We start from the raw sequence: 127679 nt of genomic DNA, 5'->3' as shown, positions 1-127679 counted from the left end.
CATATTGATGCTCCGGTTGCCATTTACTCATTCAATGCTAAGGGATTTGGGAACCCAAGCACTGTTAGCTTGCGCATAACGGCCTAAACGATCATGTAAGATTGTTGAAACGCTACCATGTGAAATGCCTAATGCATGCGCAATTTCTTCCACCTGAATTCGCCTATCAGAGTATACCAGATCCCGAACTTTCTTACACATTTCTTCGTCGGTGGCATCCAGACCTGCATGGCTTCATCTTCTAAAGACGTTCTATCGATCATGTTTGAATTCCCCTACCCAGAATTTAACTTGAGCACAAGATGGTGCAGAAGACCGATTTTCTCGATTGTACCGTGTATATTTACTCTCGCTAGAGAGGGATAATCGCATGTCCTTAAACTTATCCTTAATCAGTTAATATACAGTGTGTGTGAAATGTACAATGCTGACATATAAGATCAATAAATGAATAATATATCAGAAAAACAGGAGTATGATATTAATGCTTGAGAATTTAGATATCTATCTGCGCTAGTCCTAACGGTACACATGTACCTCTCGTGAGAGAATGATGTACTATCAAGTAGCGCCACACTGTAACCTTAGAATAAGATCAAGTATATTCAACCAGTTATGCTGTATGATAGTATTGTGAAAGAGTGCGAGATGGTGTGAGAATGTATAAATGATTAATCTGTATCTTCATTACTTTTACTGGTGATTATGTGAATATGAAAAAAGAATAAATAAAAAATAAAAAGTAGCGCCAAATTAAAGTGAAAGTGAAAGTACAGCATGGTTGGAGCAATTTGTTAAAGAAACAAAATTACCTCGAGATCAACCCACACAATATTGTTCTTTTCGCACACTTTCATTTGTTTTGCATTAGATGGTTCAGAAAGCGAAGTCATTGCTCTAGACAAGGTTCCCCTAGCAGTGTGTATCAAACTCCTTATTATCATTCCTATGGATAGCCAAATGGAGTACGAGACGTTTCGCCCCTGAAAACGTTTTGCCCTAGGACGGTTTGTCCCAAGATATTTTGTCTTTGTATTGTGTGAATAATGCATCTTTTAGGCTATTTTCTACACCGGGCACATACATGTAGTTTTGAAACATTTCTTGTGTGAGTGGGTGTGTGCGTGTGTTTTTGTTTCTTTGGTTGTTGTATTTTTATATAATTTTTTGGGTGTGTGTGTGTGTTTTGGGTTGGGTTGGGTTTCTTTTCATCGGAGTAATCGACTAAAATAAATAGGGACCTGTCATTTCTAGAGCCGGATTTATATGTACGTGTGATCTCCATTCAGGGACCGTGAATAGGTGTAATATTATCCTGTTTTTGCTGTCGGAGGGTGTGCAACTTGTTTACATATTAGTTTTATGACCTGGACAAACCCAAACCAAATTTCAACCACCGTCTGACACAATTATAGATAATATTCTTAATAATGAGTTGGAAAAAGAAAAAATATTTAATGACTTGGACAAACATATATCAATATCAGAAATATCAAATGCTATTTCAAAAATAAAAGTAGGGAAGGCTCCAGGTTTATAGACAAAATTTAAAACTACATGATTGAATATGGTCTGATCCTTCTGTTGTCGTGCTTTTACATCTTCAACAGTGGTCTAACTTTTGGCCATTATCCTAAACCATGGTCTTCAGGTTACATTATACTCCTATCCATAGAAGTAATGACATTAACGATCCTGATAATTGCAGAGGACTAGTAACAGTTATGAATGCGGTTGGGAAATTATTTGATAAAATACTTGATATTCGCTTAGACAAATTTCTTACTAAACGTACATCGTATAATTAATGAATGTCAGATAGGTTTTACACAAAAATGAAGAACGTCTGACCATATACTGTAAAACCAAGGATGGGAGAGTGCATGCTTGCTTTGTTGACTTTCATAAAGCATTTGATACCGTTATTCATTTGATACCGTTATTCATTCAAAAATCAAAATTGAGCTCTTAAACTTGGGAGTTGGAACAAATTTTTATCAGGTCATTAAAAGCATGGATTCTTCAAGCAAGCCCTGTGTCCGTTTGAGTAATGGTATCACACATTTTCCCCCAATAAAAATAGGTGTCAAACAGGGGGACAATTTAAGTCCTAATTTGTTTAAAGTATTTATTAATGATCGATCTTCCAGATTATTTCCATTCATCCTCAGATCCTGTGGTCTTAAATTCTCATACATTCAGTTGTTTAATGTATGCTGATGACATAATTTTACTTTCCTCCTCAGCTAATGGTTTATAACTAAAACTAAACAGTTTGCAGCAGTATTGTAGTGACTGGTTTCTGTATATTAATTCATCAAAAAATGGCATTCACACCTTAAATCAAATTCATATTAAAGAATTTAGTTGCTCTTCCACTTTTAAACAAAACTTTGGTTTTGGGAATTATTTACGATAAATTAAAAATTTTGAGGAAAGGAGAAGTTTAACACGTTTCCGTATATCAGCTCATAGACTTTTAACATTGAAGGGGGGTGTTACCAAAGAATACATCGACACGAGAGATTTTGTCTTAGATACCACAAGCATTCAGTGGATGATGAAAAACTTTTTTTTATTCTCGTATAGTAATGTAACAGAAGGAAGGGTTATTTTATTTCAGATGATAGACAAATCGTGTAAGAGTTTGTAAAGATGGACAGTGATCAAAAGCTTAACTGGCTAAAGACCAATGAAGATGAAAATATTTTCATCCAAATTAGTAAGATGATTTTGAACAATGGAATATAATACTACAAATATTCAGTACATCTCATTGTATTGTATACGTTTTCTCCCCCCCCCCCTATTCATGTTTTACACTTGTAATTTGTCTTGGTTACTAGGAGTACAAGATCAACTGTCTGGTACAATAATTTATTACCAGACTGTTAACAGGCATTGTCCGTTTGTGCCTCGCTGTAATCAAGTCAACAAATCATGCTTTCTTTAACTATTTCATTCATATAGTACAATTAGTTTCATTTATATAATTATTCTGACCTTCCTGCTTTAGACATGAAACATTCAGAACAACTGGATCCTGCATGTACATGTGTTTTATACTTGCATACTGTATTTACTATTCTCTTTTACTGATATTGATTACAATTTTATATGTATTCACATAACATAAACTTACCGGTGTACTTTTTATTACGGGAAGCATTTGACACTGTCAATCACAAGGTTTAATTACACAAACTCAAGTCATTTGGCATATGCAATGATACTTTTGAATGGTTTAAATCTTATCCAACAAATCGTACACAAAGAGTTATTTGGAAAGGCAATTTATCGGATGAAAAAAAATGTAACCATTGGGGTTCCAAGGCTCTATTTTCGGCCCATTGTTTTTTTTATCCTGTATATGAATGACTATCCACAAGCACTGAAACATTCTCATGTAAATATGTATGCAGATGATACTTCACAAGATGTAACAGATAAGTCAGTGGAAAACATTGAGTCAAAGATGTGTGATTGATTGATGTTTTCCGCCACACTCAACAATTTTTAAGTTATATGATGGCGCCCAATTTTTCTTGGTGGAAGAGAGAACCCAGATACAATGTACCTGGGAAGAGACCACCGACCTTCCGAAAGTAAACAGGGAAACTTTCTCACTTACCGGCGCAAGCGGGATTCGAACCCGCGCCGACAGAGCGCAGTATAATGTGGATTAAGGAAAATAAATTAAGCTTAAACCTGTCTAAAACTCAATGTATGCTTATTGGATCGGCACAAAAATTATCAAAGTATTGAAAATTAAATTTATTGGTAAATAACCATGTCATAGAATGTGTTCAGGAGTCAAAATTACTTGGTATTATTATTGATGAAACTTTGTCCTGGAAAAGTCATATAGAATAACTTATGAACAAGATTTCCAAGAGAATTGTCATTTTAAGAAGAATAAGATATCTCATGTCAAACGATGCGCTGTTGAAGATTTTTAATACTATGAATTTTCCACATTTTACATATTGTTACACTATATGGAGCAATCCAAGAAATGCTGAAAATGTGAATAAGCTTTTTATATTGCAAAAACGAGCTGCAAGGGTAATTCTTAACAACATAAGAAATTTTGAAACACCATCTAATGCCATGTTTACAGAACTTAACTGATTGCTTCTATCAGATTACTTTGTCTATAGAAAAGTCAGTTTTACATGGTTTAATGCCAGATTATTTAAATGTTTTAAATTATGTATCAGAAGTCAGTCAGAGGCAAATTAGAAATTCTATTTCAAATATATTGTATATACCCAGGGCAAAAACAGAATATTTAGAAGATCTTTCTGCATTTCAGGGAACACAATGTGGAATGTCTTGGATGAAAATATAAGAAACTCAACAAGTGGTGTGTGCATGTTTTAAGAAAAATTATCTTAGAGATTATCACCATACTTTTAAAACTTCATTTTGTTCCCATTTATCTTACATTCATAATTATTTCTACATTTTAAAACATAAGTTTTACATGCGAATATATACTACTCAAAATTTGATAAGGATCATAGATATTTTTTCTGTTTAAAAAATTAATAACTGCATAACTGGCAATATTGTGTCCAACTCCAAGTGAAATCAAAAACGTCTTCAACAAACTTGCACGTGCATTTCATGCCATGGGAAATGCGTTTCTCATCACAGTTTATGCTTTTGTTACCATTGCACGATTTTCACTCAGGCATCGGTGTCTGATTCTTTCTAAAATTTCAAACTCACTTGAGTGTTTACACTACGTTTATCAACACAATGCCCCCTCAACGTGTAAGGCGTCGCCTGACGACAGAACAACTGGGCAGATGTATTGCTTGACGCTGGCTATTCACAACGTGAAGTTGCAGATGCACTAAACGTCAGCCAGAGTGTTGTAAACAGGGCCTGGAACCGACAGCAAACTTTTGGTACAGCAGCACACCGACATGGGGGTGGTCGTCAGAGGTCGACAACCCAACGCCAAGACCATTTTGTGGCTCTTCAGGCACGACTCCATCCCTTCTGGACAACAACCAGCCTACGTAACGACCTCCTGAACGCCTCGGGGGTGAATGTGTCCACTCAGACGATACGGAATCGGCTTCACAATGCAGGTCTCAACTCGAGAAGGGCATGTGTTCGAGTCCCTCTGACTGTTCGACACCGGCGGGAGCGATTGGACTGGGCTGAAGATCATGTCACTTGGACACAGAACGATTGGGTTCAAGTTCTGTTCACCGATGAGTCCAGGTATTGTTTGAACTTTACAGACAGGAGGCACCGAGTGTGGCGATGACAACGTGAACGTTTCCATGATGCCAACATCAGTGGACATGACCGTTATGGTGGTGGTTCCATCTTGGTCTGGGGTGGAATCAGCAGGGATGGAAGAACAGATATTCATGTCCTGGAGAGAGGAACAATGACGGAGGTACGGTACCGGGATGAGATCCTCGATGTTTACGTCAGACCCTACGCTAGTGCTGTTGGCCCTGAGTTCATCCTGATGGATGATAACGCCCGTCCTCATCGCGCCAGGGTGGTGGAGCAGTACCTTCAGCAGGAGACAATTGTCTGTATGAACTGGCCAGCGCGCTCGCCGGACTTGAACCCGATTTAGCATGTATGGAACATGCTGCAGGTTGCCCTTTCACACCGTAGAGCACAACCCACTACTTTGGCAGAGCTCGGAAACGCCCTCGTGGAAGAGTGGAACAACCTTCCCATTGGAAACATGCGGGTGCTTATTGACAGCATGGCTCGACGTTGTCAAGCCATCATTGATGCAAGGGGAGACCATACCCGATATTGACACTTCATCGACTAAGTGTAATGATGGACTATCCCCAAAAACTGTGTACTTCTTTCTCTGGTTTGCTGTTAACTTTTTGTAATGAAATGCATGCCTTTTGGTGTTGTTATCAGATTTCAAGCATTCCGTATTGATAAAAGTTCATGCCGTTCATGAATTTTCATTCATAACCTGAGTAAACACGTTTCTGAGTCAAATTTATGTCTTTTGTTATGTTAGTCGTAAATTATACACATGTAACCTAGTGATCCTTATCAAATTTTGAGTAGTATATATATAGGGAAATCTTTAAATATCTTCTCAAGAACCACAGGGCTAGAAGAGTAGAGATTTACCTGAAAGCTTCCTGATATAGATTAGATTCAAATTTGTTCAGATCATGGCCCCCTGGGGTAGGTTGTATTTTATTATACCGGTAGAAGTCCAATCTTTAAAGCTTACAAAAAGCGTGAAACGATTACATGAATCGAAAGAGGGATGAGATAGACTGGGAATTCATACATTTCAGAGAAATTATTGCCACCAAAAAAAAAAAATTATGAAAAAGGGGGGGGGGGTAGTAATATCCATACTTCAGGTGCCTGTGATTGTATCTCGCTTGTAACTCAACAAATGAAATTCAAAGTTTTGCTGAGCATTAGAAATACTATTGTTAAACATTGTAAATATTAAGAATTTGATATTTAAGTTAAAATCGTGTCCATGTCCCTTTGAATATTCTCCGGAACCACTGGGCCAATTACAATCAAACTTGAAACAAACCATCCTTCATCCTTGGGTGAAGGGGATTCAAGGTTGTTGAAATGAAGGGTCTAGCCCCTTCAAAGGGGAGATAATCACAAAAATATGGTGGGGTCATTTAAAAATCTTTTTAAGAATCACCGGGCCTGAAAATCTGAAAGTTTCCTGACCTAGTAGAGATTCAAGTTTGTTAAATCATGACCCCAGAGGGTAGGGTGGGACCACAATAGCCTAAGGGGATCAAAGAAGGGAACCAAACTTGGCACAAAGCATTCTTTTAAAAGTAGATGAAAAGGCCACGCCCGTCTACAAGGGCATATTTGTAGTTAAGTTTTTAAAATCGTAAGTTTTAGTGCTCTCGCTCTCTCTCTCTCCTCTCTCTCTCTCTCTCTCTCTCTCTCTCTCTCTCTGGACGGTAAAACCTGTTAAGTGAGGATCGACGTCCTCACAATGTCTAGACAGGGCCGTAAGTAGGGTTCTAAATCAGGGGAGGCAGGGGATTGGGGGCCGCCGATTGACTTTACGACTGAAAATGACACTTTTTAAATCCCAATTTATCATGTTTGTGTTTCATTTGTACTATGTAAAGAATCGTAATATGGTGTCAAAGACAAAGGTGCTTGTCTTCATTTTAAACATATATCCTATAATATAACATTTATATAATTTTATTTTCTTTTTTGCCAAAAAATCAGACGAGGCAGTTGCCTCGTCTGCCTCATCGGCAGTTACGGCCCTGCTAGAAGAGAATATTGTAAAGGCTAAAATGCACTATATATGTTAGGTGTAGAGACACTTATAAAAGTTTATATATCTAATACACTCCTTCGAATTGTGGGGTGGGGTGGTTTTGAGAGAGAATATTAGTGATAATATGTCCCCACACCACCTGTCCTCACCTATAATCTAAGATTCTCTCTCTCTCTCTCTCTCTCTCTCTCTCTGAGAAATCGGAGGAATTCCGCTTGAATCCACTGAACTCGCGATCGATGAAAAAGGGAGAGGTAATCCGATGGCTCCGGAAAATTACGAAACTCTGACGAAAATTTTTAAATGATTTGCAATTTAAAATATTTCAATGTCAATGCCAATGAATTGATTCAAGATAGAAATTTAACAACTTACAACACTTTAAATAATTACTACAGTTTCGAAGGATTTTTTTTAATGACGTCAGACGAAGAATAATGGCTACCATGATAGAAGCGTGAATTGTTGAAACAAAAGGTCTGTATTTACAGCGCATTGTTGTTTTGCACAGTTACATAAATGTATAAAAGGCTATGTTTATATCCTAAACAAAGCATGTACATCGTAATTTTAGAGTTACAACAATGAATAATATTGCAATTTTGAATTTTCAATACTCCCTTTGAGGTCAGGGTCATTTTCAGATTGTTTTATTATGTTGAAAGGCCAAATCACATCCACATGGACTTGTTGCACAGTATCATATTGAGATACACTATTCCAGATCATGGGAGGACATAAAACACCCACACATGCCACAAACATCCTATGCATGCTCAATTCAATGTATATTGGTTCTGCACAATACAACTTCCAGTTCCACATCGATCCCTGCACACCAAGAAGACTCGCTGAAATTTTTAGGAGCAAAGTGAACCCCCAAGTCTAAAATTTTAAGCGTCTACTTTGAAAACAATTAGCCCATGTCCAGCCTTATCTGTTTTATTTGATACATTGTACATCAATGAAGAAATATAAATTAGCTTGTCGTAATACCTGACATAGGAACCGGTAAGTTTGTTTGTAATGGTAACTTAAAAGTACGGAACAATACCATACCACCTCCTAATAAAAAACATAAGGAATGAAACAAATTTTTACTCAAAACTTAAATTTAAAATAGCTCCAAAATTCAGCTTTTATCGTCACCCACCCGAAAGTTCTTTCGGATCCAATAATTTTAATATTTATGCCGTTGATCCACCATAAAAATAATCCTCATCAACGTATTTAACTCACAATATTTTATAGTTTTTCTTGACTACTTTTCGGCCCATTCCCTTGTTTGTCCTGGTGGCTATGAATGTCACTTAGACTGAATATTGAAAAACAACTGATCTCTTTTAACATGTTTAATATATTCTCTTTAGAGAAGTCGAGAGGCATAGCCTTCATCGACTTCTCTTCGCAAGCATTCATATTTTGATTCTTGAAAACGTGTAAATGCTGGAGTCGGTGACGGTTTATGCTTCGACCGACGTTTTGACTCAGATGTGCCTGGATTTACGCAATAGACAACTTGTTTTCAAACATTTAGCAGTAATGCACAAAACTATCACAAGGAAATCAACACTTACTTGCTTTTAATCCATTTTCAACATGTCCCTGTCCCGGGTTCACGTTAACTGGTCTTGGGAGCTGTCACAATAGGGGACCAGTTAAGAGAAAGCAGGCTGACGTAAACAGAGTTGTGATTTAAACCCGGAACAGGGGCATGTTGAAATTGGATTAAAAGCAAGAAAGTTTTGATTTCCTTGTGATGGTTTTGTGTATTGCTATTACATGTTTGAAAACAAGTTGTCTATTGCATAAATCCAGGCACATCTGAGTCGAAACGTTGGTTGAAGCATAAACCGTCACCGACTCCGGCATTTACACGTTTTCCAGAATCAAAACATGAATGCTTGCGAAGAGAAGTCGATGAAGGCTATGCCTTTCGACTTCTCTAAAGGGAATAATGTTTAATATTGTAATGCAGTTATAACAAACATAAATGTGTTAACACAAAAAAGGTTCATAAATTTAATTTTATTTGATTAATTGTAAAAGAAAGGAGATGTATATAAATACCGGAAATGACGTTGTGGAGTTCATATTAAATGCACACTTTATAGAAGTAGTGTCGGATATAATAAGCACACAATTTTTTATTTATAAGTACTACATGTGATATTTTTTTCCTAATTACCAAAGTGAATAATTTAATTTTGTTAGATATATATTTGACATAAGTCTTGATTTTACATCTGCTATTGATCTGACAATGAAATGATATATTACAAAGATTTATCAATACTTTCTCAGGGGCCAAGATTTGGCCCTATTCCCAATTGGAAATGATTATGTATTTTTTCCAATTTAGTAAACAGTACCTTTGCATGCTTGCACATTTACTCTCTTGGAAAAGTAACATGGTCCTATCAGGGATAGACATTAACTTTTTATCTCACTTGCTCTTCGAGCAAGTAAACTTGAACTTTTACTTATCTGAATGAAAAAGTAAAACTCAGTTGTCCGAAATTTTTTTAGACTCTAATACACCTGACCTATCAACTAGTAATTTTAATTATCTCCCTCTTGTCAATCGGTGAATAGCTAAGTTTTCTCTTCTTTGGAATAGTTTACCCTTTATCAAGTTTTTCCTTCTTCCCCGCAATGTAAGAATTATGCCATACAAGTTACATTAATGTAGTTGAATGAAATTGATGGAAAAAAATGTCATTGAACGTTATAGATAAGAAATCTTTTACAAAGGTCAATGTAGGGAAATAGATCTTTCTACTGTAAAATAATGGACAAGTGTGTAACATGAGATGAAGTTTTGATACTTGTATTTGATTCAAATGCTCATTGTATTATTTCAGTAAATTGTATTACCGGTACCGTAAGAAAATACAAAGTAACAGCAACAGTGGGTGTAGCGCTGCATGACACATGGTACAGATCATACTGCTGTCAGTGTCAATCAAACCTGAAAATTAGGATTGTCACACCATCTGAATCTCACGTTTTCTTTTTAATTCTTTTTATTTTCAACATCCCCCTCTTTTATTTCAATTAGTTTTCTTTTTGAGTGTTTGCCTCACCAGGATACTGTGAAGCTTTTATTTTCTACAAATATGACTAAGATAAGTCATACGTTGGATAGTTTGTTATTCGGAACGATTTACTGATATATAGTATGAGATACTGTATAATCTACTAAAATGGGCCTTCGCTAGTAAAAATAAACTTGACGTTTCTGTAAAGAAAACAAAAACATAGAGTTCTTAAGTAACTAACTAAAGAATGTCAGGGATTTTTTAAACCATTGATTTCAAGATCCAGAACTACTCACATTCGGGAAAAACAGTGATACAGGTGACTCTCATACTTCAATCTCTCAAAGTGAAATCAAGTTCCCAATTTTTTCTCTCTGTTTATATAACTAAGCAAATTTACTATCAATCTCCTGAAGTTCTTGATCTCTCAAAGTGAAATTTGTAAGGCTGCAGCGGTTACCCGAAATAACCAAAGATTGCAGATCTTATTGTTCAGGTTGGGTTCGGTTCCATTTTTTCTTATTTCGGATCGAATCCGATTTTTACAACAGAATCATTAGAAATCTGTTTAAACAAAATGGCATCAAAATCTTTAAATGTGGCTGTATTTTGATCAATTGTTAAATGATGTCATCATGGACATAATAATGATAGTATGTAAGATATGTCAGACACATTTAAATTACACCACAGGATCAACATCGTCAATGACAAAATATTGAAAGCATGGAATGGAAAGAAGTAAAAGTGACATTGCTGTTTCTAGTACCATTGATGTCGGGTCTAAACCGAGTCCATGTCCGCGAGTAATTACTGTAACAAAATGAAGGTTTTAGATTTTAACTTGTATATTATATTTTTAAAATACCTATTTAGACCCAAACAGAAATACCTGAACCCAAATTAAAAAATCCTGAACTTGACCCGACCCAAAAAAAATTTTAACTTGTGACAGCCCTAGAAATTTGGGTCCTGTATAACATATGTTATTGTTTTTTGCTCTCAATTTCTTGGAAGTGGTGATAGCGTATATACACACCATCACTCAAGTGTATAATTATTTCCAATTGGACCCTACCTGGATAACAAATTTTCCAGAATAGCTTGGTAGTGTTAATTAGGTGTTTACATTTTGGGGTTGAAAGTTCATTGTTAAATTGGCCTGTGCTTTGTTTTTGTTACACAATCTGATTATTATTTCTTTGGACTTTCAGGAGACAATAATTTTGAGAAAATAAATTGGAGACATGCCCTTGAAACACTGTTATTTATAAGAATTTGTGCTTTGTGTATAATGACTTCAAATTGTGATGTTGTGCTTTGCAGACAAGGAGATGGTATTTTGAGACAATAAATCAGAGACATGCCCATTAAACATTGCTATTTTGATAAGAAGTTGTGCTTTGTTTATAACGACTATAAATTTTGACAATTGTGCTTCATGTAGTTAGTGACTGTTATCTATGTCATGAGAAATTTATCTTGTAAATATGTATATGTACATCTATTTTAGCATGATGGAAAAAAAATTAAATGAACTTTTCAGAAGCTTCCCATTAGACTTGCTCAAGTCTCTATGTTGTTTTTTTAACTTTATCATTTCATTCAAATTTTTTTGTGTTTCGGAAGTCTAAATATCTGCTCTCTGCCATACTTAATGTCACCAAACATAGATGTTTGGCATTATTAAAAAGTATTAAAGAGAGCAATGATTATTAAACATATAGACTTGAGCAAGTCTAGCTTCCCATTTGATTAGGGAAATATTACATGTGTGTTTTTTGTACAAAAATCTTTTTATCTATGCATGATAAAGCTCTGTGTTGTTGAAACCAAGTGAGTAATCTAAAAACGTGAAGGAAAACATTAAAAAACTACCCAGGATGATGTAAATACTATAATTTTTAATTTCCGGATTTGATTCAATCTCTCTAAATTTTATCAAGGTCCCTTGAAATTAGAGTTTTCAGGAGTTGACTGTATTTGGTTGAAATTGGAAAATGTTTTTGTATGACCATTGATTTAATATTCATGTTTTTAAGGAAAGGAAGATAGAGAAAAATGGCACACTTTGTATATCCAGCTGCAAATCCACAGCCAGCAGCAGCATACCCAGCAGTCCAGACCGCTTATGTTGCTGCGGCTCCACAAGCAGCTTATGCCACGGCTGCCCCACGAGCAGGCCAAGCCTATGACAGTTATCAAACAGCACATGCAACACCGCAGTATGCATACACAACTAGAACCCAAGTTGCAGTGACAGTAAGCAGGATTTTCTTATAATTTAAACATGTCAATGTCCCTTGGCCACTTGTTAGCAGTATTCACAATGTTGATATCCAGCACACTATATCTGATAATCAGCAATTATGACAGTTATAATTTTTCCTTGGTATTAAAAAATATGTATATTAATTTTTTTCATTTTAGCCTGCAGCTACTTATGATCAGAAAGCTTACTATCAACCTGCAGCTGCCGCACAGGCCGCAGTAGCATACACGGTAGCAGAAACTCATTATCAAGCAGGTGAAATTTTAGCAATGTATTATACCAATTTTTATAGGCATTTCAGCAATAAATGCTGTGAAATAAATGCTTTTTATATGCCCTACTTTTAATGGGCTGTGTCATGTTTTAGGCTTTTCCATTTGTCCGTCAGTCTGCCTGGTAGCTTTTATGTGTCTGGGTCATATCTTTCTTACTGTGTAGTCTAGGACCCTCAAATCTTGTTAGAAGATGCATCTTTGGGGGGGGGGGGGGGGGGGGGGGGGGTTGAAGTGTTGCTACCCCAAAATAGGTCACATTGCCCTCCTGGAATTTTATGGCTATATATATACATACTAAAATTCTGTTTGGATTATATCTTGCCCACTGTGATACTTAGGACCAAAAATTTGGTCAGTTGATGCATCTTGGGGATGGGTGGAAGGCATATGAAATTTATGGTCTCCTGAGACAAAAAAGGTATTTCCTAAGGCATTGAAGTTACCTAGGGAAATAGGGTTTTTTTTTGTCAAAGGGGACCATAACAGTTAACAATCTCATGTCAATTCTGATCATTTACTGTAATGTGTATGACACAATATTTTCAAACGCAATTCCATTATACACTGTACCTACAAGTTCCAATCTAAGTGGAAATCTTATAACTGGCAAAATTTCTCCTCCTACAGGTGGTTAGTTTTGCCAGTTCTTATTGAAAACGCTGACAAGACCAAAAGATTTCAAGAACTCTGGCACATGTAGTTTCAGACAAGCATATCATGTACCCTAGCAGTAAACTTTATAATAAAATGTTGAATGAGTGTTTCAAAATGTATGTGTATGAATGGCTGCTCTTCACTGTTTTTTAGCTAACAAGCCCACATACTCCACAGGAGCATACCAGTCTACTCAGAGAGCCGTTGTCACCCCCAAAAGCCATACACCTGTCCAAGCTTCAAGTGCAGCAACATATGTGTACCCAGCCAATACAAGTCAGCCTGTTTCTACGTACAGCACCACATCATATGCGACGAACACCACTGCCAGTGCAACATACACGGGGAAAGGTAAAAATTTCACCCAGAATAAACATGACCAACTTTTTGATTTTATTTCTTACTAGATGTTGAATAGCTTACTTAACAGGTCAGAAGCAGTGTTTTCCCTATTCATGAAAAGTCCTCACAGATAAAGCAGAAAAATTATGTCATAACAGTGTGTGCTGGAAGTTACAGGTGTTGAAGCTTAATTTTGCCTTTCTTGCGATCATGTGTGTATACATATGCTAAAAGAAGATCATTTTTACATTTAGATATAGATAATATGTTTAAACGAGAACAAAATCATACTTTTTATGTTCTTTGACATTCACGAAAAATTAGGAAAGGGAAAGTAACAACTTGTGTATTGTTGTTTGTACTACAGATATCAGATACCTTTGGTTCAAATTAACAAAAATGACCTTAGTGACTACATCAAACAGAAATGTCAAATGTGTTTGTCCCAATGTCAGACGCAATTGATCCACACAGTGTTTCTGTCAACACAAATTTCTGCATAATTTACACATAGAAAATCCTTGTTACCCCCAAAGACATTACCCAAAGGGTCACCATGACACAGAAAATAATACAAACTTCACATTTTGTGGTCGGGCTCAATGTTCTTTCCAGTAAGTATATGAAAATAAAGACCGAGAACCAGTCTTTAAGTTGTTTCCACATGGCGACGTTGTTCATTTGAACCAAATGCATGTAAAACACTGACTGGCAAATCGAGAAAACAACCCCGTAAATGATCAGGATGCACATGGTCTCAACCACAGGAGTCGGCAGTTTCATTTGTACAGGAACAACCACTGAGCTTCCCGAGCGGCTTGTGAAGCTCGGTGGTTGTTGTTTGCGTTGTAGACCTAAGATAAAACTGCAGACTCCTGTGATTTGACGTTAATCACAATGGTGGCACGAAATGCACAAAAAGGTCATTATTTAATGACTATACCTTCTGACATTGATCAGATATACATGATGATGTGTAAGTGTGACAAAGAGACATGATGACAAGCCTATAGAAACCTCAAAGTATATTAATAAATTATGAAAGTATTCATTACGTATGCATTGAACCAATATTTATCCATCTCATGAACAAAACACCTGTACAATGTAGATCAAAATTAAATGCTTGAAATTATTGGGTGTTTTTTTTTTAAAAATGTGACCCTAAAAAACCCCCAGCTTTTGACACCTAGAATTCAGCCACAGAGGGTCACCATGATCCTTGAAACTCAAAAAGTTCAAGAACGCTGCGGCACAATAATTATGACAGAAAACTGACAGTGAGTGTGCAGCAGTTTCTATCCTCGTAACATCTACCACATGTTTACTTTCATTTCCATTTATTGTTTAGGTACAACAGTATAGAGACCAGATGAATTTAGTAATGAATTAATTTTTTGACCTGATGTAATCACTTCAGTTGTGATCTATATATATGTACATAGTGATTACATGCAAAATACCACATATTTAACAACTACTTTGCAGAAAAAAGTTTATTTTCTCCTTCTTTGTCATATTTGTTGAAAACTGGTCAGCCCATCGAAACCTACTAAACTAGTACCTATTTGAAAGTTCCGCAGTAAAATTGAAAGGTCGGCAAGTACACTCAGCAAAAAAAAAAGAAATGAATTCTGTTGTTCTTCGTTTACTTGTTATTTATTTAACATGTATTCCCTAATTATTGAATCAACAGTAGCAAGTAATATTTTGAAAATGATCAGTAGTAATATTCCTGAACAATTTAGACAACATGAAGATGTTGGTAAATGTACATACAGGAAGTATGAAATTAAATTAGAAACAAATGGATCATTTATCTCTTCGGTTTTTGTCAGTTATTTATTTCTTAACAACAATTCTATGAGGAAACTTATTTGTTTGGAGTCTATTTGGTAGTACAGGTATTTACTATCTACGTTTTGCTGAAATTAACCCCTGATGTTTATTCAACAATTCATATGTATTTTGCACTTTTTCCTTGTGAAAACTAAGGCTTCTTTGTTTTAATTTGAATATCTGATCACTAATCATTTAGATTAAGTCTTTTCTGTCATAAACTATTGGAGTTCAATCAATTACTGGGGATGAAGCCACACTTGTAATCGAAGTTGGGGGGGGGGGGGGGGGTATTGGAATCACCTTGTCTGTCTGTAGACATCAGTTGTCCGGATATCTTTAACACCAATGAACAGATGTCATAAAACTTTATGTATATCTTGTATGAATAATGAAGTTGTGCACCTGCCATTTGGATTGAGATATTTTGATATTCAAGGAACTTTTAGATTTTTCATATTGAGGGGGTGTTGTCAGTTTTCCAGAGTATATTTTAAAAACCAATGAACAGAATAGATTCAAACTTTGTGTATAGATTATGTATATAATGAAGCTGTGTGCCTGTTATTTTTATGGAGATTCATTAACATTCAAGGAAATATGGATATTTTCATTTTATGGGTCATTTTTCAACTTCATTGACCTAGTTATTTTCTTGTAGATTTTGTAATGATCTGTTCTTTAACATAGATTACTGCGTTAGTTTAGGAGAGGGTATAATGGAATCAATAGTCCATTTGTTTGACTGTCTGTCTGGATGATTTTGTTAATAAAAGATGTGTCGTTTTCTGGCTCTTGTACTCCGAATAGTAGTTATCCATGTAATATTCAGAAATTATATTAGTAGATCTTCAATATTTTAGTAACACTGCTGCAGAATATATAGTCTTGCATTTCCATTAGTTGCTCTCCACAATCTTCATATTAAAAGGATGTGTTTATTCTTCAATGAACACAAATCACTATTTCGTTTCCAAGTCGACAGTTGTTTAGGAGGGAAAAAAATCAAACATTGAAGTAAACACACGTGTCATTAATGCGTTTGTATGATCCGATGTTCAGACAAGTGCATATTGTATATATGCAATAAGAAATATAGTTTAATCATGGTAAATATGTCATGAATGTAGTTACATGTTTTGACCAGATTTTTAAATCTCCAAAGAGGGTCATGACCAGATTTTTTACATGTTGGAGATTGGCAAGTATGGGTTGCACATATCTACTATTGTTTAGAAACGCTACTAAGTCTACTGTTGTCTCCCAATTTATAAATGTATATACAGAGATAACGAATCTAATATCTTCGTATTTTATTACAAAATGAATAAAAATGAAAATAAACATCTATTGTGCACTTTCACTGTGCGTTGCCATTACCGTCAATTTACCGTCGTTTTGTCAATTTTGGGATGTGCACAATGTGTAGGAAGGTTTTTTCAGTGTTTTTTTTTTTTAAATGTTGGTAGTGCATATTATGCATATCTTTAAAAATTGGGAGGTAGAAAACCTGAATATTAAGTTTTGTAAACATCTACTGGGTGCCGGTAAAAGAAGTACTAATATTGCAATAATCTCTGAATTGGGTAGATATCCTATGTTCTGCTCTATAATCCAAAGTATTTTACTATATTGGCATAGACTTGATAATTGCCCAGAATCATCCCTGTTATACAGTGCTTATACAGAGAATATCAATCTGAATTCATATAATATAAATTGTTGGTACAAAAACATTAATTATTTTAAGGAAAAAATGGGCATTTTGGTACCCAATTGTAAAAATCTCAAATTCTCATTTTTTAAAAAAACAAATGAAGAATCGGGTACGGAAACAATTTTTACTTTACTGGTCAAAACGACGTGAAGAGGGTCAGAAATCAGGAAAACTCACAACATATTTTTCGTATAAAGAAAACTTTACTATGGAAAGTTATATATTTTTAGAATCCCTAGAATTAAGAAAAACTCTATGTAGATTTCGAATTAGTGCACATGACCTTCGAATTGAAAGAGGAAGATATGAATTTACAAAAACCAATTCTGGCCAGAAGATCTCTATAGAAAGAAACAAAAGAATATGTGAATTATGTATTACCTTAATTGTGTTGAAGATGAATTTCATTTCCTTACTGATTGTCCATTCTATGTTGAAGAGAGAAATATGTTTTTTAATGGTATATACAAGCTCAACAAAATTTTTATCTATCTAACAAATAAGGACAAATTTACTTGGCTGATGAATTGTCAAATTGAGTGAATATTTAGTGCAAACTTTTAGAAAAAGAAGTGATGCTTTAAAACTGCAAAAATCATTATAGTTTATTATTCATATATTGGTATAATACTGATACTGTCCATTTACTTGTATATATACATGATTAGCAATTCATATATGTATGTACTTGTTTCCCCAACATGCTGCATCCACATGCAGTTTGCAGTCTACATAACCTGTAGTTAATGTTGTAAACTTTCTTTCTTATTGAATTTCCTTCTTTATAAACTGTCTTACTGTTATGCCCTCTGGGCCCAAAATTGGAATAAACTTATCTTATGTGATTGTGTACACTGTACACTATATTCGCTGGTATTCTCTGGGAGAACATTAAAATTGCTAAAGATGATTAGCCCTAAAAAACTTATGGATCCTTAAACTTCATCAAAATGGCAAAAATAATTGTTTGATATGTGAGTGAAACAAATCAGAAAGAATGATAACACAGGCTAAGTCTCTTGCAGAATGGTTGTGTCATCATGTAACCTTTTATCAAAATTATGAAAAATCAATGAAAGTGGACATTTTCCTTTCTGTTTTTCAATTTGAAAATGTGTCCTTAATCATCGCCCATGCTATTAAAATTCCAAGATGTTTTATTTTATACTGTATGGGGGGGGGGGGGGGGGGGGGGCATTTCAGTGTTAATTTTAGCTGTTTTTGGTGTTAGTAAATTCACAAATTCAAGAAACCATGTTTTCAATAATCTTGTTACAACTTACAAGTATTTGTTAAGGACATGCGTGACATTTCTCCAAAATATATAAATTTATGGTTTCAGTTTTATTTATTTATTTTAAAGAAAATTACACATTGGTTGAACTTTTGAGGAAATATCACATAGAAAGTACATGATTCGTCCAGTCTTCGACGTTAACCGGTGGCCCGAGGCCAGTAAAATCGGGATCGGGCTTCTAAAAATATTTAACCCAGGAGTCCGGCGGGCCTATAAATGTTTTATTGTATGTTTTGTATATATTACAAATAAAGCTTGAGATTGACTCAGACTTTGTCAGGATTTGCATCATTCTCTCACCAGAGGGCGCGCTACGCAAGCTTCACTTTCACCTCTGTTATCGTCTGATAAATAGTTCGGCTAAGCACATGATCTCGCACGGACAAAATAGCGTCTTTGACTCCATCAGAAAGACACGTTTATGTTCTTTGTGTAATGTCAAATTTTCATCATTACAATCTCGCTAGTTTTTTTAATGTAATTTTATGTAGAGTCCATAGTTACGAAGTAAAAGTGAAATTAATACATTTGACAAGACAAAATAGTTCCATAAATATGGAGGTTACACTAACGTAATACAGCGTTTCGATACCTACCAATTTGTTTTTAACTCATAAATTTATGTTTTATTTATGAAAATGATGCAGATTTATTTTACTTTCAAAGACACTCTGTTTTACAATATTCTTGTAAATCAGACGATAACAGAGGTGTTGTGGAGCGTAGCGTAATGCCCTCTGGTGAGAGATTGGATTTGCATCGAAAAACGATCAACCATGCTGCCTTTTCTGAAGTATAGGGAGGCAAGGGCACTGGAAGTTAATGTAAATATATAGTATGTGCATGTATAAAAAATACACATACTATATTTTACATTAACTTCCAGTGTCGGTGTAGGGAGAGGGCTCATCCGTGAAATTCCAGACCTCACGAGCGTATTTCGCAATCACAACCATCAGATCCAAATAAAAAAAAAAACACGGTCATACAAGGAGAAAAGAGAAACGAAAATTCATGCCCCATTGGACCGAGGGAGGGCCTTTGCTAAGATTTAATTCTAGAGAAAACAAAATGTTTTGTATGTGGTGTTTACAAAACAAAGTAGAACATGAACTGCTGTGGTATCTTCGAGATTAATATGTTGAAAAATAAAATAAGATAATCCTTTTGATTTCAGTTGTTCTCTAACTATCAGATCATCTTAAATATGTATTTTCCTACAGTAGAACATACTTGTATCTATAGTGTAGAATCAGCATGCAACACCTTGCAAATGACAAGTGGTCAAATTAGAAAAAACCCATTTTGGGCCTTTAAAATGTTGTTCGGGCTTGCACAATTATTATACTGGGAGGCCTGTGCTTCACAAAGTTTTTCGTAAAGACTGTTCGTCTGTCATAACCCCCTCCCCACAGTTTTCAAGGGATGACCTTATTTACAGAGTGTTTTTATGGGTATTGGAGATAAGGATTTTTCCAGGATTTTAATTTTTGAGAAAATTATATGTTTTTGAACTTAGTCAGTTTTGAGGAAATATAAAGTAAGTGCATAAACGTTTGTCCTTTTAACTCCTCTCACGGTTTTAAGCTAGGACCTTTGTAAACAACTTGAAGATGTGCATATTGCAAGGATTTTGATTCTCAACAATTTTCTATGATGTTTAAAAAATTACATGTTGTTGAACTTGTTAATTTTGGTGAAATATTTTCCACACAGAACTCTTGGTTTGTCTATCTACCTCCTGTCACAGTTTTTAAGCTAGGACATTGTATCAGTACATGTACAGTGTATGATGCAAAAGAAAGTTTGTCTCAGTTTAGTGATGGCTAACATGTTCTACAACTGGCATTTTTGCCATGTTTGCTAATCAATGTCACAAATCAAACATCTTATAATAAAAACACCCTATATAACCTTCTCATAGGTGTATTATATACCGTTTATGGTATTCTTGTTTACAAGATATATGAGACTTATGGCCAAATTTAGGTTTCCAACCTTAATTCAACTATGATGGCTTAATAAATTGAAATATGATATGTGGTCATCTAATGAGCAGATGCAGAGTATGTTTCACTCTCATTATAATTGACTTATTTTAACAAAACTTCCATGTTAGACTGAACTTCATTAATTATTGTTTTCTGTCTAGCCCCCTGTATATATATTTTTTATGGTGTAAGACCCATAAATCATACTGGAAAAATCATGCAATGAAATTTTATTTTCCTTTTTTTTTTTATGATTATACATTAACTGTTGACATAAAATTATTCCCACAGGTTATTAACACAGAAAAAAATTGTGTTAGTAGGAGCATGTATTGCTATTCAATGCTAGCAGAATGCTTGTTACATTTGAATCTTTCAGAAAGGCTAAATATCAATTCACCATAATTTGAGCAAATTCCCACCTAGTGGTCCCACAGAAGTGTTACTCTGTAGAACAGCGTGATTTCAAAATGGCTACCAAGGCATTGAGTGGCTGAGACAATATAAACTTCTCCAGAATAGCTAAATGCTTCTCTTGTGATTCTGCAGAAGGATTTAAAAGATTTGATACCATCTAAAATGACTGCTATTGATTTCAGTTGGTTGAGTCACGTTGCCATATTGCTTTGGTCCCAGAGAAGTGTTGCTACTTTTTGTAGTGTTCTTAATTCTATCATAGTATTTGATTGATGGAGAAAAAAATTGAGATTCAGAATGATTGTATGCCAACTCACTGTACATGGTTCAAAATGTCTGTAGTAGTTCTAAAAAGTGCTGTAACCTTTTTTTGAGTTAAGCAAATTTTATTATAGTCATCATGGCAATTTATTGGCTGAAATAAAATTGATTTCATTGGGACTACTGCATGCTAAGTCTTATTTTGATCCCAATGACCCCTGACACCCCCCACCCCACCCCACCCCGGTTGACCCCCCCACCCCCCACCCCCACCCCGGTTGACCCACCCCCACCCGGTTTTAAAACATTTCTTGTTATTTAACAAATCACTGTAAAGTTATTTAACACAGGTTAGTGATGCGGGCTCTTGAGGGTCTTGTTTAAAAAGGAATCTGTACCTGTATGCTTCAATGAATATTTTTACAAATATTTCATTTATGAGTTGTTTGACTGATTTTCAAGTATCAAGATAGATGGAGTGATGTAAAAATAAATTCATATTGATACTTATATGTGTATATACTGGTAGGTATGCAACACAGACCAAAGAAAGCCAGAGGCCACCTTTTTCCCTCCCCCTCCCCCTCTCTTCCTTGCACAGACATACTACCAAACAATCCATCCCCAACCATTTACAATTTTAACCTTTCACCAACCTGGAGAGTCCAGAAATGAATTTCATCTTGGTAGTTTTAGATTTTAGGTCATGCTAGAGAGTTATTTGGTTGATTTACTAGATTAATGGAGAGAAAACAAATCATACTCCTGTTTTGGAGTTTTCTGCAGTTTTAATTATGATTCATTTTGATTTTTTGTGAAACTTTAAAGGACAGTCAACTAGGTAAAACTCTTTGATACTGGACCATGGTCAAATTGCTGGAATATGTTTTAAATGGAGAAAATGAATCTCATTAGTTGAGAAATTTTGACAAAATTGTGAAAATGATATCATGTAAAATTTCTCCTCATTGATTAGGTACTGCTACACAACGTTTGGCCATTGTTTTTAATAGATAAAAGAAATGCTTTGTCAATATTACAACATGGTTGAAAGTCCAGGTTTTAATATGTCAGTGATGATTTTTATGTAATATAAAGCTGTTGTAGTCATCTTGGTAATAGGTGGGAAATATGATGAGTTTGTTAAATAATAATTTTAACCAAATAATTCTTTAGATTTCACAGGGAAAACATTCCAGGGAATTTTTACTAATTTGTCTTAAAATCAGAAAATTTCCAACTGCACACAAAATGTGTGAAGATTTTTGAAATTTATAAAATGAACATGTGTGAACTATGAATAAAATATGTATAGAATTACTATTGATGAATTCTTCTTCAGGAAATTTTCTGATTTTGTGTAGCGACTGCTGTGTGAATTTTTAGCCTCCATACATTTATTTCAGCCAGTACAGGAGCTTCAAATTACACTGCCTACAAGCAGACAGTTCAGCCAGTAGTAATAAAAGGTTTGTATTGCCAACGCCATCAGCAAGGTCATCACAAAATTTATGTATTAAAAAAATCCAAATTGTAGACCTGGTACAGATAGTTACTGTAGTCATTCACTTGAATGACCTTCTTTTTGATTTAAAGTTCAAATAAGATTTGGTGATGATGATGATGATATTCATGCATGCTTAGAATGTAGATTGTAATTAATTATTCTTTCTTTGACAAATTGACAAGGAATTGTGATTAAAAATGACCAGATGAAAAATGTATAAGTATGAAGTGTAACTGATATGGCAGTCCTACATGTATGTTCACTAATTCCAGGAGCCCCTTGCATCTGATCGCTTCATATAACATCTAAGAATAGCAAATTTCTTCATAATCATTCATGGCATAAGTCTCTAGAACCAATTTCATTTTAGTACATGTAGGTTGATCTAAGAGTATGGAATAATTGATTTTTGTCTTTACATTACAGGTTATGATGCAGCACTGTATTCAGCTGCCACATCTTACTACCAGCAACAGCAACAGGCTGCTAAGACCACAAGCACCTGGCAGGTAAAGAAAGCAGGGCAGACAGGTAAAGCCAAGCCCAAGATCCCTCCTAAACAGCCACAGCTCCACTATTGTGATGTCTGCAAGATCAGCTGTGCTGGACCTCAGGTACTTGATAGAGTTTTAGAAAAAAATCCATTATTTATGAAATTCATTTATTTAGCGGTGTGTTATGAGATGCAGTATGATGTTTAGTAATGAAGAGAATCTGTGTTTCAGACCTATAGAGAACATTTAGAGGGGCAGAAGCATAAGAAGAAGGAAGCTGCGATGAAGGCTGGGACTTCTTCCTCATCAAGTGGGCGTGGCAGTCAGAATCAGCTGAGATGTGAACTTTGTGATGTCACTTGCACTGGGGCTGATGCCTATGCTGCTCATATCAGGGGATCAAAGCACCAGAAGGTATCTACCTGTAGCAATATGGTTGTATGCTGATACAAGGGTATTGTATTGAAACAAATTGAAAGCATGATCTACATAAACATTTCCAGGTTAGTTATATTCTGTATGCACATTTATTGAACATTATAGAAAGATCTAGTCATTTTTGGCTTTGAATATTGATAATTCTTAAATTTTTCTGAAATTCATTAATTTCCAATTTTGATAAATATTACAAATCTTTATGCCCCAGATTTGAAGTTTTACAGTTCCATTTTTTTTTAATATTTTTTTTTTAATCTTACAAATCTATAAATGCAAAATAATGTAAGGATACGTTTGAAGTGCATTATTTTTCAAATAACATATTTACATTATGTCTCAGACTTATCAATAATATTAGTTTTTAAAAATTTTAGTCAATCAAAATTTAGCATGCTTGCTCATTCTGGTAAGTAATTTTGACTACACAGATAGGTAGAGAGCCCTAAGATGTATTTACAACCTAACTTTCAACACAATTCTTGGAAAACTAAAAATGTTATAGACAAATACATGTACTTCATTTTAAATGTAAAAGATACACTGCACTTACATTCTTGTGCATATGAATTTCATTGGGCAGTTTTTGTTTACATCATTCATTAGGCATTCATATCATAAGTGTAGATTATCAATTTCATTTGATTAGTCTTTTATAAGAAATATATGGCCGTATTAGTACAATAGAATTGAAAGAGAATCAATGCACATGACTTGTGTTGATGTCATTCAACAGGCATTTGTATCATATACCAATAGTGCAAATTTTGTAATGTTTGCATCAGATATAAGAAAGTTGTGGTGAATTAAAAATTTTCCAATCAGAATTTAGCATATGCAGACATGCCTGTGCTGGCCAGTAATTTTGACCATAGCAAATTGTGAGGAGCACCAAGATGCTGTACATCTACAACATAAATTACCAAAGATTTTTATGAAAAACAGAAATGTTATGGTCCTTAACAGAATTAAATATTCAATAGACGATGCATGTATGTGTACATTTTCATTTTTCATTACACCAATGCATATGCATATCATCTACTTGTACTTCGAATATCTTCCTATTTCCTTTTATTCAGAAGAGAGCTACAGACGATTTAGTATACAATCTAAATGAAATACAAGTGCAGTCACATGCAGGTTGTTGATTTTAACTATGCCAATCAGTTTATAATCTCAGAATATACCTACGACATAAATTTTAAATGATTTCATTGAAAAACAAAAAGTTATGCTGATTCTGAAGTTAAGTATAAAAAATCCAATGATGTGCATGCACATACGTGCATGTTTAGAGGAAATGACATTCATTTTGCATATCTACAAATTATATATTATCATCCTTAAAAGGTTTTATATTAATTCCTTGTGTATTTTGAGAACATACCTGGACAAAAAAGTACTGGAGAAAAATGATCATGATGATAGGGAACAGTGAAAGTAATATGTTCCCAAACTTCATTTGGGGAACAGAATGGTGGCTACCCAAGTATGCGTCAGGCTTTTGATCACTGACACATGTCAATTGAATTGTCCAATGACAAAGAAAACACGAGTGGTATGATTATATAAGTATGCAGTTTAATGAGCATTCTCATGCAAGTACTGTTGCGTGAAATGAATTTGTAAGAGAATTCAAATTTCCTGTCTGGTGTAAATTTGTAGCACACAGAATAAACTATATTTACAGTAGTAAACATTTGATTCAATATTGCTACAATTATAGTTAGTTTTATATATCTCACTACTCAATTTTATAGAACAAGCAGCAAACATGAAATCTATGAAATGCATAATGTTGAAAGTAAGACATATATCATGCCATGCACTTGATCAAGATAAATACAATTGCATATTCATATTAATAGCAAGCAATCTGCTCTTTATCAGCGTAAAATGATTTGGATTATCCAAAGTGTTCAGGAAAAATGTTGCCATCACTACGGTACTTCATCGCAAAACTCGTTGGTCAAATTTTTTTTGAAAAGTACCACAAACAATTTTGATAACCAGACAATCACATGTTGGTAATTTCTTGGTTTGAAGGAAAATACATCAAAGCTAAATATGATATCACAATGCACTGTTTATGTTGATTGTGTTATATTTCCCGCATCAAATGACAAGGCAGATCAAATGTCTAAATTTGAGTTGCAAGATGTTAAAGGTTTTCACTTGTTTCAATGGTCATGCTGTAAAACAGATGATAGTATGTATAAACATAGTTTGTTTTGGCTGTTTTATGTTTTACTTTTTGCATGTGTTAACAGGTGTTGAAGCTACATACAAGATTAGGAAAACCTATTCCTTCCACGGATCCAGTAGTTGTCTCCCCTGCTGCCAGTGGAACTTCATCTGTAGCTAAAACTGCCAGCAATACAGCCACATCTACTGCTAGTGTTACAAAGCCAGCTGTTAAATCCAACATAACTCCCATAGCTACCACCAAAAAAGTCCTATCAACACCCAAGATTACATTCATAGGTAATTAAAGAAAGTGTATCATACTGCAGTCTGTAAGTGATAATTATCTCTTACTTTAGACCATTTGATATTTTTATTGTAGGCCTTTGATTTATCACATAAGATTTCACCGTGTACTATATACTGTTTCTATGCATAGAAAATTAGAAATAGTTATGAATATGATTTAAAACTATTTATTTTTGGGAAGTTTGACTCAAAAAATAAATTACTTTTTCTGACCACAAATAAATCCTATCTAGAGTTGATACCTATGTAAATGTGCAGTGACCAATGATGCAGTTACAAAACTAATAAGCTGTAGCAAACAGGCATGTAACAGTTGTTGACAGGAAAAATCACATACATTGGTAAATTTTCAATTGTTTTTTTTTTCTTTTTAGCAAAAAAAACCCAGACTATATGAAACGGGTGTTTTAATTTGTAGACCAACCATTTTACTGTTGATTAGCTACTATTACGGCAGAATAATTCTTCAGTCGCATTTTTATTGGCGTATAATTTTTCACTATTAGGCACACAACTTGTGCTGCTTCCTTGTCATTTTTTTTCAATTAGATCCAAGTTTTTATACGCCGGTCTTTAAATGGGATATATTATGGTATGGCAATGTCTGTATGTCCATCCGTTTGGGGTTTTCTGATTGTATTTTCATTTTTCTGTCACATATCAAGCTGAAACTTATTTGTTGTTCACTTCAGATTAAGTTGCAATTTTGCGTTTCGACCTCTCTTGCTGGAGGTTTGCCCCTTTATTTGAAAATTAATGTTATATGGAGGGTACATACTTTATCTGTCTGACTCCTCCCACAATTTTCAAATGAAGCCCCTCTTGTTTTGCAGAGTGTATGGGTATTTAAGATGTGCATGTGGCAAGGATTTTGATTTTCTTCAATTTTTGAGAAAATTACAAGCTGTTGAACTTTTGAGGAAATATTACATAGAGTACATAATTTATGTTTAAATCCTCCCACAGTTTTCAAGTGTTGACCTTCTTATTTTATAGGATATTTGTATGGGTATTAAAGATGTGCATGTGGGATGGATTTTGATTTTCTTCAGTTTTTGAGAAAATTACAGGTTGTTGCATGTCTGTTTTGAGGAAATATTACTTGGAGAGTACATGATTTATCTGTCTAACTCCGCTCACAGTTTTCAACTGAGGACCTTATTTTACAAAGTATTTGTATGGGTATTAAAGATATGCATGTGGCAAAGATTTTTATATTCTCTAATTTTTAAGAAAATTACAGGTTGTTGAACTTAGTTTGTTTTGAGGAAATATTATAGAGTGAGTACATGGTTGGTCCTTTTAACTCCTCTCACAGTTTTAAAGCTAGGTCTTTTGTAAACAACTGAAAATATGCATATTAAAAGGATTTTGATTCTTAAAATTTTCTGATTTCCTTTGATGTTTGAAATATTTACACATTTGTTGAAATTGGTCAAATTTGGGGTAATATTTTACCCACAAAACTCTTGGTTTGTCTATCTGTCTCCTGTCAGTTTTTAAGCTAGGACCTTTTATTCATTCAATATTATAGAAAGTATGTCACAGCCTGATGATGGCTGATACTACCTTAAGGAAAGTTCTACAATTCATGGCATAAGAAAAACACCCTGTGTAAGCTTTTTCATGGGTGCATTATGTACTGTTGGCAGTACTCTTGTTGCTTATTGTGAAAAGGATAAACCCAAATTAATATTTAAACAATGTTATTATCCATGCTTGCGTGATTTTGTTTGGTTCTAATTGGCTAATCAACATAGAATCTGAATTTTGTAGTGAATTCTTGTCCTTATAGCAAGTATTATATAGCACTTGGGATGGAGAAAATACTTTGTGATAGACGTTTAGTATTCAAGATTACCATGTTCGAGATAAACAGGTTTTGCAGATCATTGATATAGTAAATATGTCTGTGGACTGACTTTGACACATTCACTGATATTTTGACATATCTGTTTTTGTGAAACAAAATTGTACCTGCACATGTACAGTATTTTGTACACTCAGAAAATGAGAGAATTTGTATATATTTAAAGGTGGTACGCAGCTTAAAACACTGGATGTGAAAACAGTGGAGGTGAAGGTGGAACCACCTTCTACCAAGTCTGGAGACAGTTTAAATACCTCCACCACATCCATCTCTAGTAATGATGGTAAGCTGTCATTGTTAGCCGCTGAGAATTGGAAAGACTCTACTAAGTTTATTTATTCAAAAATAATGAACTTTTTTTTTAAAAAAATCTGTATCAAATCAAAATAATTTTTTACTTATTTTGTGATCAGAGGATTATAGTACTGATTATTTCCTATTCCACTGTAGACAAAGATGAAGATGGGGATTCACTCAATATTTTAGGGGAAAAGGATGTTACTCCTGTTGGTATGTACTTCTCCTTTGGATAGTTTCATTACTTTAACGAGCAACACCCATATTCATGCATTCAACAAGCTTGTGACTCCATCGTGTTAACAGTCACCCAGAATTGTTTGGTATTTTAAATCCAGCAATGAAATGATATTTATTCTAATAAATAGTAAAAGAGAAAAATTGAAATACTGTAAATTGAGATATTGGTTTATTGTTTGATGTAACCAATATGATTAACAATCAGTTCTCTGAGATGACATTATTAATATTGATAAAAGGGAAAATGTACTCTTTCATAACTCTTGGGGAACATGTCAAAAGTGAATATTTCAGCACACAAAATAATATCTTTAGTTATTCAAATAAAGCATGTACATGTACTTCGTTATGTTTATAATATTAAATGTTATGAATTACAGGACATGAGTACATAGAAGAAGTTCGAAATGAACAGGGCAAGACTGTTAGTTTCAACTGTAAACTCTGTGAGTGCAAGTTCAATGATCCAAATGCAAAAGAAATGCACATGAAAGGAAGAAGACATAGATTACAATACAAAGTAGGTACAATCCTTATAGTGTTAGCCAGCAGGTGAATGATACTGTGATCTAAAAGCAATTTTATTGGGTAGCAGAGAAATTCATTCTAGTAAATTTGTGTTTTTGTAACACAGAAAAAAGTAGATCCCAGTTTACAAGTGGAGGTGAAGCCCAGTATTCGAGCTCGAAAAATTCAGGAAGAGAAGGTCCGTAGGCAAGCCCAGAAGGAAGAGTTTTGGCGCAGGAGAGAACAAGAGCAAAGATGGAGAGAAGAAATGCGGTGTGTACTTTTTTTTTTTTTACCTAAGAAATTTGTGTCAGAACTTCAGAGTAGTTGATATAGTTGTGTCATACACTGATTTCCTGCCAAATTTAGTGAGATACAAATTGTATGCAATCTTTGTATAGTTGTGGTATTATTGAATTAGAATGGAAGAGGAGATGTATTGGGAGGAGAGAAGACGGTACGAGGAACTGGAGTACTACGAGTGGCAGAGACAAGGTCGACCAGGCATGCCTCCCCCACGCCCTTTTGCTCATGGACCTGGGGGACCTATGGTAATACTGGGGAGACTCTAGATTCTGAATGCTGATAAACAAGACAAATGTTTAAAAAATCTTTTTCCAAGTGAAATTGTCTGAAAACTGAAGGTTCACTTTATTATGTGTACAAGACAGGTAATGTGTTAGTGTGTTTTTGTAGGGAATAAGAAGACCAGATTCCTCTGATGATCGTCATGTAATGGCTAAGCATGCTAGCATTTATCCTAATGAGGCAGAGGTAAACATTTTTACAATGATTGGAGATTCCAATCTTAGAATGTGACAGTTTTTGTTGACAGATTATGTCAATTTGGTCCTCATTATTTTGGAAATCTTACTTGTTTTCTTTAATTTAACAGCTCCAAGCAGTGCAGAACATTGTGTCTCTGTGTGAAAAGGCCCTGAAGAATGTTTCGGACTTCTTGGCAGAAAGGTAAAGGAAATACACTACTGATTTGTTGTGTGATGATATGGGGATATATGAATTGCATTGATCACTAGATATTACAAATATGCATATCATCACTAAGATATTGCAATTCAGGTACATTTTTTTTGGTGGTATCAAAAAGGAATGACTGCATATGACTTACTAAGTTTACAAAGTTTAAAAGAAAGCATGACAGTAGAAGACCCTATAAGCACACACAGCATTCAAATTAAATGCTTGAAAATCATTCCACTACTTTTTTGTTGTCTCCTTTTAGAAAAGGCGGTAACAAGAAGATTGTTTGTCGTCTATATAAAGTGATATTACCATACAACGGCAACATGACAAATATGTATACACATTTATGCAGACATCTTTTTATAGTAATTGGTAGATTATGTTTTACAGTGACTCACCAAAGTCGATGGATGTAGACAAAATCAAAAAGGAGGACAAAGGAATCAAAAAAGAGAAGGAGGAGCCAAAAGAAGGGTATGCTCAACAAACTTCCTTAGAAAATTCTGTATTTCCTGCTGTAGCCATTTTAATTTATGAAATGTGAACTGGAATGCATTGCCAAATTGATAAAATACTGTGGTTTTTATACGCCTTTGACAGACTGTGTTATGGTAAGGGCTTTACCATCTATCTGTCCATTTGTTAGCTTTTGTGTATCCAGGTCATATCTTTCACACTATACCAGTGCTCCAAGTCACATCTGCTATCAGGTGGCAAAATGGCGACCAAGAAATATTTTTGGTCACATTTTCAAATTTCTAGTCGCCATGTTCAAAATTTCTACTCGCCATGGTAAAAGATTTTGTAAATAAGACCTACAATTTTTTTTCAATTTGAGTATCTTTCAAGAAAAAAATCAACACCCATGTACATGTATGTGTTTTGTTTGTTTTATTTTTAAACTGAATAGAAATGTGCTGTGAAACATGCTGGATGCTAACAAGTTAAGTATTTACTCTGGCAAAAGTTGTATTGCATTGGGCCATCCAGTATATTTTACAGTACGCTTCTGGAGAAGAAAACCCAGTGTTCCACACAAGGATTTACTTTAAAGTCCTCAGTAAGTGGGCCTTCACTGCTTACGTGAATAAGAGCTTCTACTTTTGTTGGATCTTTTGCTGAACATTCAGTACCAGCATCAATAAGAACACTACATCCCGAGTTTGTAATTGTCTGTGAAAATTAACAGCAACAGTTGCCCCGCTCAACTTACTGCTAATAATGCAGTCACGGACAAAGACATGACTCTTACAGTTACCTTGAATGGTCACACTTCCACATTTGAAAGATGTACACCAGGTCGTGGTGAAATCGGACAATGGGTGTCCAGAAATGATGGACGTTGCTGGCTGATTGGCCTCACAAATTCTGCAAAACATTTTGCAATCTCTGTATATCAACCACAAAAATTCCTTCAGCCATTAGGACTGGAGTTCTTCCTTTACTTTTGCATTTTTCGTTAGACACAGCTACGTCATCTTTAAATGCAAAACTTTCTCCGTGTGATTCTTGAATTTCTTCATTACATGTACTAGGCCGACCGAGGCTTCTACTTTTTACTACTGATAAATCCAAAGTTCTTTAACCCTCGTTTTAACGCCATCTTGATTGCTTTCAAACGCTGTTTTGACCGAGACTGGAAAATATTTATTCAGACTTTCGATCCTGGTTACAAAATTTTACTGGATGCCCAATTTTTCTCCACTCACAAAAATGCAACTTAAATATAATCTTAAGTCGCAAAATCGATTTTCTGGTTGCAAATGTGACCGTTTTACTCGCAACTTGGAGCACTGTATACAGCCTAGGGCTGTCAAACCTGTTTTAATAGGTCTGTAAGTTGTATTGTGACCCAAAACTGTGGCCTCCTGATGAAATTTTATGGCTTTACTTACACAAATTGTGTTTGGGTCATATCTTGCACTTAGTGAGGTGTAGGACCATCAAACTGAAGGTTGTGACTCAAAAGTTAGTCACTGTAGCCACATTTTTGAATTTTATGGCTCTACATAGTTAAATCTTATCTGGATCTCATCTTGCATACTGTAAGGCCTAGTTCTATCAAACTTGGTCTGCTGATGAATCTTGGAATCAAAGAGTCACAGTTTGTGAATTTCATTATGCAAACAAAGGTATGCGTCATGTACATGAAGTTACAGGTGTGCATATCATATACCATAGGAATTATGACAGGGTTTGCACAGGCCTTGATAGATCTTCTACTATTGTGGGATCACACAAATTCAAGCATTTTCATAGACTGTTTTAAAAAGTTGACATCTGTAATATTTCAGAGAAAAGAAGGAAGAAGCAGCTGTTCCAAGGGTTCTGAAGGGGGTGATGAGGGTAGGAGTACTGGCCAAAGGTTTGCTGCTGCATGGGGACTTGAATGTCAACCTTGTGGTTCTTTGCTCAGAGAAGCCTACCAGAACTTTGCTTGAGAGGGTTGCAGATGCCCTTCCAAAACAGATAGCTGTATGTAGTGTAGAGACACTTCTGTTTTCTATCCATTGCATGTACAGGTATCTTTATAGAAAACCCAGTTTCACCTGTAAGGATGAACTTCATTTACTTTTCAGGCTATCACTGAAGAAAAGTATGAGGTTAAACGCTGTGTGGAGGAGGCTGCCATTATTGTCTCGAGTGAAAGTGACCCCAAAACATCCTGTTCTGTGACCTTGACCTCACCAATTATGAGGGAGACTCAGCTTGCTGATGGAGGTTAGTCACCTTTTTTGTGCGGGGTAGAGAGATCATCGCCTATGACTCTTGAGAACTCTACCATCAAACTTGTTTAACTATATGACTGTAGATTTATTATTGAACAAGTCTTTAGACTATTTTCGGAAGGCTTTATACTTTGTCAGTCAATCTATTTAGTTTAGTAACAATTCATCAAGCTCAATTCTTTTATACAAATTTTCTGTACCTCCCAATAGAATGACTGATAATGGTTAGAGGAATTATTCAGGCTATATTTCATATAAAATACCTTGATTGTAATAATTTGACGGGTTTTTTTCCATTGTTTATTTTGATGCCTGGATTATTTCTTGAAATGTCACTAATACTGATTTATTTTCCCACTCATGGAAAGCCTTCCAGGGTCGACAGTTTGAGAGGAAGGATTTTTGACCATTAGTGGTGCATGCCAGCCCTGTGTCCAAACTTGTGACTGAAGCTAGTGTGCAACATTCATGAAACTGATTTATTTTCATAGACTGCTATAATACTTTTTATCTCCCTAGATTTTATATTCACATCAGCTTTATCATACTAATCTGAGTCTAGCTACTGTTTTCAGTTTTTGGAATATCAAAATAATTTATATACCCCTTTAAGCTGTTTTCTGGCTTCAATAATTTTGTTTTTGCTTCTACTGTGTACTTTTTCCTTTTTGATTTAAAGGCAGTTTTAGATTATAACAAATTCTGATATTGATAGAAGCTTCTTTTTGAGAGAGAGATTCTTTGATATTATTTCATATCTGTTTATATTACCCAATAGCTTTCTAGATTAATTAGCTTGCAATTCATAAAATGTGTTTAGTTAATATTTTGATCAGATTTACAAGCACTTTTTTATTATGCTAAAGCTGTTTGTTTTCAAATTCTTTGCACACACATACATATGGTCACGAGGGTTGGTCGGGGCTGGTCATCTATGGTATTTAATATTAAGAGAGTTGCCATCACTTTAATGGTCAAACACCCGTTCCTGAGTCACGTGGTTGAATGCTTGTATTAAAACAGAGACATCCACTGTCACGGTTAAAGATCCACCGGATGTATTGGACAGGCAGAAATGCCTGGATGCCCTTGCCGCTCTTCGACATGCTAAATGGTTCCAGGTTTGAAACTTTTTTTATACTTTGCAGCCTTATGAGAAGATATTGCTATCCAATTATATTGTTATTATCTGTCAATTTGAGCATATTTTGCCTTCAGTATTAAATGATCAATCTTTGTGTTTGAAACAAAAAGAAAAAAAGAAAGAAAAAAACAGAAAAGAAAGATATTACACATTTACATTCAGGACTAGTTGGTTCTCTGACAAATAGAGAATTGATGAAATGGTCAGATTTGTCACAGAAGATTTACTTCTTCCCTGTTTTCTTTTGTGACAAAATGACTTTCACTGTATGGCATTGGCCTTTCATGTGTGTGATTTGGATTGTTAGGAAGGTAAGCTGTATTTTAAACATGAATTTTGTCAGAGAACTTGGGGCTGAAACTATTTCTTTAGAATGTTTTCCCCATTTGGGGGGAAAAGATGAAAGCTTGTTGACTAAAATTTGCCATATTCATTTGTAAGACAGGCACTGTCCCACATTGCAATCATTCTATATACCACCTATAGTACTCCAGTGCGGGCTGCAGAATTGAAGCATTTACTTCAGTACTGTCACCACACAAATTAGATATCAAGTGAATGCAAGTTGAGAGAGTGCTACAAGATTGATCATACTTTGTTAGGTGTAACATGAGGCTGGAAAGTTAAGGGTGCTGTCCTACTTTCTCTTAGTTGAAATGTTTCAACATAAGAGTGAGTTGAAAAGCAGACATTGATTAACATCTGTCCAATGCTGCAGATGTTTTCTGGGTGCTTTGAATAGGAAAAAAATCTGGATTATATCTATAGACCTCAGCTTTTAAAAATTGTGTATTTTAGAATCCCCTCATACCTGTATCCAGATTTTTTCTCCAATCGTCTTGTAATCCAGCAGAAGAATTCATCATGATGATTTTAATTTGTAGGCTAGAGCCAATGGACTACAATCCTGTGTTGTAGTCATCCGGATTCTACGGGACCTGTGTCAGAGAGTTCCCACTTGGACTCCACTCAATGAATGGGTGAGTGCAATGCACAGTAACCAGTTGATGATTGATAGTAGATAATGAAGTACACTAAGTGTGTGACATCTTATTACAGGAAATGCACTGAAACACTATGGCATACAAATATTGGATGATTAATTTCCAAGCAATTACATGTATATGTATTGAAATGATATTCTAACTTCTTAGGCAATGGAGTTGTTGGTAGAGAAGTGTGTGAGCAGTGGAGGAGCTAACATGAGTCCTGGTGATGCTTTGAGACGAGTGTTCGAAAGCATATCCTCAGGTCTCCTGCTTCCAGGTATGGGAACATATGTTGACATTTGAGAAAATTTGTGTCATTTCAAGTTCTTGGGTAGAAGGTGTTTCGCACTTTAAAGTTAGGTCATTGTGACCTTTGATTAAGATGATATAACAAATATGGCAAAACCCTATCTAGTTCATGATTGGACAGTTATATGGCCTAGAATCATTAATCTTGGTAAGTTATGCATCTTGGGTAGAAGGTGTGTCGCATCCTACATTAAGGTCACTGTGACCTTAGATGATATGGCCATATATCTCATAACCCATTTTGGCCTCATGTAGATCTGAATCCTAGAATCAACAATCTTTTGTGAATTGGTGACCACATCAGTAGGAAAATGAAAATTGCAGCATTAAATCAGGTCATGAAAACTTAATAAATTTATTTGTTTACGTTTTTACATTTCGTCATTTTTCGTTATTTTCCGTAAATACATTTCGCGGGTTTTTGAGCTCATGCACGAGCGCTTTTGCACTTAGGGCTGTTCCAGAAATGATCAAATGGGGGGGTCGGGCGGCAAATGATATTTTTTTGTGTGGGTGGTCGTATTTTTTCATATTTTAATTGGTCCGTGGTTGGACTGTTAAAAAAATATTTATTATGGGTAGTGGGTAGTTTCTATTGTTTTATTTTGTGCCACGTGGGTGTTGAGTTTTCAGAATATTTTTATTGTCGCTCTTGTCGTGTTGGTTACAAAACGTCGGAGGGAAAATTGAAAACGTGCTTTCGAAATGCTGCTTTCGAAATCGGAAATCGGAAGTAACATAGAACTATTCGAGTTGTCGCTCTTTGCAGCGCATAACTTTCCATTACGACACTCTTCAAATTAGAGGCGCGTTTAGTAGGGTCCCTTTGGATGTGATGGCGGCGAACTCAATTCTGTAGATTATTACAGTTTACAGTGCATCGATTTTGGGAATATTTTGAAACCAATAGGTATTCCGTTTTCTAATAAAAATAGGCAAACCTTAGTTGATTTATACGAGGGTACTGATACGTTATATTTATCAGTCGGTGTGATGGTGATATAGAGGCCTCCGGGCTCGGGCTCCAAGAAGACGAACGATTCGTGGAAAAACATATCCATACCCATTTCATGATAATAGCATCGTTTGGACTCCCAATCTTTCCAACATTCCCGCCATAGATGCCTTTGATTGTTGATGTGACATCGTTTCTTCAGAACTACTGTGATACAATGTCGCACAGGCATTACCGCGTCATTGACTAGAATGTTTGTCTCGAAAACCTCGTGAGATTTGAACCGTTTTCATTTTTAAAAATATTTTTGTGGTGGGTCTGGTTATTTTTTTTTTATTATTAGATGGGTCATTGTTAAATGAGTTTATTAATTTGATGGGTCATGGGGTAATTTTTAAATTTTTTTTATGGGTGCTTGGTATATACAAAAGGTGCCTCCCGACCCCCCAATGTATTTATTTCTGGAATAGCCCTTAGTATATATAATACTACTGGTCAGTTTTCGGGCAATGCGAAGTTCGTTACAGGCAACAAAGGTTGCTTTTGTATTTCTGTGCCCTAGCCTTCCCTCCTACCCAGCCCATTTTCAGTTTTGAATTTATATGCTTTCATTAGTGATTTTTCAGCTTTGTCGATTTAATGTTTGCTTATTAAAAGCAATCTTGTAACGAACGCAACCAACCGATCTTGTAACGAATGCAACCAACCTATTCACTTTTTATGTTTTGTTTTATTATCAAAATAGTCAAGAAAATATATATTTTCGGACAAGGGCACTGAAGGAGAAAATAATAAAAACAATGACCAGGTATTAAGGGGGGGGGGGGGGGGGGACTGTTTTAAGGGAGATAATACCTACAAGTGTTAGATTGTAATGCAGTAACCTTATTAAAAAAAAAATAATGATTACATCAAGAAATACACATTTTTTTAATATAAACGAGTATTTTGTTTCTAACAATCTAATATTGTACTATAAAGATAAACAGATTTGACAAGCACATCACACAACAGAGTAATTTCATTTGTCCCATGGGAGTAATTATCTATGCCATGGCGTTTTATGGGAGTTCAATTGGACATGCAAAGATCATTTTGATAAGGTCCAAATTGCATTTGTCAATTTAAAGAGAAAGTAATGAGTATGATGAAAGAAGACTGTGGAAATAATTTGTCGCTCCTTTAGGTAGAGGCACTTCCTATGTACAACCCAAAATTGTTAACGAATTCACCATATAAAAGAAATTATCTAAATACATGTAATAAAATGAAAATATAATTTGAAATGTTTCTGTTGTCATTTGAACAATTCAAGTGGTATATTGACAATTGTTGTATGAAGGTTGACTTGATTTTATCCTATGCACACTCATTTGTTTTTGATTAGACATTCAGCAGGCTGTGCTCTTTATTTTCTATATATTGTTCATTGTAGGAGGGCCAGGACTCTACGATCCATGTGAAAAAGATTCTGTAGATGCTGCTTCATCACTGACCAATCAGGAGAGAGAAGACATCACAGCTTCAGCACAGGTAACCAATGGTGAAAATGGAGTGAATAATTTATTGTTCAATAAGAATATTTTATCAATATTCATTGTAATAACCGAATTCTGTGGTCAGACACTTAAGGGATGTTAAAGGTACATGTTTATGTTTTGTGGAATTTATTGAATGACTCCTTGCCTTCTTAGCAAGCAGTCTATAAATTAGATGTAGTTTCCCCAAATTATGAAGAAATATTTAAAGTTTAATTCTAGACCCTTAGAATATTCAGCTATGATCTTGTGACCTTGACCTGGAAGTTTGACCTACTTTTATTAAAATCTGACCTATACAATATGTCCTGAACTATTTAAGGTAGATCTTTCATATCTTTGTGTGTATGTATGTGTGTGTGTGTGTATATATATAAATATTTCTTCACTTAGGGCAGTTATGTTCATTTAACAGTTCATTGCTATTTATGTGCTTTATATATAAATATTTCGAATGCAATGTGTATCATGTATGATCCTCTTAAATGCACATTAAATAACTGTATCCCATTTCCATTCTCAATGACCGTGTAGCGTGTGACAGCGTGGCGAGAATTCCATCGTCATTGAAAGCAAGTTTTTTGACTTGCCTAGATTGTTGAGCGGTCTAGTGCGCTGGTTACATGCTGCTAGGAGATTTGGTTCCGCAGTTCAACCCTGGGTAGGGGCGGAAGTGGGTATCCAAATAAAGTGAAATTTTCTGTGCTTTATATTAAATATTTCTTCACGTAGGGCAGTTATGTTCATTTAAGAGTTCATTGCTATTTATGTGCTTTATATATATATATATATATATATATATACATGTATATATATATTTCTTATGGCAATACCTTTCATTTCATATCATGGACCTTGTGACCTTGAATTCGGAAATTGACTTACCTTTTGAAAACAATCTATTAAATATATTTTCATCTATTTTAGTTGTGACTTTCATATTTTGTTTATAGATTCTTTATGGCAAGACCTTGTACACAATGTTTGACCTTGGAGTTTGACCTACTTTTTTTTATTTAAATGCCGAACTTTTGAAGGCAGGGCTTCCATATTTTGTATTTAGGTTCTGTATGGCAAGACCTTATTATCTTTGAGGACCTTGACCTAAGAGTTGGGCTTACTTTTTAAACTCTGACTTAGTCAATATCTCCTGAACTATTTAAGTTACTGCTTTTATATTTTGTATATAATTTTTTTATGGCAAGACCTTGTTATACTTTGGTGTTTGACCTTGTGACCTTGACCTGGAAGTTTGACTTACTTTTAATAAAAGTCTTACCTATTTAATATCTCCTGAACTACACTGTATTTAAGACAGCTTTCATATTCTGTATTTAGATTTCATATACATGTATCATACCATGATCTATAACCTTGTGAACTTAGTCTTATCTAGAACAGCAAGATCATGTTAGTCATATTGGTGTTGAGGCATATCTGTGTTATGTGAATTCATTTTCAGTTATGTTGTGATCATTTGGGGCTAGGTTGGGGCTGCAATATGGGGTCAAAAATTTTTATGGGAATAAGGATTGATAAAAAAAAATCTTCTAAAAATCACAACAGCTGAACAATGGCAGGGCCAAGGTGACTCAAGTGAGTGATGTGGCCCGTGGGCCTCTTGTTTAATTTCATGCTTAAAATGTTGTTTCTCTCAATTGGATGATCACAAACTTTATCAATTTTATACCATTGAAAATGTCATGAATTCTACATTTAAACTTTCTTATAGCTCAAAATGTGATGAAAAATGACATCACAACAATGGATTCAAAAATATATAAGTTTGTTTTTTATTTGTATGTATAGTAGAATAAAGTATGTGTATGTGCAGCATTATATGATTCATTGTATCTTGGGATACATGATTGCACAGATGAACTTATTTATGCTTGTTTTCTTTGGCAAGATACACATACCCCTCTGCTATCAGAATTTGAAATCCATTCATCACTGTATATGTTGTGGATTGTACAATATTTGCAAGATTGACCAACTTTGATTCATCAGGACTTGAATTTTATTTGAATATAAAATGTCTTATGCCATATAACTCCACAAATTAACCCATTGTTAGCCCTGCAGTCACATGTGCCTTTGGTCTTTTGTCTTTACTTAAAACAAGCATCACTTTTGTGTTTTGGAAATTGTATTGGCTTCGGCAGAAATTTTTTGGGTTTGTCGGGGAAAGTGGAAACCAACATTTTATATTTGACCTAAATTGATTATTTTGCAGCATGCTCTGAGGCTGATAGCATTCAGGCAAATCCATAAAGTCCTGGGAATGGATCCATTACCAACACCCAAGCATTTACGACAACGAATGAATCCACGCAAGCGGCGAAGAACAGATAGTGCACCAGGGGAAGGAGAAGGAGAAGGTTTGTAGAAATCCCGTACTTAGTCACTTTAAAGCAGATTTTACCGAAATATGCATTCACGTAGTATAAACTGTAGACAGCTTTAAACAAGAGTAAAATCTGTTTTCACTGCTATATATACACACTTGACTTTTGATTAATATCATGTAAAGGTAATAGTGGTTATTTCACTATTTCTTACTTTTTGCAAAAGTAGCTGATATAAAAAGTTGCAAAAATAAAGCTGTGTGGGTCGTAAATTCTCAATTTTTAGTTACAGGTGAAAAGAAGGACAAGAAGGAAGACGATGTTGACATGTCAGATGGAAAGTAGAAATCTCTGCCAGAGGAGAGAAGAAGATAAATAAAATGTGTCAATTTTTCTGTAGTTTCACTATTTTGTGTTGTATAATTAGCAATTCAAGTTATTTTCCTTTCACTTGTAAATCCTGTATGTACATGTGTATATTGAGGTGTATTTTCTATAAAATTATTCTTTGACTGTTTTGTGCAAGGCTTTTGATTGGCTCTAAAAGTATGTCAATTTTAAAGCATGCAAAACTAGCTTTTGCCATGATTTGGGTTTTGAAATTCTTAGACTTGCAGCTACATGTAGAACATGGTTTCAAATTATGTATGTATGTGAACTTGTGTTTAGTATGATACAAAGAGAATGTCAATTTTAAAATTTTCCCAATAGCACATTTATTTTATGCCTTCTTTGAAGTGTTTATATTGTAATTTCATTATGAATATTTGTCAGATAACATTTGTTACTCTAAAACAAACTTTTACTATATTCCCATTTTAAATGTGACTTCCATGTGTGAGAGGACATCAGACAATCGGCTATTTTCACTGATACTTCAAAGGAATAAAGCTTTGGTTTCAATATTATAATGATAAAACATATTTTGTCACAATAAAGAATTTTTAGATATAGTTTATTGTTAACTTTTATTAGATTGATGGTGGTACGCTGTGATCCATATTTAACAGTGTTAAAGTACATTGCCATTCTTCATCAAAGTAAAATTGCATGTAATGAGGAAATGTGAATTCGATGGTCATTGAACCCCTGGGGGTCAAAACCTTTATAAAGAATTATGCAGTCTTTAAAAATCTTTGTACCCGAGGACCTATATGTATAAGAGACCAACTGTATTTGCATTTATGATGAGCAAGGATACCATCATATTCATGACCTCAGGGTCGGGTTCTGTCACTAGAATGGGCTCTAGACCGTGCTAAGTAGGACTTCACCTCGGGGTCGGGTTCTGTCTCTAGAATGGGCTCTAGACCGCGCTAAGTACAACTTCAATACAGTCTGAAGCAAAGTATGATTGACTTAGGCAGCTGGTAGAACTAAGTATATCATAAGTATTGTATGTATACACTTCTTTTAATAAGTGATAAATTGTCAATCCCCACATTTAAACATTCTATACTAGTTTGTATAATGATTGATAATACTGGACATTGATAATACTTGTGCATATAATTCACTTTATTAAAAGTGATGTGTTGTACTAACTTTTGGTGAGAAAAAAATAGGACAGCATTAGATAGGTGATTTGTTTCTAGAATGGCAGCTGTGCATGTAGGTTTGAGAAGTGGGAGAAATAAAAGAACATTTTGAAACTGGGAAAACCTTGATTACTTGGTATTGTAGATACAAACTTGGTAAAAAATTTATACATCCATCGACTGAGTGGACATTTGTCACAGCAGTAACAATAGAAAGACCCGATATGTCAGACCTTCGGGGAAGGATCCAGGGATTCCATCAATATATTGTGTTCACGCAACCATTTTCCAAAATAATGGATTTCGCTGTAAACGATGTCAATAGTAGAGAAGTACCTTTGTCAATAAGGAACTTCAGCATCAACTTCAGGGTACTTGTGCTAGAATCGGAGTGATGTTTTTAATTGGGAATGTCAGTTTTACTCAGATAGCCTAGTCGAATATACTCTTGGGCTTTAGTTGAGCGATGGCAGAGTATTCGGTAAAAAAGAAGAAACCAGACTAACAGGGTACCAGTGTTCCTAAGTCCTCAGCGCAGGCGGATAACCAAGTTCACAGGATGAAAGGCTTCTGTTTTTCTGGATCGCCGTTTAGAAATTTGTTCAGTTGAATGAAAGACACCACATTGCTTGGGTTTAATTATAATCAAGTATGCTAACATGAAAAGTACATCAACATGTAATAGAAGACAAAAATTCATTTTAGTGTATTGTGTTTTGGAAATTATATTTCATTATATTTTTCTTGCGAAATAAACAAGGCGTGCTTTTTTCTTAGAAAATTTAGGGGGTGCGCCATGCATGTTTTACAAGGAAATTAACCTAACTTTGAGAATGCCATACACAAGATCCATCTATCACCTAGGGCTTAAACTCCAACTGAATCTCTGATTTCGTGACAGAGAAATAGATAAACGGTAATTCTTATTCTTTTGGAATAAACAATAAATAAACTAAAATGTTGGGACGAAGTGAATTGATGATGATGAAACTAAAATGCACTTGGTAAATAAAAAAAACATACGGTCTTTCCAATGTATGTACGCAATATTTACGATGTACAACTTGTTATATACTGGTAAGACCTAACAGCTAGAACATCAAAATTGAGGATGGTAGGTGTTTTAGCAATCTGATTAAAATCAGATCCTCGATCCGCTCCTTTTATTTTTCTTGTCGCTACACAAAAAAGAGGAGCGGATTGAGGATCTGATTTTAATCAGATTGGTGTTTTAGTTCCTCCAACCCCAGCATCCATTGCACTTTTGACATATATCTGGATTGCACCGATTGTATAGCACACCATATCTATAATTATTCCTCTAGCTATAAAGATATTTCATATAATTGATGAGATATATTTTCTGTTTTTGATAAGATATCTTATAATTTTTTATAAGATATCTTGGTATAATTCACAGTTTATAAAATATTTAATAATTTATATAAGATATATCTTATAAACTATACAAGATATTTCATAAACTTTATAAGATATCTCATATTTTATAAGAAAAGTTTAAGAGATATCTTATTAAAAAATAAAAGATATATTGTGTATCTATTTTGATAAGATATCTTAAATATAAAACAAATAAGATATATTAATATCTTGTATGCTTTATAAGATATCTCATAAATGTTATAAGATATCATATTTTGTGAGATATCTTATAAATGAATGTTTATGTAAGATATCCCATAAAATTTATAAGATATCTCATAGCTTTTGTAAGATATAAAGGAAAGATTATAAGATATTTATACTAGCTGAGGTCATATAATTTACAGTTTATAAGATATTCTTATAAAACATGATGTATTTCATAAATTATATGAGATATCTCAAACTTTATAAGATGTCTTGTGTATTAAACAAGATATAAACTTTATGAGATATCTTATAAACTTTCTTTTATAAGATATATTATAAAAGTTATAAGATATCTTATAAAAGTTATAAGATACCATATAAAGTTCATGAAATATCTTGTCCATAATATGAGATATCTTATAAAGGATATAATTAATATATCTATAAACTTTAGGAGATATCAGATATCTTATAAAATTTATGTGATATCTTTAAAGTGGAATAAATATAAAAACGGTGTGTCATATGATTGTATTTTCTTTCACATCTTTCTCTCATATGGAGACGTCAATCACCTTTGCCGTGAAGGGCTCCAAAATTTAGGTCTATGCTCGGCACTTGCAGCCTGGAAGCTTTGAAGTTTTGGTAATAGAAATGTAATGTGTAATTTCTTAATTTCTTTTTCAAAGTAATTGTTATTTTAGTTAATTACATTTGTAATTTCAAGTTGTTATCAGTATGTAATTTACCCCATCCCTAATTAATTTATGGATGATTTAAAGTCATTGACTGCATGTATATCATATATACGATTTTTGCATGCTATATTTACAAAATTCATGACTCGCAAGACGGAACTTTAATAACGTCAGCATCCGCAACTTACGAAATGAGAATTATTCAATGTACGAGTTAACCCCTCATAGCCAAAGTCTTTGGTCATGCTATTTTCAGTAAAGAGTATAAAGATTCATTACATGGAAATAGCAGTCAAAAGCCAGTCGAAAAGAAAATTATACATAATGTGATATTAATATCTGGAGAAAAGTTTATTTTTGTGATATACTTGATGTTTAGTTTTATAGGTTTCATTACATTATGAATTTTTATAAACGCGGATAACTTTCTAATTTTATAGATTCCTGTAAATAGCAAAACCTCATTATCGAAATATAAATAGTAACAATGTTGGACCCTACAAAGTCAGAAAATTGCTATGTTCTTGCAATGCATGCAATCATGTTGCAGAGAGCTGTTTTGCGTATTAGGTCAGAAAAAATTGTGTGAATGAGGCGCCATGGAAATCCATTACATCTTAACCTGGCTACTGTTGATTAGTGTACACAGACTAAAAGCAGGTGCGAGATTTTGTTATCATTGGATTAGATCTCCATTGTTTTTCGTCGTATTATTTGATGTTTTTCTTTTTTCACTGTACTTCAGATTTTGTAACTCGTTGACAAATTGTCATCAAATAATGTTTTATTACATTTCCGAGGTCAAGGCAAAGAAATTCAAATAAATTTATAAATAGTGGGTACATATAATGTACACATAAGAAAATCTATTTATATCCCACTGTTTATACTTTCAGACCCAAGCCATTTACACATGTATATGTACCCAATATTTATTTATTTGTTAATTATTGCTCTCGTCAATTCAATTGATGCGTACATCAATATGGTGGAATTATTGCTCGCAAAATTTAAATTTGGAGCTCGGTATAAATGATTTGATGATCTCTAAAATTCTTTAATTATTTACAATGCTTTTGTATAAGGAATCAATGCACACATCAATTCTTTTAAATTAGACTTAAAGAGCACAACCATTCAATTAAAGAGATTAATTTAATCGTGGATATGTTGATAGTGAAGATATCTATAATATAGAAGAATTATTGCGAGCATCAATTGAATTAGTGATATCTTTGATTCAATTGAAGAAAGCAATTCAATTATTGCGCACATTAATTGAATTCATGCGAAGATATCAGTAATTCAATTATTGCGAGCATAATAGCGAGCGCAGCGAGCCAGCGCAGAGCGCTGGCTCGTACTGCGAGCTCTAATGACTAGAGCGCGGGAAATAATCCGAGCTAAATCTCAACCTCTAACAAGAATTTTTTTTTTGACGCCAATCCCAAAAGTCCCTCGTACAAAATGGCGGATGGTTCGATTCGTAAAATAATAATAAAAAAAATCTTTGAAGTATTACAAACCTTTCTTATTTGAAAGGAAAGGATGACAATCATATTCTTCCCCCTTTCTTTTTCTTTTTAAAATATTGTCTAAAGAAATGTAAACAGTCACGTCACAACTACCATGCTACGTCACAAGCTCGTTGCATTTCCCGCTAAACTGGTTCCTACATTGGCGAGAAGAGCAAGACAGTAATCTTACGTATTGACAGTAAACCAGATCAGTTTTCCTTGTTTTCAATATAAATTTTTTGAAAATGTATTCAGATATGCTGCGCTCGCCCCAACGGTCACACCGTAATCATATTATTTGAATTGATGTGCACATTAATTGAATTATTGCTCTCTTTAATTGAATTTTAGCAGACATCAATTGAATTGTTGATGTATGTATGTATCATCAATTCCTTTGAAGAGAGCAAAATTTCAATATGCCAGTTTCTAGATTAGAGCTCTCCTGTGTAGGAGGTGCATTTAGTGTAACTTTGAATGCTTATCGCAATTCACCTTTGAATTAGAACGCTTTGGCCGATATAGTATTGCGTTGTGTGACGACACAATTGAATCTGTTTGTAATACAATTGCGAAATGCAACAGAAACTCTCATTGGTCCATATGTATAAGTCCGCCCAAATTCCCTTATACGGGAGTAGTCAGCATTTGAAAACATGACGGCCAGATGCTAGATGGAAAAAAAAAACTTCAAAGGAAGAAAGAGAAAAAGTTGTATTCTTGTGTTGTTGTCTCATAAATTTAATATTAAAAAATTCATAACATTTTCCTACTATACTTGTGTCCAAACATACCTTCAAATATTTATTAAAGCCCCATACGACCCAAAAACTCGATCACAGCTTTTGATGATTTCGTTCGTAGACGTAGCCATGTTAGGTAGCCAGTCAATTCGAATCCCGGTTCATTTCCATATTGGCACAATAGCGTCTAGATGTGTACTAATACCCCACAAATATTTTAGCTAAATTGTTTAAACAATATACCACCCCAGTCCTATTAATTAAATATTTCATTAGTCATGAGCAGCCGCGCCGGCCGATCTCCATCTAACGGGCTTATGTAGCATTTTCGTTCAACTAGAGCTTATTTTACCTAATTACAAAAACTGGTACAAAAAGTTTTAATTTCTATTAATTATTCGTGTTGATAATAAATGAAGAGCGAATACATAACTTACAACCGATTTTATGAATAGATACCAATAGCAAGAGTTCGAATTGACCGGCTACCTAACATGGCTACGTCAACAAACGAAATCATTTGAAGCTGCAAGTTTTCGGGTGGTGTGTGGCTTTAATGAATATTTGAAGGTATGTTTGGACGCAAGTATATAGTAGGAAAATATGTTAAGATTTTTTTTATATTGAGTTTATGAGACAGCAACACAAGAATACACCGATTTCAGGCCTCAACCGTCCGCAGCTTTTTGTGGCCCGTAAATCTAAGGTTTTTATAAGAGGTGAATCTTTTCAGAGAGCTATGTACAGTTCTCCAGCTACACTGAATCCGCTCGAGAAAGTGGGCGGGCTGTAATCGGCCAATGAAAACTCTTGTTGTATTACATCAAACATGTCATTCAAATTGTTCAATCGTCTCATTCAATTGTGTCGTCACACAACGCAATACTATATCGGGTAAAGCGTTCTAATTCAAAGGTGAATTGCGATAAGTGGGACAGAGTGGATCTTACTGTCAGTGAGAAAGATGATAAAATGTATTTAAAACCACTTTCTCATTAAATATCTAATGTAGGAAATATAAAATACTATCAAAAGAAATGATTTACTGAAGTGGGAACATAAATACAATGCCATATTTGCAAATAAAATTATGATAGGTGCAACGAAATAACGTGTCAGATATAATAATAATTTCAGGTATTTAATTACTCCTTGAATACTTATCACTTACTAATAGTTTGTGTATCAGTCGAAATTGGATGAAGAAACTGCATATGATAAACTTACTGTCAGAGCACGTTCACTTATGCAGTGATGTATATTTGTCCCACTCCCGCGTATAAACAAGTTGTTTTGCACCTTACTATGTACGAGAGTTCTCCAAAGGGAAATAACTCGGGACATATCTCGAAACCGGCGTATTATGGTGATAATCAATTCAGCAGATTAAGTAATGCTATCATCAATTCAATTCTTGCGTGCAATAATTCAGAATTGAAGATATCACTAATTATTCAAAGAGATCTTTAAATGAATTGTTGCGCACGTCAAACGAATTAAAGATATCTTCAAATAATTAAAGATATCTTCAGTTATTTTAGTTATTTTAGTTTATGTTAACATGGTTAATTTGGCGTTCCATAGAAATGTAAATTATATGGATAGTTAAATTTCCAATCTAATTAAAATCAGCATCTTCATCTGCTCCTTTTTAGCTCACCTGAGCTGAAAGCTCAGGTGAGCTATTCTGATAACCCGTGTGTCTATAATTTTTCACATTTTCAACTTCTTCTCCAGAACCACTGGGCCAATTTCAACTAAACTTGGTAAAAAAAACATCCTTGGGTGAAGGGGATTCAAGTTTTTTCAAATAAAGGGCAACACCCTTCTAAAAAATTAGATAATTACAAAAACGCAAAAATAGGGTGTGGTTATTTAAAAATCTTCTTCTCGAGAACCACTGAGCCAGAAAAGTTCAAATTTACAAGAAAGCTTCCTGACATAAACTAGTGCAGATTCAAGTTTGTTCAAATCATATCCCCCAGGGGTAGGGTGGGGCCACAATAGGGAATTAAAGTTTTACATGCAAATATCACAGGCATTTGTTTCTGTAAATAACTTATGACCTCTACTAATAATAACTAGTGATGTTCCAATCATCGATTATAATCGAAAATCAGTCTATTGTTGGCAAATTCTAAGCGCTCGATTATGAAAATTTTATTCCAAATTAATCGGATTTTAGATTTTGTTTTCTCAACGGCTGTAGTTTTTCTTGAATATTCCTGCCGTGGCTATTTATTAACCTAATTTACCGTAATGGCGGCGCACATGAAAGCGAAAGTATCCATACCCGGGGAATAACACATGTCTGCATGGTCAGATAGACGTACTTTGATTCAGGCATATAAATGAAGTGACCATCCATCAAAGAGATTCTTGATGCGAGCAAAGACATGTGTGAATTACGTAGATTAAACCGCTTTCAAAGGTTACTGTTGCTCAATCTGCACGTACGTAACGTGTTTTTGATCTGATTTGGTGTTTGTTTGTTGATAAAATGTTCTTTCCTTGTTTTTTCTTTGCTGAATTTTAATTACATGTATGCCGGATTACCGTAAATTAATGACATGGAACTTTGATATACAGAGATATTAATAATTTATAACCGAAGCAAACGATATCCATGTTTGGCGCGTAAACCCTTCTAAAAATCCTATTGACTTTTATATATGTAATTAAAGGATACTAAGATAGTAGAAGAATAACAAATACACATAGAAAATATTCATTTACACTCTCTCAGCAATAGAAACAACAAATACAAAGGTAGAAAATATTCATTTACTCTTTCTCAGTATATAAATGACTATTATAGAATTTCTCTACGTCCGATTATAATCAATAATTAGTTAGTTACAGTAAACCAATCATCGATTATGAAATTCTCGTCGATTCCCATCACTAATAATAACACTATTTATTATAATAGTTATTATTAGTATACAGAGGTCGTAAGTTATTTACAGAAACAAGTGCCTGTGGCGAATATATAGGAAAATCTTCTCAAGAACTCTGGGTCGGAAAAGTTCAAATTTACAATTAAGCTTCCTGACATAGAGTAGATCCAAGTTTGTGTAATTCATGGTCCTGGGGGGTAGGATGTGGCCACAACAGGGAATCAAAGTGTTATATGCTGATATATGATTGATTGGGTTTTTCTTTTTATGTCATCGAGAATTTTTCACTCATATTGAGACGTCATCAACTGTAGGTGAAGTGCCACGAATTTAGATTTATGCTTAGCGCTCAGGGTCATAGCAGGGATTCTCACATCTAAATGCCGAGTGTTTGGCGAAGGAACAATCACAACCTATTTTAATGTCTTAGGTTTAACACGGCCATGGCACGAGCAGGGCTCAAACTCATGTCCTCCTGGTTATGAAGCAAGCTACTGTGACCAGTCATGTGCTTTAAAATCTTTAGAAATATCTCTTGAACTATTCTAGCTAAGACTTTCATATTTTATATAAACAATTTTTATGAAAAGACCTATCATGTGATGCAATGGTGTGTGACCTTGATACAAAAGTTTGACCTACTTTTAATAATAACCTATACAATATGTCCTGAACTCTTTAAGGTAGATCTTTCATATCTTGTATGTATATTTCTTATGGCAAGACCTTTCATTTAATATCATGGTCTTTGATCTTGTGACCTTGAACTCGGAGTTTAACCTACTTTTAAGGACTCATGACCTTTTAAATATAGTCGGAACTAGTTTAGGTGGGGCTTTCATATTTTGTATATATTAGATTTTTTATGGCAAGACCTTGTACACAATGATGTTTGATCTTTTGACCTTGGATTTTGACCTACTTTTTAAAAAGAAATCCCTGAACTATTTAAAGTAGGGTTTATTTATGTCTTCCTCCTTTTAGGGGGAGACATATTGTTTTTGTACTTTCTGTCCGTCCGTATTTCTGTCTGTCACAAAATCTTGTGAACGCTTCTCCTCCTATATGGCTTATTGAGTAGACTTTAAACTTTGTACAATGCTTCATTGCCATTTGTAGATGTGCATATTGGTGGGACGGGAGGATCCAATTATTTTCCTAAACGTTATAGTGGATCTATGAGGAGTGGAGGATGTAAAATAGCTTGTGAACATTTCTCTTATATGGCCATTGTTGGAACCCATGGGTTTTCTTTCCGTTAAACTGCATTCAACAGTTTAACGGAGAGAAAACCTGTGGGTTCCGACGATGCTATATGGCTTATTGGATAGATTTGAAACATTGTACAATGTAGATGTGCATATTGGTGGGACAGGTGGATTCAATTGTTGTCCTTAAAGTTATAGTGAATCTGAGGGATGGAGGGTGTAAAATAGTTTGTGAACACTTCTTCTATTTATGGCAAGATCTTGATATACTTTGGTGTTTGATCTTGTGACCTTAACCTAGAAGTTTGACCTACTTTTGATAAAAAAAATCTTATCTATTTGATATCTTCTGAACTATTTAAGATAGAGCATTCATATTTTGTATGTAGATTTCTTATGACAAGGTTTTCATTTCATACCATGATCAATGACCTTGTGACCTTGGTCTTAACGGAACAGCAAGATCATGTTAGTCATATTAGTGTTGAGGCATCATTGTGTTGCAAGTGTGAATTCATTTTCAGTTATGTTGTGATCCTTTGGGGCTAGGTTGAGGCCACAATATGGGGTCAAATTTTTCATGGGAATAAAGATTGATAAAAAAATCTTTTAAATATCACAACAGCCTAACAATGGCAAGGCCAAGGTGACAATGTGGCCCATAGGCCTCTTGTTCCATATTTAGGCGGCCAAATTACTGGTTGGCCCTTATCACACACAGATCCCAACAACATTCGATACCTTAAATTATCAGATCCACCAACTTGAAGTATGCAAAAGTCGATCAACAAATGGCCAAATATAAAAATTATGTAAAGCACTAAAATGACGAACAAACGAACAATTGGATTTTAAAACTTTCGTGATGAAGTAAATCTATACTAAATCTCAAATGTTCATATACTACAAATTACATATTTATTGTTTTTGGCTTGCTATTCAATATGTTAACTAGGGAGCAAATTAGTACATGTACTATTTGTGCAGTTAGCTGATCCATAATGTACATTTTAGCCATTTTATGTAAAACATTTTTGTTTGTCCTGAGGAAGGGACATGTTGTTCTGAATATATGACAATACGGAACTTTTGGGATGTGCTGGAAGGACCGATTAGACTCGATGTTTATACACCGCGGTCATGTGATAGTAAGCAATTGTAGGGCAAAGTTGACAGCGATACAACTGGGGTTTCTCTAGCAGACGGTCCGTAAAGAGCTATGTGCAGTCCCACGATGACGATCCAAGTCACTATTGGTGCTTAGTCAGGACTCGAAATCAACATATGCCCGTCAGTTTGTGACTGGTTAAAAGTCTGGCGGACTGACATACATTTGTTACAGTCAGTCCGATGGGACTGGTCAATTTTTTAAAACGTCATTCTGGAAAATATTCTTATGAATCTTAAATGCGCATTTGGCATTCCTCTGTAGATATCAGGCGTAATATAAATTTCACATAAGTATTACAATATTGTCTGAGGCATATTAAGTTAAATTACATATTTCATTTTAATAACATTAACAAAATTTTTATTATACCCCCCGCAACAAGTTGTGGGAGGGGTATACTGGAATCGGGTTGTCCGTCTGTCTGTCCGTCCGTCCGTCCGTCTGTAGACGCAATGGTTTCCAGACTCTAAAGCATTATCCTTTCCACCTACCGTCACCATATCATACATATGGACTACCCATGGGATGAAGATGTTCCCTATCGATTTTGGGGTCAAAAGGTCAAAGGTCAAGCGCACTGGACATCGAAGTAGCAATATGGTTTCCGGGCTCTAAAGCGTTATCCTTTCCACCTACAGTCACCATATCATACATATGGACTACCCATGGGATGAAGATGTTCCCTATCGATTTTGGGGTCAAAAGGTCAAAGGTCACGCGCACTGGACATCGAAGTAGCAATATGGTTTCCGGGCTCTAAAGCATTATCCTTTCCACCTACAGTCACCATATCATACATATGGACTACCCATGGGATGAAGATGTTCCCTATCGATTTTGGGGTCAAAAGGTCAAAGGTCACGCGCACTGGACATCGAAGTAGCAATATGGTTTCCGGGCTCTAAAGCATTATCCTTTCCACCTACAGTCACCATATCATACATATGGACTACCCATGGGATGAAGATGTTCCCTATCGATTTTGGGGTCAAAAGGTCAAAGGTCACGCGCACTGGACATCGAAGTAGCAATATGGTTCGGTTTGTCATGCCATTTGTTTTTTACACTCAGAAAAGAGGTAGTTTATACCCATTACCAACACCCTTTGGGAGATTGGGGTAAGCGGGGGGTATTCTTAGTGAGCATTGCTCACAGTACCTCTTGTTTATTTCTGGAAAATTCTGGTGGACTGGTAAATTTTCTGCGGACTGGTTGAAATTATACCCCATCAGTCAGACTAGACTGATGACATAAAAAGTTAGTTTCAAGCCCTGTTAGTACCTGGGTGTAAATTAGATGGAAGGAAAAAGGTGCATTTAGACGCATATCCTTTAATGGAAGGTGTGAAGTTTTACCTATATCCTCAAGATATTTCCTAGATTTGTTTTCCTTGCCAACTCACATAATCTAATCAAATGCATTTTCCTAAAAATGGTTGTAGTGATTCCTTTCTTTTAAATATAGCATTTTAATACAGGAATTTGATCGCAATTGAAGTATTCCATGCTTGTTTACTTAGTTGTTATTGTAATCCGGAAGTGACATGCCCTACAAATGACGTTCAACGTGCTATAAAAGTCAGAGTGGATCTGTATCTCGAAAGTTCCGTATTGTTTGTGTCATTGATCATTTGAGTACTTTATATGTTTAGAAGTAATAATTTCATTACTCAGTTCTCACTTAGTTTTGTTTTCCTTGATATTATAAAGCTTTCTTGAAGGCTTTGTAAATTGTTGTGAATATGCTGGAAGAGTCGACTCAGTTTTTCTTTTCTATTCTATTTTCTATTCTTCATTTTATGGAGACAGTTACTTAAACCTGCCTTTTCTATTTTACAGCTTCATTTTATGGAGACAGTTACTTGAACCTGCCTTTTGGGAACAGCAGAGAAGTGGAACTGAAACTGCGGTTTTTAACTTGGCACTCAAAAGGTCTTCTCTTCCTGGCTCATGGATCCATAGACTACCTGTACCTTTACCTACAGGATGGCCATCTCCAGATTAAAGGGGATTTTGGTTCTGGGTCACTGGCCTGGAAATCCCACCAGCCAAAGAATGATGGTAGTTGGCATCATGTTGAGATCAAGCAGAATGCACAGTGGATAACTGTTACCATTGATGGAGTAGAGAGTCGGATTAACATACCAGGAAAGTTGCACGAACTCAATGAAAATGAAGTGTTTGTTGGCGGACTGCCGAAGACTTCAAATTTTGCGGAGAACTGGTCACATTACCGTGGCTGCTTGGGAAATGTAGAGTTTAATCAGTATGATATTATTAGCAATGCACAAAAGTTGGAAAATTCTGGGGCAGTGAATCATGTGTCGTGGGCTTGTACTGAGGAAGTTAAAGCAAACTCATCTTTATCAATCAATTTTCAATCCAATGTCTCTTATGCTGCCTTTCATCACCTACCATTCAAAAATTCTGGATCTGTTTCTGTACGGATCAAAACTTTGACAGAAAATGGACTTCTGCTGTTCAACCTTGGAAGAAAAACAAGTAGTGATTTGTTTGCTGTAGAGATTTTATCGAAGAAGTTGAAATTAACGTTAAACAGGGGTGGTGCTAATGTTGTATTGAATTCAGATTTGATTATCAGTGATGGAAAGTGGCATTTACTAGTCGTTCTATGTAAAAATACAGAGGTGAAATTTTTAGTGGATCATTCTACACAGACAGCAACATTTGATGAAACCAACAGAAATGACTTCGACTTTTCTGGGCATTTTTTCTTAGGAGGACTAACATCTCATGTGGTAGCTCATGCTGTGAATGAAAATATTGACTCAATCACAAAAACTGCAGGTCAAGGGCATTACATAGGATGTATGGCCAATTTATCAATCAATTCAAAAGTGTATGGATTTCAACAAATGCAACTCAGTCATAATCTGAGCACGGTTTGTGGAAATTTGTCAGATTGCGCTGAACACTGTCAGAAAACAACCAGCAAATCAAAATCTCGTTCCTATAATTCCACTCCAGTGTATGATGACCAATATGTCGAAGTCAGAGGAGTGACGCTAAGAGAAGGGTCAGAGAAGGTTATCACCACTGACAATATTCACGTTCTACTGGATTACAAGGAACTGAAGATTCGGGAGTCAGCAATTCAGTTTGATTTAATGCGTTTCCCAAAACATGGACATCTTTTAATTGACCTTGGGAGGAGAAGAAGAAATAGAGATGTTTTCACCCTTTTGGATTTACAGGGTAGAAAAGTGAGGTATGTTCATGATGGATCAGAAACCACAAGAGATGAAGTGACCATGAATATGAAAATAACCACAGACACTTCTAGCAACCTTGCAGAAATAAAAAAATCATATACTTTCTTATTACCGTTCTACATAGAGCCAGTAGATGATAAGCCTACCCTGCACTTGCTGAACAACACTCAAAATGAAGCCACCATAACAATGGCTAAAAATACAAAGCTTAAAATCACTGAAGCTATTATAAAAGTTCTTGACTCAGATTCTTCACCCTCTGAATTGGAGATATCAGCTGCGTGTGTGTCTCGGAGCAGTGGGGGATCACCTGGTCACTTTCTAGCATCAGAAAAACCTGCGAAAGAAAGAACGAAATTCACGTTTCAAGAAATTTTAGATGGCAGAATCTGGTTTTCAAACTCAGATTCGTCATCCTGTTTGCTGACCATTGGCGGGTATTCCAAAAGACTGAACATTGATGCAGTGTCTCTATCTCTACATCTCAACAACAATGGCATCAGAGTCACTCAGGGGAGCCATGTTGCAATCAGCAGGAATAATTTGTTTGTCGTCAATAATGTACCAATCCAAGAGATAGAAATCCGATACAGAATCACAAATCCTCCAGAATTTGGAGAAATTCAGAGGAGGATGTATTCCAATGATTCTTGGGAAAGTGTGGATACCTTTGCCCAGAGACACATCGATAACAATCAGATAAGATACATAAATAGGGACAAGCAGTACTTGGCGCAGTATGACAGGTTTTCATTAGAAGCCTCTGCACTCAACACAACAATCAAAGGACTTGTGTATATTTTTGTTGACAGACTTACTGTTGACATAGTGGGCATAAATAAAGTGACAGTCCAGAAGAGTCCATTCAAAGTTGTCTCCAAAGATGAGTTACAGGCAAAAACAAACGATAAGTGGTACGATCCAAAAAATATCAAGTTTACCATATTGAGAAAACCATATCGGGGAAATTTATATCGAATACATCACAGCAACATTACTGATGCATTAATTTATGAAATGACTCCATTGACAAGCAATGACTTCTTCACACAGGAAGATGTGAACAGTGGGTATGTTGTTTACCGCCTGCACCGCTTGACTTACGACAGACAAACAGATTTCATTGATTTTAAAGTTGAAGCACCACCCGCTGTTCCCAAACTGATGCGACTTAATGTGGAATTTGTTCCAAGACAGACACAAGTGCGTTTGACTAACAATGTGTTGGATACAGTTCTTGAAGGAAAAGAATCGGTAATTACGAAAGATTTTCTCTACCTGGAAACAGATGACTATCAAAACTTTGAATTTGATGTTGTGGATTTTCCCAAACATGGGACTCTAAAGCTTAAAAGTGGATATAACAGATTTTCATCACTGAAAATAAATGAAGTGGCAAGATTTTCAAATAAGGACATAAAAAATGGTAAGCTCGTATATGAACATGATGATTCAGAAAATGATCGAGACAGCTTTGCTTTTGTCGCATCTCCAATCCTGACATCTGCAACCTCATTTCCAGCCAAAGTGAAAGAATTCAGTGGAAGATTTCACATCCGCATAACCATGAGAAATGACAATCCACCTGTAAGAGAAGTGGATAAAACTTTTCAGGTTGTATCGAACAAGGAAAGAATAATATCATCAGAAGATCTCAGTTTCTCAGACCCGGATCTTGATTTTAATTCCATGGAACTAAGATATGAAAGAGAGAGTATTCCAAATGGTGAAATAGTTGACAGTGAAGATGGGAAGGCAGTGTTTAGCTTTACACAAAAAGACATTGTGGAAGGGAAAATCAAATTCCGTCATGATGGACAAGAAACTGGCAATGCTTTGATGAAGGTTTATGATGGGAATTTCATTGAGCATTTTCTTTTCAGCATCCAAGCAGGGAAACCTTACATTGCAATCCTAAATAACACTGGTGTGTATGTCCAGGTGGGAGAAGATGTGGACATTAGTTCTTACAATCTCAGTGTTGAAACCAATGTGAATGTGAAACCTGAAGAAATTACTTTTGTAATAATTGAGGAACCATTACACGGAAACCTAAAAGTGAATGGACAAACTGTGGTGAAATTCACACAGAAGGACTTAATGACCGGGATCTTGACATACTGCCACACACATGGAGGAATGGGTCGAGATCACTTTAAATTTGCTGTTGTTGCTGGAGAAGCAAGAATACAGGATCAGTTTGCTATCAATATTCTACAGGGCACCCCGTCACAGATTCCAAGAGTTATCAACAACAATGTTGTACAAGTTCAGAGTATGAAAAGAAGTATCATCACGAAATCTCATTTACAGATCTTTAATTCGCTGACACAACCATCATCCATTGTGTACACCGTACAAAACAAACCAAGATATGGAGCAATTTATGTGACTTATGGATCGACAAGTAGAGAGCAGGACACTTTCACACAATGGGACATTAACTCAGGAGTGGTGTCATATCAACATACAGTGAGAGGACACAGAAATGACTTCTTCACATTTGATGTGACAGACAGAGTAACAGGTCAAAGGTTACGTGGACTTACCTTTGGAATCGAGGTCCTACCACCACCATTAGACATTGAAACTAGGAACTTGACCATCCGAGAGGGAGGAAAGAGACCCTTGTCACCAGCAGATATTGTTCTAAAATTTACTTCACCAACAAATCTGTCTGTTGTCTTCCATGTGGTGAGACAACCAAGGCATGGGCATTTAGAATTGATTGATAAAAGAAATGAACCGCTATCTACTTTCACAATGGATGACTTGAGACAAGGCAGGATTTATTATGTACATGATGGAAGTGAATCTGAATTGGATGAAATGGTCATTAAAGGTCAGATGGCAGATAAAGAGGAGACAGATGACCAGCACTTGTACATCCACATTGAAGCTGTGAATGACGAGGCTCCACAAATCATTACCAACAAAGGTCTAACTCTTTGGCAGAGCTCAATGGCTTTGATTTCCAAGGTATGCATTGTGTTACCATTCTGCATATTTTGATTAACCTAGATTTATAAATTTACCTTATACAGTAGGATATATTTGAAGAGAGGGGAAAACAGGTACACTCTTTATATACAACATTTGCATACATATATACAAATGCTTGTCCTTATTGTGCATTTTTTTATCATTGTGAAATTCTTACTGCACCAAACCACCTCAACTGACAATTTTTTTTTTATAGGATATTTTGAATGCTGAGGACCCTGACACTCCTCCAGAGAGGGTGTGGTACACTGTGACGAAACCCAGTAATGGGAGAATGTCTTTCCTCAACAACACATTTAAAGACATTACAAGATTTACCCAGCATAGTATCAATACTGGCCAGGTGGTGTTTGTGCATGAAGGTATACATTATTAAGTATTCTGATTTCTTGCTTTCAACATTTCAACTAAATAGTCATATGTTTGCCATCTATGTTGTATTATATGCAGTTTGCTCTGTATTACCATGTAAAATATTAGCTCAGTAAGAGTCACTAATGTGTGTTCATTGTAATAATTAGATTCAATGGGGTCCAATTGTACATTTATTATCCACTCACAATTCATTGCGAGAGGGGATATAGCGACAGGATCGTGTATGTGTGAGCACTGAACTTTAGACACCTTACAAGCAACATTTTTTACTGGATTGATTGATACTGGTAGCTTTGATTTGAAGAGGAAGAACCCTATTGATTTCTGAGTCAAAAGGTCCAAGGTCATTACAAGACTTCTTAGAAAAAAAAGACACTCTTCAGGCCATAATTTTGCTCGATTATATCAAGAGAGAAAGAACCCTATTGGTTTTGGGGTCAAAATGTCAAGGTCACTACGGGACTTCATAGAAAATACGTTTACAGATTTGCTACTTTGCGAGGGGATGCCCTGCTTGCGGAGCACTTGCTAGAAATTAATGTGCAGAAAATGATAGCTTGTTTTTCTCAATGCGCTCTCTGCTTTACATGTACAGGTTTTTCCATCAACAAATTAATGCCACCATTTGTATTATGAAAACAATTGTCAGTCAAAACAAAAAGCAGTTTATCCCTATGATCACACCACCCAAAATTGCTAGTTAAAAAAAAAATTGGACCCCACCATATAGTAAGACTGTAATGGACAGGCATGATTGATATATAAATGTTCCTTTTAAAACTGCTTAAATTGAAAAAGAAAGTAACAGAATAGACTCACATAGTAACAGAAAAGACATTAACTGTACCTTTACTCCAGGTTTAGTATGTACATGTATAACTGTCAATCTCTTGAAGAAGTACAAAATATTCACTGGAATATACACAAAATTTAATACAATATTTTGATTATTTAGTAAAAGTAACAGTCAATTTGAATAAATTAATTAGAATAAGGGTATAAATTCAATTCAACACAACATGAAGAGGGAAATTTTCATGAAGCAACTCTGGTTTGCTTTTATGGTTTCAGGTGGTAAGAGTGGTTATTTCTGGTTCCACCTTAGTGATGGGCAGAACAGCAATGCAAACCGAATGCAGTTCCACATAACAACCAAGAAATTAATCCTCTCAATTATCATCAACAAAAAGTTGCAAGTTTACCCTGAGCAGACGCACATGATCAGCCAGGCAAATCTTTTGAGCAGAACAAACAATCCAAATCAGACCAAGGATATCACCTATCATGTGCAAAAGAAACCCAGTAAAGGTCGGCTAGTAACCAGGATTAAACAACAGGTTCTACCGGTTGTCTCCTTCACCCAGGCTGACATTAACGATGGAAAGATTTATTATCAGCATGAACATTTCATGCAGACCACTGAGGACACCGACCAGTTTGTCTTTGAAGTGAACACAGTTTATGCAGAGACTGTGAAAAACCAAGTTTTCAACATCGCCATATCATACAGCAGTCAGAGTAACCACGGCAAGATTCGGATGAAAGGATTAACATTGGCTGAAGGTGACCAAACGATTCTGTCCCAGTCTAGCCTAGATATCTCCACCTATGTCAGGCAACTGGAAGCCTCTGGGAAAGTTGTGTCTGCAATGTACTCCTTAGTGACCATTCCTAAACATGGTACCTTGTCTTGGAGAGGTGGAGGTGCTCTGAGAGTAGGCAGTAACTTTACCCAAGAATACATTAACTTAAAGAGAATCGCCTATCACCATGATGATTCAGAGAGTAGGAATGATAGTTTCAGTTTTCTGGTATATTTGGACATGAAATATGGATCAAGTGAGGAAATGCAGATTTTAGAGGAAACATTTCCCATTGAGATTAACCCTGTGAATGATGAACCATTTTATTTTTTGCCAGACAATCCAGTGATAGAAGTTACTGAGGGAGCTTATGAAGTAGTGGATGACAAAGTACTTAAGATAGTGGATAATGACTCTCCACCTGAAAGACTTTGGTATGAAGTACAAACCCAACCTAACAATGGAATTTTAGCATTCCGAGCTGCCTCAAACAGACCAATTAAAACCTTTACACAAAAAGATGTCAATGATGGTGATATCGTCTTCACGCAGAGTGGACCACCTTTGCCTTCTTTCATAGAGTTGAACATAACTGATGGAAAATTCCCGAGGCAGTTAGTGACTGTGGCAGTCAGTGTTTTAACCTTGAGTCTAGATATGGCAACCAATGCAGCAATTTACATTCCACAAGCTTCCACGTCAGTATACATATCTGGAAGTCAGCTTGATGTCACAACTAATGGGGAGAGAAATAAGATATTATATACCATTACTAGGCCTCCATCCCATGGACAGATCTTTGTGAAATCTTATCCAGTGACTACTTTTACTCAACAGGATCTTGATAATAAACATGAAGTCATGTATGCCCAGAATGATCTCAACTTCCCCAATGACAGGTTTTACTGTGACATTTCCTACATAGGATCTGATCTCATACTAAAAAATAAAATGATCTCAATCTCGGTGAAACCATTCGTGAAGCAAAATCCAGTGCAACTGTCCAAAGAGAACCAAACTGCAATCACATTACATAGTCTTGATGCACGAGGTCTGGCAAATCTAACGGGGAGTATTCCACATTACAAAATTATTCACCAGCCAAAATTTGGAATTATTGTGAATGTTGTTCGTAGGAAGAGGGATGTACAAATAGGGTATAGGCAGGTGGAGGAATTCACCCATAGAGACATTAAAAACAGAAGAATCTTCTATGTTTTCAACCGACCTGTACAGGGCCAATCAGAAGACAGGATGACTTATTTGTTAACTGCCAGAGGAGTACAGCCAGCTCTTGGTGATGTAGTGTTTAATCTTCCTAATGGAAATGTCATCAATGGCTCAAAGGTGGACAGTGGAGGAAGTCGGGAGGTGGTGAGCCCAAGTGTGAGAAATGATTTTATCATAATTCTGGCCATTCTTATTCCCCTGTGTGTGGTGGTCATATTGGGAATTATAATAGTGTACCTTCTGTGGAGAAAGAGGAGATATCAAAACTACGATCGACCTACAGACATGCAGAAAAACCAGTTGAGACCAGAAATATCTGGTCCTATTCCACTTAATCAACCCCATGTTCACATTGAACCAAATGAAAATACATCAGATGATGAACATTCTTTAGTATATGAACATCACAACTACTACAATGTTCCCATGGTAACAAGAAATGTCTCACAGGACAGTATCTCTGACTCTCATGAATATAACAACATAGGAACTGCATCGTACAGTCAGGCAGAAGTTAGTGCTACTGTTCCAGAGTGCAAGGTCACACCCCTGGGAGACCTCAATTTGAGAGACTCCATGGTTTCTCAATCCAGTGTAGACTTGTTTGATTGGTCAGTGATGGATGACCCTGAACTTTTACAGTATTGTCGAACCACAGCTCCTGTGCTGAAGGATAGCCAGTACTGGGTCTAGTCTTGTTGTGATATTGTGATAAATTTATTTGTATTAATGCACTTTTTGATGCTTCGTATTGATTTTTTTTTTACATCAGTGTGGCTCATTCGTGCCTGCATTAAAAGTACACAGGATTGGTGAAAAAAAATTGCAATGAGATTCTCAGTGAATAATTTTAGCCAGTATGATACTTGATGTCTAGACTTGACCTTATTCTTCGTCAAATTGATTAAAATAACAGCATTATGTAAAAATTATCAATATAGAGCACTTGTAAAATGTATTGAATTTCACACATAGGTTGTTTTAAGTACATGTATCACTTATTAGTGATTATACATGGAATATAGATATACATGTACATAAGTCCTTTACATTCTGGTGAATTTGGTTATTGTGTGCTATTTCATTTTTACTGTGAGGACCATTTTTTGCAGATTTTACAGTTTCATTGAGATATGATTTTGCGGACAGATTTTTTTAGGATTTTTAATCATTATATGAATTGTGAATTTGTTCAGATTCTAAATTCATAGGAAGGGGCTACTCACAAAATCCAATAACAGTTAATAAGTATTCCACAGTTATTGGTCTCTGTTTTTTAATACATTTCATTTTAACCCTACCTTTTCATAGTTGTTCGATTTGATTGAGCAATATTGCAGTATCTGTTATACATGTTATAGTATACTAGTAGGCCTGAAGTTTGTTTTTGATTGAGCTGTTTGCTGTTTGATTCCCTTAAACCTGAAAACCGTTTTCTTATTCATAATGATATGGTGTAAGCTTGAATTTTACTTTAAAATTAATAATTTTATGTGAGGGTCATACTTTTTTAAAAACTTATTTTCATTGTCTTAGCAATATGGACAGATTCACTTTTATAAATCCTCAATGAACAGAAGAAAATGAACCACTATGAAATACACAAGCTCCTTAACTTTGACCGATTATTAACATGTTCATTCTTCTCAATTACAAAATTTTTACTCTCACAAAAGTACCAGTAAATGACTTTCTAAATTAGTATTAAAGATAATTTTCTGTGTGAGAATGATCCATGGTGTGTTGAATCGTGTGTATTTGCATTGGTCCAATAGTTTAACAGAAACCATGAGAACAAACTCTTAAACATCATAAAGTGGACTTATCAAAGATAGAACAGTTTTATTTTAAAATGAATATTGGGTTTTTTTTAATTATGCATACATTACTCTCACAGTGCTTAAAATTTATTTGAATGGAAGGAATAATGTTAATTTATTGGAAGCTAAATTCAAATGATTTTCGACCCATTATCATGATGTTTAGGAGTGATCACAATTATTTACCACATACATCAACGTAATAATTATTAGGTCACCTGGGTCACATGTTTGAAAATGGTGCACACCAACATTACTTGTTGTAAATGCTCGTTTACTCTTGGATAATGAAAAACTTGAGTCTAAAAAGCCAAGACCAAAACTTTTAGAAAATTAACACCTTTGATTGAGTTGCCCATTAAAGAGTTTTTGCATGTTACTCAGGTGACTGTCAAAGTTCATTGGCCTCAAGTTAATTTTTGCTAGTTTTATTGTTGTCCAAAACTGAAAATAAACTTAAACTGAATTTAATCTAGTCATAACACAAACAGTGTGAAACAGAGAAAATAAGTTGCCCATTAATGAGTTGTTGCATGTTGCTCAGGTCCATTGGCCTCATGTTAATTTTTTGCTATTTTACTGTAGTCCAAAACTGAAGATAAAACAGCACTGAATTTAATCTAGTCACAACATTCATTGTAGAATTATCATAAACTGCAAATTTAAAATGGACAAACAGGGTGAAACAGAGAAAAATAATGAGAAGGCCTTTATGCAGTATTTACAAACTCTTCATCCTTAAATTCTGTGTTTGCTGCTACAGTTCTGTGTAGCGATTTTTCATCAAATTTTAACATAGCCTTGTATTTGGTACCATTTTCAAATGCCACAAAAATGTACATTCCTTTTAGATTGTAAATTAAATGGTACAGTGAATTTATGTCCATAATTTGTGTTGTGCTAGGAAAATATCTAGTATGTATGTATTCATTGGAATTATACATTTGAAGCAGACTATTGAGAATATTTCAATAAGTATCCATAGCAATGTCTTAACTATAAAACTTCATGTGATGAGTGGTGTGGTTTTCAGAATAACTTCTTATATACCTAGTTATTTAAGGAAATTTAATTTTCATATTACTTTTGTGTGCTTTTTAAGAGATAAATTCTATTGCAATATTTTGTTTTATTGTGCCAAAGGATTGCTTTCTAAACAGAAATGTGTCATATTAATGTATACAAGAACTTCATTCGAACATATTGTTTCAAATCTTCAATATTATGAATCTATTGATTACATACTCTAATATTCTGACCCGCTAATGATGGAAAGGTTTGTCTTTCATGCATTGCTGTGCCAATCAGTTCATTTTATCATTTGTATGGATAATTCTATGTTTTGTAGTAATCACTACAAAGCAATGAACTTTTTCCAGATGATAATTTTAAAGTCCAGTTAATTCTACCAAATGATTTCCTAACAAGAAATGTTTTACCTTTTAGAATTACTTTAATGACTTTATGATTTATATGCATAATACTCAGTAACCATAATGTGTAAATATTCAGTGCATTAACTACTTTAGTAGAAGTCTTGTTGTAATAAAATGGATTTTATATGGTGTAAGATATAGAATGGTGAAGTGACAATCCGAAAGACTGGCTCGTGTAATATAGAGCAATATGAAGCAAAGGTTTGTGCCTAGTTAATATACAGTAAAACACAGATATAGTGAAATGCCATGGACATCTGATTTCTCTTCATAGTTTGTATATATCCAATGAGTCATTATTACTTTAATCTCTGTAGGGAAGGAAAATCACTTCATTACAACCTTTAATTCACTATAAGCATCTTTACTATGATTGTGTTTTACTGTATATTAAAGAAAATGAGGTCTTTCTTTACAAGACTTGGTGGCTATAGAGAAAAATAAACATCAACAATTGTGAATGGTTTAATGTGAAACCATCATATACTTGAAATTATATGCAGTTGTCAATTTTGAGGAAGGAAATATTTGTTTTCTTTTTAAATAGCTGCATATAACTTTTAAGATTGTCATTTAATAAATTAATAATGAATGCTTTGGCAATAAGAGAATTATGTGTCATGTTTTGGGAGAATTGTGAGAGATTTTTGATGGTGCTTGGTTTAGTATTTATGCTTTGTTGACTGAATTGTTTGGATATTGTACATGATGTATATATACAATTCTGTACATTGTATATGATTGCTGCTTGTTGTTATATTTCATTACAAGTTGACCATTATCGCCTGATAATAAATGAAATCTTTAAAACTTCGTACAGCCTCTTTCTTCCTGTTATTGTTATACAAGTTTAGTTTGTACTCTAGAAAACAAATTCGAGGTCAGTGCACTGAAGGATCTTCACTGTATCCTAGAGTATGTGGTGGTCATGATCCTGTAATAATAATCTGTGGGGTGCTGTTTTACTATTTATAGCTTGGTTATTGATATCAATGAATAGTTCTAATCTTGATGTCAGTTAAAGCAATATATTAGCTGTAACTGATGGTAAATGAATTGCAAAATAAAAGAACAAATATAACATATTTGTAATTGAATATGTATAATTTCATAGGATCAGAGTAAATCTGAAGCAATAAACCCGTCAAATCAGCAAAAACTGTTGATTCATTAATCGTTGTCATCCTTTCAGTAATTCCTGCTTGTAATCTCTGATGTACATTGACCTTGGAGGTCACCAGTTCGGAAAAATGCAAAAGAGAGGTGCGCGCTGCGCATGTGTCGGATTTATATACAAATTGATATGCCAAATTCATAAATAAAATTTCATTTCAGTGGTATATTTGCGTAATTTACTTTCTTACAGTCATTCATGACAAGATGTAAGATTTTAATACAAACGAAGTGTGCAGTTACTTTTGTATGACCTTGGTCTCTGCAACCTGATTATGTTTGTGGTGAACACATGTTATGATGATGGAAAACAGAAACTACATTTTCTAAGCAAGCAAAATAAAAAAAAAACATGAAAAAGAAAAATAATTTTTGACAAACTTATGGGGCTAATATAGGGGAAATGCCATTTTAAGGCAAAAATATAGGGGGTTGTCGAATATATATGGATTTTATAAGGCTGCTTGAAGGCCTGCAATTTTCAACTTTAGAATGGCATTCGATGTGGTTAACTATGATCTTACAAAATGTTTAAATATTACAATTTTGATCTAATGGCGATAAACTTGTTTTTAGTTATATTTATTCAACAGATTTCAATATAATACATATGGGTTGCAATATCTTTCATTACTATATCACAGCAGGGGTACCACAGGGTTCTATTTTGGGGCTTTTATTATATATATTGTTAAATCAGTGATCTAGCTAGTCACCTACACTTTCTAGGTCACCTGAGTTACTCATTATCTGAACATTCTTGCATATCGATGACTAGTCCATAGTCCTGCTATTCTTGAAAAAAAAAATCAAGGATTTCTGCCCTTGTAAAATCTTAATCCCCTATTGTAGCCCCACCCTACCCCTGGAGGCCATGATTTGGACAAACTTGAATCTTCATTATGCCAGGAATCTTGCACATAAGTTTCATCTTTTCTGGCCCAGTGGTTCTTCAGAAGATCTTTAAATAACCTCATCCTATTTGTAGCCTTTTCTTGATTATTTCCCCTTGGAAAGGGAAATGGACCTTCATTTGAATAAATTTTAATCCCCTTCACCCAAGGATACTGTGCCACATTTGGTTGAAATTGGTCCAATGGTTCTGAAGAAGATGAAATTGTGAAAAGTTTACAATGCTTAACAATAACACCACTACCAATAAATATGGACATCAGAAAATGTTTACTCGAGCCTTAGGCTCAGGTGAGCTGAATTGATTCATATTTCTGCACACTTATTAACCATTTTAATATTTCACAGATATATCACTTATTCCATGATTTTATGAAAATTGACAAAACACAATCTTTGCACAATAAATTTTGATTAGAATATACTGGGGAATCATTAAATTTTATGGGAGTTCAATTTTCGTAGGCACCCCTATCCCATGAAAGATGAAGATAACCAACAGTGATCAATCTCATAACTCCTACAAGCAATACAAAATAGATAGTTGGACAAACACGGACCCCTGAACACACCAGAGGTGGGATCAGGTGCATAGGAGGAGTAAGCATCCCCTGTCGACCAGTCACACCATGAATTTCTAACCAGAACAAAAAAACAATTTATGTTTCAATATTTGGAAACTATATCCATGAAATTGCATCACAGTTTAACTGTAAAATCCTGGCAATCCATAAAAATTTGCCCCAATGAATTCAAATAATTTCACAGTACTAGGTAGTGCAAAGGCATTGAACAAAAAAAATTGAGTGTGAAGTACCCCTCGTTGGAAACCCACGGCTATTTACGCTTCGTTCCTCTCTCCATCACGGAGAGAGGAACGAAGTGTAATCAGACGTGGGTTTCCAACAATGAGTACCCCTTTATGTCAAAATGGTTGTCATTATTCTATAGAGGCACAGAACATTGTTCTACAGACAAGAAATACGCTAGCCCTTTCAGTTTAGTTCTTATTTTCTTACAAAATATCTACACCTTGACAGTTATTCTCCCAAGAATTCCAATAACAAAGTAATCATTGCTTCATTATCTTTTTTTTTTAAATCTAAAGATAACTTAAAGAATTAAAACACATCATAAGAATATGAGATACAATTTATTGGTTGACTGGTTTCGACCAGGACACGGTCGTCATCAGAACAAGTTTACACTGATTTGATTTATTGAAGTAAAAAAATGCAGACGTTTCTATGAACAAATAAAAAATGTGAAGTGTTTGCTTGACAATGTAAATGCTATAGTACAATGTATATACAATGTACAAATCATGATTATTTTATAATGTTTCTTTAAGTACAGTGCGTAGATGGACAATATTAGATATGTTTTTAATAAAAAAGTCCATAAATTCCATAAACTGTTAAAGTTCTATTTTGGAATTCCAGCCGAAGTTCGTCAAAGCAGATTGTTTCATTGGACGTAGATCTGGAAGGTTTGTGTATGTATGGTTTCTCGGCAGAAATTATGCGGAAAATCTGTTTTTTATCTGATTTTGGTCTGCTTTCAAATGGCGGATTCCATACTTATGGTTTTTCAGCAATTTCTCTTGGATTGTACCACGTGAAAATGAGTGACTCGTCAAATTCCGTCTGAGGGTGATTCTTAATATGGTGTTTTACCACATCTTTGCGGCAATAGGATTTTTTGCCGATATTACAGTAGTATCTTGTTACCGTTGGATTTTGTAGGAGTTCAAAATGCCTCTTTAGATTTTGCAGGTCTTTGAATGTTCGATCGCATTTAGTGCAGCTGATGTTCATTTCATTTATTTTGGTTTTCTCTGGATTCTTCTTCATATACTTCACTTTAACCATATTTTTGGTGGAGTCCTTGAGGATGTACTGTTTTTAAAATATGTATGAAAGCTTCTTCAGTTCTAAGATGTTGATTTATGTTGTTTGCGGTTTTCGCGAGTGGCGTGATGGAAATATCCTGTATTGTGTGTGATTGTGACACTTTGCTTTGTGATGTGAAGTGTCAAGACACTGGTTTGTGTTGATTGACAGATCTGATACTGGCGAAGTGTCCGTACATGCGATCTCTGAGCAAATTTTCTGTTTGTCCGATGCATTGAATAAAACATTTTTTGCAAGTAATTGCATAAATTACAGAAGTGCTGTTGCAGTCTAGGCATTGTTTTATGTTGTAAATTTTGTTTGTACATTATAGAAGTGATCTGGACGTGTGCAGTATTTCTGACAAATGGGCATATTTGGGAGGTTTTTTTAAAGAATTGAAAACAGTCTGTTGTAACTCATTCTCTTGTGCAGTCAGGTGAAAGTTCAAAGAACAAAAAGTTTTTTCTCCTCTGAACAGCATTTGTATTTCTTCAGTAAAGATGGAGTGAGTGAAGGTTTCACCACCATCAGGGCTGTGTTAAGATGCTGTTCAGTGACTACATCACATGCTAAATTCTCTGTCAATGCTAACAACGCAGCCTGTCAATAGATGTACAATCACTCAGTAAAACGCCACAACAATTTGCAATCCTAAAAATGTAGTGCATGAGAATTATGAGGTATAGATATATGCATCAAAATGGAATTAATATTTATACTGTACTTAATAAATTTTGTTTTGATTTAAAGACAAGACTTGGAATTCTTTTGTTCAAAATTATTTGTGTAAGTACACCTCGAATACACTGCTACACAGTTTATTACACCAGTAAGTGGATACCTCTCTGCAGAGATTTTTAAGATCAGCTCCAGTGTAGTTTTCAGTCTTGGTTGCCACGACAGATAAATCAATGTCCTTTACTGGCATGGTCTTTGTGCAGACTTTAAGAATTTCCAGTCTACCCTGTAGAGATTACATTACACTGTAAATAACAATGAGTTGCAAAGAATGCTGTACAATTCAACCACACTACCCTCCACCAATGTACCCGATTTGCATACTTGCATATTGTAAGAGGATTTGAGTGATGAAAATAGATGGACCCCTTTCTAGAAGGCCTTTCATTTTGACAAAATTGACATGAATAAATTGTTTTCCATTAAACTTGATCAACTGCACTGTAGGTCATTTGATAGTAAAACAAAAAATGTTTTAGAAACATATATACCTCCAGTGTAGCAATACTGTTGATTCCTTATTTTACGAGAGTACTTAATATGGCAAAATGACTCATATATGTCAAATCGCATGAACATGAATTTGCATTTAGTCTGTTAATCAAGAGTTCTTACATGTATTTTAGCAACAGAAAATTAAAAGCGGAAAACAACTTTAGAATGTCTGTAATGATAGTGAACAGTATGGGTTATCAACTAGTCAGGAGCAACCATAATACCAAGTTTGGTCTTTATCAGGCAAAGGGTTCTAAAGATAATAAGCAGTATTTTATGTCCAAAGTCAAGTTATTTATGACCTTGTGAAATTCAAAAATGAAAAGGAGTCGGGCTATGCGACTTGAAAACTGATGGGGGTCATCTACTTTTGATTGGGTACCAATGTACCAAGTTTGATGTCTGTTGACATGCGAAGGATTCATAAGATATTCAGCAGATAATACTTTGTTATGTCCAGAGTAATTTGACCCTTGAACTTTGACCTCAAAATCCAGTACCAGTATACCAAGTGCTACGCTTGTCAAGAAAAGGGTTTTCAAGATATGACGAAGACAATATTTTCTTATGTGCAGAGTAGTTAGACCTTTAAGATCAACAGGAGTCATCTACAATAAGCAATAAGGATCATCTACTCCATAGGTAGAAACAGTGTACCAAGTTTGATGTCTGTCAAGCAAAGGGTTCTCAAGATATTGAGCAGACAATATCTTCCTATGTCCCAAGTAGTTTGATCCTTGACCTATGACCATGCAACCTCAAAATCAATAGGGGTCATCTACTCCTTACAATGTACCAAGTGTGATGTCTGTCAAGCAAAGGATTCTCAAGATACTCAGATGACAATATCTTCCTATATGTCCAGTTTGACCCTTGACCTGTTTACAATGTTTAACTATTTAAGGTATTTCTAATGGTTAGCAAAAATTTGAATGTCAGTTGTCAAGTTACAAGAGAGATACAGAGTTCACAAGTCTTTGTTATGTAAACAAGGCTCGTATCATGTTTTTGTTTATATACTATATAGGTTAAATAATACTAGTAAAGTTTTGTTTAAAGTAGATTCTTTCAATTTACAAATTAATTCTGAACACAACTAAACAGTTTCTAATGTTTGTCACATCTCATTTTGTTTTAAACATGATATTTTCTATGAACCAATCTATATGTAAACAAAAACATGGCATGGGCCTTGTTTACATAACAAAGACTTACATGTGAGTGCTGTATCTCATTTGAAACTCAACAACTGACGTTGAAATTTTTGCTGATGATTAGAAAAACCTTCATTAAGCATTATAAACATAAACAACAGTATCGCAAACGGTACATAATACGCCCGTGAAATGCTTACATAGGGTGTTTTTCTTGTGCTATAATTTGTATAACTTTGCTTCAGGTAGTATCAGTCATCATGAGGCTGTGACAAACTTTCATATGAACAAAGGGTCTTAGCTTAAAAATCGAGATCTCCTCAAAATGGACCAAGTTCAACAACCTGTAATTTTTTTCAAAAATAGAAGAAAATCAAAATCCTTCCCCAGATGCACATCTTCAATACCCATACAAACACTCCACAAAATAAGATGGTCCTCACTTGAAAACTGTGGGAGGAATTGGGCAAACAAATTATGTACCCTCCATAGAATATTAATTTCCAAATAGACTAAGTTCAACAACCTGTAATTTTCTCAAAAATTGTAGAAAATCAAAATCCATCCCACATGCACATCTTCAGTACCCATACAAACACTCCACAAAATAAGAAGGTCCTCACTTGAAAACTGTGGGAGGAGTTGGGCAGACAAATTATGTACCCTCCATAGAATATTAATTTCCAAATAGACTAAGTTCAACAACCTGTAATTTTCTCAAAAAGTGTAGAAAATTAAAAGCCATCCCACATGCACATCTTCAATACCCATACAAACACTCCACAAAATAAGAAGGCTCTCACTTGACAACTGTGGGAGGAGTAGGACGGACAAATTATGTACCCTCCATATAATAATTATTTCCAAATAAAGGGTCAAAACTCCTGGAAAAAAGGTGGAAGTGGATCAAAATTGCAGTATGATCTAGAGTGACCCACAAAGAAGCTACACAGCAAGTTTCAGCATGATATGTGAAAGGGAAATGAAATTATAAAGAGAAAACCCCGAACGGACGGACAGACGCACAGACATCGCTGTACCATAATACGTCCCGTCTAAAGACGGGCATATAAAAATGGGAAAACTTTCAGTCCAAATTGTCTCCGTGCCCCATTAAGGTAAACCAGTGTACCAAGTTTGATGTCTATCAAGCAAAGTGTTCTCAAAATATTGAGCAGACAATATAAACCTATACCCAGAGTAAATTGACCTTTGACTGTGTGACCTTAAAATCAATAGGGGTCATCTACTCTCGGGGGGGATCAACATACTAACCAACGGACAGGTGTAAACCAATATGCGCCCTTTTTTCATGCTGGAGGGGTGGGTATAAAAATGTACAAATACATGGTATACAAGGCATGTAACTGTCTAGTGTCTATAGGCATAGATACATAGCAATTAATATTCATCTGAAAATTTAAAAATTGTATTATAGAAAAGCCGTGTCAATATTACCTGTGTATCTGGAGGGGGTATATAAAGTGATCTGTCCAATCTCCCAGGCCTCGTCAGAGCCTCATCCAACATGTCTGGCCGATTTGTGGCAGCCACTACTAGCACACTTTTATTGGCTTGATCTCTAACTAGCCCATCCTAAAGGTATTGAAATACAACGTTCTCTTGTAATAATCTAAAGTGACCTGCCTGCATCGTTAGTTTCATCTCCACATTCCCACAGAACTTCCATTTATTTCAATATTTTAATATACTATTTCTTTGCACTCAGTGCCTAAGATCGTGTAAACCACTGTTTGAGGAAGTATCATCCAAGGCCTAAAGCATGATTCATTACTAAAAAATATCAGAATCCACAGACAACTACCAAGTATTAATTTTCAAGGTAGAAACTAGAAACACATGGAATTTTTGGTTTTCACGGTCTTGTATTACACATTTACTACTATTTGTTTCCCTTTTACTGATATTTCAAAGGCTTACATCTCCTGTTTGAACAGAATCTGTCTTCTCATCCAATCTGATTCCAATACCATCCATCTCATTCAGTAGTGTGGAGAGTACCCTCTCTTGAACCCCTCTCTGTGCCGTCCCATCAGCGCGCTTGCCAATGATTGAGTCTATCTCATCTAAGAAAATGAGGGTAGGGGCACCTGCCCGAGCTCTCTGGAAGACCTAATTTCAAAATCAGAATCAATTGTGATATTTATCAAATATATATTGGTGTTGTTTTAAGTTCTACTTCTAATCCAATTTTAGTCATCAACATCTTTGTTGTAATTACCTCTGAGATAAGTTTCTCAGAGTCCCCAACATATGGTGAGAATAACTGGGCTCCACTGAGGGACAGAAAGGTAGCATTAGATGAGGTGGCTACTGCTTTGACCAGAGTAGTCTTACAGCAGCCAGGTGGACCATACAACAATACACCGCGTGGACTTGGCAGACCCATACGATGAAATGCCTCTGGGTACTTCATGGGCCATTCCACTGCCTAGAACAAAACAAGTGCATATAATGACTATTGAGTGACTGAAATATTTTTTATTTTATCATTAGTTAGTAGAAAAATTAGGATTAAAAAAAAAGTTCATGTATCTGTACCAGTATCATTATGAGAGTAGACTGTCCACTGACTAAAATGTTTATCCTCTCACTTTGATTTGTTTGACTTTCATACTATTGACTTGGTTACGTGAATGTGTAATGTTTATAATATAGGAGGCTTCCTGTATACCTGCTGGATTTGAAGTTTGGCCTCCTCCAAACCACCAATATCATCCCAGTGTACAGGATCAAAGTCAGTGGTGCATGGCGACCCTTTCTGTGTGGATGGCATCACTTTTGTGAGGGCTTCTTTAAAGTGCTTTGTTGTTATTAATGGAGGATCAGTCACCTAAATTGGAAATATTTACTTCTATATACCAATATCACATAATACATATGGAAATTTTTACTTCTATTTACCAATATCACGTAATACATATGGAAATATTTACTTCTATATACCAATATCATGTAAATACATATGGTTCTGTACTTCGTCTCTGTTGAAGATCAAACCAAGGACCTCTGGCATGACATCTTGAGCTCTACCATCAAATTACAGTAAAGGCTTAACCCACCAGCAAGTTCTTAGAATTAGCCTGTGGGGTCATGTCCATAAAGTACCTGGGTTCCATTGTGGACACAAATGTAGCAGAGAAACGTATCACTGAGAAATATACATGTATTGCCTCTGCTAAGCAGTGCTCCCACTAGACCAAAATTCCCTTTCGCCACTTTTTCGAGGTGCGGCGCGGCGCAAATAATCTCATGCTTTACAATCATTTCCATCATATTATTTTGTTCATTACACCGATTTTAGCATTTTGAATCAGTTACATTACTTAATCATATCCAGCTACCATACCTAAACACTTCTTTCTGAAATAATAAGAGATTTGATTTGTTTGATAAATTCTATTATGGAAATCAAAAATCAGATAATAAATCATATAAATATAAACTTCATGATGCTACACCCCTCAGTGAAAACATTGTGTACATTAAACCCAGGACCTCTGGCAATCTAATCAAAATTGGATCCTTTGATTTGCTCACATACATGTAGCTTGCTACAAACATATATATAAAATGGATTTTTCATCTAATCTTAAGTAGATTGGACCTCTTACTGAACAGATCTAATATCTAACACTACAACATTTATGTATGTAAGCTGAGCATCAAAAACCAAATCTAGACTTTTTGTTGTAATGTAACCTTTTTTCGTCCTTACCTTGTCTTCTGTAAAACTGGATTGGAGAGAACTCATGGCTCTAAATGCTGCTTCATGGCACAGTGACATTAAGTCTGCACCTACATATCCATTGGTCATCTGGGCTATCACTTCCAACTCCAGACCAGAATCAACTCTTAATTCAGCACACTGATGGTTCAATATTTCTTTCCTTTGGCTAAGAGTAGGAACATTTATCATGATCTACAATTTTCAAATAATAAATTTAATATTACTATAGAATTTACAGTGCATCAATAGGTTCAGAAATAAATTTAAGTACAGAATCCTTAACAAAAATTAAAAGAGAACTTAGATATGTATAAAAACTACTTGTCATACCATAGTTATACCCCTTGCCTGAATACAAATTCATTTAAAAAAAATAATGAAATCATTCAATTCATTAGGTCTATATTTTTTATTTCAAACCTGACCTCTCTGTCTAGTCGTCCAGGTCGTCTCAGACTGGGGTCCAGAGCAGCAGGTCTGTTGGTGGCCCCTATTACAGCTATATTCTTATAGTCATGTATTTTGTCTAGATAAGAGAGGAACACACTTGTCGAGCGTGTATCATTGGTGTCATCAGAGTTCCCCCTTTTCGGACACAATGAATCAATTTCATCCAGAAAAACAACACAGGGTCCCTCTTCACTCATAAGAAAAGCTTTTTCAAAAACCTTCTTTATGTTCTCCTCAGTTTCTCCTGAACGTGATCCAAATACTTCTGGTCCATTTACAGAGATTATAAAAGCATTGCATTTCATACACACATTTCTGACAAGTGACGTTTTTCCTGTCCCTGGTGGGCCACGCAGAAGAACTCCTTTGGGGAGCCTCAAAATACTGTTTGCAGTTGATTTTTCACTAAAGGATAAACGTATGAATTCACATAACTCTTTACTAACCTTATCTAAGCCTCCTAAAGGAATGGTCTCTACAGTAGCCTGTTTTTGCAAATAATGTTCTCTGCTTTGTATTGCTTTCACGGTTATATATGTGGTGTTGTCCACAACACAGTAATTATCATCAGATACTTTATCTATCAGAATAAGGGAAATACCATGTAATTTGGCCAGAGTACAATTCTCCTTGTCCACAACAAAGTGGGAAGATATACAGGTTTTATACAGTAGTCCCCTACAGATATCCGCTACGTTTTGTGCACTCTCAGTAGTCATTCGTCTGTATGCTCTCACATCTTCTGCCTTAGTCACAACCAAGCTCACACTGACACTTTTGCCTGGTACGACATTCAGTGGTTTAATTTTACAAGTCTTCTCTTTCTTTACATCTGTATGTTTTTTGACTGCAGTGCCTACTTCTATTCCAGTCCCTAAGTGTTGAGTTGGCCAAACTTGACAGATATATTCTGTGCTTTCCATGGATATGACTGCATATGATGCTGGCTTAACTTCCAGCTGTCTCAGGGTAGAAATGTCAATCCTGCATTTCTGTGTTGTAATGTCTGTAATTTTCCTCACTTGATACATATGATCCATTGCTGTATAGACAAAAATATTAATTTAACTAAAATAACATTTCACGCTACTAACCTCTTTTCATTTAAATAGCATGCCATTGTTAGATTTGTTTAGTTGGTAAATTAGACAAAATACATGACTATAAGAATATAGGTGCAGTATGTATGGACACATTGAAGATGTGCATGTCTCTTTTTGAAAGTGATTAGACATTTTTTAAGCATGTCTTGAATAGACGGTACCTACATTGTGTAATCAACTCCTCTCACACTTCTAACTTGACATTCCTCAAACTCTGTACAATTGTTAGGGACACATTGAAGATGTAAATGCCTTTATGAAAATTATTGGACATTCTTCGAAAAATATACATGTAGTTGAATTTTGTCATTTTTGAAGCATGTTACCTACTTTGTGTAACCAACTCCTCTCACAGCTTTTACTTGACATATTTCAGACCTTGTACATCACACAGTTGTTTAACGGTAGTGAATCAGTTTGTTGTTATGTTGTGCACTCGACCTACATGGTCGAAGTTCCAAATGTTCTTGGTTGTAGTGTAATTTGTATTTCTATGTTTTTCAAATAAGTAGTACAAAAATTCCCAAAATATGAATGGTACAGGCACAGAAATGTCAATTAGAACACCTCCCTATTTTCCTAGTTTAGAATTCATTTTTCTGTACCGAATTAAGCGCCCTCTACTGTTGCTGACCCAATAAATAAAATCAGATTGAAATTATTGTTGAAATATGCCTTCAAGAAAATTCTACATAAAGTACATCTATAAACATTACTTGTTGATTTAGATCATTTTTTCTAAACTAAACACATTATGAAAAATTATGCATTTTATGATAAACTTTTCGTGATGTGCTTTAACAAAATTAAATCAACCATCTCTGAGACACAATTTTCATGGAATATCTTTTCTTGTAATTTGTTTTGGTAGTATCTGCACTTCTGCCAGCTTTTCAGGTTTTTCCATCCCGTTTTAACGACATTTTTCAAACTTTGAAAATTCATGATTCAAAACTTGGAAAAGAACATGCGGTTAGTTTGGATGTTATAATTGCATATAAAAGTCGATTATTGTTTATTTTAATATTTCAATTTGTTACATTTAATTATCCTTAATGTTGATAACATACTCAATCTGGATCAACAATTAACACACTGCAAATTTGAGTTAGACGCTTTTGTTTACACACTTTCATTTTCAATGACCTTGCTGCACATGTTCAAATCGGTATCAGGAGAACCCGTACCCAGGAGAACTCATACCCAGAAATTTGGGTACGAGTTCTCCTGGAGAAGTCGTACCCGGGTACGAGTTCTCCAAGAGAACTCCTACCCATCAATATCTGGGTACGAGTTCTCCTGGAGAAAAACTGTCATTTTAACAAATAGAAATGTGGGAACCAGTTCTCCTAGAGAAAAACTTATCAATTGTATTATAAAAATCTGGGTACGAGTTCTCCTAGAGAAAAACTTTGTCATCTCTGTCAAAAAATCTGGGTACGAGTTCTCCCGGAGAAAAAACTTTGTCATTTTATCTGATAAATCTGGATACGAGTTCTCCTGGAGAAAAACTTTGCCATTTCTGTCATAAAAAATCTGGGTACGAGTTCTCCTGGAGAAAAAAAACTTAATCATTATATTAAATGGATTCTACTGGAGAAAAACTGTTTTTTTTGTCATATAAATTCTGGTAAGAGTTTTTCTGCAGAAAAGGTTTGTCATTATATAGCAATCAAAATTTTGATACGAGTTTATTTCGCGATCATTAAGATTGTGCCATTTTAGGTTTTGGAAATTGGGTACAATTTCTCCTTGAAAAAATCAAGGATTTCATACATTATACATAATTTACTATGAACATGCCTTTCAATTGAATAAAAAAGTAAATACAATGATCATACTTGTGTGTTGTTTTGCTTCATTTTTTTCATTTGTATTGCTGTTTGGTTAGAGACGATAATTAGTATAATGATTGCAATTAAACACCAATTTTAAACCAGTGACATCGTATTTTTATAGCGTACCTCTATTCTTTGCCACATGGAGGAGAACTCATACCCAGATTTGTATCACAAAATTACGAAGTTTTTCACTAGGAGAACTTGTATCTAGATGTTTGACAGAAATGACAAAGTTTTTCTCCAGGAGAACTTGTACCCAGATTTTTACGACAGAAATGACAAAGTTTTTTCTGCAGGAGAACGCGTACCCAGATTTATCCCATAAAATGACAAAGTTTTTTCTCCAGTAAAACTCATACCCATATATTGATGGGTACGAGTTCTCTTGAAGATCTCGTACCCGGGTACGAGTTCTCCTGGAGAAGTCGTACTAGAGTTTGACTTCTCCAGGAGAACTCGTACCCAAATTTCTGGATACGAGTTCTCCTGGGTACGAGTTCTCCAGATGTCTTCAAATCTGGGTCATTGTTTCAAATTATTTACTGTGGAAAATAATCATGCAGATGTTACAAAGACACTACACAGGGGTACAATATTCATCCTTCTACCTAATCTCGACTGAGATTCGGCTCGGCCGAGATTACCTTTTATTGTATTTATCTAGTAAGAAATTTTAAAAACCTAAACTATGTTTTCCAAGAATATATTTAAATAAAATATTATTCAATATTGGCAAATATTTGTTACCGATAAAACAATCGTAGTTGTTAAAATACATGGGACCTATACATCTGACATTTCATAAGTGCTTCTGGGTTGTTTTTTGTTGTTGTCTTTTTTTAAAATCAGTTAGACTATGTCATTTTTCCAGCATGTACGACTTTGTATATAATGCTGTCTCTATGATAGATAACATATTCTAAAGTAACTGGCCATTTCTGTTCTTAATCGATTTTAGGGGGTGATATGGTATAGACCCCTACTGTTATTATCACAAACAAAATTACCGGTTCCTATGATGCATTGAAATGCAAACCAGCTATGCATGCGTTTCTTGCAGAAAATGCAGGTCCTACAAACCTATATTTTGTAAGTATTTTAAATTATTATGAAAGAAATTCTATAATTAAAATTTAAACATTTCTTAAAAACCTTTTCTTGCATAGCAGTATAAATAATAGATGCTCTGTGTTCATGCGATAACTTGTTTACTTTACCTATGGAGGCTGACATATTGAATTGAAAACGAGATTAACGGTGGTGTGGTTTATTTTATGCTCAAACTTTATTGGATATAACCGACCATTTTTACTGTATTTTCTTTTAATTTAAAAATTTCAAAGATGTTTTCATGGAAAACAATTATTATTTCTCTCCTTTTTTCTGATAATATAAGTTTTATTCAAACGTTTATATGCTGTTTAAAATAAAAATCCTATGGACTGAATTGGTTGAATCAAAAGTACAAGGTACACCTATAAAAAATGAACACGTTCAGAACGTTCGTGTTCTCGAGAAACAAATCTGTTCTTGTACATAATAATCTAACGTTTATACAGTTTAGAAAATTACATGTAAATGCATTTTCATGTGCAAAAAAAGACGGTAAGTAGCAATTCACACGTACAGAATTTAAAGTAGAAGTGCTGTCCAAAATGAAGGTTAGGCTATATTTGAGAAATGTCAACGAGGCCATTGAGGGCTGATGGTGATACTACAGGGTTTTGAAACAATCTAAGCAAATTTGTGTATATAGTATAATAGGAGCACTCCTATACCCAATTTCTTCATGCATGCATAATTTTTTTTCTAGTCAAAGCACTGTCCCAAAAGGTGGACAAATTCCTAGATGCTGAGAAGGACCCAGAAAAGCTTTGCAAGTATGTGTGTGGTGCCAACATAATGAACAAAGGAAGTGACCCTGAAATAAAACCGGACAGTGAATATCCTGAATGGCTCTGGAATCTTAGAATTAAGAGAGGAGCCAATGAGCATGAACCAGGCACTTACAAGTACTGGAGGCTTCTGCGCCGAAGAACGATACAACAAATGAACAAAGAGAGGAGGAAAGTTTGATTGGCCAATAAAATCAGTTCTCACACGTTTTATGTAATGTCTCTTGTTATGCTTATAGTCATCACATAAAGCCTATCATTTAGGTTTTTTAATAAAAAAGAAAATTGATGTTTTAAGCTTAACAACCATGGTAATTCGAGATTCCTCTGACTCTTACCCCCGCTTTTATATTGTGACATGTCACAGAGAGCCCAGGTTTGAATCCCAGTCTGGTCTGTTGTATTTTCTCTCTTCATGTTACAACTAGCTGCTGAAACTGACAGGGAAAAATGCCTGCCTGGGGATAGATTCAGGGTTGATGTCTTCAAGGTTTTAATAGATTTAAGGAGGGAGGAATGTGGTGGTCAGACTGGTTCAAATGCCAGTGGCCAGATAGTTGGTAGAACACCAGACTAAAGATTCAGGGGGCCCAGACTTGAATCCTGGTCTGGTTCCTCGTAATTTCTCCGTTACATTTGGTGCAGTAGACCAGCCCCAAGAAATGGCAGTTGAAAATGCCTGCAAGTGTATAATAGTTCTCTAAAGGGAAATAATTCGGACGTATCTCGAAACTTGCGTATTTTTGCGATCATGAATTCATTTAAAGAAAGCAACAATTCAATTATAGCGCACACCAATTCAGCAGAATAATGCTATGAACAATTTGATTAATGTGCACAATAATTTAGATTTTGAGATATTATTAATTAATTTGAAGAGATCTTTAATTGTTGAATTGTTGTGCGCATCAAATGAATTAATGATGTTATATAATAGGATTAAACATTCTTTTTGAGGAACTTGTCTATGTGTAAACTGGACATTTTACTCACAAAGCACTTTCATGTTGAGTTTGTGAGTAAAATGTTCAGAGTTAACACATCGATAAATTCTTCAAAAAGAATGTTTGATTCATATAATTCCAATTCGTTCCCTGTATTATCAATTTCAAAAATTTAAATAGTTTCCCCGCACTCAGTTATCTGTTTTACGGCGCATATGTATACATAGCGTTTTTGGATTTATTGATGGACTTTGTTAAGTCCTTCAAATCATTGTAATAATTTTGGCACCACCCTGAAAACAAACGCTTTATACCCCCTAGGATCATGAAATTTACAATTTAGGTAAATGACTACCTACTCCGTCTAAATATCCATTTAGTTTCAATTTAGCTTGAAAGCAAATATCATTTAAATACGTTTTGCACATAATACACTATACATGTATATATATACCAAGTTGAGCCCCACCCTGGATTCAGAACATCTACCCTGGGGATGCTGAAAGTTACAATTATGGTAGAGGCCTTCCTGCTCTACATCACTATGCATTTAGTTTTTCTTAAAAATATGCAGGTGTAGTTGATTAATTTTTGGCAGTTTTTGCCCCACCCCTAAGACCCATGGGGTGCAGGAGTCCTGAAATTTACAATTTATGTCCTCCTTGTCCCAAAGATGCTTTATACCAAATTTGAAAAGAATTGGAATGCAAGTTATCCAGAAGTTAAAAAAGCCTATTGTTCATAACTTACCAATTTAAACCCACCCTGATACCAAAATCCTTACCCCTGGGATCATCAAATTTACAATTTTGGTAAAGGACTACCTGGTCTTTCTAAATGTCTATTTAGCTTCAAATTAGTATCGATAGCACTAAAGAAGATATTTATTGTTTTACAATTAAACACTATATACCAAGTTTGGCCCCACCCTGGGGTAAGAACCCCTATTCCGGGGATCATGAAATTTACTACTTTGGTAAAGACCTTCCTGCTCCACATCACTATGCATTTAGTTTTTCTTACACAAGTATGGTTGTAGAGAAGAAGATTTTTGAAAATTGGTCAATATTTGGCAGTTTTTGTCCTGCCTCTAAGGCCCCACGGGTGCAGGAGTCCTGAAATTTACAATTTAAACACAAATTCCACAATGAGAATCCAACCAAGCAAACATCTTTCCATTGTACAGCATACTCTGAACTTGCAAATCCCTCTGAATGAAAACATCAACAGCGTAAATATTTTAATATGATTGCTTTTATAATTTATTGTTAACTTTTCAAATTTAAACTAAGTACAAGTGGATTTGGAACATCCAAACTGTATTTGTGTGCATGTATCTGTTAACAATAAATATGAAGTGAAGTGTGGAGTCTTTAAGAAATCAAAGAGTTAGACTAACAACACATTTGCCTTGCAATGATCATCAATTCCTGCTATTACAGCAGTCTTTCCAAACTAGTTGTAATGCACATCATTAACTATATTAATATTAAATATACAACAATTACAGTACATGTGTATTAATTATAAACACACTCGCACATACGCACATGCACACACACACTTACATGTATATATAAAATATCAATTATAAGTAACATCAACATCTGCATTTTAATTTAAGATAACTGAAATTGAAATAAATCACGGTTGAAAAATATCTTAATGTTACATGTATATACATATAGTTGCACATGCCCTTGACTTACAAAGAGTAATGTATAACGTTATTAAATGTCAGCCTCAAGTACACTGAAAGCTGGATTTACATGTATTTTGTTCTTATTCATGGCAGAAATACAACACTTTGTTCAATATTATTCAAGAGCAGACTATTCTATCATTAAACTCTGAACAGAAGTTGTAGACTTTCATCTAAATCAAATTCTAAAAAAAGAGTAATTTACACCGATTGTCATAAAATCCTTATTAATAAAATCCTAATTTTCTCTAGCTTTGTCCAAGTACAGATTTAAGGTCTTTAAGAAGCATAGTTCCAATGACCATTTTCTCACAGTTGACCACAATGCTGGCTGATTCTCCCTGCACATCTACGGACACAAGCACCAATACTCCCTCCGACATGGTTTTGGCGGCAAATCGATAGACTGTGTCCGTTTCATCAGACGCCACTTGTAGCATGTTGGCTACAGTAAGCACATTGGTAACAACCGACTTGGAATCATTCTTCTTTTCTGGTAATGTCACTTTTCCTGTGTTTTCTGTCATTCCTTTTAATTTACCTTTGAAAAAAAAAAAACAGGGGAAAATTATGACATCAGTAAAAAACTCCAAGCCAAACTGTTCAATGCCTCATAATCTTCAGATCAACAACTGCGTGAATGGCTATAACCATTGACAACCAATACAATTCAAATTCATAAATCATAAAATGATGCATCTACATGTATATGTGCATCTCATTGTGTGTACATCTTAAGACTATTTAGAATCAATATTCTGTACCTTGCTGCTGGGTGAAATCTTGGAGACCCATCGTGTGGGACTGAAGTAGTTCTCCCACAGGTGCTGTTATACTGACAGTAAATGTTTGTTCTAAAGTACAGATTTCAAACTTGGCAGGCTGAGTGGTATCATTGAAATTTATTGCCATCAGTACCGAGGTGCAAGCCCCATTTCCAAGTGATGCTACAAAATGCAGTATTTCTGTTCAAACATAGGTTTTGAAGTGCAACTTCTCTTTGTAAAACATTGTAAGAAAGCTAGTTTGATGTATATAATATCATTATGCAATTACCTATTTCTGGAAAATCTTGTATTTCCATTCCAGGTTGTAAAGTCTAAAAGTATAAAATGAATGAAAGAAAAAGTGAGCAAGCTCACATACCCCACAATGAATGACAATGTTTAATACACAAAATGAATAGCAATATAACAAATTATTTGCCTCTGTGCTACACTGTACTATTTTCCCGTATGTAACTTGACACTACTCAAGTTACATAATATTGTTTAGAAATATTAATTGTGTATTTACACAAGTAATATTTAATATTACAACAGAAATATTTTAATAACATATGGCTTGAAAATTGGTTTCATGCAAGTACCAAATAGTATATTTTGGCCAATCTTCTATGTTTAAAAGGAGCATAACTCCCAGGGGAAAAAAATCAAATCAGAATTTCCTGTAACTATGCACATTTACAGTCCATATCAAATAACAAATTAACATGATACTGTTCAGTGGCCAAACTGTTAAGTTCAAAATGGACATAACTCCCAGGGGAAAATTTCATCTACACAGTAAATCCTTATTAACTACAAAGTTTCATGAAATTCTCTTGAACAGTTTCAGAGATGTTAGCTGACAAGAACAGGACTGACAGATGGGTCAAAAACATTATACCCTCCACAATTTGTTGCATTGGGGTATAATAATATACTGGCAGGGAAATGTGTTGCATTATCTGTACTACAGATTATTTAACACACTTATTTGTACTTAAAAGAACAATGAAAGTCCTTACTTTCTTCCCTATTTTTATAGCTGATAATTGGTTGTCTCCATGATTTGTTAACGTCAACTCTATGGAGACCATTTTGGGTGAGAACACAGAAACGGTCCTGGTGAATTTGTAAGTAATTCCTAGCCCCTTGCCTGTCATCCTGTTCAAGAGTTCGTAGGACTTTAAGGGAATATTCATAGGCTGAACAAACTGAAAGTACATAAAACCAAATATGAATAAAGAATCATTCATGAACAACCTCTTCAATTCAAATCTGCATTCAATGTAATTCATCATACACAAGACACTGAAAAGACAGATGGTGAATACTCCTGTATCGGTATAGATTTTGATTTCACATTCGAAGATTATTAAAGAAATTTTAAACATGCAAATATTTATCAGATAAATACTTGCACTGTAATGATTTTCACATCTACTGAGGGGGAAACCCTCTTTATAAGAGAAATTTTTATTAAAGTGTAATGGTATTTGACTAGGAAGACTCACATTTGAGGAGCTGCTTGAGGGCGTTTTACTGATGGACAAGTTGCTCATGGCGCTGGCCATGCTGGGGGTCAGAATATTGCCTGGAGTACCCCCACTGCTGGACATACCATTCGTGGATCCAACTGCATTGATAAAGAAGTAAAATATCATAATTCTAGAATACTTTTTGGGAAGCTTATAGAGGACTTTCTCAAATTCTACCATTACACATTCCCAGGTTGGATTTAGAGTTACATTGTACAATCAAAGTCGATAAATCTGAAGGGTCATTATAATCTTGCTTACACAGGTCTAGATCCAAAAGTAAATCCGCATTATTCTGAGCCTCGGCTTCCTTTGCTGGTTTCTGAAAAGATCATAATGAATGTTGAGTGAACATTTCTTTCAGTAAGATGTACACTGTATATGCATTTCATCCTGCAACCACCCTCCTTACTAACCCAATAAATCAAAGCCATAGTTGGTCGATGCCCCAAATAAGCCTTGTGTGTTCTACTTTTATGCAACATGCTCATGTTTTTCAAAGTTTACATTGTGACATCAGAGACACAGTCACCAAGGCAACACTTTTAAGCGTATGTTACCTTTCGAACAAAAAATTCGCAATTATCTGCAGGTAAAATTAACTTTAATAGTATTGTGTTGCAGGATAAGTGAAATACACTGCAACTGTTTGAAGTGATATTTGGGCTCAGGTCTTGCCTTGTCCACTATCAAATTTTCTTACCCTTAAAGGGGCAGGGACACAATTTTAGCAGAAAATTTTCAAATTTTATTTTTTCCATTTTTATTGCTTACATTGCTTAACTAAAGTAATTCTAAAGGTCAACAAAAAATTTGAATATCAGTTGTTGAATTATAAGTGAGATATCACTGCAATTTTTTGTAATGTAAACAAGGTTCATGCCATGTTTTTGTTTACATTAGACTGTTATAATAGAAAATGGCATGTTTAAAACAAAATGAGATGTGCCAAACACTAGAACCTATTTAATTGTGTTGAATTCACTTATAAAGTGAAAAAAATCTGCTTTAAATGAAACTTTTACAAGGTTATTTAACCTAAGTAAACAAAAGCATGGCACGAGCCTTGTTTACGTATTAACAAGGACTTGTGACCTCTGTATCTCCCATGTACCTTGACTACTGACATTGAAATTTTTGCTGATCATTAGTACTACCTTAGTTAAACATTCTAAAGATTAAAAATCAAAATATAAAATTTAAAAAATTTCAGCTCAAATCGGGTCCATGTCCCTTTAACCAAATATCACATGAACATACAATGTAGATGCAGGACTAAAGTGTTTCATATACATCTACCTGGAAGGTTGTTGTTTTAATATCTAGATTCAATCAAGCTCTTAGTGTGCTTTTGTTTATATTTACTTTTTTGCTAGTCTTGGATTTGGGCGGAGGTGGTTTTTCCTCCTCACTCTCCTCTGAGGAGCTTTCCTCTTCTGACTCCGACTCCTCCTCACTTTCACTTTTCTCCACCTTGACTGGCTTCTTAGGTACACTGTTTTTCTGAGGAATATCAGAATCATCTGATTCTTCTTCCTCACTTTCGTCAGAATCATCAGACTCTTCTTCACTCTCTTCATCACTTTCGTCCTCTTCCTCATCCGAATCCTTACTTTCCTCATCCGAGTCTTCGTCTACAAACGTAAAATTGACAAGATACACAATAACTAAGAACACAATAACTAACTATTGCTTTACTTATCGTATTCTGTTGAAAGTTTTTCCTAAGTTTATTTTCACCTTTGAATTTGTCATTTTCTAATTAAATGTCATTTCAAAATTACATAATCCAATCAATATTTGGCTTGTTATAAATACGCCCAATGATGAGAACAGAATTTTTTTTAAAAAGGGACAAAATTAATAAATATAAATATAGTAAATATATATATGAGATATTATAGTTCATTCCTGTAATTCTATATGATTTAATGACAAGTACGCACAGAGACCCTGAAACATTCTAATACACCAGTTACAAGCTTTTACACACTTCTTGCATGATTCATTTCCCACACGAAACACTTCTCACATAAAATGTTTTTCATACAATACAACATACTTCTATATGCTTCTCACATGGCTTGCACAGAACTATTCACAAGCTATGCATGAACTGATTCACACTCTAAATATCATCCTAGCATCACAAAACCATTCAGTGCTTGGTTTTAAATGGGTATTTTCTCTGTGTCATTTTCATAGATCTACCAAAACCATGCACATGTAGTCCACCACATTGGATCTTGAAATTGATCCTGATTTTAATAATAATGTGTGTAAATGTACAAAAATTCTTAAAATCTATAGGATATTACATGTTATATCAAATTGCATTCACAAATTAAATTCCCCATTATTCTAGCAGTTTTTCCTAATAGATAAATGTTCTAAAAGCAAAACATTTCTCACAAGAAGCGACACTTTTCTTACACGAAACGATACGGAACTTCCACAAATCTATAGGTTTAGTCGCACATATCAGAGTCTGTACATGTACATTGTTTTGCCAAGAAACAACCAATTTACAACTGCTTTTGAAACACGATAGACATTTTACCCACCCTCTGAACTTGATTCAGTTTCTGAATAGAACCCTCTCTCTTTTGAAACACGATAGACATTTTACCCACCCTCTGAACTTGATTCAGTTTCTGAATAGAACCCTCTCTCTTTTGAAACACGATAGACATTTTACCCACCCTCTGAACTTGATTCAGTTTCTGAATAGAACCCTCTCTCTTTTGAAACACGATAGACATTTTACCCACCCTCTGAACTTGATTCAGTTTCTGAATAGAACCCTCTCTCTTTTGCTGGCGTCTTCCTAACAGACTTCCCAGTGACCTCTGGGACAGGAAGTTCAACATTCCTCACTGATGGATCAGGGGCCTCTTCTGGCCATTCAGGCAGGTCTCTGTACCCTGTAGCTTTGTTGTTCAAAATGTGTGAAAGAGTTCCCAGCTGATACTGATCCTGGTCTAAAGAAAACAAATGATGATAAATTACATCTAAAAATAATTTCTTGTTGCTTTTAGTAGTACCATGCATATGTATTCTGCAAAACATAAATCTGAAGAAAACAAGATGTGTTTGTGAAACACTGATGACCCCAGTGTATGGCAGCAAATTAATTCTGGTACCAAAAGAAAGGTCTTGTCACAAGGTATACACATGTGAAATATGAAAGGCCAACCATTCAAAAGTTATGGCCAAGGTTAAATTTTACAAAAGTAGGTCACAAGATCAAAACTTTTGGTACCAAAAGAAAGGTCTTGTTACAAGAAATACACAAGCCCGCAATATTCAGGGTTATTTACAACCCATGAGAAAATCTCAAGACAAAATGCATTTATGGATGGATGGCCAGACCAATACATGGACAGAGTGAAACCAATGATACTCTCAAGACTTCATTTGCAGGGGGTATACTCGGGCTTTAATTCTGAGTCAAAACTTCTATTCTCTTACCTTCAAATTTTGATTGAAGAACAGGGGCAGGTTTTGTAGCCAGAAGTATTTTCTTAGCATGTTTGGCCAAAGGTCCTTTCTCAACTGGCATGATTAGTTGTCGAAGAAATCTCGACCTGTCCCTGATGTCGTAATTCTGGTCATACTTTGCTAAGTTGAATACATACTGACACAGAAGACGGGTTTGTTTAGAGTTGGTGAGACAGAGTTTGGCTGCTAAGTTTAAAATTTGCAGTTTGACTATATCCTCCTGCAAAATAACAACACATCATCTGACACATTCAAACCTTCATTTTACACAAACATTGTAAGTCAATGAAAATGATTCCCCATTATTTTTTTTTTCTTCATTTTTTATTTTAGGGAGTTATGCTACACCAGAGAAATTTGATCTGGATGAAAAGTGGAGGATATGTACAACAATAATTTGAAATTGAAAACTTTCAAATTTACTGTATTTAGTCAAAAAATACAGTTTTAGTTGAAAGCAAATCTGAAAAATTTAAAACCCCAGATGGACTCGAACACACGATCTACAGTTCAGCAGTAGTTCCCTATAACACATTTTAATAGAAAAAATCAAACACAACATTTAAAATTATGATCTTACTAGTGATGTGCCAAATTTATATGATAACATAAATTTACAATTGTCATATCGAAAGTTATTTTGACATGTATAGTCTATTACCTACCTCACTAATGAATGTTTTGGCCATTTTTCTGAGGACATCAGGTGCTATCTTTGGCACCCTTTCACTGTATTCTCCAATCAACCACAGGATACTGGCTCTTGCCATGGGAACGGTGATCTGGTCTACCATCTTGGCCATATGTATTATGATGTCCTTATGTTCTGAGGACTAAAACAGCAAGTCTAGGTATTCATCTATATTCTATTATCAGAAACCTTCAAAAGTGTCTCGGCATTAAGAAATAAGGGAATACTACTGTACTGCAATGTTCAACTGAATTCAAACTTCACATAATTACATGGAATGATGCATAAAATTTCATCCAGAGGAAGGACACGGCTAACGAGAGAATGAAAGTGTACTTCTGTACAGTGTCACCTCGATATACGCCAGCTTTTGTCCCAGCCTTTTTTGGCATTGTGTTGAGAGTGGCATTATAAAGAGTTTGACCATTTTAGTTCATCAATTTGTTTAAAAAAAAAAAGATTGATCAATTAATGAATTATTATCCTTTTACTGTCATCCACATATGACAAGCTATGTATATGCACGAAATTGTTTGCTTTAGTTCTTGAAACTTCGTTAAATAGTGGGATGTTCTGCGCTGGCGCATTTGTAAAACACATAAATATATGTACAACCATTTCATTTGTGTTGTGGTAGGTTCTACCACGACTAAATATGTTGGGCGGTTGACAAATACATGTAATGGTTGTAACTTTTTTCTGGAATACAGAAACATGACGTTACATGCATCAATACATACAAAGGTCACATGGTACTAAAAAAAAATTTCAATGACACACTAAATTTAGATTCGTTACAATTCAAGGGACAGACCAATTATGTATAATTATGGCTTCTGATTCCGGGTTGTTGGCAATGTTATGGGGGATGTATCAAGGTAATTCAATCTTTTGTACCTGAAAACACTTGGTGGACGGAAATAGGCAAGTTTGGTGTTATATCGGTTTTTTAGGAATGTACGGAGATCTGTTCGACACATTTCAATGGCAGTATGCAGGGATGGTGATACAACGAGTGGCGATATATCAAAATGACACTGTACATGTCTATGACACTCTTATATACTGTTGGGTTAATACATATACCTGGTATCTGTATATATACATGTATGATAGTTTACAGAATAGAGTAATACACATAAATGTGAAATAATGTCTGCAAATGTGTTATAAAAACAAAGGTACTAAATAACTTATAAAGGAGTCCCCATCTAAAGGCTTTCTAACTTGGACAGTCAATATTTCATGCACTCTATTTTCAATGCAGTAAAGCACACAAAAATTGCTACTGACATGAACAATTTGCAAACTTAAAATTTCGGATTTTTTTGCGCATTGCATTTTAAATTTTGAACATATCAAATCTGAAAAGCAGCATTTCCCCTGAAATAAATGGAAAGTTTTAATGTGGATGTGTTCCCTCCTCAACATGCACAAGGGAAGAGCTTTATACTACGGTATTCCAGTTTTTCTACTGAAACATTAAAAGCATCACCTGACAGTTTTCATATAATTATGTATACTGTATTTATGCTGCAGTGATATAAATTCAAAAGTGGTAAACATTCGAAAATTCATATTTATCATAGAAAGAGAGGGAGACAACATGCTTTATTTTTCTACCCCTCCACCATAATACAATGTACCGTTTTGTGTCCCTTTCCTGTTGACTAAATTATGAGAATACAGAATTGATTTAACCTCAAACAAATACATGTATGTACATTTTTTAATCTGTAGAAATAATATAAAACAATTTTTAAATCTAGAAAATCTGGAAATGATTTCACACAACTACTGCTTCATCCAGACAGGTGGGATCTGGAAATGATTTCACACAACTACTGCTTCTTAGTTACACTCACCTGCATCTGGAGCAACTTTTTGATCACAACAACACTTTCGGCAACAACACTCTCTGCAGAATAAAATCAAATGTACGTGAAAGAAAATGCAGCAGTAATTGGCATGTAAAGGGCAATGGAAAAACTTTGCATAAAAAATATTCTCTGAAACACAGTAGCAATAATGGCAATCTAATTAAAATGATACTTGTAATTCCGCTCCTATATAATCTACCTCAATGTATGACAGAGGAGCTATTTCTAATCAAATTGTGATAAAAAGCTTTATTTCCTATATAGCTTGAAAGACTAGTTCTGATTGCAGTCTTCACGAAAACATATAAAACTTGCTGGCAAGTAGGACCAGTGAACTGTCTGAATCTATTGGCCCACAGTAAAATTTACTGGCCCCCCGAAATTTTTTAAAGTACATGTTTATCACATACACTATGGAATGTATTGTATAATTGTACATTTGATTTACTGAACCTTTAACAAATACTGTTATTACTCATATCCATCCTAAGACATCCTTTCTGTCGAAACCATAAAACAACACCATATATGGTATTTTCTCTCTCTCTTCTCTTCACCCACAAACAAGACTACAAATTCACATATTTGTCACAAACATGAAAACAGCCTGAGTGCACCTTAGGAAGTCATCTTATCTATCAACATCAAATGTAAATGATTGATTAATTCTATAAACTACAGAAATGCATAAAATCAATGATAACTGCAATTGACGAAATTCGTTTTAATTGGACAATGCAATAAAGCAGCAATTACCGGTGTGCAGTGTGATACAGAACTCGACCATTTTTGTTGTTTCAACAAGTTGTTTGTTGAATATTCACGTGATTTCTTGGCAATTACAAATATAGTTATCGTTCTTTAATTTAAAAAAATAAACAAACCATGATGTCCAAACACTTACTTTATGTGATATTTATCAATTTATTTTGATTTTGATGGTTAATTTATGCAAATAAGACGTTTAGAATATCTAACTCCAACATTATATTTAATTTGACTTACAAAAGGTCTACAAGCCCATCGGACTTCTTGATTTTTTATTTTCACATAAAATTCACGGGCCTCGGTATTTGGACCACGGAGTTTTCGTGAAGACTGTGATTTATTAACAAGCTCAGTGTAAATTTCTATACACCTTACTAAAGCTGGTAAATAAAGTTACATCACAATGCAATGTGTATCTACACGCAAAGAAATAAAATTTAATAATATTTTTTCCTTCCAAAGTATTCGTCACAATTCAATGTACTGTGAGGTTATGTGTAATATTTACCCCAGCTTGTAAAACATGCAAAATATCTGACATGAATTAAAATAATTACAGGTAATATCATTTGGTTATGTAGGAAAGAGATTTGTTATCAAGGTCCAATCAAGGTTTTTCATGGATTTTACCCCAGGTATTCTATACACCCTCCGTCCTGCAGCCCCAAGAAAACAACCAGGGTCAATACATGTACCCATATACCCTTGATTTGGACTTGCATAAAAATAGAACCTTACCATCCCTGTTGGACATTAAATGGACTAATCCACTCAGGCAGGTGTCAGTAATTTCTGCAATGTTGCTGGCACAACGCCCAATGGCTTGGATAGTAGCTGCAGCAAATTCCTTGTCTGTGCTGGTCACATATGTCTGTAATTGTAACAAGAACACTAAAACATACCTATCATACAAGAAAGGAGAGGTTTCAAATACATGTAATATCACAAGAGAATGATTGTTATACCAACATTTCAGAAAATAAATTATCAAGTATTCCACCATGTGTAAACTTTTGGGAATTGTAATTTAAATGTAAATGTTATTTAAATGTTTTACACATAAACACTATATACCAAGTTTGACCCCACCCTGAAGTCAAAACTCATACCCCAGGGATCATAAAATTTACAATTTTGGTAAAGGTCTTCCTGCTCTATAGAAATGAGATTTCAAATCAACTGACCTGGAGTTCTCTCAGAATGATGGAAATGTTAGTCTCCGTAGCTAAACTGGTAAGAATCTCCAGCTGTAAATTTGAGTATATATAATATAGCTCAATGAATTGCACTTGTATAAAAGTATATATAATATAGCTGAATGAATTGCACGTGTATAATTGCAAAAGAAAATTCAGGTAGATCACATAAAAACCCACTTACCTTTAGCAGTTTAACGTGAGTTGGGTCACTGGATCTCACATAGAAACTTTTCAAGTACGGTTCAAACATGTCCTGATGTGTACAAGAGATCAGTTAGAAACATAGCATACTGCAACTTTAAGTACGTGCAAGTAACTGTATAAAATAACATATACTCAAGGTCAAATTTGAGAAGAAATAGCATGTGTGTCGGGTCTTGATCTTGGTAGAAGTGTTGTTCTTTGTGATGTAATTCACCTTTGTGTGGACACACATGTATCTACTATGAAAACATTGAAAATTAGAGCTGTCTTGATGGTACTAAACACCCCACCCCTATCCCAGGTTGGCCCAGCCAAAATTGAGTACATGTACATTTGAAAAATATTTTTCCTAAATAACATTTGATATAGCCACATGAACCTACATATATCAAACACACCTTGCAAAATTATTGCTTGCACCAAAATTTCACAATCCCAATCTTAATGCCCTTGAACTGTTGAATCATTCTAAATTACATTTGACGGTATTTACACATAAATGCATTAAACAGAGCAACTGTAGTAATGGACATTTTTTGTTGATATTTATCACTTGCAATATGCTGGGATAAGACATAATAAATCCTATCGGTGACATGCAAATGAAGTAAAAATTGTCATATCAGCAAGTCTGTTTGCTGAAGATGAAATCTACATCAGATGCAACATGAGTTGAAAAAAAGCTCACAAAGACGTGTCAATTTTTGGTGTGTGTTCCACTTGACATAAGATAAGAACAGGCCTATACGCCGTTCTTAACATTGTGTCAGCCGACATACAGATGTACAAACATGGTGATACCAGTATATACTCCTCCCCAAAACTTTATGGGGAAGATATTTGGACCCTACAATGTAGTTTGTGAGAACTTATAATGTTCCTTACCTTTCTAGCCACAGTCATGGTGGCAATGTTGCTGAGAACAATATACTGGACCTCTCTACAAAAGACAAAGCACACACGGGGAGATTTTACACCAGTAAAAACATTCTGAAACATTATGAATCCGTAGTCTGAAAGCCTATAAATACTTACTTGTGACCCCTTAAAAGACGGATTAGTGCCTTCCCAACAACCCCAACCTCTGACTTCGGAGCACAGTGGTGGTAGAGCTGAGCCACTGACATAACAACCTGTAGAAAATTGCAGGTTTAAACAATGAAGTTCAAACAAAAGGCAAAACCAGTTGCGCTGATACACTAAAAGCACAATTAATGTCACTAGATGAATGTTATTCTGTTTGTTTTATAAAAAGAAATTAGTTTAACAAATGACATACCGAAGCGTTACGGCTGTTGAGCAGAGGTTTGGCCTGCCTAAGTAACAATCGATGATCAGTGTCCATCATATAAGGTTTCTTTTTGGTATCCTTTTCATCGTCTTCAGCTTCATCTTTCTCATCATCTTCTGATTCATAGAAATTTCTACTTTCTTCACCTGTTCCCTGAAATGGTCAAAGAATACGAAAATTTGAAGAAAATGGTGCATCATGAAATATGTTACCCTATAGGGTAATTTGTCGCCAGATGTTGTTTTTTCATAGTAACTACAGGTGACTCTCGATAACTCGAAGTACAAGGGACCTTGATAAAACTTTGAGAAATCGAGAGTTCGAGATTGGGAAATTGAAGGTCCGCCGGTATGGTTAATATTTTACAGTAACCGGAAATGTTTACGAACAAGATCATATGATATCGTTTTGACATGTTTTCCTTCATAACTGAAAGTTACCTGTATATGAACTATCCTACCATCTTTCTATGCACATTGACATCTTCCAAAACAATTGGTAGAAAAAATTTTCACAGAACAAATACTTCAGACTTCATTTATGCATGAGGCAGTTGCAGCTGTTGTATTGAAGCTGTCAACATTATACAATAATGCTAGGTAACTTACATCCTGGTTGGGTGACACAAACTGGGTTCTAGCATAGCGGGTCATCATCCCAATAATGACCACTTGACCCCATTCTTCTACATCCACCAACAGGTTGCACAGCTTACGGTAATTCTTGTGAATCAAGTCAATCCTTTCTGGACACACCTCCTCAAAGGCTTGAATGGCACTACCAGCTACCAACTAAATGCACAAAAGGCTCATTTATAGCAAACACATATGGTAGGCAAATCTCACACAGCTAACTTTCGTGAAGGCCATTGACAAGTGGGGCTTCGACTCAATAAATATTTTCACTCTATAACTGAATAACTTGGAGTTTTCCCAAGATCGGATCAAAATAAATTGGGAATTATAAAATTGACGATCGCTTATTACTTTTGGTTGCGCAAAGAAGACTCATGTCTCTAATCCCTTTTAAATAGGTCTTAACACCTCTAGCTGTAAATAAGGACAATTTGATGATTCAATCATATAATTCAATCATGTAATCTGTAGTGTTGTAAACTTTTTTAAAACCTTCTTTATAAGCTATCTTGCTGTTATGCCCTCTGGGCCCAAAATTGGAATAAGCTTATCTTATCTATAAAAGAATATTTACATTTTTTCAGATAATATAAGATTGTAGCGACCCTCAAAGCACAATTTTCAGGTCGGGAGTTTGACATAGATAAAAAAAACTTCAACCTTCTAGAACCTTATCAGCACCCAGACCAAAATTGTACATCTGAAGCTAGAATAATGACAGAGTACATCCATAGATGGAATATCCTAGGAAGTTTGGTCTATATAGGACACATTATAGCACTAAAATTTGTCTAAGGGATTATTAACAAAGAAATGCTTAAAAATCAAAATATAGCAGAATGATATTCTCAAGATGATTGTATTCTACAAGATACAGTCTACTTACTGTAGTTTTGTCCCCAAGTAATTTCTCGATGACTTCAACTAGTTGTTCTTTATTCTCAGGGTCAAGGCTAAATCAAAATTAAATCAGAAAGCATATGTCAACGAATGTATTTGAGTTTGAATAAAATAAATACAAATACATTTAGCTGACAATGCACTTTAATACAGTACAGGTGACTCTCGATAACTAGAAGTAGGGACCTTGATAAAACTTCCAGGAAATCGAGAGTTTGAAAGATCGAAATTTGAAAATTGAAGGTCTGACGATATGGTTCAGATTTTACAGTAACTGGAAATGTTTACCAACAAGATCATATCGTTTGGACATGTTTTCCTTCATATTTGTCAGGTACTTAATTTGATATCAAAATAAAGAACCTTATTTTACATTAATAAAAAGATTTCAAAGTTTATGTATTTATTTGTTCTTTAATCATGCTAAGATAGGCTTACAAAACAAAGTTCCGAACGTCAATCTCAATCTTTACCACCAATAACCTCATGTTAAATACACTAAAGAAGTACAAAAATAATTTTTTAAAGGTTGAATTTTCAGATTTTATCTTTTCAGCATATAAACTTGAATATCTGAGAGAAATATTTGATTATGATATGCTCAATTCCCAAACTATCGGTACTCGGTGCCCTAGCCAAGCAACCCCTCTGATAATGCATGGTAAAGGAATTGGAAGATCAATTAATTACCGTAGTTTGGTAGATACCAGGTATCAATATCAATGCATGCACTCCTTTAATTGTTTAACACTGACCATAATGCAGTTTGTGTTTGTTTAATTGCAAGCACCCCTATTTATGAAAATTGCAGGTAAAACAAAAAACAAACTAACATATCTACACTGCAAATCTTAATACTTTGTGAATATTCATTTGAATATTTAGTTCACTATATCTGTTCGTTGATTAAGAAAATACAGAATACTGATGTATATTACAAGTCTTACTCAATCTCCATAAAATGTTTGCATTAAAAATGCTCTATGGTTTTTGACCGATTGTATAACGACATATTAAAAATATATTTTCATATATAAAACAACAGTGGTAAGTACTCTGTACTGCTATTTTGTGATTTAAACTCTCACCCTTGTTGATTTTATTCCGATTAAACCAACATTAACACTTCGATACATTCAAATGTTGCAGGTTCTGCGGCAAGAAAAAATTTCAGGCAGAAGTATGCATGTACAAGTCGGATGTAGACTTGTCAAAATTTCACTCCCAAAAAACCAACTTTGGCAAAAAGAGAAAAAAAATCAATCACTTCTCAGGCCCCGCCACATCTGTTGAAAAGGTACCACATGGAATTTTTTTTTTCAACTTATATTTATTTATGTAAATGAGGGAAACTTTTGTGTTTTAGATATTTATGTAAAACTTTCAAAAGGTTTTAATAAAATTGTAAGTATGTTTTTGATCAAATGATTATTGAATGAATACTTATTCACGTGCAAGTGTTTAAGAAGAAGAATTTTCAAATCAATGTCAGCAGGGCATATCTCAAAATTACAAAGGTTTTTAAATGATCAAAGCAGAAGTCAGACAGTGGCAGTGATGAAGATTATGTTTCTTCTAAGAAAATCAAAATCCATCCTTATCCTTGAAAACAGTGATTAAATGGGAGAAGGGATTCAAAATTATCATGAACAATGATCATCATTACTTTAATTTTGTTCCCTTTATAAAATCATTACATCAATACACCTCAACCGACTATTAAGTAACTGTTGACAGGCTGTTGTTGTCATTGAATCTGATTATTGATTTCCCTAATTTCAATGGTTTACATAAATCACACAATTCTAAAACAGTTCGGTGTATAAATAAGAAATTACAGAATGGGTTCTGAGTCAGTTTTGTTTGACTTGAGAAAGGATCTGTTGTGGATTCAGGCAACAGATTCGTTCTTAGGTTAAACAAAATTGATGTTGTCCTAAAACCCAGTCAATAATTGTGTAATGGCCATGAATAGAAAATTAAAAGGCACACTACTCAAAGTACTGAATTACATGCAATTCCCTGTCAGAGCATATTTAAAATTGCTCATATATTACATGGCATCTACAGTATCTTGTATTTCATCTTTTACCTGTAAAGCTTTGGTATGGCATGGGCTGCAGTCTTTCTTACATATGGTGACATGTCCATTACAGCCTCTTTAATGGCCAGCATCATGATAGGGGAGATCATAAGGACTCGAATACTGGACAGAACTCTCAATGCACTGGCCCTAATCAGCTGATTGGGGTCTTTCAGAGCTCGCTGAAATGTACTGATGGACAGAAGAGCTAAGTCCTGCTGCTCCTCTGCGTACCTGGTCAGATACACATACACTAGTTTCTTGACCTGTAAATACCAGATTAGCTGTAATGCTAAAGAAAAGCATATAGAACTAAACAAACAGATATCATTGAATTTTAAGCATGAACAAGTCATCTTGCCTCTAAGTTTTTGGATACAACATTTTTCACAACAGCAGGAAATAAATCTGAAGCATCTTTTCCTTTTGCCACCATCTGTAAATGATAAAACAAAGTTCTGGATTTTAAAAGAAACTTCACTTCATGTGTGCAAAATTTTGCTTCCTTTGAACTAAATTGAATTAAGGCAGTCCATACAGAAATAAAGTAAAATACATACATAAAACAGTCTTAAGTGTTTTACATGGATAATATTTAATGAAAAATGCCCGAGAACGAATTTAAATTTCTACCGATATCTAGTAGGCTTCCATACATTTTCATCAAGGCATGTGTTTATTATCACGGGACTATCATGTGACATCATTTTTGAACCAACAAAAATTATAGCAATAATCGCAAAAGTACAACGACATTGGCTATATGCAGGCCAGCCCTATATGCAGGCCGACCCTTTTAATATTGAAAAACAAAGCTTACTTTACCTTAACTGAAAAGCCTTGAAAGCAAGTTCTCCAATAAAAGGAAGGAAGTTTGATATGCATCTAATGCAGCATACTTCATAATTTTTGAGAGTATGCAAGAGATTATCAGATGAGGAAAGGGGTTTCTTTTTGTATCAGATGTTGCTCCTAACACTTTTCTGATATATCAATGTAATATGAACATAAATATATAAACTTCAAATACCACCATACACTGTACATCGTTGCACTTTTACATTTACTTAATTATGTAAATTAAACGCAGTGATAATCAGGATCAGGAGAAGATTTAGGAGCAATTACAAGGTAACAATATAATATGAATATCACCTTTGCGTAAACTATATACGAAAAATAGAGAGTGATTTGATATGAAAAAGAAATAATATATGATTATTTGACAAGAAAATTTTTCATGCATACTGCTTATCATTTGATAATGGTAGTAATAACAACAAAATATTACATTTTCCTCGTGATACAACTATAAGAACCTGTACGTCGTGACATACTTTTTTATTGTGACATCATATGGTGCAAAGTGCACTGGGGTACATTTATATACAGCACTGTGATTGTTCTCGGGGACCTGAGAAATATTTAACATCAAACCAAAAAATCATAAAATATGAACAAACTATACCCCAATTATTCTCTTCATGGCATCTAACTTTAAGTTGTCTTTATTTCCATCTAACATTGCTTTTAAATCTTCATGCCTGTTAAAAAAAAAACAAATATTAATCATTAATGGATAGATACAAGTTTACAAAATAATATCAAACCTAAGCGTAACTGATGCGGTATACATTTCCCACATACTTTATACAGGCTTGGACAGAAACAAGGGGGACAGTAGTCTAAAATATCTGACGAACAAAAAAACATCAGATATTTCGGACTAGGGGAACAGGAGAGACCAAATATAGATTACCCCCTTGGTTCCACAGAAAATATTGTGAATCCATCTTATATATATGTACAACAGTTTCAAGAACAATATCTGTTTGAAATTTAATCACACTTTTGGTACACATTTAAAATTTCTAGTATTCTTTTCTCTCTCTCGCTACTTAAACTTTATGCCCAGGTATTGACCCGATTTGAAGTTGTGGCATTGCAACTGTCAAAACTAATTCATGTCTACTGATTGAGCTCAGCCGTAAAATAGCTGAAGCTCGAAAGAAATATAAAGAGAGCATCAACATAGAACAATGCAGCATATAGTTATAAATGTTTACGTAGTTAAATATTACGAATATCATGTGTTTTCACTTTTCAGTGTTCTGTAATACAGAATAAACCCAGCAGACTGTGTCTGTACCGTTTGAAATTCTCATTGAAGAAGCTGTTGCTCGCAGGATCATTTGAAAAATCACCCTCTCCGCTACCGGTAGATGGGGGTTTGTCACTGCCAAACCCAGTGCTACCCATCTGAAAGCTGTTGGACGTCATTTTCCAAAAAGCCGCTACCGTGGCAGGTGTTCCCTGTTTTCAATGGCTTCTGCAATAACTTCCGGTGCATGGGTGCGTCCGATTGAATGAACAAGTGCACTTATTAGGTCCTTCCAGTTGTGAACGGTTTAAATACAAGATACTAGATTAGTGGAAACTAGTGGTGTGGGGACATGTCCCCACTTTATAGTCTCTCTCATTTTTCTTCTTCTCACAATTCGAAAGAGGGTGTTAGATATTTTTTTTTAGAGATGTTCCTAAAGTTGTCTAAGATAGTAACCCCCCCCCCTTTTACAATAGCATATATGTCTACACGTATTTTCTCTATTGTAAGGACGTTCTCAATAAACAATTTTCGTCGGAGAGAGAGAGGGAGGAAGGGGAGAGAGAGAGGGAGAAAGGGGAGAGAGAGATTCCTTCTTTTAACCCACTTTAGCGTAATATGATTAAAACCTTTTGCATGATTTTTTGTTTGTTTTACTTGAACCAGAGATATTATATCTCATGTTTACAAAGTACATCCATGTACAATGTATTTGTAAACATATAAAAAAAAGATTAGCACAGGGTTAGTGCTGCGTATATACGTAACTACATGTATATACTAGCAATTACCTAATTAATAAAACTCTGCGCTTTCTAATCTCTTATCACACACTTAAGACATTATTTTTTCAAATGATAACAAAAATATAAAAATTTGCCTAGATTACATAATTCTTTTGTATTTATTGTAGTCGATAATTTAAGCTCTGATTTTTTAAAAATACCTTCTGATATATTCAATCCCCAATTCGAGAAATCGAGGACAATTTAATACAAAATGAAATTCATTCTCTGTCTTGTCTGCCATACATAACTCACATATCTAGTTTTTCTCTTAAATGCAGCGTATATATATATATATATATATATATAAAGTACTGTTATCAATACAATATTGCTGTTAATTATTAGTCAGGTAAACCAAGCCTCGGATGTTTACAATCCATTCTTCATTATTTTCAATTGTACTTGATAACAAGCTTGTAAAGTACTTTTATTACGGTTTCTTAATTTCTTTCAATTTATCAATATTATCTTCTTTCTTTCTAATACAAGCAGAATTTACCGAATTTACAATAGATTGTATCGTTATTCGTGCTTTGTCTAACCTTGTCAATAAGATTAGCAAACATTTTCTATACCTTGTCCTGTGTGAAATCCCTATACCTCATTCCACTTTTAATATGTGTATACTATCATCTTTCTGCATTAAATCTAAATCATTTGTTTCACTAAGTACACCATATTAGATAACGCATTTTCTCTGAGATGAATAATGTTTCTGTGTTTCTACAAATTTACAATTATAATTGAACAATATTCCAAGATAGTATAACTGCAGATTTGTAGCTCTCTGAAAAAAATATTGGGGCCTGGAGGTTTTAAAACTTTTACCGTACTCATACTCAAACTCAGCCATGTTTGTTTTGAGTACAACTCTGAGCAAGCTCCAAAGCATACTCGAAAAATCTTGAGCATGATCCATTTGAATATGAGGATGTTTTATGAAAGTTTTAACCATCACCTTTGAGTATGGGTACGATTTAGAGCACGGAGTTCGAGTTTGAGCATGAAAACGTACTCAAAAAAGTTTTAAAACCTCCAGACCTGGTTTACAGCAACCAAGATAGTTGAATTGCTTAACAACTTGTTCAATACAACCGCTGTATGTACAACATTCGTTATAGTATATAAACTTTTACAGTTAAATTCCATTCCGTATCTGAAGTTCGATCGATGGACAAATGATTTGAGAGAAACTGGCGTTCAGTGTCATACATAGAAAAAAAATAGTGGTGATAATATGTCTCCTTGAACGACACTAGACGAGATTTTGAAATACTCCCCAAGTAACCCATCTTCGCTAGCCACGGTGACGCTGTTTGTGTTTGAGAAACACCGTGGAGCGTCACCCTTGGCTAGCGAAGATGTACGAAACCAGTTGTACATGATTTGATATTATCATACCAAAACTTAATCATACAAAATAATTTTCATTGAATACCATGTTAACTAATCTTAAGCCACAAGTTTCTCAAAATAGTCGGACAGCAATAAAGTTTTCTTTTATTAACCGGAGTCTGTAAAGCGACCCCCCCCCCTTCCCTTTCTTAAAGAAAGAAATATCTTTTTAATTATTCAAATTATGAAAAAACATCACTGAAATATATAAATTCATAATCAATAGATACATTTGAGACGAAACCATTGTCACTTGGACAATGAGAATTTAAAATCTATTTAATATCTACCATGCAATTTCAGGAAATCGATTTATCGATTTGAAGAATATTAGAATCATTATATCGACAAAAAGGAATAATTTTGAATATCAATTGATACCATCAGTCCTTAATGCAGCACCTGTATCAACATCGGCTATGTGGGAGACTGCTTGTTTATATCACAGGCACATGAAGCATGGACACCACTAACACACACACACACCCCACACACACTTTCTGATTTTTAGGCGGCAATAATTTTCCGAAATGTGTGGATTCCTTGTCTATCCCATTCCAATTTCGATTTATGCAATCGTTTCGTCCTTTTTGTAAGCCTTAAAGATTGGCCTTCTACCGGTATAATAAAATAAACCCTTTTGTATTTTGTTATACCGGTAGACACTTAGATTTATCGACGACGTTTTACCTATTAACAATAATCATTTTCATTCATATGTCAATTCGATATATCCCTGTGAACTCGAGATAAAAGACGCCACAGGGTCCTCCACATCTGCTTCGTACTAAAGATACTGTATTAAAAAACGAATATTAACGGCAAACTAACAACTCAACTTTATGACAAACGGGATTTATTCAGTTCAGGTCTCCATCGTCAACTACCTATATTTATGCACCAATATTCCATTATCACCTGCATATCGTGTTTATATCTCTCAACTGATTCGATACGCAAGAGCTTGTTCTGCGTATGATCAGTTTTTAAATCATCCAGGCAGGCTACTGACAAACAAGTTGATTTCACAGGGGTTTCAATGTCTCGTTTAAAGTCAGCATTTCGTAAATTCTAAGGTCGATATAATGATCTAGTTTGCCAATACAACCTATCATTGGGTCAAGTGTTATACCGATTGTTAGGCCGTTCTAGGCATACTGAGTACGGATTACTCCGTGGTTTACCTGATCAAGACATAGGGCTCACGGCGGGTGTGATCGGTCGACAGGGGATGCTTATCCCTCCTCCCTGATCCCACCTCTGGTATATCCAGGGGTTCGTGTTTGCCCAACTCTTTATTTTGTATTCCTTACAGGAGTTATGATTATTCGTTATCTTCATCTTTCATGACATACGTAATATATTACTTCTCTGAGAAAAGGAATGTTACATGATTATCCAGACGTAATATATATATATAGGCTATATAAGTAAGTAAGTAAATAAGTAATTTATTTCCAATTTTGGGCCCAGAGAAAAGAGTGATTATCCAAAAGATAGATGAACAATAAAATTTACAAGTTTATGATTAATCAACTTTTCTACTTATGTAATAGGGAAAATTTTCAATAATATACATCGATCTGATTGATTTGTTAAATTCAAAGTTTTCCTTTTATTTGCCTCTGTAAGTTGATGAATCACAATAGTCTGATTTGTTTCTCTCAAGGTTATGAGTCGGTAATGTTATTTGGGTGAAACTGACTGCATGTCATGTGATTTGTTTTTAACAGTACAAACGCACCATTTTTTCCTCTGGACTATTAACTATCAACGAATGATAATTCTAGAGAATCACGAATGAATATGAAGTGATGTAATTTCATGTGACTGTTTCTTCTGCGCATGCTTTCTAATGCGGAAGCCGGGATTCTGCCATTATCTCGAAGACTAGTCATCCCCCAAAACAAAAATACAACGCATGCATAAACTTTTAGGATAAAACGTCGTTAGTTTCATAAATTCGTGAACTATGTCTGAGATTGATAGCAACCCATTTGCTGATCCAGAAGCAGCAAACCCATTTGCGGTAATTTATTCTAATGACATATTGATTATCCTGAACACGTAACACATAACGTCTTAAGACTCATGATAGTCCTTGTAACTGTTTTTCATATCATCAGTGATATTTTTCTAGCATCTCTGTGATTTTTTTGGATGGTCAGTGTAGATTAAAGAAGACTGTTGTTGCAACACTGTGTACAGATATTGATTTGAACGTTAGGGGGGCGTGCGTACATTTTTTTAGTGTACTTACCGTGGCTATTTAGGATATATGGTCACTGAATGGTAATTGTAGAATATTGACAACGTTAAAACAAGGTTTTGTAAAATATTCTAAACAATAGTTAATATTTAGAGTGAGTATCCTGTCTGCGACGAGGAGATTTTTTGCATATGACTGAGTTTAATGATATTGACTCTTTGCAGCTAGGTTGTATTGACTATTTGATATACTGATAAAGACCATTTGTTAATGGTAGCATCACTAGCATTGTTTGTATATTTTTCTTTCATAGGATCCTTCTGTTCAGCAAGCAAGGGGTGGTCAGCCAACAGGTGCCGGGGCGGTTGATGATTACAATCCATTTGCTGAGGGAAATCAGACAAGGCCCACGGCAGGGGTATGAATTTAATAGATTGGAGTGAAGTTTATGTACCACAAAATTGATAGTTTTTTAATGAGACGTTAGGAACAGAAAGACAGTTATGCATAATGCTTTTATTTCAGTCTTTGAGTGGCGAACCATTGTTAAAACAAGGACAATCTGAGTCGTATTCTTCGGTATATATAACTAATCCACACCCAAATATCTCTCCTTTGTTTAGTCTATGACTGTAGAAAATGTGTTAGTAACAAAACATTTTCTGGACAATTATGCACACAACCTTACCAAAACTGCACATAAGCACAGTTCATATTCAATTCATTAACAGTATGAACAGATTTTTTTCAATTGCCTACATTTTTCACCATACAGTAGAAGTTACTTCCCCCAATAATAGAGGACACACAGTACATTGTGGTCCTCAATTCATGGGTGTTGATATGAAGAATAGGGATGGGTATCACCAAAATTTTGTATTGCGATATATCACAAATTTTTTTCACAATATTATGATAATATCGCGTTATTTTAGGACATTAACTTTTTCCATAATTCTCTGTTAATTTCATTTACTGCTTTGGTGTTAAAGCACAAAAACCAAATTAAGTTTATTTAAACATTTATTTTGTATAAGTACATTAACTTTAAAAAAACAAATAACAAAAAATCAGATCAAATAATAATCAAATGACTCAAAACTTGTGACTAGAAAAATAAAAATATAATGAATATGTACCGTGTTTGGACGCCATCTTGTTATTTTTTGTTACTTCCTGCAACAGTTAATTTAAGACCTAATGCATAAACGTAATTTTTCTGGAATGTACATATGCCTTAAAATACTGGTTTTTCCTCTGCAGTATTGCGATACTTATCATGGGACAATATTCAAGATATACCGATATACCAGTAAAATCGCACATCCCTAATGAAGAATGAACAGAAAATTTACTATATCTGATGGTAATTAAGTACCAGTTAAGTAATTTTTGAAAGAATTCAGTGTAATGACTGAAAAATGATATGACTGTTTAATAATTTATCACAGATTTTTTTTGGTGTCCCATGTGTGATTTTTTCACAGACAATGTAAGGTCATGATATAACAAAGTATGTAAATAATAGTCCTAGACTTATTTATATGAGGACACTTTAGCATGTCAGCAATTCTTCATTATTATTTTCTAATTAATATTTTCGATGACCAAGTCACAATATTGGATATGCCTGAAATTACATGTGCAAACCAACACATGTACTTTGTTAACTTGTTATCATTTCACAATGTGGACAAAAATACTTGTTGTTAAATGTACATCAGATGCTAATGAAAGTAACATGTTAATTATATTAAATCTGTATCTATAGTGTAATCTTTCTGTTGAAATCTGTTTTTTCACTTATTATTCAATCTTTTGAAAATGAAATTTTTTGTCAATCAACTTAAATTGCACAGCTCGACATGCATTGCAATTACTCCATTGTACACAAAAATGATTATAACATGCTTTCAACGTGCTTTTATTTCCAGGTGTTTTTTGTTTTCTTTACACCCTTGTAATCAGAGATTTGGGGGCATAATGCCATATAGTTTTTGGTCTGTCCATTGGTCTGTTTCTTGCTACTAAAAACTTTAACCTTGGCCTTACCTTTTTGAATGCTTAGTATCATGGTATTCATATTTCACACATGTATTCTTTGTGACAAGACATTTCCTTTGGTACCAGAATTTTTGACATTATGAACTTCACTTTGGGGTTTGACGTATTTTTTGAAAAATTTTGACCTTGGCCATAACTTTTGAATGCTTTGTGATAGAGTTTTCATATTTCATATGTGTATTCTTTGTGACACGACTTCTGTTGGTACCATAATTACTTTGCTGCCGTACGTAGGCATCAGTGTTTCACGAATACATCTTGGGTTTTTTTTTTGTGTGTACAGATTAATCATAACTTTGACGGAAATGAACATCAAATATGGCTGTAACACTCCCTCTTCCCCATTCCCAATATTTCAATTTGACCAAATGTGCTTTTAGAAAAAGTGCTCTTCATAAAACTTAAGAAACTAAATGTTGTTTTATTCATAGATATAATACAACCTGTTAAAATTCAGCTTAATGTTAAAAGAATTTGTTAACATAAGTTTTACTACGCACTGTATGTTAAATACTGTCTATGTGATGCTTAGGACTGCAACGACAAGCACTCTCCCAACTTATGGTATAAGGCCCCAAACTTCAGATGTAGGGGATTAACTGCAAAAATGTAGGTCATTCTTAAAATCTGTAGCTTTGTTAGTTCATGCATTGTTTTTCAATTTTTTTCTAGCAAACAGTACCACCCCCACAACCTGCTCAGACCCAGCCAGCAATAATGCAGCCCTCAAATGACCCTCCTCCCTATACTGAGAGTTCAGCCCAAAAAGTGGATACAGCTGACTTGCAGAAGAGACAAGAGGTAGGATTCATACAATATTTCTTGGTGTTTTCCCCAATAATCAGTCATAGCAATCTAGAATGTTCTTTTTTAGCAAAATTTGTACATCTGTCCATGTAGTGGGCATGCTTAGGCAGGTCATGAAAAACTTGGCTGGTATTAAAATACTTGAAACAATGTGGTGTCATAATTAAAATAAGTAAATCACTATGTATATATATTGAATTCTGATTTAATTTTCTTTTAAGTTTTATTTATAGAGAGCGAAGCCCTCTCATGGCTTAAAGGGGCTGTGAGAGCAGAGCTCTCCCTATCATGCCCATAGATAACATGTATATACATGTTTAAAAGGAAAATATAGAAAACTAATGAAAATTGGAACTATTCCTATGGAATTTGAAAATTTTGGTCAAAATGGCATTGATTCGAATACAAGCTTGAGGACATGTATTTCACCATTTTGAATCTGGTCTACCCAAGTTCACATTGTTCTGAGATGTTACATGAAATCTATAAAAGCATGTAAACCATATTTTCTCAATCATGTAATCACTTTTCGATTGTAACAGGTTTCCTGTGTTCGTAAATTTGCTAAATACTGATGCTAAATATGAAATCGCAATGCACTTTTTACATCAATTGCGTTATATATTTCCCATGTCCAATGAATAGACAGATCAAATTTCTAAAGTCATGTAACACTTTGACAGCTGTCCGTACACATCCGGATAACTTCGGATTTTTTAAAATCTTGTTATGGATATAAATACCAATACCATTACTTTTTTCTTTGCCCTCGAACATGGTTACGCCATAAGACATATTACATAAAATACCATGTGGCTACTTATTTTCTTTGCACACATTGTATATTTTTCATCTGTTGACCTTAATACACAATCATGTGAATCAAAATGGTGATTTTAATTCATAATGAAAAGATGAATAAGGTACATTTATACAGACATATTTAGGTTATAAAATACTTTTTGTGTCATAGATGTACATCAAATGTCAATATGCAACCTGATATTCTCCTTTATCATCCTGTCGCAACAGAAATGAAATTTAGATATTGCATGTTTCTTGCTTGTTACATTATTAGCGCAAGATTTAAACCACAAATTCTCAGTGATGACACCATTTATTTTGAAGGTAAAATGAAAAAGGTCAAGGTCATTGTAGAAGATATTAAGTGAGATAACATTATATGAAGAAAAAAAATCAGAATAATCAATGATACAATAATCATTAATTAATTATTGAAAACAAAGCTGTAAACTATGTAAATTTAAATTATAAGTCTCAAATATTTGTCTTTCTTTTATTTGGTTAGTGAATGAAAACATATACATAAAAATGCAGTTTTTCAAGTATGATCATTATAAAACAAAATGAGATAAGATATTGGTAACAGCTATGAATGCCCTGAAAAAAGTTTATTGTCAAACACACTTACTGGTATGACTTTTCCAGCATTTTGTTCCTGTTGCTGCATACTCTCAGCTTGTGTATTATTTATAATAATGAATATCTGTCCCATGGTATTCACAATTCAGTTTGGAAATTGGTCAATGTACAAGTATGAATTTTGAAACTACATTGTGCTAATGTTCCAAATCATTTGTAGGAATTGGAAAGAAAAGCTGCAGAACTACAAAGGAAAGAACAGGAAATGAGAAACATGCAGTTTAATGGTAAGGCTCTGAAATGTCAATAGTTTAAGTTCCTTATAATGTTGCTTTCATATGACACTATGGTTGATCTCTCAATATTCTGTAAAAGTACTAATTAATTTAATCCCATGTGATATTAAATATTTAAATACCAGTAATATCACTGTTACGCTTCATGTTGAACCAGTATTGCATACTGAATGCAGACATGGAAAAAATTACCGAAATGAAACAGATTTTTTTATCTATTTGTGTATCCTTGCAGTAAGGGAATAGAAAGCTTGGTCTGATTTGTTACATTGGAAAGTTTTTAATTGGCATTCAGCAGCTGTTTTATATTGATGTCATTATGTTTATATCTGATGAATCAAAAATCAACTGCAGCAATATTGAACAACTGGCTCAAGTTGTTACAATATAAATAATAATTACTCATAAAGGAATTAACAGTACAACAATAAATACATGTATATGAAATAGTTAATAGATAGACTCTATACAGTTTTTGCTTTTTAGGCTTCAACAGTGGGCCAGATACAAAATAACTGGTGAAACAAGTAAAAAAAAATCTGTAAATTTGTTTTTGTAGATCGAGCAAACAATTGGCCACCTCTTCCAAAATTCTGTCCAGTTGGACCTTGTTTCTACCAAGACTTCAATGTTGATATTCCAATGGAATTCCAAAGAACTGTCAAATTTGTGTACTATTTATGGTTATGTAAGTTGATTTACATGTGTGCTTGAGGAATTTAAAGTTGTTGCATTCTTTTGTGTAGTGTGTTATGAAATGTCATAACCAGCTTTATATTAGACTCTTACATTATATACTACATATACATGTATGTTATTACTAATTTTAAGTGTTTTCTTTTTTCTTTTTCAGTTTATACATTTGTTCTCTTTCTCAACATCTGGGCCAGTATGGCATATTTCATTGCTGATTCGAATGGGGGAGCCACCTTTGGCATGTCAATAGTGTGGTTTGTCCTGTTCACCCCTTGTTCATTTATATGTTGGTACAGACCTCTGTACAAGGCATTCAGGTACATTTTTTAACATTTCCAAATCAGCCACACTTTGTCAGCAGTGCACATGCATTCCATCGCTTCTCCATTTCAAGTTATTGTATATTGAAAGATATCAAAAATTCACTGTTATATCAGTAGAATGTACAGAAAACAAGTGTCATTTATTTAGACTGTGACATGAGATGGAGAATAGTTGCAAAGTATCTTTGTATATTATCAAAGCGGATGATTAAGTTTTGTAAACTTACTGAAGACAGACTCGGTATTTTATACGTCCATCTATAGATGGGACATATTATGGTGTAGCAATGTCCATCTGTCTGTGCAGGGTTTTCTGTTTTCATTTTTCTGTCACATATTAAGCTGAAACTTGCTGTGTAACTTCGCTGTGGGTCACTGTAGATCATGTTGCTATTTTGACATCTTGCAGGAGTTTTGCCCCTTTATTTGAAATTCAATGTTATATGGAGGGTACATTATTTGTCCATCTAACTCCTTCCACACTTTGCAAGTAAGGACCTTCTTATTTTGCAGAGTATTTGTATGGGTATTAAAGATGTGCATATGGCAAGAATTTTGATTTTTTCATTTTTGAGAAAATTACGGGTTGTTGAATGTAGTCAATTTTGAGGAAGTATTAGTACATAGAGAGTAATTGGATTGTCCATCTTGCTTCTCTAACAGTTCTAAAGCTAAAGCCTTCTTATTATCCCATCACAATTCATTGCGAGAGGGGATATCATAATGGGTGTGTGTGTGTAAACTGAGCTTGTAGAAACTCTACAGACAGTGACTATGGTTTTACTTGATTGATTTGATACGTCATAGGTAGCTTTGTTATCAAAAAAGGAAGAACCCTATTGATATTGGGGTCATAGGTCACTGAGGCTTGTAGAAACTCATTGCGTGGGAATATGCCCTGCTTTGCAGAGCTCTTGTTTTACAGAGTGTTTGTGTGGGTATAATTTGATATTGAAAATATGCATGTGGCAAGCATTTTACTTATCTTCAATATTTGAGAAACTAACAGGTTGTTGAACTTAGTTTTGAGGAAATGCATATTACAAAGTGGGTACATGATTTGTCCATTTAAATCCTATCACAGTTTTCAGGCTAAGGTCTTTGTAAAGAAAATGAAGATTTGCATATTGTAAGGATTTCAATTCCCACAATTTTCATATTATGATGTTTAAAAAAATTACAGTTTGCTGAACATATTAAGTCAATTTTGGGGAAATATTGTGCACACAGAGCTTTTGGTTTGTCTATCTACTTCCTGTCACAGGTTTTAAGCTAGAACTTTTATTCATAGATTACAAAAGGAAGTATGACACAGCCTGATGATGGCTGATACTGCCTGAAGTAAAGTTCTACAAATCATGGCTAATACTGTCTTAAGTAAAGTTCTATAACTCATGGCATTTTTGCTGTGTTTGCTTAAACAAACTTCTTAATAAAGACACTATGGCGTATTATGAACTGTTTCAGTAATTTTATTGTATATTAAGTATTTATATGATTATACACTTGATTTTTCATGTGTGATGCATAAGTCAGGGTGAAATGGAAATTCAGTCAGAGATTGTGTAAAATATGCTTTCAGGATATTACATGACTTTGGATTATACATACATATATTTTGCACTGTTGAAATCTGCAAGCTTTGCCAAATCCTTTATTCCGAAAAGATTCCCTTTTCCCAGCACTAAGCTGTGTTGAAATGTAGAACTATTGAAATAATGCAATAAAATTTCAAGTCACCATCTTCCCTAAATTCTTCCCCAGTGTATCTTTGCTAGAGAGCTATGAAAATCAGCTTTTATGTCTGTACATATTTTAAAACATTTATATGAATATAAAGATAACTCGCTTCGATGAATATTTTTGGTCCTAGAAAAAAAGGTTGTATTTGAATCTTTTTGGAGTTTGTTCTCATTTTCTCATTTTGTTTTCCAGATCGGACAGTTCATTCAGCTTTTTTGTATTTTTCTTCAATTTCTTCTTCCAATCCATTTGTTGTATTGTCATGTTGGTAGGCATAACAGATTTCACAGTGTAAGTATTCTAGTAAACTCACAGCTCTTGGTCTTGTGCTACATCAAGAACTTCTCCCTACCCCTTGCTAGCACAAGACTGAGAGAATGATATCAAAGCCAGTAACCATTTGCCCTTTGTTTTATTTTCAGAAGTGACAGTTCCTTCAACTTCTTTGTCTTTTTCTTTATTTTCTTTTTCCAATTTATCTGTACCATTATTCAAAGTCTAGGAATAACAGGTCACACAGTGTAAGTAGCACACAAAAACAAGGGTAGGTAAAAAAAACCCCAGGACTATATAGAAAGATTTGAAGGAGATTATTGCAAAATATCAAAAGACAAGAGATGTGGAAGATTGTTACTGACCATGATGTTGCAAATTTAATGAAATGAGTACTATACAATTATCTTGAGTAAGTTTCAATAGCAATATTTATAAGCACACATAAGATTGGTCTGATTTGTTACATTGGAAAGTTTTTAATTGGCATTCAGTTACAAATTACTGTAAACTCAATAATTAAATGTTATTTAAGATTTGGCATACATGTACTAGTACTTGTAAATCACAGTTATAATTTCATTCTGGAATTTTTGACTGGTTTAACCTGATTTTGATTTCAGTGGCATCATCAATGGACTGTTCGTGTCTGGACACAAAAATGATGGGGAGGGGCCCAGCCACTTAGGTGCTGGACTGGCCATGATTTTTGTGGGACTGTTATTCGGCTTTCTGGCCATTTTAGATTTTGTTATGCTTGTCAAGGTATAGCAACCCAGGTTTTGTTTAAAAAATTTGGCTACATGCTCATTTGAACAAAATCGATGTTCAGCTTGCTGTTTTGTCATGTCAAATATTGCAAGTGGACTTAGCTATATATATCAACTATGCTCTGAACAATAACTTCTGCAGCATGCATTATTCTTCACTTAATTTTGATAGGGAAATTTTTTTTTTGCATGTGGAGTATATGAATATATGGTCAGTAATATGTTAAATCGACTCCATAATCTATTGATTAAGCATTATCGTAATTTTCATTGTGGGCAAATCCACTTTTGGGAAGTTAATCTGCCAGTCGTGTCTGTCAAATCTTTATACTTTTGGTGTCACCTGATTCGCATGACTGCCGTTCAGCCTATCAAATTGTCTGGTGTTGTTATTTAACATCTGAATAATTTTAGCTTCTTCTCAGTTTCTAGAACTGAAAAAAATCTTTAGTGCACTTAATGGTCATTGTCCTTTGGAACTTTTGATAGGGATGGTCCAAAACTTTCTAAAAGAAGTCTTCACAACCAAACATCTAGCATTCAAGCAGTGTGCATATTTATAATTAGGATGGAGGCCTCTACCAAACTATGAAATTCATAACCCCCTAGGACAGCCAAGGCTGGGCAATATGAAATTTATATCAAATGCTCAAATATCTTCTTCAGTTAATGCAAGAAAGGGTTTATAAGATGTTTTCATTTGACATGACTTATGAAGGGTCTTGAAGAGCTTGACTGGAAAATTTTCACCCCTGGGGGAGGGATGTCAAGTGCAGAAAATCAAAACATTTTAGAAAGTTAGTCATGTAACAATATCACTTAACTGGTGTCTAATAGGAGTTGTCTAATAAGAGTAACGCATGAAAATGGTCACACCAGAAATAGAAAAGGGTGGGTCTAATAGCCCTGGTGGGATAGGATTTGGCTGGGTCACCAAGTGCAAGATTTTAATTGGTAATGAAAGGCTGATATAATACATGTATGAGTGATATTTTGTCTATAATCTCAGCTGATCACAAAAATGATGATCCTAGTTCCAAGACAAAATACCCACTGGCATGGGAATTTTATGAGGTGGGACTTGGTTACAGTCCATGAAGGTCTGTGGGCTCCTGTCTATCATGAGAGTTTGGCCCTAAATACATTTGACATGTTTTTTACTATTTCCATGCTACTTGCTTGTACAATCAGAAAAAGTGTAGCACCGATATGCCTAGTCATGTTAATAACCAGAATTGAATTTAATGGTGACTTAAAATAAAGGGGAAAAGAGGAGGATTGACAATCCAGAATAGATTAAAGGAATGGAAACACAGCATTGGCTAATAAGATATTGTTTTGCTTAAACTCATGGGTATTTAATTTTCTCTTAAAAGAAATATTCATAATGCATATTAGTTTTCACAAAAGTTACAGGCTCATTGTCTTTTCATAGGTCCCCTTTCAACCAAGTATTTGTAAATGTATATTGATTATGATAGGGAATTTCAATGTGAAATTAATATTATGAAGCAGTCTATGGCTTAAATATCCTTCCATATAACAAGGTGCTTAAATGACCGGATCCCAAAAAATGTGGATTTTATTCTGTTTGGTGTTTTAAAAATAAGTAAGTTCTGTAAAATCACTTCATCTTTTGTGGATAGTCCCTCATACCACAGAACCCAAACTGTAGGCCACTACAAAGATGAGTGATTTTACTGTTGTGCATATTCATCAGGTACTGCATGCCTGTAAATGTCTGTGTTAGTAGTGAATGGAGGGTTAGAATGAGTGGTTTAGGCTTCCTCCCCCTGTGTTTCACATCCATTGGTTGCTGCCATTGAATGTCATCAGGTTGCCAGCCAATCAGATGAAGTCATCTGATGTGATAACTAATGAACAACCAGATTTATTCACTTAAACATTGCAAAATGTGATGATTTTTTAGCAATCAGATGAGGTCATCTGAGGAAATATTGAGCTTGACTGTTTGTACATGTGTTGATTGCTTATTTGTAGAGGATGGATTAACTCTCTGTCAACTATCGGTAAAAGTACCGGAGCTGGGGCTTTCATGCTCTTCATCTCCCTGTTCTTTTCAGTGTGTGCTGTTTTAATGATAGTCATGTTACTTAAGGTTTGTATAGAAGGAAGAAATCTGTGTGTGTGTGTGTAGAAATTAACAATGTCAAATTATAGAAGGAAACATCATTAGGGCTATTGGTGTAAGGATTTGAGGCTTTATCAGCTACATAATTCATTATGAATTATAGATCTATAATAATGCTTGATAATTAAAGTTCTTTTTTTTTCTCCTAAAAATACTAACATTTTTGTAATTTACAATGATTTGAAAATTTCTTGATTCTCTAATATAAACTGCATGCAGAGTCTGACAAAACTTTTTATACCATATACTTGGTTTATCAAAGTATACATTTGTTTTGACTTTTTTTTTTCAATCCACAAAAAATACACTTCTATTTTCAAAGAAACTAGTAGTCTTCTTACTGAAAATTATTCTAAAGTTAAAGGTGTTTTGAAAAGCTTTTAAAGTTAATGTTGATCTCCACACCAAGGAAAAGTGGCAGACATGAATTTCATGCAATTTAAAAATAAGATTTGATACTATGTTAAGTGAAATGCCAATAAGAAACTAAATGGACATATATATATATATTAGATTCACGTACATGTACTGCTATTTTCAGGTACACAAAATCTATAGGAGCACAGGAGCCAGTTTTGATAAAGCCAAACAGGAATTTTCCACTGGAGTAATGAAGAACGAGGCAGTACAGAATGTCGCTGCCAATGCCGCTCAAGGCGCAGTGAAAGGCATGGCGAGTCAGTACGGATCTAACAACAAGTACTGAAGGGTCACGGTTACCCTCGCCTAGAACCATATCGGGATTTTAGGAGATTACATGTTAGATGTGTGTTTGAAAGACAAAGTATTCATTATGTATGAACTTTTTGCAGTACTGAAGTATTTTTTAAGTTATGAAGTTATTTATATTTTCTTTTTTTTTTTTGACTGGCAAATACTGAATGTCTGCAGAGGTGTTTATTATTTGCAGTTTGTGTTCATGTAAGAAAGATCCTAAGTGCTTGTCCAGATACAGAAAGCAAGTAGAGTAGCTTTAGCTGTATCATTATCTGAAAGTGAATTCCATCATAAATGTATTAGTAAAGTAATAGTTTGGTATTGGATGTTAACAGTGTTTTTCAACCGAACAAGGAAACCATTGCTTTATATGAAATAGGTAGAAAGACTGCTTTGTGTATGTTTCATAGGAAGAGAAAATCATTTATTAGATGGTATTTCATTATGTCAATGGTTTTTAACATTTATGGTAGAAGTATGCAGATCCATCATGGCCCATTGCCCCCCCCCCCCCCCCCCCCCCCTCACCACCACCAAAAAAAAAAAACAAGGGAGAAAGAAAGAAGATGAGTTATTTTGAGTTTTGATATTGAATAAAGGAGTGGTAGATAGTTAGATGTACTGTGTAATTTAAGTCATCTAAATGATAGAAACTGATTACAGTTAAACTTAAAACTTGTATGTTGAGTATAACTTGACTGAATTGACCTGGCAATACCCTGTATTGTAAATGTTGCCTCTTTTGAAATGAAGCTTCTATGGATCAAGCGAGGTTTACTGTGTATGATTTTTGCTTCTGGTCACTGGTTATGGCTGAAGATTTCTATGTACACTTGCATCATATAATACCATGTATTTAATACTTCAATTATGGCAAAATGTCCTTGTGTCCACAAGGGGGGAACATTTGTGCACATTATGTACATGATGGTTTATGTATATTTAGTGGGTTATATAAATCTTGATAGTCATTAAAGTTCTAAATATATCTGAATATTTCTGATTGCTCTGTGATACTATTCTAGATAAACTGAAACAATATGTGAGTTATGTATTTATTTGAAAATTTAAGCTCCATCATTGATTTACAATGCAGATGAAGAGACCACTCTTCTCTGATACAGAAGATACTGTTATGTTTTGTTATTGATAAAAAATGGACCCCAGAGATTGTCAAAATTCTGAATATCAATGAATTTTGTGAAAAATATACATGTATGTTATTGTGTGTGTCTGTATTGGCGATAGTGTTTGATAGATCTTTGTTTAAAGATTTTCTACCCGCTGTCATTGTGAAAAGTTTTAACAATCATATCATCACATTCTGTACATAGTTGTTAATGATAAATGTATTTCCCTTTTTCTCCTGTGTTGTATGATCTTATTACTCCACAAAAACAGAGCAGAGCTGCAGTCGAGGCATCAATTTGTTAGTCACAAACCTTATTTTTGATATCGTAGTTTAATCAGTTTAATATTTTAATTTTAATCTCACTAATTGTGAACTATGTTTAGAAATTTATTTAGATTGAGACTATAGACCATTTCACGCTATTTATATGTTTTAATGACACATTTAGTATGGTATGGTTTCATTATTGCTTGATGGTCTTTAAGAATTGTGTAATTCCATAATTTTTATTACAGCTTTAAAAATCTCTTAAGAATTGATGACTGTGGAATAGACCCCAGAGAACATTCCAATAAGGATAGTTTGAGTAAAATGTGTCACGATTTCCCCATTTAATGTAAAGGAGGAAAATTAATCACAAGTATTTGTTATGGCCATCAATAGTGCTGCATGTGATTGTTGTCTACGTTTTGTGGGTTAAACATGTAAAAGAATTATGTACACTTTCTGTTACTATGAATAAATATATTGAAAGCTGCAGTCCTCTTTTATGCTTGTTTTTGATCAATAGTATTCTAACTTTTCTTCAGGATAATAGCGTTGAGTCATTAACCAGAGTTGTTGAAATCTATCGGTCCAGCAACCTTGGCAGAATGTCTGGACTGACAATGTTAGTCTATAGACATAAGAGAATAAGAATACATATCTGTTAAAGATACAGAATATTCCACAAAGCTGTGGTTATTTTCTCCTTATTTCTTTGAATGGTGCACACTACCCATAGTCCTCTGCGTCTCCGCACTTGTGTGCAAACGACCTCTGGCGGAAGTTTGTGAATGGTGCTTTCAAAATATTTTACTATGTAAACCCTCAACCTCAAAATGCTATGCTACGCGGTTATGCTATGTTTGGGAAGGCGACAGGACGGATGCACTGATGCCGGCTACTTCACATGTTGTGCTGATCTAGCTAGGTGAAGGAAACGATGTGGTTTCATCATAATTTGTTAACTAAGTTTTCGTTGCATTTGTGATTGAGCAACCATGAAGTCTAAAAATCTACGAAATATGTTTTTAGGTTATTAAAGTCATTTGTTGACCTTGCGATCGGCTTCCACTTGGCGCAATGCGTTAGCATTTGAACTTTTTCAACATCACAGATATTTTGCTAGTCATTTCTTACTAGCATCAGTTGAGTGAGAGGCGGTGCCTGGAATCTGTGCAATACCCCCAAAAAAGTGCTATACCCAGAAAAAAGTACACTATACCCAATACTGCGATAATATACACAGGATATCCTCTTAGATGAGTTGAGAAATGGTTATCTGGAAAAAATGGTACACTGAATTGGTACCGTTACCGTTATACAGACAATTCATAGAAAAATCCAATACATCCGGCGCCATTTGCCGGCGCCATTGCTTGTGACGTATTATAAGGTATACCACGCCCGATCAAATTAAAGACGATGATGTAGTTTAAATGTTGGTGGGTCTTTCTAAGTTTATAAATTCAAGTATATGTATAATTTTTTATTTTTTAATGTAAGATGATGCCCCATCACCTGTCATTTTGTCACCAAAATGAATTCAATGGATTTTTAATTTTTTTTTTTTTATTATTAAATATCATGAATTTAACACCAGTATTTAATTATTTCAAACACTTAACACTTTTTAATCTCAAAAGCAGGCATGAGTATGTAATTTAAGTGATTAAATAATTTTTTTGCAAGACAAAATTTCTTCCTTACAAATTGTTTACACTATAAGCTATGTATATTGCTTATGCACCACAGGTTAAACAAGCAATTAATTATAACAATGAAAATAAATAACAATCATTCGGAGGTACTGATACTGGCAAAGTTAACACTTCTGCACTGCACACATCTATAATTACATTTATACATGAAATACTAATTGTAGACAGGATTTAAATTAACAACCTGATATATTAGATAAGTTAACCCAACTGTTTCAGAAACAGCTGAAAATGATATTGTTGCTTGAATACATATAAAACTGCAATCAAATCAGTATAATTATAGTTTAGTAAGTACAGTATGCAAGTATAAAAAAATATGCACATGCAGGCTCCTTTAACGTAGTACTTGTTTTCTCTTTTTTAGTTGTTTTATTAGTACTTACCTATTCCATTTAGAAATTCAATGAGAATTTTTAAAAGAAATGGTTGCCATAACTGGAAATTAACATATATTTATCCATTGATATGTAAACATAGTATACAGTACTAGGTCATAAGTAAGTTCCCAAAAAAAATGTTCACTATATATTTAATACAAAACCATATACTTTTAAACAATTTTTCTGACCGCATTTCTTCATCAATTTTGATGAAATAAAAAGCACTGATCTCAGAAGTATTCACAGTAGCATATAATAATTTAAGAATAAATATATGATAATATATTGTAAAGATATGACGATTTTAACACGAATCTTAATTTGAGAGTATATACTATTTATATAAGTATGTGTAATTTGGGGGGGGGGGGGGGGGGGGGTAAGAGAAGATTTTGAAAAAAAGATAGATTTGCATTAAATATATAGAGAAAATTCTCTTTGTGAACTTACTTATGGCCAACTACTGTAGTAAGGAATACCGTTATGTACAGAAATGAAACGTACGTTACAAGCCAGAGCAGGTATTTTATATTTCATTATCAGTGATATATAAAAGGTACGCATAACAACAGATTTTTTGATGAAGTTCGATAGCATGAATGAGTTGAAAAATGATAAGTTCTATTGTGTGATTTTCAAATTGGTAAATCGCAGAGCTCAGATAAGGTGCGTATCAGCGTAAATACTCATTAAATTTTACCAAATACGCATTTAAGTTGAAAACCATGCGTATAATTACTCATTAGCGAATGTAAATACGCTTTACACTCCCAAAGTAATGCTTATTAGTCCGCGTATTTGTGATACATGTAGTATGATATAAATATGAATTATCTATTCATATGAAGTGAGGTTAGCCCAGGGATTGATCATACATGATATTTAGCGCTATGAAATACATTTGGATGACAATCACAATTTTGAAAAATTGGAAGAGTTAACTCAAAACACTATTATATATTCCTAATTGTTATACTTTCTTTCTTAAAGAGTTATTGTGCGGTCGAAAGCACAGGGAAAAAAACCTTTGTATTATCGATCGTGGACGAATGATATACAAAATTAGATCATAATCATGTGACTTGAATGTCTGACATATTCAAATTTAATGCATCAATGATAAATATCAAATTTCAAATGACAATGAATAGTTTTAAATTAAAGAACTACAAAGGATTTTCTCCGTAAATAGCTGGAGCGGCCTTTTAGTATAAACTTTAAGTTCAAGTTTAACGGAAGAAGTATCGTTTATCTGGTGACATCTTCTGTGCTGTGCAAAAGAACAACGATAATCAGTAAATTAAAAAAATACACTTTTGAATTCTTCTGAAAAGCAAAATACTCATTGATTAGAAAATCAGGGGGTAAATACTCTTTGAGATAAAAAATTAACTGGAGCTCTGTAAATGTGTATCTTATAAAGTCATGTCGCCGATCCATAGGTTTCATTTTTTAAAAGAGAATATAGCCTTTGATTTATCCAAATTTTAATATTGTGTTCTCTTAGCGTATGGATAAGAATGAAACGTACAGTATTTCATGTTTTGAAAAAACGAGTGCAATATATGCCTGGTGAAAATAGTATAATACATGAAACATGAAATACTGTACGTTTCATTCATCTTGCGTATTTGTAATCGAATATAAAAAATTATGAAATGTCCTTAACCTTTGTTTAAGCAACAATGCATTGTTCGAAACCTGCGTTACTGACTAGCATACGTTACCAAATCATACGACATTGTGTTAAAAATTTGTCTAATTTTGCACAAAGTATATGACCGCGTGGTTTTGAAGTAATTTATGTTTAAGATTCTAATGAAATCAGAAACAATGCAGAAATTAGTAATTGGATACAAGTTTGACGAGATCACTGATTTTGAAATCTGGTGATGTAAACAAATTTAACATGGATATGCCAATTTTTAGACGATATTGTTCCCATTTCTGAAATTGTAGATGATGATTCTGACTACATATTATTACGACATTATGGGGGGATGCACCTTATATATTGTAACGTACATTTCTTATATCATAAACTACTCAATTGTATTGAAGATCAAACTTTACATTCCGTCAATCATGATACATTATTTCCACTGTCAGAGAATGATAGTGTCAAATATTCCAAACATTAATATATATTGTTTGTAACATACACGTACGTCTGTTAGCAATGCTAGATTGAAGGAACGTGAAATATTGTATGAAATATCAGTTGTAAATGATGGTTTTCCTATTAGATATGATGTTTCAATGTGGTCCTATCAAATCCTTTACAAATACGATTTATAGCTTGAGAATTGTGAATAAAGACGATAGAGCATTTATATAAAAAATTATCCACCATTTTTTCTGCTTGTCAAGATGTTTTGAGAAGCCAATAAACTTTCAATTTGTGATTCCGACCCCCTTTCCTTTGAAAAACGATGATACCCCCTGGTCAACGGATATTTATTGTTAAGGCAATACTAGTTATACTTGATGATTATGATAGCCCCATATAGACAATTTCATCTCTATTCATATTTGCAGAAAATGTCACTCAACAGAGCGGAAAGTCGACACATACACACACACACACACACACACACACACACATATATATATACCAAAATTAAGTATGGAAAATGAGTTTTGCAAACGTGAAATGTACGTTATGTGTGCGTTATCTGTTTTGGAACCCCATGAGCGCAGACACTTAAGGTTTCTAGAATGTGTATGATTTCCTTTATGTCTGAGTTTATAATGTTTGACAACAATATCTTAACACGGTTTCCATTGATGTTTTCAATATTCTGGCAGCATAATTTCGTATCAGACATTATACGTATTGATAGAGACACTAATGCAATATCACCTTTCAAAAATGAATACATGATCTCAGCGAAGCGTACATTGTGTTAATTTACTTGGTATTGAGGGTGCTTATGTTTGACATTGTGTAAAAAATGAAACGCATTATAATTACATGCATATAATTATATTTGTCTTGTCTTTTCTGCAAACATTTAGCAATATGAATAAGTATAGAAGGACAGTTTTGGAATTCTTTAATTGTTTTTTCAGAATAAAGATTTGTGTACATTAACTGAGAATTTATCTATCTATCTATCTATCTATCTATCTATCTATCTATATATATATATATATATATATATATATCAGCATAAAAAGAATTCTGAGTTTTAGCTAAACACTATGTATTATATATATATATATACATGTGTATATATATATATATATATATATATATAATTCTGCTTTATCCAACGATGAGAATTTCATGCCATTTCATGAAGGCCATAATGCTGATCCCTTTATTTGTGTATGGATCAGTCATTAAAACCTTTTTTTCTTTAAGCATGAGATGGTTGAACTGTAAGATGCGAATTGTAAGTGACTGCTCAAAGAAAAAATATATGCATCAAAGTATAAAATTCCGCTAAAAATCTGTATAATGTTATTTAGATTACGGAGAGAAAGTCACAAAATCCGTAGGACAAAAAGTCACAGGACAAAAAGTCACAATGATGATTTTTGATTAGATAGGACAGATAGGATAAAAAGTCACAATGGTGACTTTTGATTAGATAGGACAGATAGGATAAAAAGTCACAATGATGACTTTTGATTAGATAGGATAAAAAGTCACGGGACAAAACCTCACTGGACTAAAAGTCACAAATATGCTCACTAAAGCTGTTGTTCAGACACCAGACAACAAGAAACAAGCCAGCTTTGTGATATCACAGTTGTTTTCAATGAATTATATAGTTAAATTTAATGCTGAGAAGTGATTGATTTCATTTATCATATTTTTAATCCCAATAAAGGTCATTAATTATTGAAAGTAAATGATACAACTTGACTCTTTGAAGACACCCTATTGTGTATACACAGTTACCAACACATGACCCCCATATCCTGTTACTGTAGCCTGTTTAACACCCCTTTGTGTATACACAACTACTGACAGAAGACCCTGTTTATTGAAACCCTATATAAACCTCCAATGACACCTCAGGCATTTGGTATTTTGCTATTTGTATACATGAAATATGTATGATTTGATGAGAAATATAAATTTCTTTGTGCTATATGGAATATAGTCAAATGTATATTAATGAGGGGAAAAAAAAGAAATAATGATACATAAATAAGTCAGTGATTTCAATGCATTGCTCTATAATAAAATGGTTATTTAATAAGCAAACAATTTACCACTTTGTAACCACCATCATATTTATACAAATCAGGACATTAGCCATAAGAAAAATATGAATTTTTGAATCATTCATAGTTTCCATATGTTTCCAGCTCTAGCCACGTGAAGGCCTCCTTTCTGTAGAGCCATAATTTCTGTTTTTGAAATGAAAAATTTATAGCCAAAGGACCAAAAACCATGAAGAGTAGAACATACAAAAAAATTATATCAAAAATAAATAAATTTTGTGATACTAACATTAACCAATTTCAGTTGTTGATAATTTGTTTTTCTACTGTGTGAAATAAAATTAGTGAAGCGTAATAACCAAAACCATAAAGAATGTAGTGGACAACAATGTAAATTACACAAAAAATCTATGGTATTTCATTAACATAATACAATTTTTCTGTTTGTAAAAAAGAAAGTATTAAAGTCAAAGGACCAAAGCCATAAAAATGCACTAGATAAAAAAATGTAAATACTACATTTGTACAATAACATTATCATAGAATTACAAACATTTAATGAAACAACTGAATTTCTTCCTAACCTACACAAGATCAAGCTGTATTCACTGGACACACCCGTCTGTCGGGGGAGGAATAAGCCTGAAAGTAACCCTACTCAAAGTTCTAACCTACACAAGATCAAGCTGTATTCAGTGGACACACCCGTCTGGCGGGGTAGGAATAAGCCTGAAAGTAACCCTACTCTAAGTTCTAACCTACATAATATCAAGCTGTATTCACTGGACACACCCGTCTGGCGGGGGAGGAATAAGCCTGAAAGTAACCCTACTCTAAGTTCTAACCTACATATTCATTTTTTTAAATTATAATGTAGTAAATTTTGAGAACTTAGAGCAGGGTTACTTTCAGGCTTATTCCTACCCCGCCAGACGGGTGTGTCCACTGAATACAGCTTGATCTTGTGTAGGTTAGAACTTTGAGTAGGGTTACTTTCAGGCTTATTACTCACCCATTCCATTTGCATTTTGTTAATTTTAATGTTCATATGTTCTGGCCTTTAGCTGCATAACTTTTTTTATGCTAATATAATGTTACAAATGTTTTTTTTTCAATTATGAATCTCATATGGTCTTTTAAAATTCTCTAAATATTTATTTTTTTGTTTTGTTGTAATGGTTTTTGTTGGCATCCTCTTTTTCCCAAACAAGGATATCGTAATGAAATATATAATCTTAATGATTTTTATATGAAACGGATTGTTTTATTTTTTTTAAAAATTATAATTATGTAATATTGAAATATTTTTTATAGTATTAAGTGTTTATATTCCTATCTCTTTTCATCTATTGATCTGTTCTTTTTATGGTCAAGGTCCTAAAATATTTCATTGCTTCATTTAAAAAACAAACTAAAGATGTTTCGTGTATTTTTAATTTTTGTCTCTCGTATTTATAGTTTTGGTCCTTTGGTTTTGATATTTTTATCTAACGAGCAGAAAATGACATGCCAATGAAATTCTTGTTTGTAAATGTAAAACTAAAGATGTTTTAAATTTTTGTCTCTTATATTTTTGATAGTTTGGTTTCCTTTGGTTTCAATATTTTTTATTTAACATAAGCAAAAAATAAATTATGAATGTAAATTTACAGATGTTTTATGTGTTTTAAATTTTTGTATGTTGTGTTCTTCATGATTTTGGTCCTTTGGCTTTAAATTTTTCATTTCAAAAAAAAGAAATTATGGCTCTACAGAAAGGAGGCCTCCACGTGGCTAGGGCTGGGAACATATGGAAACTATGAATCTTTAAATAAATTTCAAATTCATGTTTTCCTTATGGCTAACTTCCTTATTTATATTAGTGTGTATGTGTGTGTATTTGTGTGTATTTGTCTTGCAAGAAAATTATTTAATCACTTAAATTACATACTCATGCCTGTCTTTGAGATTAAAAAGTGTTTGAAATAATTAAATACTGGTGTTAAATTCATGATATTTAATTTTAAAAAAAATTAAAAATCCATTGAATTCATTTTGGTGACAAAATGACAGGTGATGGGGCATCAACTTATATTAGAAAATAAAAAAAATATACATATATTTGAATTTATAAACTTAGAAAAACCCACCATCATTTAAACTACATCATCGTCTTTAATTTGATCGGGCGTGGTATACCTTATAATACGTCACAAGCAATGGCGCCGGCAAATAGCGCCGGATGTATTGGATTTTTCTATGAATTGTCTGTATAACGGTAACGGTACCAATTCAGTGTACCATTTTTTCCAGATAACCATTTCTCAACCCATCTAAGAGGATATCCTGTGTATATTATCGCAGTATTGGGTATAGTGTACTTTTTTCTGGGTATAGCACTTTTTTGGGGGCATTGCACAGATTCCAGTAACCCAGTGAGAGGAAACAATAATAAATTCCGTGGTGGGGTCAAGATCACAGGGGCTCGGTTGTCAGATATTGAAGTTTTGTATCATTTGTTCCCGAATAATAAATTGAAGTTTTGCATGATTTGTGTCCGAATAATAAATTATATAAATAAAATCCACCACCAAAATCCGCCTTTTTCCAGGTTTTAAAAAAGGTGTATCATGTGTACATTTTTAATGTTACGAACAGTCAAACTTGATGTCTGGAAACGATTTCTCAGGTGCACAAGTCTAATGTGGTTGTCTTGTCGACGCGATGTCACACGAGGACGCCCAGAACGTGGTCGATCCCGAGTGTTACCAGATTGTTGGAAACGTCTCCATAATGACTGGATGGTGTTCCGATGAACTCCAAAGTGTCTTGCTACGATATTTTGTGCCATTCCAGCTTACAGCACGATTACGTTGGTTTTCGCTGAGTCGTGGCATGACAGAAGGGTAAATTTTGTCAAAACTAAAGTGCTTTCCTTAACAAATAGTGTCCAAACAACCCTTTTACACTTCTTACTCCAAACAGTATTGGCCAGTAAACTCGTGCATACGAACACTTCAATAAATAACGTGTTCACTAACCATGAAAAAGTCCGTGCATCTGAGTCGGGTACTATCCGATATTGTTAAAAAAAACATCACCTTTATCGATTGTTTAGATTTTATAAATATAAACAATAAATATAGAAAAATTATACTAAATTTTATAATGCACAGTTTCTTTTTCCCGCTAGTATATAACTTCTTTTACATATGGCGAAAACTTTGTAATAGGTATATTAGAAGGTCATACTCGGCATAAAGGATGTTAAGTATTGATCCTGAACAAGGTCAACATCGCTGGTGGACTGTTAGTCCCCGAGGGTCTCTACAGCCCAGTAGCTAAGTACTTCGTTACTAGCTTGAAAATACGGATTTATATTCAAATGCTGTTATAATTGTTCAGGTTGTTCACATCCTTTATCAAGAAACATTGAATAATTGTACTTAACACAAATATTTCTAATGATTAAACAATGTATCGTTACCTTGACCTAAGACTATTTTGGTTAAGGTGCTGGTAAAAACAATTGGATTAATGCATGTCAATTTGCCATAGTCAATGTGTTAGGATGTTCGGCACATTTGTTCACTCATCCATTCTTCAGAAATGGTTCCAATGGTGCAAAATTATGCTAGCGCTGTATCTGGTTCCTAAGTATTGTGTTAATAGAATTTCTAGAGAAGATAGCACAACATATAAGGTTCAATGCATTCATTGAATTTTCTGGTGTTGTAAAACAACAACAATAAACATGCGAGTCTTAAGTATACGGAGGCGTGGGTAGTGTAATGAGTAATGAACGATACAATGGACATATGATATGATTCGAACTAATGGAATAGTCCGAGATCCTGTTTATCCCTGTTTGTATGGGTATAGCCCTTTGCTATATAAAGGGCAGCAGAGGCAGCATCAATCAATAGTGAGAAGCCTGAAATCAGAAGAAAGAAGTCTGAATTAGAAGTGAAATCATTAGAGAAGGTAAACTATTTAAGAAGTAATAGTGAAAAGGAATCGAATGGTTAGGGTCGAAATGCAAGCCATTGTGGTGAGATAAAAGGTGTAGTAATCCTGATACCGAGTACTCGCAGAACAATAGGAACTTGGTTTTGGAAGCAGGTGCAAAGGAGCCACCTTTAAATTACCTTGTAGAATAGAATCTCGGCTGATGTCCTTGTGTATAAGAAAAACAGAACCCGGTACAAGTATCCCAGTAAATCCGGAATAATCGTTGTAAATAATAGTGATTCATTGACCCAAGTAGAGCCCGGTGAAGATTATATCTATAATATAGACCTTTTTATTCCCTTGAAAAAGAACCTTAGATGACACGTAACATTTTGGTGGCAGCTGGTTCAATGGATAGGGTACAATTGATTGTTTAGATTTATAAAGTTGATTTGACTGCGTAAATTATATCCTGTCACTGGGTTCTGGGGGACCAGGTTTAAGTAACTGGTTTTGGGTATTTTTGTTTGCTCACTTTATACATAACGTAAATAAAGAAA

The 127679-nt window shown here is 34.4% G+C and overlaps 7 protein-coding genes across 23 annotated transcripts in view; 4 read left to right on the top strand and 3 right to left on the bottom strand.

The window, feature by feature from the left end:
• The window catches only part of LOC125651462 (oligoribonuclease, mitochondrial-like), a 12694-nt gene extending 11693 nt beyond the window's left edge, over positions 1-1001 (bottom strand). The window contains exon 1 of the mRNA XM_048880060.2: positions 813-1001. Coding sequence (XP_048736017.2) covers positions 813-944 — 132 coding nt within the window. The 5' untranslated portion in view covers positions 945-1001. The remainder of the gene's footprint in view (positions 1-812) is intronic.
• Positions 1002-7673: 6672 nt separating this feature from the next.
• On the top strand, positions 7674-41192 carry LOC125649718 (zinc finger RNA-binding protein-like). Of its 4 annotated transcripts, none has more exons than XM_048877429.2 (24): positions 7674-7768; positions 12375-12594; positions 12763-12859; positions 13687-13884; positions 22804-22866; positions 23331-23518; positions 23630-23812; positions 26107-26320; positions 28366-28482; positions 28650-28709; positions 29117-29256; positions 29371-29516; positions 29665-29794; positions 29940-30017; positions 30139-30212; positions 30618-30701; positions 32522-32702; positions 32807-32948; positions 33980-34077; positions 34985-35080; positions 35255-35366; positions 37789-37886; positions 40128-40272; positions 40532-41192. In XM_048877429.2, the coding sequence occupies exons 2-24, from the start codon at positions 12394-12396 to the stop codon at positions 40582-40584; spliced, it is 2898 nt and encodes a 965-aa protein (XP_048733386.1). In that variant the 5' UTR covers positions 7674-7768; positions 12375-12393; the 3' UTR covers positions 40585-41192. The 4 variants fall into 4 exon arrangements, with proteins under 4 accessions (XP_048733386.1, XP_048733385.1, XP_048733388.1 ...); XM_048877428.2 differs by having other exon boundaries at positions 40526-41192; XM_048877431.2 differs by lacking the exon at positions 22804-22866.
• A 3330-nt stretch (positions 41193-44522) lies between these two features.
• Positions 44523-65100, top strand: LOC125650376 (chondroitin sulfate proteoglycan 4-like). 2 transcript variants are annotated; one of them, XR_008802828.1, is made up of 5 exons: positions 44523-44728; positions 53446-57818; positions 58039-58204; positions 59289-63234; positions 63395-65100. XR_008802828.1 is itself a non-coding variant. In XM_048878611.2 (4 exons), exons 1-4 carry the CDS (start codon positions 44668-44670, stop codon positions 61721-61723), a joined length of 7035 nt encoding a protein of 2344 aa, XP_048734568.2. In that variant the 5' UTR covers positions 44523-44667; the 3' UTR covers positions 61724-65100. The 2 variants fall into 2 exon arrangements, 1 of the variants encoding a protein (XP_048734568.2); XM_048878611.2 differs by having other exon boundaries at positions 59289-65100.
• Positions 65101-67505: 2405 nt separating this feature from the next.
• LOC125652317 (ribosome biogenesis protein SPATA5L1-like) lies at positions 67506-79039 on the bottom strand. The gene is made up of 9 exons (XM_048881408.2): positions 79016-79039; positions 74830-75896; positions 74393-74596; positions 73349-73507; positions 72896-73105; positions 72595-72786; positions 72112-72249; positions 69108-69230; positions 67506-68866 (listed from the first exon to the last, which is right to left on the bottom strand). Exons 1-9 carry the CDS (start codon positions 79029-79031, stop codon positions 68711-68713), a joined length of 2265 nt encoding a protein of 754 aa, XP_048737365.2. The 5' UTR covers positions 79032-79039; the 3' UTR covers positions 67506-68710.
• A 208-nt stretch (positions 79040-79247) lies between these two features.
• On the top strand, positions 79248-79904 carry LOC125651559 (39S ribosomal protein L54, mitochondrial-like). The gene is made up of 2 exons (XM_048880213.2): positions 79248-79403; positions 79612-79904. Exons 1-2 carry the CDS (start codon positions 79283-79285, stop codon positions 79872-79874), a joined length of 384 nt encoding a protein of 127 aa, XP_048736170.1. The 5' UTR covers positions 79248-79282; the 3' UTR covers positions 79875-79904.
• A 1967-nt stretch (positions 79905-81871) lies between these two features.
• LOC125650858 (AP-3 complex subunit beta-2-like) lies at positions 81872-100397 on the bottom strand. 2 transcript variants are annotated; one of them, XM_048879414.2, is made up of 24 exons: positions 99943-100237; positions 99262-99337; positions 98155-98229; positions 97803-98059; positions 95697-95763; positions 94784-94966; positions 94164-94328; positions 93920-94017; positions 93770-93824; positions 92862-92933; positions 92666-92728; positions 92220-92352; positions 90699-90751; positions 90480-90503; positions 88808-88975; positions 88113-88362; positions 87413-87622; positions 86007-86275; positions 84903-84963; positions 84618-84739; positions 84129-84317; positions 83396-83438; positions 83104-83286; positions 81872-82880 (listed from the first exon to the last, which is right to left on the bottom strand). In XM_048879414.2, exons 1-24 carry the CDS (start codon positions 100071-100073, stop codon positions 82588-82590), a joined length of 3240 nt encoding a protein of 1079 aa, XP_048735371.1. In that variant the 5' UTR covers positions 100074-100237; the 3' UTR covers positions 81872-82587. The 2 variants fall into 2 exon arrangements, with proteins under 2 accessions (XP_048735371.1, XP_048735372.1); XM_048879415.2 differs by lacking the exon at positions 90480-90503 and having other exon boundaries at positions 99943-100397.
• Positions 100398-103911: 3514 nt separating this feature from the next.
• On the top strand, positions 103912-117404 carry LOC125650236 (secretory carrier-associated membrane protein 1-like). 12 transcript variants are annotated; one of them, XR_007360932.2, is made up of 11 exons: positions 103918-104109; positions 104603-104707; positions 104815-104868; positions 107026-107154; positions 108764-108830; positions 109399-109527; positions 109693-109852; positions 112024-112122; positions 112498-112639; positions 114646-114763; positions 115338-115407. XR_007360932.2 is itself a non-coding variant. In XM_048878355.2 (10 exons), exons 1-10 carry the CDS (start codon positions 104053-104055, stop codon positions 115500-115502), a joined length of 1083 nt encoding a protein of 360 aa, XP_048734312.1. In that variant the 5' UTR covers positions 103918-104052; the 3' UTR covers positions 115503-117404. The 12 variants fall into 12 exon arrangements, 10 of the variants coding, with proteins under 10 accessions (XP_048734316.1, XP_048734312.1, XP_048734310.1 ...); XM_048878355.2 differs by lacking the exon at positions 112498-112639 and having other exon boundaries at positions 115338-117404; XM_048878353.2 differs by lacking the exon at positions 114646-114763 and having other exon boundaries at positions 115338-117404.
• The last annotated feature ends 10275 nt before the right edge of the window (positions 117405-127679 follow it).

Source organism: Ostrea edulis, chromosome 5, assembly GCF_947568905.1.
Source record: "Ostrea edulis chromosome 5, xbOstEdul1.1, whole genome shotgun sequence".
Taxonomy (NCBI): Eukaryota; Metazoa; Mollusca; class Bivalvia; order Ostreida; family Ostreidae; genus Ostrea; species Ostrea edulis.
This window is presented reverse-complemented; position numbering and strand designations above follow the sequence as displayed.

Bases quoted from the DNA above. Each gene is read 5' to 3' on its own strand.
- LOC125649718 (XM_048877428.2), top strand. From the start codon at position 12,394: ATGGCACACTTTGTATATCCAGCTGCAAATCCACAGCCAGCAGCAGCA. The intron at 12,860-13,686 runs GTGAAATTTTAG...ACTGTTTTTTAG, and splicing joins AGAAACTCATTATCAAGCAG to CTAACAAGCCCACATACTCC. The intron at 32,703-32,806 runs GTATGTAGTGTA...TTTACTTTTCAG, and splicing joins CCCTTCCAAAACAGATAGCT to GCTATCACTGAAGAAAAGTA.
- LOC125650376 (XM_048878611.2), top strand. From the start codon at position 44,668: ATGGAAATCCATTACATCTTAACCTGGCTACTGTTGATTAGTGTACAC. The intron at 44,729-53,445 runs GTGCGAGATTTT...TCTATTTTACAG, and splicing joins TGTACACAGACTAAAAGCAG to CTTCATTTTATGGAGACAGT. The intron at 57,819-58,038 runs GTATGCATTGTG...TTTTTTTTATAG, and splicing joins CAATGGCTTTGATTTCCAAG to GATATTTTGAATGCTGAGGA.
- LOC125652317 (XM_048881408.2), bottom strand. The intron at 72,250-72,594 runs GTAAGCCTTTGA...CAATACCTTTAG, and splicing joins ATTCTGTTCAAACAGGAGAT to GATGGGCTAGTTAGAGATCA. The intron at 68,867-69,107 runs GTATCCACTTAC...ATCTATTGACAG, and splicing joins TTAAAAATCTCTGCAGAGAG to GCTGCGTTGTTAGCATTGAC.
- LOC125651559 (XM_048880213.2), top strand. From the start codon at position 79,283: ATGAACACGTTCAGAACGTTCGTGTTCTCGAGAAACAAATCTGTTCTT. The intron at 79,404-79,611 runs GTAAGTAGCAAT...TTTTTTTTCTAG, and splicing joins TTCATGTGCAAAAAAAGACG to TCAAAGCACTGTCCCAAAAG.
- LOC125650858 (XM_048879414.2), bottom strand. From the start codon at position 100,073: ATGACGTCCAACAGCTTTCAGATGGGTAGCACTGGGTTTGGCAGTGAC. The intron at 98,060-98,154 runs GCAAGATGACTT...TGGTATTTACAG, and splicing joins TTGTATCCAAAAACTTAGAG to GTCAAGAAACTAGTGTATGT. The intron at 92,729-92,861 runs GTAAGTGGGTTT...TCAAATTTACAG, and splicing joins CTCACGTTAAACTGCTAAAG to CTGGAGATTCTTACCAGTTT.
- LOC125650236 (XM_048878353.2), top strand. From the start codon at position 104,053: ATGTCTGAGATTGATAGCAACCCATTTGCTGATCCAGAAGCAGCAAAC. The intron at 109,853-112,023 runs GTACATTTTTTA...TTTTATTTTCAG, and splicing joins CCTCTGTACAAGGCATTCAG to AAGTGACAGTTCCTTCAACT. The intron at 112,123-112,497 runs GTAAGTAGCACA...TTTTGATTTCAG, and splicing joins GGAATAACAGGTCACACAGT to TGGCATCATCAATGGACTGT.